The sequence below is a fragment of the Miniopterus natalensis genome, chromosome 4 (assembly GCF_054644295.1).
Source record: "Miniopterus natalensis isolate mMinNat1 chromosome 4, mMinNat1.hap1, whole genome shotgun sequence".
NCBI lineage: Eukaryota > Metazoa > Chordata > Mammalia > Chiroptera > Miniopteridae > Miniopterus > Miniopterus natalensis.
The window spans coordinates 61,258,678-61,402,856 of record NC_142084.1 but is presented as its reverse complement, the minus strand read 5'-3'; the positions used below and the strand labels follow the sequence as shown (position 1 = coordinate 61,402,856).

The window sequence follows — 144,179 nt, the reverse complement described above, 5'->3', positions numbered from 1 at the left end:
CTCAACATAACCCTAACCCTAGGTCCCATCTGACCCCGAACCGTCTCTCTAACCCTAGCCCTCAACATAACCCTAACGGTAGGTCCACTCCAGACCCGAACCGTCTATCTAACCCTAGACCTCAACATAACCCTAACCCTAAGTTCCATCCAGACAAGAACCGTCTCTGTAACCCTAGCCCTCAACATAACCCTAACCCTACGTCCCATCCAGACCCGAACCGTCTCTCTAACCCTAGCCCTCAACATAACCCTAACCCTAGGTCCCATCCAGACCCGAACCGTCTCTCTAACCCTAGCCCTCAACATAACCCTAACCCTAGGTCCCATACGGACCCGAACCGTCTCTCTAACCCTAGCCCTCAACATAACCCTAACCGTAGATTCCATGTGAACCCGAACCGTCTCTCTAACCCTAGCCCTCAACATAACCCTAACCCTAGGTCCCATCCAGACCCGAAACGTCTCTCTATCCCTAGCCCTAAACATAACCCTAACCCTAGTTCCCATCCAGACCCGAACCGTCTCTCTAACCCTAGCCCTCAACATAACCCTAGCCCTAGGTCCCATCCATACCCGAACCGTCTCTATAACCCTAGCCCTCATCATAACCCTAACCCTAGGTCCCATCCAGACCCGAACCGTCTCTCTAACCCTAGCCCTCAACATAACCCTACCCTTAGGTCTCATCCAGACCCGAACCGTCTCTCTAACCCTAGCCCTCAACATAACCCTAACCCTAGGTCCCATCCAGACCCGAACCGTCTCTCTAACCCTAGCCCTCAACATAACCCTAACCCTAGATCCCATCCAGACCCGAACCTTCTCTCTAACCCTACCCCTCAACATAACCCTAACCCTAGGTCCCATCCGGACCCGAACCGTCTCTCTAACCCTAGCCCTCAACATAACCCTAACCCTAGATCCCATCCGGACCCGAACCGTCTCTCTAACCCTAGCCCTCAACATAACCGTTACCCTAGATTCCATGTGAACCCGAACCGTCTCTCTAACCCTAGCCCTCAACAAAACCCTAACCCTAGGTCCCATCCGGACCCGAACCGTCTCTCTAACCCTAGCCCTCAACATAACCCTAACCCTAGGTCCCATCCAGACCCGAACGGTCTCTCTAACCCTAGCCCTCAACATAACCCTAACCCTAGGTCCCATCCGGACCCGAACCGTCTCTCTAACCCTAGCCCTCAACATAACCCTAACCCTAGGTCCCTTCCAGACCCGAACCGTCTCTCTAACCCTAGCCCTCAACATAACCCTAACCCTAGGTCCCATCCAGACCCGAACCGTGTCTCTAACCCTACCCCTCAACATAACCCTAACCCTAGGTCCCTTCCAGACCCGAAAGGTCTCTCTAACCGTAGCCCTCAACATAACCCTAACCCTAGGTCCCATCTGAACCCGAACCGTCTCTCTAACCCTAGCCCTCAACATAACCCTAACCCTAGCTCCCATCCAGACCCGAACCGTCTCTCTAACCCTAGCCCTCAGCATAATCCAAACCCTAGGTCTCATCTAAACCCGAACCGTCTCTCTAACCCTAGCCCTCAACATAACCCTAACCCTAGGTCCCATCTGAACCCGAACTGTCTCTCTAACCCTAGCCCTCAACATAACCCTAACCATAGGTCCCATCTGAACCCGAACCGTCTCTCTAACCCTAGCCCTCACATAACCCTAAACCTAGGACCCATTCAGACCCGAACCGTCTATCTAACCCTAGCCCTCAACATAACCCTAACCCTAGGTCCCATCCAGACCCGAACCGTGTCTCTAACCCTAGCCCGCAACATCACCCTAAACCTAGGTCCCATTTAGACCCGAACAGTCTCTCTAACCCTAGCCGTCAACATAACCCTAACCCTAGGTCCCATCCAGACCCTAACCGTCTCTCTAACCCTAGCCCTCAACATAACCCTAACCCTAGGTCCCATCCAGACCCGAACCGTCTCTCTAACCCTAGCCCTCAACATAACCCTAACCCTAGGTCCCATCCAGACCCGAACCGTCTCTCTAACCCTAGCCCTCAACTTAACCCTAACCCTAGGTCCCATCCAGACCTGAACCGTCTCTCTAACCCTAGCCCTCAACATAACCCTAACCCTCGGTCCCATCCGAACCCGAACCGTCTCTCTAACCCTAGCCCTCAACATAACCCTAACCCTAGGTCCCCCCGGACCCGAACCGTTTCTCTAACTCTAGCCCTCAACATAACCCTAACTCTAGGTCCCATCCAGACCCGAACCGTCTCTCTAACCCTAGCCCTCAACATAACCCAAAGCCTGGGTCCCATCCGGACCCGAACCGTCTCTCTAACCTTAGCCCTCAACATAACCCTAACCCTAGGTCCCATCCGGACCCGAACCGTCTCTCCAACCCTAGCCCTCAACATAACCCGAACCCTAGGTCCCATCCAGACCCGAACCGTCTCTCTAACACTAGCCCTCAACATAACCCTAACCCTAGATTCCATGTTAACTCTAACCGTCTCTCTAACCCTAGCCCTCAACATAACCCTAACCCTAGGTCCCATCCGGACCCGAACCGTCTCTCTAACCCTAGCCCTCAACATAACCCTAACCCTAGGTCCCATCCGGACCCGAACCGTCTCTCTAACCCTAGCCCTCAACATAACCCTAACCCTAGATTCCATGTGAACCCGAACCGTCTCTCTAACCCTAGCCCTCAACATAACCCTAACCCTAGGTCCCATCCAGACCCGAACCGTCTCTCTATCCCTAGCCCTCAACATAACCCTAACCCTAGTTCCCATCCAGAACCGAACCGTCTCTCTAACCCTAGCCCTCAACATAACCCTAACCCTAGGTCCCATCCATACCCGAACCGTCTCTCTAACCCTAGCCCTCAACATAACCCTAACCCTAGGTCCCATCCAGACCCGAACCGTCTCTCTAACCCTAGCCCTCAACATAACCCTAACCCTAGGTCCCATCTGAACCCGAACCGTCTCTCTATCCCTAGACCTCAACATAACCCTAACCCTAGGTCCCATCCGGACCAGAACCCTCTCTCTAACCCTAGCCCTCAACAAACCCTAACCCTAGGTCCCATCCAGACCCGAACCGTCTCTCTAAACCTAGCCCTCAACATAACCCTAACCCTAGGTCCCATCTGAACCCGATCCGTCTCTCTAACCCTACCCTCAACATAACCCTAACCCTAGGTCCCATCCAGACCCGAACCGTCTCCCTAACCCTAGCCCTCCACATAACCCTAACCCTAGGTCCCATCCGGACCCGAACCGTCTCTCTAACCCTAGCTCTCAACATAACCCTGACCCTAGGTCCCATCCAGACCCGAACCTTCTCTCTAACCCTAGCCCTCAGCATAACCCTAACCCTAGGTCCAATCCGGACCCGAACCGTCTCTCTAACCCTAGCCCTCAGCATAACCCTAACCCTAGATCCCATCCGGACCCGAACCGTCTCTCTAACCCTAGCCCTCAACATAACCCTAACCCTAGATTCCATGTGAACCCGAACCGTCACTCTAACCCTAGCCCTCAACATAACCCTAACCCTAGGTCCCATCCGGACCCGAACCGTCTCTCTAACCCTAGCCCTCAACATAACCCTAACCCTAGGTCCCATCCAGACCCGAACGGTCTCTCGAACCCTAGCCCTCAACATAACCCTAACCCTAGGTCCCATCCAGACCCGAACCGTCTCTCTAACCCTAGCCCTCAATATAAACCTAACCCTAGGTCCCATCCAGACCCGAACCGTCTCTCTAACCCTAGCCCTCAACATAACCCTAACCCTAGGACCCATCCAGACCGGAACCGTCTCTCTAACCCTAGCCCTCAACATAACCCTAACCCTAGGTCCCATCCAGACCCGAACCGTCTCTCTAACCCTAGCCCTCAACATAACCCTAACACTAGGTCCCATCCTGACCCAAACCGTCTCTCTAACCCTAGCCCTCAACATAACCCTAACCCTAGGTCCCATCTGAACCCGAACCGTCTCTCTAACCCTAGCCCTGAACATAACCCTAACCCTAGGTCCCATCTGAACCCGAACCGTCTCTCTAACCCTAGCCCTCAACATAACCCTAACCCTAGGTCCCATCCAGACCCGAAACGTCTATCTAACCATAGCCCTCAACATAACCCTAACCCTAAGTCCCATCCACACCCGAACCGTCTCTCTAACCCTAGCCCTCAACATAACCCTAACCTTAGGTCCCATCCAGACCCGAACCGTCTCTCTAACCCTAGCCCTAAACATAAACCTAACCCTAGATTCCATGTGAACCCGAACCGTCTCTCTAACCCTAGCCCTCAACATAACCCTAACCCTAGGTCCCATCCGGACCCGAACTGTCCCTCTAACCCTAGCCCTCAACATAACCCTAACCCTAGGTCCCATCCAGACCCGAACCGTCTCTCTAACCCTAGCTCTCAACATAACCCTGACCCTAGGTCCCATCCAGACCCGAACTGTCTCTCTAACCCTAGCCCTCAGCATAACCCTAACCCTAGGTCCCATCTAAACCCGAACCGTCTCTCTAACCCTAGCCCTCAACATAACCCTAACCCTAGGTCCCATCCGGACCCGAACCGTGTCTCTAACCCTAGCCCTCAACATAACCCTAACCCTAGGTCCCTTCCAGACCCGAAAGGTCTCTCTAACCCTAGCCCTCAACATAACCCTAACCCTAGGTCCCATCTGAACCCGAACCCTCTCTCTAACCCTAGCCCTCAACATAACCCTAACCCTAGGTCCCATCTGAACCCGAACCGTCTCTCTAACCCTAGCCCTCAACATAACCCTAACCGTAGGTCCCATCTGAACCCGAACCGTCTCTCTAACCCTAGCCCTCAACATAACCCTAACCCTAGGACCCATCCAGACCCGAACCGTCTATCTAACCCTAGCCCTCAACATAACCCTAACCCTAGGTCCCATCCAGACCCGAACCGTCTCTCTAACCCTAGCCCGCAACATCACCATAAACCTAGGTCCCATCCAGACCCGAACAGTCTCTCTAACCCTAGCCCTCAACATAACCCTAAACCTAGGTCCCATCCAGACCCTAACCGTCTCTCTAACCCTAGCCCTCAACATAACCCTAACCCTAGGTCCCATCCAGACCCGAACCGTCTCTCTAACCCTAGCCATCAACATAACCCTAACCCTATGTCACATCCAGACCCGAACCGTCTCTCTAACCCTAGCCCTCAACATAACCCTAACCCTAGGTCCCATCCAGACCCGAACCGTCTCTCTAACCCTAGCCCTCAACATAACCCTAACCCTAGGTCCCATCCGAACCCGAACCGTCTCTCTAACCCTAGCCCTCAACATAACCCTAACCCTAGGTCCCATCCGGACCCGAACCGTCTCTCTAACTCTAGCCCTCAACATAACCCTAACCCTAGGTCCCATCCAGACCCGAACCGTCTCTCTAAACCTAGCCCTCAACATAACCCTAACGCTAGGTCCCATCCGGACCCGAACCGTCTCTCTAACCCTAGCACTCAACATAACCCTAACCCTAGCTCCCATCCGGACCCGAAACATCTCTCTAACCCTAGCCCTCAACATAACCCTAACCCTAGGTCCAATCCGGACCCGAACCGTCTCTCTAACCCTAGCCCTCAGCATAACCCTAACCCTAGATCCCATCCGGACCCGAACCGTCTCTCTAACCCTAGCCCTCAACATAACCCTAACCCTAGATTCCATGTGAACCCGAACCGTCACTCTAACCCTAGCCCTCAACATAACCCTAACCCTAGGTCCCATCTAAACCCGAACCGTCTCTCTAACCCTAGCCCTCAACATAACCCTAACCCTAGGTCCCATCCAGACCCGAACGGTCTCTCGAACCCTAGCCCTCAACATAACCCTAACCCTAGGTCCCATCCAGACCCGAACCGTCTCTCTAACCCTAGCCCTCAATATAAACCTAACCCTAGGTCCCATACAGACCCGAACCGTCTCTCTAACCCTAGCCCTCAACATAACCCTAACCCTAGGACCCATCCAGACCGGAACCGTCTCTCTAACCCTAGCCCTCAACATAACCCTAACCCTAGGTCCCATCCAGACCCGAACCGTCTCTCTAACCCTAGCCCTCAACATAACCCTAACACTAGGTCCCATCCTGACCCAAACCGTCTCTCTAACCCTAGCCCTCAACATAACCCTAACCCTAGGTCCCATCTGAACCCGAACCGTCTCTCTAACCCTAGCCCTGAACATAACCCTAACCCTAGGTCCCATCTGAACCCGAACCGTCTCTCTAACCCTAGCCCTCAACATAACCCTAACCCTAGGTCCCATCCAGACCCGAAACGTCTATCTAACCCTAGCCCTCAACATAACCCTAACCCTAAGTCCCATCCACACCCGAACCGTCTCTCTAACCCTAGCCCTCAACATAACCCTAACCTTAGGTCCCATCCAGACCCGAACCGTCTCTCTAACCCTAGCCCTAAACATAAACCTAACCCTAGATTCCATGTGAACCCGAACCGTCTCTCTAACCCTAGCCCTCAACATAACCCTAACCCTAGGTCCCATCCGGACCCGAACTGTCCCTCTAACCCTAGCCCTCAACATAACCCTAACCCTAGGTCCCATCCAGACCCGAACCGTCTCTCTAACCCTAGCTCTCAACATAACCCTGACCCTAGGTCCCATCCAGACCCGAACTGTCTCTCTAACCCTAGCCCTCAGCATAACCCTAACCCTAGGTCCCATCTAAACCCGAACCGTCTCTCTAACCCTAGCCCTCAACATAACCCTAACCCTAGGTCCCATCCGGACCCGAACCGTGTCTCTAACCCTAGCCCTCAACATAACCCTAACCCTAGGTCCCTTCCAGACCCGAAAGGTCTCTCTAACCCTAGCCCTCAACATAACCCTAACCCTAGGTCCCATCTGAACCCGAACCCTCTCTCTAACCCTAGCCCTCAACATAACCCTAACCCTAGGTCCCATCTGAACCCGAACCGTCTCTCTAACCCTAGCCCTCAACATAACCCTAACCGTAGGTCCCATCTGAACCCGAACCGTCTCTCTAACCCTAGCCCTCAACATAACCCTAACCCTAGGACCCATCCAGACCCGAACCGTCTATCTAACCCTAGCCCTCAACATAACCCTAACCCTAGGTCCCATCCAGACCCGAACCGTCTCTCTAACCCTAGCCCGCAACATCACCATAAACCTAGGTCCCATCCAGACCCGAACAGTCTCTCTAACCCTAGCCCTCAACATAACCCTAAACCTAGGTCCCATCCAGACCCTAACCGTCTCTCTAACCCTAGCCCTCAACATAACCCTAACCCTAGGTCCCATCCAGACCCGAACCGTCTCTCTAACCCTAGCCATCAACATAACCCTAACCCTATGTCACATCCAGACCCGAACCGTCTCTCTAACCCTAGCCCTCAACATAACCCTAACCCTAGGTCCCATCCAGACCCGAACCGTCTCTCTAACCCTAGCCCTCAACATAACCCTAACCCTAGGTCCCATCCGAACCCGAACCGTCTCTCTAACCCTAGCCCTCAACATAACCCTAACCCTAGGTCCCATCCGGACCCGAACCGTCTCTCTAAATCTAGCCCTCAACATAACCCTAACCCTAGGTCCCATCCAGACCCGAACCGTCTCTCTAAACCTAGCCCTCAACATAACCCTAACGCTAGGTCCCATCCGGACCCGAACCGTCTCTCTAACCCTAGCACTCAACATAACCCTAACCCTAGCTCCCATCCGGACCCGAAACATCTCTCTAACCCTAGCCCTCAACATAACCCTAACCCTAGGTCCAATCCGGACCCGAACCGTCTCTCTAACCCTAGCCCTCAGCATAACCCTAACCCTAGATCCCATCCGGACCCGAACCGTCTCTCTAACCCTAGCCCTCAACATAACCCTAACCCTAGATTCCATGTGAAACCGAACCGTCACTCTAACCCTAGCCCTCAACATAACCCTAACCCTAGGTCCCATCCGGACCCGAACCGTCTCTCTAACCCTAGCCCTCAACATAACCCTAACCCTAGGTCCCATCCAGACCCGAACGGTCTCTCGAACCCTAGCCCTCAACATAACCCTAACCCTAGGTCCCATCCAGACCCGAACCGTCTCTCTAACCCTAGCCCTCAATATAAACCTAACCCTAGGTCCCATACAGACCCGAACCGTCTCTCTAACCCTAGCCCTCAACATAACCCTAACCCTAGGACCCATCCAGACCGGAACCGTCTCTCTAACCCTAGCCCTCAACATAACCCTAACCCTAGGTCCCATCCAGACCCGAACCGTCTCTCTAACCCTAGCCCTCAACATAACCCTAACACTAGGTCCCATCCTGACCCAAACCGTCTCTCTAACCCTAGCCCTCAACATAACCCTAACCCTAGGTCCCATCTGAACCCGAACCGTCTCTCTAACCCTAGCCCTCAACATAACCCTAACCCTAGGTCCCATCTGAACCCGAACCGTCTCTCTAACCCTAGCCCTCAACATAACCCTAACCCTAGGTCCCATCCAGACCCGAAACGTCTATCTAACCCTAGCCCTCAACATAATCCTAACCCTAAGTCCCATCCACACCCGAACCGTCTCTCTAACCCTAGCCCTCAACATAACCCTAACCTTAGGTCCCATCCAGACCCGAACCGTCTCTCTAACCCTAGCCCTAAACATAAACCTAACCCTGGATTCCATGTGAACCCGAACCGTCTCTCTAACCCTAGCCCTCAACATAACCCTAACCCTAGGTCCCATCCGGACCCGAACTGTCCCTCTAACCCTAGCCCTCAACATAACCCTAACCCTAGGTCCCATCCAGACCCGAACCGTCTCTCTAACCCTAGCTCTCAACATAACCCTGACCCTAGGTCCCATCCAGACCCGAACTGTCTCTCTAACCCTAGCCCTCAGCATAACCCTAACCCTAGGTCCCATCTAAACCCGAACCGTCTCTCTAACCCTAGCCCTCAACATAACCCTAACCCTAGGTCCCATCCAGACCCGAACCGTGTCTCTAACCCTAGCCCTCAACATAACCCTAACCCTAGGTCCCTTCCAGACCCGAAAGGTCTCTCAAACCCTAGCCCTCAACATAACCCTAACCCTAGGTCCCATCTGAACCCGAACCCTCTCTCTAACCCTAGCCCTCAACATAACCCTAACCCTAGGTCCCATCTGAACCCGAACCGTCTCTCTAACCCTAGCCCTCAACATAACCCTAACCGTAGGTCCCATCTGAACCCGAACCGTCTCTCTAACCCTAGCCCTCAACATAACCCTAACACTAGGACCCATCCAGACCCGAACCGTCTATCTAACCCTAGCCCTCAACATAACCCTAACCCTAGGTCCCATCCAGACCCGAACCGTCTCTCTAACCCTAGCCCGCAACATCACCATAAACCTAGGTCCCATCCAGACCCGAACAGTCTCTCTAACCCTAGCCCTCAACATAACCCTAAACCTAGGTCCCATCCAGACCCTAACCGTCTCTCTAACCCTAGCCCTCAACATAACCCTAACCCTAGGTCCCATCCAGACCCGAACCGTCTCTCTAACCCTAGCCATCAACATAACCCTAACCCTATGTCACATCCAGACCCGAACCGTCTCTCTAACCCTAGCCCTCAACATAACCCTAACCCTAGGTCCCATCCAGACCCGAACCGTCTCTCTAACCCTAGCCCTCAACATAACCCTAACCCTAGGTCCCATCCGAACCCGAACCGTCTCTCTAACCCTAGCCCTCAACATAACCCTAACCCTAGGTCCCATCCGGACCCGAACCGTCTCTCTAACTCTAGCCCTCAACATAACCCTAACCCTAGGTCCCATCCAGACCCGAACCGTCTCTCTAAACTTAGCCCTCAACATAACCCTAACGCTAGGTCCCATCCGGACCCGAACCGTCTCTCTAACCCTAGCACTCAACATAACCCTAACCCTAGCTCCCATCCGGACCCGAAACATCTCTCTAACCCTAGCCCTCAACATAACCCTAACCCTAGGTCCCATCCAGACCCGAACCGTCTCTCTAACACTAGCCCTCAACATAACCCTAACCCTAGGTCCCATCCGGACCCGAACCGTCTCTCTAACCCTAGCCCTCAACATAACCCTAACCCTAGATTCCATGTGAACCCGAACCGTCTCTCTAACCCTAGCCCTCAACATAACCCTAACCCTAGGTCCCATCCAGACCCGAAACGTCTCTCTATCCCTAGCCCTCAACATAACACTAACCCTAGTTCCCATCCAGACCCGAACCGTCTCTCTAACCATAGCCCTCAACATAACCCTAGCCCTAGGTCCCATCCATACCCGAACCGTCCCTATAACCCTAGCCCTCAACATAACCGTAACCCTAGGTCCCATCCAGACCCGAACCGTCTCTCTAACCCTAGCCCTCAACATAACCCTAACCCTAGGTCTCATCCAGACCCGAACCGTCTCTCTAACCCTAGCCCTCAACATAACCCTAACCCTAGGTCCCATCCGGACCCGAACCGTCTCTCTAACCCTAGCCCTCAACATAACCCTAACCCTAGGTCCCTTCCAGACCCGAACCGTCTCTCTAACCCTAGCTCTCAACATAACCCTGACCCTAGGTCCAATCCAGACCCGAACCGTCTCTCTAACCCTAGCCCTCAGCATAACCCTAACCCTAGGTCCCATCTAAACCCGAACCGTCTCTCTAACCCTAGCCCTCAACATAACCCTAACCCTAGGTCCCATCCAGACCCGAACCGTGTCTCTAACCCTACCCCTCAACATAACCCTAACCCTAGGTCCCTTCCAGACCCGAAAGGTCTCTCTAACCGTAGCCCTCAACATAACCCTAACCCTAGGTCCCATCTGAACCCGAACCGTCTCTCTAACCCTAGCCCTCAACATAACCCTAACCCTAGCTCCCATCCAGACCCGAACCGTCTCTCTAACCCTAGCCCTCAGCATAATCCAAACCCTAGGTCTCATCTAAACCCGAACCGTCTCTCTAACCCTAGCCCTCAACATAACCCTAACCCTAGGTCCCATCTGAACCCGAACTGTCTCTCTAACCCTAGCCCTCAACATAACCCTAACCATAGGTCCCATCTGAACCCGAACCGTCTCTCTAACCCTAGCCCTCACATAACCCTAAACCTAGGACCCATTCAGACCCGAACCGTCTATCTAACCCTAGCCCTCAACATAACCCTAACCCTAGGTCCCATCCAGACCCGAACCGTCTCTCTAACCCTAGCCCGCAACATCACCCTAAACCTAGGTCCCATCCAGACCCGAACAGTCTCTCTAACCCTAGCCGTCAACATAACCCTAACCCTAGGTCCCATCCAGACCCTAACCGTCTCTCTAACCCTAGCCCTCAACATAACCCTAATCCTAGGTCCCATCCAGACCCGAACCGTCTCTCTAACCCTAGTCCTCAACATAACCCTAACCCTAGGGCCCATCCAGACCCGAACCGTCTCTCTAACCCTAGCCCTCAACATAACCCTAACCCTAGGTCCCATCCAGACCCGAACCGTCTCTCTAACCCTAGCCCTCAACATAACCCTAACCCTCGGTCCCATCCGAACCCGAACCGTCTCTCTAACCCTAGCCCTCAACATAACCCTAACCCTAGGTCCCCCCGGACCCGAACCGTCTCTCTAACTCTAGCCCTCAACATAACCCTAACCCTAGGTCCCATCCAGACCCGAACCGTCTCTCTAACCCTAGCCCTCAACATAACCCAAACCCTAGGTCCCATCCGGACCCCAACCGTCTCTCTAACCCTAGCCCTCAACATAACCCTAACCCAAGGTACCATCCGGACCCGAACCATCTCTCTAACCCTAGCCCTCAACATAACCCGAACCCTAGGTCCCATCCAGACCCGAACCGTCTCTCTAACACTAGCCCTCAACATAACCCTAACCCTAGATTCCATGTTAACTCTAACCGTCTCTCTAACCCTAGCCCTCAACATCACCCTAACCCTAGGTCCCAACCGGACCCGAACCGTCTCTCTAACCGTAGCCCTCAACATAACCCTAACCCTAGGTCCCATCCGGACCCGAACCGTCTCTCTAACCCTAGCCCTCAACATAACCCTAACCCTAGATTCCATGTGAACCCGAACCGTCTCTCTAACCCTAGCCCTCAACATAACCCGAACCCTAGGTCCCATCCAGACCCGAACCGTCTCTCTATCCCTAGCCCTCAACATAACCCTAACCCTAGTTCCCATCCAGAACCGAACCGTCTCTCTAACCCTAGCCCTCAACATAACCCTAACCCTAGGTCCCATCCAGACCCGAACCGTCTCTCTAACCCTAGCCCTCAACATAACCCTAACCCTAGGATCCATCTGAACCCGAACCGTCTCTCTATCCCTAGACCTCAACATAACCCTAACCCTAGGTCCCATCCGGACCAGAACCGTCTCTCTAACCCTAGCCCTCAACAAACCCTAACCCTAGGTCCCATCCAGACCCGAACCGTCTCTCTAACCCTAGCCCTCAACATAACCCTAACCCTAGGTCCCATCTGAACCCGATCCGTCTCTCTAACCCTACCCTCAACATAACCCTAACCCTAGGTCCCATCCAGACCCGAACCGTCTCCCTAACCCTAGCCCTCCACATAACCCTAACCCTAGGTCCCATCCGGACCCGAACCGTCTCTCTAACCCTAGCTCTCAACATAACCCTGACCCTAGGTCCCATCCAGACCCGAACCTTCTCTCTAACCCTAGCCCTCAGCATAACCCTAACCCTAGGTCCCATCTAAACCCGAACCGTCTCTCTAACCCTAGCCCTCAACATAACCCTAACCCTAGGTCCAATCCGGACCCGAACCGTCTCTCTAACCCTAGCCCTCAGCATAACTCTAACCCTAGATCCCATCCGGACCCGAACCGTCTCTCTAACCCTAGCCCTCAACATAACCCTAACCCTAGGTTCCATGTGAACCCGAACCGTCACTCTAACCCTAGCCCTCAACATAACCCTAACCCTAGGTCCCATCCGGACCCGAACCGTCTCTCTAACCCTAGCCCTCAACATAACCCTAACCTTAGGTCCCATCCAGACCCGAACGGTCTCTCGAACCCTAGCCCTCAACATAACCCTAACCCTAGGTCCCATCCAGACCCGAACCGTCTCTCTAACCCTAGCCCTCAATATAAACCTAACCCTAGGTCCCATCCAGACCCGAACCGTCTCTCTAACCCTAGCCCTCAACATAACCCTAACCCTAGGACCCATCCAGACCCGAACCGTCTCTCTAACCCTCGCCCTCAACATAACCCTAACCCTAGGTCCCATCCAGACCCGAACCGTCTCTCTAACCCTAGCCCTCAACATAACCCTAACACTAGGTCCCATCCTGACCCAAACCGTCTCTCTAACCCTAGCCCTCAACATAACCCTAACCCTAGGTCCCATCTGAACCCGAACCGTCTCTCTACCCCTAGCCCTCAACATAACCCTAACCCTAGGTCCCATCTGAACCCGAACCGTCTCTCTAACCCTAGCCCTCAACATAACCCTAACCCTAGGTCCCATCCAGACCCGAAACGTCTATCTAACCCTAGCCCTCAACATAACCCTAACCCTAAGTCCCATCCACACCCGAACCGTCTCTCTAACCCTAGCCCTCAACATAACCCTAACCTTAGGTCCCATCCAGACCCGAACCGTCTCTCTAACCCTAGCCCTAAACATAAACCTAACCCTAGATTCCATTTGAACCCGAACCGTCTCTCTAACCCTAGCCCTCAACATAACCCTAACCCTAAGTCCCATCCGGACCCGAACTGTCCCTCTAACCCTAGCCCTCAACATAACCCTAACCCTAGGTCCCATCCAGACCCGAACCGTCTCTCTAACCCTAGCTCTCAACATAACCCTGACCCTAGGTCCCATCCAGACCCGAACTGTCTCTCTAACCCTAGCCCTCAGCATAACCCTAACCCTAGGTCCCATCTAAACCCGAACCGTCTCTCTAACCCTAGCCCTCAACATAACCCTAACCCTAGGTCCCATCCGGACCCAAACCGTGTCTCTAACCCTAGCCCTCAACATAACCCTAACCCTAGGTCCCTTCCAGACCCGAAAGGTCTCTCTAACCCTAGCCCTCAACATAACCCTAACCCTAGGTCCCATCTGAACCCGAACCCTCTCTCTAACCCTAGCCCTCAACATAACCCTAACCCTAGCTCCTATCCAGACCCGAACCGTCTCTCTAACCCTAGCCCTCAACATAACCCTAACCCTAGTTCCCATCTGAACCCGAACCGTCTCTCTAACCCTAGCCCTCAACATAACCCTAACCGTAGGTCCCATCTGAACCCGAACCGTCTCTCTAACCCTAGCCCTCAACATAACCCTAACCCTAGGACCCATCCAGACCCGAACCGTCTATCTAACCCTAGCCCTCAACATAACCCTAACCCTAGGTCCCATCCAGACCCGAACCGTCTCTCTAACCCTAGCCCGCAACATCACCATAAACCTAGGTCCCATCCAGACCCGAACAGTCTCTCTAACCCTAGCCCTCAACATAACCCTAAACCTAGGTCCCATCCAGACCCTAACCGTCTCTCTAACCCTAGCCCTCAACATAACCCTAACCCTAGGTCCCATCCAGACCCGAACCGTCTCTCTAACCCTAGCCATCAACATAACCCTAACCCTATGTCACATCCAGACCCGAACCGTCTCTCTAACCCTAGCCCTCAACATAACCCTAACCCTAGGTCCCATCCAGACCCGAACCGTCTCTCTAACCCTAGCCCTCAACATAACCCTAACCCTAGGTCCCATCCGAACCCGAACCGTCTCTCTAACCCTAGCCCTCAACATAACCCTAACCCTAGGTCCCATCCGGACCCGAACCGTCTCTCTAACTCTAGCCCTCAACATAACCCTAACCCTAGGTCCCATCCAGACCCGAACCGTCTCTCTAAACCTAGCCCTCAACATAACCCTAACGCTAGGTCCCATCCGGACCCGAACCGTCTCTCTAACCCTAGCACTCAACATAACCCTAACCCTAGCTCCCATCCGGACCCGAAACATCTCTCTAACCCTAGCCCTCAACATAACCCTAACCCTAGGTCCCATCCAGACCCGAACCGTCTCTCTAACACTAGCCCTCAACATAACCCTAACCCTAGGTCCCATCCGGACCCGAACCGTCTCTCTAACCCTAGCCCTCAACATAACCCTAACCCTAGATTCCATGTGAACCCGAACCGTCTCTCTAACCCTAGCCCTCAACATAACCCTAACCCTAGGTCCCATCCAGACCCGAAACGTCTCTCTATCCCTAGCCCTCAACATAACCCTAACCCTAGTTCCCATCCAGACCCGAACCGTCTCTCTAACCCTAGCCCTCAACATAACCCTAGCCCTAGGTCCCATCCATACCCGAACCGTCCCTATAACCCTAGCCCTCAACATAACCCTAACCCTAGGTCCCATCCAGACCCGAACCGTCTCTCTAACCCTAGCCCTCAACATAACCCTAACCCTAGGTCTCATCCAGACCCGAACCGTCTCTCTAACCCTAGCCCTCAACATAACCCTAACCCTAGGTCCCATCCAGACCCGAACCGTCTCTCTAACCCTAGCCCTCAACATAACCCTAACCCTAGATCCCATCCAGACCCAAACCGTCTCTCTAACCCTACCCCTCAACATAACCCTAACCCTAGGTCCCATCCGGACCCGAACCTTCTCTCTAACCCTAGCCCTCAACATAACCCTAACCCTAGATCCCATCCGGACCCGAACCGTCTCTCTAACCCTAGCCCTCAACATAACCGTAACCCTAGATTCCATGTGAACCCGAACCGTCTCTCTAACCCTAGCCCTCAACATAACCCTAACCCTAGGTCCCATCCGGACCCGAACCGTCTCTCTAACCCTAGCCCTCAACATAACCCTAACCCTTGGTCCCATCCAGACCCGAACGGTCTCTCTAACCCTAGCCCTCAACATAACCCTAACCCTAGGTCCCATCTGAACCCGAACCGTCTCTCTAACCCTAGCCCTCAACATAACCCTAACCCTAGCTCCCATCCAGACCCGAACCGTCTCTCTAACCCTAGCCCTCAGCATAACCCTAACCCTAGGTCCCATCTAAACCCGAACCGTCTCTCTAACCCTAGCCCTCAACATAACCCTAACCCTAGGTCACATCCAGACCCGAACCGTCTCTCTAACCCTAGCCCTCAACATAACCCTAACACTAAGTCCCATCCTGACCCAAACCGTCTCTCTAACCCTAGCCCTCAACATAACCCTAACCCTATGTCCCATCTGAACCCGAACCGTCTCTCTAACCCTAGCCCTCAACATAACCCTAACCCTAGGTCCCATCTGAACCCGAACCGTCTCTCTAACCCTAGCCCTCTACATAACCCTAACCCTAGGTCCCATCCAGACCCGAAACGTCTATCTAACCCTAGCCCTCAACATAACCCTAACCCTAAGTCCCATCCACACCCGAACCGTCTCTCTAACCCTAGCCCTCAACATACCCTAACCCTAGGTCCCATCCAGACCGGAACCGTCTCTCTAACCCTAGCCCTAAACATAAACCTAACCCTAGATTCCATGTGAACCCGAACCGTCTCTCTAACCCTAGCCCTCAACATAACCCTAACCCTAGGTCCCATCCGGACCCGAACTATCCCTCTAACCCTAGCCCTCAACATAACCCTAACCCTAGGTCCCATCCAGACCCGAACCGTCTCTCTAACCCTAGCTCTCAACATAACCCTGACCCTAGGTCCCATCCAGACCCGAACTGTCTCTCTAACCCTAGCCCTCAGCATAACCCTAACCCTAGGTCCCATCTAAACCCGAACCGTCTCTCTAACCCTAGCCCTCAACATAACCCTAACCCTAGGTCCCATCCTGACCCGAACTGTGTCTCTAACCCTAGCCCTCAACATAACCCTAACCCTAGGTCCCTTCCAGACCCGAAAGGTCTCTCTAACCCTAGCCCTCAACATAACCCTAACCCTAGGTCCCATCTGAACCCGAACCCTCTCTCTAACCCTAGCCCTCAACATAACCCTAACCCTAGCTCCTATCCAGACCCGAACCGTCTCTCTAACCATAGCCCTCAGCATAACCCTAACCCTAGGTCCCATCTAAACCCGAACCGTCTCTCTAACCCTAGCCCTCAACATAACCCTAACCCTACGTCTCATCTGAACCCGAACCGTCTCTCTAACCCTAGCCCTCAACATAACCCTAACCGTAGGTCCCATCTGAACCCGAACCGTCTCTCTAACCCTAGCCCTCAACGTAACCCTAACCCTAGGACCCATCCAGACCCGAACCGTCTATCTAACCCTAGCCCTCAACATAACCCTAACCCTAGGTCCCATCCAGACCCGAACCGTCTCTCTAACCCTAGCCCCCAACATCACCATAAACCTAGGTCCCATCCAGACCCCAACAGTCTCTCTAACCCTAGCCCTCAACATAACCCTAACCCTAGGTCCCATCCAGACCCTAACCGTCTCTCTAACCCTAGCCCTCAACATAACCCTAACCCTAGGTCCCATCCAGACCCGAACCGTCTGTCTAACCCTAGCCATCAACATAACCCTAACCCTATGTCACATCCAGACCCGAACCGTCTCTCTAACCGTAGCCCTCAACATAACCCTAACCCTAGGTCCCATCCAGACCCGAACCGTCTCTCTAACCCTAGCCCTCAACATAACCCTAACCCTAGGTCCCATCCGAGCCCGAACCGTCTCTCTAACCCTAGCCCTCAACATAACCCTAACCCTAGGTCCCATCCCAACCCGAACCGTCTCTCTAACCCTAGCCCTCAACATAACCCTAACCCTAGGTCCCATCCGGACCCGAACCGTCTCTCTAACCCTAGCCCTCAACATAACCCGAACCCTAGATCCCATCCAGACCCGAACCGTCTCTCTAACACTAGCCCTCAACATAACCCTAACCCTAGATTCCATGTTAACTTTAACCGTCTCTCTAACCCTAGCCCTCAACATAACCCTAACCCTAGGTCCCATCTGAACCCGATCCGTCTCTCTAACCCTAGCCCTCAACATAACCCTAACCCTAGGTCCCATCCGGACCCGAACCGTCTCTCTAACTCTAGCCCTCAACATAACCCTAACCCTAGGTCCCATCCAGACCCGAACCGTCTCTCTAAACCTAGCCCTCAACATAACCCTAACGCTAGGTCCCATCCGGACCCGAACCGTCTCTCTAACCCTAGCACTCAACATAACCCTAACCCTAGCTCCCATCCGGACCCGAAACATCTCTCTAACCCTAGCCCTCAACATAACCCTAACCCTAGGTCCCATCCAGACCCGAACCGTCTCTCTAACACTAGCCCTCAACATAACCCTAACCCTAGGTCCCATCCGGACCCGAACCGTCTCTCTAACCCTAGCCCTCAACATAACCCTAACCCTAGATTCCATGTGAACCCGAACCGTCTCTCTAACCCTAGCCCTCAACATAACCCTAACCCTAGGTCCCATCCAGACCCGAAACGTCTCTCTATCCCTAGCCCTCAACATAACCCTAACCCTAGTTCCCATCCAGACCCGAACCGTCTCTCTAACCCTAGCCCTCAACATAACCCTAGCCCTAGGTCCCATCCATACCCGAACCGTCCCTATAACCCTAGCCCTCAACATAACCCTAACCCTAGGTCCCATCCAGACCCGAACCGTCTCTCTAACCCTAGCCCTCAACATAACCCTAACCCTAGGTCTCATCCAGACCCGAACCGTCTCTCTAACCCTAGCCCTCAACATAACCCTAACCCTAGGTCCCATCCAGACCCGAACCGTCTCTCTAACCCTAGCCCAAAACATAACACTAACCCTAGATCCCATCCAGACCCGAACCGTCTCTCTAACCCTACCCCTCAACATAACCCTAACCCTAGGTCCCATCCGGACCCGAACCTTCTCTCTAACCCTAGCCCTCAACATAACCCTAACCCTAGATCCCATCCGGACCCGAACCGTCTCTCTAACCCTAGCCCTCAACATAACCGTAACCCTAGATTCCATGTGAACCCGAACCGTCTCTCTAACCCTAGCCCTCAACATAACCCTAACCCTAGGTCCCATCCGGACCCGAACCGTCTCTCTAACCCTGGCCCTCAACATAACCCTAACCCTTGGTCCCATCCAGACCCGAACGGTCTCTCTAACCCTAGCCCTCAACATAACCCTAACCCTAGGTCCCATCTGAACCCGAACCGTCTCTCTAACCCTAGCCCTCAACATAACCCTAACCCTAGCTCCCATCCAGACCCGAACCGTCTCTCTAACCCTAGCCCTCAGCATAACCCTAACCCTAGGTCCCATCTAAACCCGAACCGTCTCTCTAACCCTAGCCCTCAACATAACCCTAACCCTAGGTCACATCCAGACCCGAACCGTCTCTCTAACCCTAGCCCTCAACATAACCCTAACACTAGGTCCCATCCTGACCCAAACCGTCTCTCTAACCCTAGCCCTCAAGATAACCCTAACCCTAAGTCCCATCCACACCCGAACCGTCTCTCTAACCCTAGCCCTCAACATAACCCTAACCCTAGGTCCCATCCAGACCGGAACCGTCTCTCTAACCCTAGCCCTAAACATAAACCTAACCCTAGATTCCATGTGAACCCGAACCGTCTCTCTAACCCTAGCCCTCAACATAATCCTAACCCTAGGTCCCATCCGGACCCGAACTATCCCTCTAACCCTAGCCCTCAACATAACCCTAACCCTAGGTCCCATCCAGACCCGAACCGTCTCTCTAACCCTAGCTCTCAACATAACCCTGACCCTAGGTCCCATCCAGACCCGAACTGTCTCTCTAACCCTAGCCCTCAGCATAACCTTAACCCTAGGTCCCATCTAAACCCGAACCGTCTCTCTAACCCTAGCCCTCAACATAACCCTAACCCTAGGTCCCATCCGGACCCGAACCGTGTCTCTAACCCTAGCCCTCAACATAACCCTAACCCTAGGTCCCTTCCAGACCCGAAAGGTCTCTCTAACCCTAGCCCTCAACATAACCCTAACCCTAGGTCCCATCTGAACCCGAACCCTCTCTCTAACCCTAGCCCTCAACATAACCCTAACCCTAGCTCCTATCCAGACCCGAACCGTCTCTCTAACCATAGCCCTCAGCATAACCCTAACCCTAGGTCCCATCTAAACCCGAACCGTCTCTCTAACCCTAGCCCTCAACATAACCCTAACCCTAGGTCCCATCTGAACCCGAACCGTCTCTCTAACCCTAGCCCTCAACATAACCCTAACCGTAGGTCCCATCTGAACCCGAACCGTCTCTCTAACCCTAGCCCTCAACATAACCCTAACCCTAGGACCCATCCAGACCCGAACCGTCTATCTAACCCTAGCCCTCAACATAACCCTAACCCTAGGTCCCATCCAGACCCGAACCGTCTCTCTAACCCTAGCCCCCAACATCACCATAAACCTAGGTCCCATCCAGACCCCAACAGTCTCTCTAACCCTAGCCCTCAACATAACCCTAACCCTAGGTCCCATCCAGACCCTAACCGTCTCTCTAACCCTAGCCCTCAACATAACCCTAACCCTAGGTCCCATCCAGACCCGAACCGTCTGTCTAACCCTAGCCATCAACATAACCCTAACCCTATGTCACATCCAGACCCGAACCGTCTCTCTAACCCTAGCCCTCAACATAACCCTAACCCTAGGTCCCATCCAGACCCGAACCGTCTCTCTAACCCTAGCCCTCAACATAACCCTAACCCTAGGTCCCATCCGAACCCGAACCGTCTCTCTAACCCTAGCCCTCAACATAACCCTAACCCTAGGTCCCATCCGAACCCGAACCGTCTCTCTAACCCTAGCCCTCAACATAACCCTAACCCTAGGTCCCATCCGGACCCGAACCGTCTCTCTAACCCTAGCCCTCAACATAACCCGAACCCTAGGTCCCATCCAGACCCGAACCGTCTCTCTAACACTAGCCCTCAACATAACCCTAACCCTAGATTCCATGTTAACTTTAACCGTCTCTCTAACCCTAGCCCTGAACATAACCCTAACCCTAGGTCCCATCCTGACCCGAACCGTCTCTCTAACCCTAGCCCTCAACATAACCCTAACCCTAGGTCCCATCCGGACCCGAACCGTCTCTCTAACCCTAGCCCTCAACATAACCCTAACCCTAGATTCCATGTGAACCCGAACCGTCTCTCTAACCCTAGCCCTCAACATAACCCTAACCCTAGGTCCCATCCAGACCCGAACCGTCTCTCTATCCCTAGCCCTCAACATAACCCTAACCCTAGTTCCCATCCAGACCCGAACCGTCTCTCTAACCCTAGCCCTCAACGTAACCCTAACCCTAGGTCCCATCCATACCCGAACCGTCTCTCTAACCCTAGCCCTCAACATAACCCTAACCCTAGGTCCCATCCAGACCCGAACCGTCTCTCTAACCCTAGCCCTCAACATAACCCTAACCCTAGGTCCCATCTGAACCCGATCCGTCTCTCTAACCCTAGCCCTCAACATAACCCTAACCCTAGATCCCATCCGGACCCGAACCGTCTCTCTAACCCTAGCCCTCAACATAACCCTAACCCTAGATTCCATGTGAACCCGAACCGTCACTCTAACCCTAGCCCTCAACATAACCCTAACCCTAGGTCCCATCCGGACCCGAACCGTCTCTCTAACCCTAGCCCTCAACATAAACCTAACCCTAGGTCCCATCCAGACCCGAACGGTCTCTCTAACCCTAGCCCTCAACATAACCCTAACCCTAGGTCCCATCCGGACCCGAACCGTCTCTCTAACCCTAGCCCTCAACATAACCCTAACCCTAGGTCCCATCCAGACCCGAACCGTCTCTCTAACCCTAGCTCTCAACATAACCCTGACCCTAGGTGCCATCCGGACCCGAACCGTCTCTCTAACCCTAGCCCTCAGCATAACCCTAACCCTAGGTCCAATCCTCACCCTAACCGTCTCTCTAACCCTAGCTCTCAACATAACCCTAACCCTAGGTCCAATCCACACCCGAACCCTCTCTCTAACCCTCGCCCTCAACATAACGCTAACCCTAGGTCCAATTCTAACCCTAACCGTCTCTCTAACCCTAGCCCTCAACATAACCCTAACCCTAGGTCCAATCCTCACCCTAACCGTCTCTCTAACCCTAGCCCTCAACATAACCCTAACCCTAGGTCCAATCCTAACCTTAACCGTCTGCCTAACCCTAGCCCTCAACATAAGCCTAACCCTAGGTCCAATCCTAACCCTAACCGTCTGCCTATCCCTTGCCCTCAACATAACCCTAACCGTAGGTCCAATCCTAACCCTAATCGTCTGCCTATCCCTAGCCCTCAACATAACCCTAACCCTAGGTCCAATCCTCACCCTAACCGTCTCTCTAACCCTAGCACTCAACATAACCCTAAGCCTAGGTCCAATCCTAACCCTAACCATCTCTCTAAACCTAGCCCTCAACATAACCCTAACCCTAGGTCCAATCCTAACCCTAACCATTTGCCTAACTCTAGCCCTCAACATAACCCTAACCCTAGGTCCAATCCTAACCCTAACCGTCTCTCTAACCCTAGCCCTCAACATAACCCTAACCCTAGGTCCAATCCTCACCCTAACCGTCTCTCTAACCCTCGCCCTCAACATAACACTAACCCTAGGTCCAATCCTCACCCTAACCGTCTCTCTAACCCTAGCCCTCAATATAACCTTAACCCGAGGTCCAATCCTCACCCTAACCGTCTGCCTATCCCTAGACCTCAACATAACCCTAACCCTAGGTCCAATCCTAACCCTTACCGTCCCTCTAACCCTAGCCCTCAACATAACCCTAACCCTAAGTCCAATCCTCACCCTAACCGTCTCTCCAACCCTAGACCTCAACAGAACTCTAACCCTAGGTCCAATCCTAACCCTAACCGTCTCTCTAATCCTAGCCCTCAACATAACCCTAACCCTAGGTCCAATCCTAACCCTAACCGTCTCTCTAAACCTATCCCTCAACATAACCCTAACCCTAGGTCCAATCCTCACCCTAACCGTCTCTCTATCCGTAGCCCTCAACATAACCCTAACCCTAGGTCCAATCTTAAAGCTAACCGTCTCTCTAACCCTAGCCCTCAACATAACCAAACCCTAGGTCCAATCCTAACCCTAACCGTCTCTCTAACCCTAGCCCTCAACATAACCCTAACCCTAGGTCCAATCCTCACCCTAACCGTCTCTCTAACCCTAGCCCTCAACATAACCCTAACCCTAGGTCCAATACTCACCCAAACCGTCTCTCTAACCCTAGCCCTCAACATAACCCTAACCCTAGGTCCAATCCTAACCCTAACTGTCTGCCTATCCCTAGCCCTCAACATAACCCTAACCCTAGGTCCAATCCTAACCCTAACCGTCTCTCTAACCCTAGCCCTCAACATAACCCTAACCCTAGGTCCAATCCTAACCCTAACCTTCTCTCTAACCCTAGCCCTCAACATAACCCTAACCCTAGGTCCAATCCTAACCCTAACCGTCTCTCTAAACCTAGCCCTCAACATAACCCTAACCCTAGGTCCAATCCTCACCCTAACCGTCTCTCTAACCCTACCTCTCAACATAACCCTAACCCTAGGTCCAATCCACACCCGAAACCTCTCTCTAACCCTCGCCCTCAACATAACACTAACCCTAGGTCCAATCCTAACGCTAACCGTCTGCCTAACCTTAGCCCTCAACATAACCCTAACCCTAGGTCCAATCCTCACCCTAACCGTCTCTCTATCCCTAGCCCTCAACATAACCCTAACCCTAGTTCCAATCCTAAAGCTAACCGTCTCTCTAACCCTAGCCCTCAACATAACCCTAACCCTAGGTCCAATCCTAACCATAACCGTCTCTCTCACCCTAGCCCTCAACATAACCCTAACCCTAGGGCGCATCCAGACCCGAACCATCTCACTAACCCAAGCCCTCAACATAACCCTAACCCTAGGTCCCATCCAGACCCGAACCGTCTCTCTAACCCTAGCCCTCAATATAAACCTAACCCTAGGTCCCATCCAGACCCGAACCGTCTCTCTAACCCTAGCCCTCAACATAACCCTAACCCTAGGTCCCAGCCAGACCCGAACCGTCTCTCTAACCCTAGCCCTGAACATAACCATAACCCTAGGTCCCATCCAGACCCGAACCGTCTCTCTAACCCTATCCCTCAACATAACCCTAACACTAGGTCCCATCCTGACCCGAACCGTCTCTCTAACCCTAGCCCTCAACATAACCCTAACCCTAGGTCCCATCTGAACCCGAACCGTCTCTCTAACCCTAGCCCTCAACATAACCCTAACCCTAGGTCCCATCTGAACCCGAACCGTCTCTCTAACCCTAGCCCTCAACATAACCCTAACCCTAGGTCCCATCCAGACCCGAACCGTCTATCTAACCCTAGCCCTAAACATAACCCTAACCCTAAGTCCCATCCAGACCCGAACCGTCTCTCTAACCCTAGCCCTCAACATAACCCTAACCCTAGGTCCCATCCAGACCCGAACCGTCTCTCTAACCCTAGCCCTCAACATAACCCTAACCCTAGGTCCCATCCAGACCCGAACCGTCTCTCTAACCCTAGCCCTCAACATAACCCTAACCCTAGGTCCCATCCAGAGCCGAACCGTCTCTCTAACCCTAGCCCTCAAATTAACCCTAACCCTAGGTCCCATACGGACCCGAACCGTCTCTCTAACCCTAGCCCTCAACATAACCCTAACCCTAGGTCCCATCCAGACCCGAACCGTCTCTCTAACCCTAGCCCTCAACATAACCCTAACCCTAGGTCCCATCCGAACCCGAACCGTGTCTCTAACCCTAGCCCTCAACATAACCCTAACCCTAGGTACCATCCGGACCCGAACCGTCACTCTAAACCTAGCCCTCAACATAACCCTAACCCTAGATTCCATGTGAACCCGAATCGTCTCCCTAACCCTAGCCCTCAACATAACCCTAACCCTAGGTCCCATCCAGACCCGAACCGTCTCTCTAACCCTAGCCCTCAACATAACCCTAACCCTAGGTCCCATCCAGACCCGAACCGTCTCTCTAAAGCTAGCCCTCAACATAACCCTAACCCTAGGTCACATCCAGACCCGAACCGTCTCTCTAAATCTAGCCCTCAACGTAACCCTAACCCTAGGTCCCATCCAGACCCGAACCGTCTCTCTAACCCTAGCCCTCAACATAACACTAACCCTAGGTCCCATCCGGACCCGAACCGTCTCTCTAACCCTAGCCCTCAACATAACCCTAACCCTAGATTCCATGTGAACCCGAATCGTCTCTCTAACCCTAGCCCTCAACGTAACCCTAACCCTAGGTCCCATCCAGACCCGAACCGTCTCTCTAACCCTAGCCCTCAACATAACCCTAACCCTAGGTCCCATCCGGACCCGAACCGTCTCTCTAACCCTACCCTCAACATAACCCTAACCCTAGGTCCCATCCGGACCCGAACCGTCTCTCTAACCCTAGCCCTAAACATAACCCTAACCCTAGGACCCATCCAGACCCGAACCGTCTATCTCACCCTAGCCCTCAACATAACCCTAACCCTAGGTCCCATCCAAACCCGAACCGTCTCTCTAACCCTAGCCCGTAACATCACCCTAAACCTAGGTCCCATCCAGACCCGAACAGTCTCTCTAACCCTAGCCCTCAACATAACCCTAACCCTAGGTCCCATCCAGACCCTAACCGTCTCTCTAAACCTAGCCCTCAACATAACCCTAACCCTAGGTCCCATCCAGACCCGAACCGTCTCTCTAACCCTAGCCCTCAACATAACCCTAACCCTAGGTCCCATCTGAACCCGAACTGTCTCTCTAACCCTAGCCCTCAACATAACCCTAACCCTAGCTCCCATCCAGACCCGAACCGTCTCTCTAACCCTAGCCCTCAACATAACCCTAACCCTAGGTCCCATCCGAACCCGTACCGTGTCTCTAACCCTAGCCCTCAACATAACCCTGACCCTAGGTCCCATCCAGACCCGAAAGGTCTCTCTAACCCTAGACCTCAACATAACCCTAACCCTAGGTCCCATCCAGACCCGAACCGTCTCTCTAACCCTAGCCCTCAACATAACCCTAACCCTAGGGCCCATCCAGACCCGAACCATCTCACTAACCCTAGCCCTCAGCATAACCCTAACCCTAGGTCCCATCCAGACCCGAACCGTCTCTCTAACCCTAGCCCTCAATATAAACCTAACCCTAGGTCCCATCCAGACCCGAAACGTCTCTCTAACCCTAGCCCTCAACATAACCCTAACCCTAGGTCCCATCCAGACCCGAACCGTCTCTCTAACCCTAGCCCTCAATATAAACCTAACCCTAGGTCCCATCCAGACCCGAACCGTCTCTCTAACCCTAGCCCTCAACATAACCCTAACCCTAGGTCCCATCCAACCCGAACCGTCTCTCTAACCCTAGCCCTCATCATAACCCTAACCCTAGGTCCCATCCAGACCCGAACCGTCTCTCTAACCCTAGCCCTCAACATAACCCTAACACTAGGTCCCATCCTGACCCGAACCGTCTCTCTAAATCTAGCCCTCAACATAACCCTAACCCTAGGTCCCATCTGAACCCGAACCGTCTCTCTAACCCTAGCACTCAACATAACCCTAACCCTAGGTCCCATCTGAACCCGAACCGTCTCTCTAACCCTAGCCCTCAACATAACCCTAACCCTAGGTCCCATCCAGACCCGAACCGTCTATCTAACCCTAGCCCTCAACATAACCCTAACCCTAAGTCCCATCAGGACCCGAACCGTCTCTCTAACCCTAGCCGTCAACATAACCCTAACCCTAGGTCCCATCCAGACCCGAACCGTCTCTCTAACCCTAGCCCTCAACATAACCCTAACCCTAGGTCCCATCCAGACCCGAACCGTCTCTCTAACCCTAGCCCTCAACATAACCCTAACCCTAGGTCCCATCCAGACCCGAACGGTCTCTCTAACCCTAGCCCTCAACATAACCCTAACCCTAGGTCCCATACGGACCCGAACCGTCTCTCTAACCCTAGCCCTCAACATAACCCTAACCCTAGGTTTCATCCAGACCCGAACCGTCTCTCTAACCCTAGCCCTCAACATAACCCTAACCCTAGATTCCATGTGAACCCGAACCGTTTCTCTAACCCTAGCCCTCAACATAACCCTAACCCTAGGTCCCATCCGGACCCGAACCGCCTCTCTAAGCCTAGCCCTCAACATAACCCTAACCCTAGGTCCCATCCAGACCCGAACCGTCTCTCTAACCCTAGCCCTCAACATAACCCTAACCCTAGGTCCCATCCAGACCCGAACCGTCTCTCTAACCCTAGCTCTCAACATAACCCTGACCCTAGGTCCCATCCAGACCCGAACCGTCTCTCTAACCCTAGCCCTCAGCATAACCCTAACGCTAGGTCCCATCTGAACCCGAACCGTCTCTCTAACCCTAGCCCTCAACATAACCCTAACCCTAGCTCCCATCCAGACCCGAACCGTCTCTCTAACCCTAGCCCTCAGCATAACCCTAACCCTAGGTCCCATCTAAACCTGAACCGTCTCTCTAACCCTAGCCCTCAACATAACCCTAACGCTAGGTCCCATCTGAACCCGAACCGTCTCTCTAACACTAGCCTTCAACATAACCCAAACCGTAGGTCCCATCTGAACCCGAACCGTCTCTCTAACCCTAGCCCTCAACATAACCCTAACCCTAGGACTAATCCAGACCCGAACCGTCTAGCTAACCCTAGCCCTCAACATAACCATAACCCTAGGTCCCATCCAGACAGGAACCGTCTCTCTAACCCTAGCCCGCAACATCACCCTAAACCTAGGTCCCATCCAGACCCGAACAGTCTCTCTAACCCTAGCCCTCAACATAACCCTAACCCTAGGTCCCATCCAGGCCCTAACCGTCTCTCTAACCCTAGACCTCAACATAACCCTAACCCTAGGTCCCATCCAGACCGAACCGTCTCTCTAACCCTAGCCCTCAACATAACCCTAACCCTAGGTCCCATCCAGACCCGAACCGTCTCTCTAACCCTAGCCCTCAACATAACCCTAACCCTAGGTCTCATCTGAACCCGAACTGTCTCTCTAACCCTAGCCCTCAACATAACCCTAACCCTAGCTCCCATCCAGATCCGAACCGTCTCTCTAAACCTAGCCCTCAATATAAACCTAACCCTAGGTCCCATCCTGACCCGAACCGACTCTGTATCCCTAGCCCTCAACATAACCCTAACCCTAGGTCCCATCTGAACCCGAACAGTATCTCTAACCCTAGCCCTCAACATAACCCTAACCCTAGGTCCCATCTGACCACGAACCGTCTCTCTAACCCTAGCCCTCAACATAACCCTAACCCTAGGTCCAATCCAGACCCGAACCGTCTATCTAACCCTAGACCTCAACATAACCCTAACCCTAAGTTCCATCCAGACAAGAACCGTCTCTGTAACCCTAGCCCTCAACATAACCCTAACCCTACTTCCTATCCAGACCCGAACCGTCTCTCTAACCCTAGCCCTCAACATAACCCTAACCCTAGGTCCCATCCAGACCCGAACCGTCTCTCTAACCCTAGCCCTCAACATAACCCTAACCCTAGGTCCCATACGGACCCGAACCGTCTCTCTAACCCTAGCCCTCAACATAACCCTAACCGTAGATTCCATGTGAACCCGAACCGTCTCTCTAACCCTAGCCCTCAACATAACCCTAACCCTAGGTCCCATCCAGACCCGAAACGTCTCTCTATCCCTAGCCCTAAACATAACCCTAACCCTAGTTCCCATCCAGACCCGAACCGTCTCTCTAACCCTAGCCCTCAACATAACCCTAGCCCTAGGTCCCATCCATACCCGAACCGTCTCTATAACCCTAGCCCTCATTATAACCCTAACCCTAGGTCCCATCCAGACCCGAACCGTCTCTCTAACCCTAGCCCTCAACATAACCCTACCCTTAGGTCTCATCCAGACCCGAACCGTCTCTCTAACCCTAGCCCTCAACATAACCCTAACCCTAGGTCCCATCCAGACCCGAACCGTCTCTCTAACCCTAGCCCTCAACATAACCCTAACCCTAGATCCCATCCAGACCCGAACCTTCTCTCTAACCCTACCCCTCAACATAACCCTAACCCTAGGTCCCATCCGGACCCGAACCGTCTCTCTAACCCTAGCCCTCAACATAACCCTAACCCTAGATCCCATCCGGACCCGAACCGTCTCTCTAACCCTAGCCCTCAACATAACCGTTACCCTAGATTCCATGTGAACCCGAACCGTCTCTCTAACCCTAGCCCTCAACAAAACCCTAACCCTAGGTCCCATCCGGACCCGAACCGTCTCTCTAACCCTAGCCCTCAACATAACCCTAACCCTAGGTCCCATCCAGACCCGAACGGTCTCTCTAACCCTAGCCCTCATCATAACCCTAACCCTAGGTCCCATCCGGACCCGAACCGTCTCTCTAACCCTAGCCCTCAACATAACCCTAACCCTAGGTCCCTTCCAGACCCGAACCGTCTCTCTAACCCTAGCTCTCAACATAACCCTGACCCTAGGTCCAATCCAGACCCGAACCGTCTCTCTAACCCTAGCCCTCAGCATAACCCTAACCCTAGGTCCCATCTAAACCCGAACCGTCTCTCTAACCCTAGCCCTCAACATAACCCTAACCCTAGGTCCCATCCAGACCCGAACCGTGTCTCTAACCCTACCCCTCAAAATAACCCTAACCCTAGGTCCCTTCCAGACCCGAAAGGTCTCTCTAACCGTAGCCCTCAACATAACCCTAACCCTAGGTCCCATCTGAACCCGAACCGTCTCTCTAACCCTAGCCCTCAACATAACCCTAACCCTAGCTCCCATCCAGACCCGAACCGTCTCTCTAACCCTAGCCCTCAGCATAATCCAAACCCTAGGTCTCATCTAAACCCGAACTGTCTCTCTAACCCTAGCCCTCAACATAACCCTAACCCTCGGTCCCATCCGAACCCGAACCGTCTCTCTAACCCTAGCCCTCAACATAACCCTAACCCTAGGTCCCCCCGGACCCGAACCGTCTCTCTAACTCTAGCCCTCAACATAACCCTAACTCTAGGTCCCATCCAGACCCGAACCGTCTCTCTAACCCTAGCCCTCAACATAACCCAAACCCTGGGTCCCATCCGGACCCGAACCGTCTCTCTAACCCTAGCCCTCAACATAACCCTAACCCTAGGTCCCATCCGGACCCGAACCGTCTCTCTAACCCTAGCCCTCAACATAACCCGAACCCTAGGTCCCATCCAGACCCGAACCGTCTCTCTAACACTAGCCCTCAACATAACCCTAACCCTAGATTACATGTTAACTCTAACCGTCTCTCTAACCCTAGCCCTCAACATAACCCTAACCCTAGGTCCCATCCGGACCCGAACCGTCTCTCTAACCCTAGCCCTCAACATAACCCTAACCCTAGGTCCCATCCGGACCCGAACCGTCTCTCTAACCCTAGCCCTCAACATAACCCTAACCCTAGATTCCATGTGAACCCGAACCGTCTCTCTAACCCTAGCCCTCAACATAACCCTAACCCTAGGTCCCATCCAGACCCGAACCGTCTCTCTATCCCTAGCCCTCAACATAACCCTAACCCTAGTTCCCATCCAGAACCGAACCGTCTCTCTAAACCTAGCCCTCAACATAACCCTAACCCTAGGTCCCATCCATACCCGAACCGTCTCTCTAACCCTAGCCCTCAACATAACCCTAACCCTAGGTCCCATCCAGACCCGAACCGTCTCTCTAACCCTAGCCCTCAACATAACCCTAACCCTAGGTCCCATCTGAACCCGAACCGTCTCTCTATCCCTAGACCTCAACATAACCCTAACCCTAGGTCCCATCCGGACCAGAACCGTCTCTCTAACCCTAGCCCTCAACAAACCCTAACCCTAGGTCCCATCCAGACCCGAACCGTCTCTCTAAACCTAGCCCTCAACATAACCCTAACCCTAGGTCCCATCTGAACCCGATCCGTCTCTCTAACCCTACCCTCAACATAACCCTAACCCTAGGTCCCATCCAGACCCGAACCGTCTCCCTAACCCTAGCCCTCCACATAACCCTAACCCTAGGTCCCATCCGGACCCGAACCGTCTCTCTAACCCTAGCTCTCAACATAACCCTGACCCTAGGTCCCATCCAGACCCGAACCTTCTCTCTAACCCTAGCTCTCAGCATAACCCTAACCCTAGGTCCCATCTAAACCCGAACCGTCTCCCTAACCCTAGCCCTCAACATAACCCTAACCCTAGGTCCCATCCATACCCGAACCGTCTCCCTAACCCTAGCCCTCCACATAACCCTAACCCTAGGTCCCATCCGGACCCGAACCGTCTCTCTAACCCTAGCTCTCAACATAACCCTGACCCTAGGTCCCATCCAGACCCGAACCTTTTCTCTAACCCTAGCCCTCAACATAACCCTAACCCTAGGTCCAATCCGGACCCGAACCGTCTCTCTAACCCTAGCCCTCAGCATAACCCTAACCCTAGATCCCATCCGGACCCGAACCGTCTCTCTAACCCTAGCCCTCAACATAACCCTAACCCTAGATTCCATGTGAACCCGAACCGTCACTCTAACCCTAGCCCTCAACATAACCCTAACCCTAGGTCCCATCCGGACCCGAACCGTCTCTCTAACCCTAGCCCTCAACATAACCCTAACCCTAGGTCCCATCCAGACCCGAACGGTCTCTCGAACCCTAGCCCTCAACATAACCCTAACCCTAGGTCCCATCCAGACCCGAACCGTCTCTCTAACCCTAGCCCTCAATATAAACCTAACCCTAGGTCCCATCCAGACCCGAACCGTCTCTCTAACCCTAGCCCTCAACATAACCCTAACCCTAGGACCCATCCAGACCGGAACCGTCTCTCTAACCCTAGCCCTCAACATAACCCTAACCCTAGGTCCCATCCAGACCCGAACCGTCTCTCTAACCCTAGCCCTCAACATAACCCTAACACTAGGTCCCATCCTGACCCAAACCGTCTCTCTAACCCTAGCCCTCAACATAACCCTAACCCTAGGTCCCATCTGAACCCGAACCGTCTCTCTAACCCTAGCCCTCAACATAACCCTAACCCTAGGTCCCATCTGAACCCGAACCGTCTCTCTAACCCTAGCCCTCAACATAACCCTAACCCTAGGTCCCATCCAGACCCGAAACGTCTATCTAACCCTAGCCCTCAACATAACCCTAACCCTAAGTCCCATCCACACCCGAACCGTCTCTCTAACCCTAGCCCTCAACATAACCCTAACCTTAGGTCCCATCCAGACCCGAACCTTCTCTCTAACCCTAGCCCTAAACATAAACCTAACCCTAGATTCCATGTGAACCCGAACCGTCTCTCTAACCCTAGCCCTCAACATAACCCTAACCCTAGGTCCCATCCGGACCCGAACTGTCCCTCTAACCCTAGCCCTCAACATAACCCTAACCCTAGGTCCCATCCAGACCCGAACCGTCTCTCTAACCCTAGCTCTCAACATAACCCTGACCCTAGGTCCCATCCAGACCCGAACTGTCTCTCTAACCCTAGCCCTCAGCATAACCCTAACCCTAGGTCCCATCTAAACCCGAACCGTCTCTCTAACCCTAGCCCTCAACATAACCCTAACCCTAGGTCCCATCCGGACCCGAACCGTGTCTCTAACCCTAGCCCTCAACATAACCCTAACCCTAGGTCCCTTCCAGACCCGAAAGGTCTCTCTAACCCTAGCCCTCAACATAACCCTAACCCTAGGTCCCATCTGAACCCGAACCCTCTCTCTAACCCTAGCCCTCAACATAACCCTAACCCTAGGTCCCATCTGAACCCGAACCGTCTCTCTAACCCTAGCCCTCAACATAACCCTAACCGTAGGTCCCATCTGAACCCGAACCGTCTCTCTAACCCTACCCTCAACATAACCCTAACCCTAGGACCCATTCAGACCCGAACCGTCTATCTAACCCTAGCCCTCAACATAACCCTAACCCTAGGTCCCATCCAGACCCGAACCGTCTCTCTAACCCTAGCCCGCAACATCACCATAAACCTAGGTCCCATCCAGACCCGAACAGTCTCTCTAACCCTAGCCCTCAACATAACCCTAAACCTAGGTCCCATCCAGACCCTAACCGTCTCTCTAACCCTAGCCCTCAACATAACCCTAACCCTAGGTCCCATCCAGACCCGAACAGTCTCTCTAACCCTAGCCCTCAACATAACCCTAACCCTAGGTCCCATCCAGACCCGAAACGTCTCTCTATCCCTAGCCCTAAACATAACCCTAACCCTAGTTCCCATCCAGACCCGAACCGTCTCTCTAACCCTAGCCCTCAACATAACCCTAGCCCTAGGTCCCATCCATACCCGAACCGTCTCTATAACCCTAGCCCTCATTATAACCCTAACCCTAGGTCCCATCCAGACCCGAACCGTCTCTCTAACCCTAGCCCTCAACATAACCCTACCCTTAGGTCTCATCCAGACCCGAACCGTCTCTCTAACCCTAGCCCTCAACATAACCCTAAACCTAGGTCCCATCCAGACCCGAACCGTCTCTCTAACCCTAGCCCTCAACATAACCCTAACCCTAGATCCCATCCAGACCCGAACCTTCTCTCTAACCCTACCCCTCAACATAACCCTAACCCTAGGTCCCATCCGGACCCGAACCGTCTCTCTAACCCTAGCCCTCAACATAACCCTAACCCTAGATCCCATCCGGACCCGAACCGTCTCTCTAACCCTAGCCCTCAACATAACCGTTACCCTAGATTCCATGTGAACCCGAACCGTCTCTCTAACCCTAGCCCTCAACAAAACCCTAACCCTAGGTCCCATCCGGACCCGAACCGTCTCTCTAACCCTAGCCCTCAACATAACCCTAACCCTAGGTCCCATCCAGACCCGAACGGTCTCTCTAACCCTAGCCCTCATCATAACCCTAACCCTAGGTCCCATCCGGACCCGAACCGTCTCTCTAACCCTAGCCCTCAACATAACCCTAACCCTAGGTCCCTTCCAGACCCGAACCGTCTCTCTAACCCTAGCTCTCAACATAACCCTGACCCTAGGTCCAATCCAGACCCGAACCGTCTCTCTAACCCTAGCCCTCAGCATAACCCTAACCCTAGGTCCCATCTAAACCCGAACCGTCTCTCTACCCCTAGCCCTCAACATAACCCTAACCCTAGGTCCCATCCAGACCCGAACCGTGTCTCTAACCCTACCCCTCAAAATAACCCTAACCCTAGGTCCCTTCCAGACCCGAAAGGTCTCTCTAACCGTAGCCCTCAACATAACCCTAACCCTAGGTCCCATCTGAACCCGAACCGTCTCTCTAACCCTAGCCCTCAACATAACCCTAACCCTAGCTCCCATCCAGACCCGAACCGTCTCTCTAACCCTAGCCCTCAGCATAATCCAAACCCTAGGTCTCATCTAAACCCGAACTGTCTCTCTAACCCTAGCCCTCAACATAACCCTAACCCTCGGTCCCATCCGAACCCGAACCGTCTCTCTAACCCTAGCCCTCAACATAACCCTAACCCTAGGTCCCCCCGGACCCGAACCGTCTCTCTAACTCTAGCCCTCAACATAACCCTAACTCTAGGTCCCATCCAGACCCGAACCGTCTCTCTAACCCTAGCCCTCAACATAACCCAAACCCTGGGTCCCATCCGGACCCGAACCGTCTCTCTAACCCTAGCCCTCAACATAACCCTAACCCTAGGTCCCATCCGGACCCGAACCGTCTCTCTAACCCTAGCCCTCAACATAACCCGAACCCTAGGTCCCATCCAGACCCGAACCGTCTCTCTAACACTAGCCCTCAACATAACCCTAACCCTAGATTACATGTTAACTCTAACCGTCTCTCTAACCCTAGCCCTCAACATAACCCTAACCCTAGGTCCCATCCGGACCCGAACCGTCTCTCTAACCCTAGCCCTCAACATAACCCTAACCCTAGGTCCCATCCGGACCCGAACCGTCTCTCTAACCCTAGCCCTCAACATAACCCGAACCCTAGGTCCCATCCAGACCCGAACCGTCTCTCTAACACTAGCCCTCAACATAACCCTAACCCTAGATTACATGTTAACTCTAACCGTCTCTCTAACCCTAGCCCTCAACATAACCCTAACCCTAGGTCCCATCCGGACCCGAACCGTCTCTCTAACCCTAGCCCTCAACATAACCCTAACCCTAGATTCCATGTGAACCCGAACCGTCTCTCTAACCCTAGCCCTCAACATAACCCTAACCCTAGGTCCCATCCAGACCCGAACCGTCTCTCTATCCCTAGCCCTCAACATAACCCTAACCCTAGTTCCCATCCAGAACCGAACCGTCTCTCTAACCCTAGCCCTCAACATAACCCTAACCCTAGGTCCCATCCATACCCGAACCGTCTCTCTAACCCTAGCCCTCAACATAACCCTAACCCTAGGTCCCATCCAGACCCGAACCGTCTCTCTAACCCTAGCCCTCAACATAACCCTAACCCTAGGTCCCATCTGAACCCGAACCGTCTCTCTATCCCTAGACCTCAACATAACCCTAACCCTAGGTCCCATCCGGACCAGAACCGTCTCTCTAACCCTAGCCCTCAACAAACCCTAACCCTAGGTCCCATCCAGACCCGAACCGTCTCTCTAAACCTAGCCCTCAACATAACCCTAACCCTAGGTCCCATCTGAACCCGATCCGTCTCTCTAACCCTACCCTCAACATAACCCTAACCCTAGGTCCCATCCAGACCCGAACCGTCTCCCTAACCCTAGCCCTCCACATAACCCTAACCCTAGGTCCCATCCGGACCCGAACCGTCTCTCTAACCCTAGCTCTCAACATAACCCTGACCCTAGGTCCCATCCAGACCCGAACCTTCTCTCTAACCCTAGCCCTCAGCATAACCCTAACCCTAGGTCCCATCTAAACCCGAACCGTCTCCCTAACCCTAGCCCTCAACATAACCCTAACCCTAGGTCCCATCCAGACCCGAACCGTCTCCCTAACCCTAGCCCTCCACATAACCCTAACCCTAGGTCCCATCCGGACCCGAACCGTCTCTCTAACCCTAGCTCTCAACATAACCCTGACCCTAGGTCCCATCAAGACCCGAACCTTCTCTCTAACCCTAGCCCTCAACATAACCCTAACCCTAGGTCCAATCCGGACCCGAACCGTCTCTCTAACCCTAGCCCTCAGCATAACCCTAACCCTAGATCCCATCCGGACCCGAACCGTCTCTCTAACCCTAGCCCTCAACATAACCCTAACCCTAGATTCCATGTGAACCCGAACCGTCACTCTAACCCTAGCCCTCAACATAACCCTAACCCTAGGTCCCATCCGGACCCGAACCGTCTCTCTAACCCTAGCCCTCAACATAACCCTAACCCTAGGTCCCATCCAGACCCGAACGGTCTCTCGAACCCTAGCCCTCAACATAACCCTAACCCTAGGTCCCATCCAGACCCGAACCGTCTCTCTAACCCTAGCCCTCAATATAAACCTAACCCTAGGTCCCATCCAGACCCGAACCGTCTCTCTAACCCTAGCCCTCAACATAACCCTAACCCTAGGACCCATCCAGACCGGAACCGTCTCTCTAACCCTAGCCCTCAACATAACCCTAACCCTAGGTCCCATCCAGACCCGAACCGTCTCTCTAACCCTAGCCCTCAACATAACCCTAACACTAGGTCCCATCCTGACCCAAACCGTCTCTCTAACCCTAGCCCTCAACATAACCCTAACCCTAGGTCCCATCTGAACCCGAACCGTCTCTCTAACCCTAGCCCTCAACATAACCCTAACCCTAGGTCCCATCTGAACCCGAACCGTCTCTCTAACCCTAGCCCTCAACATAACCCTAACCCTAGGTCCCATCCAGACCCGAAACGTCTATCTAACCCTAGCCCTCAACATAACCCTAACCCTAAGTCCCATCCACACCCGAACCGTCTCTCTAACCCTAGCCCTCAACATAACCCTAACCTTAGGTCCCATCCAGACCCGAACCTTCTCTCTAACCCTAGCCCTAAACATAAACCTAACCCTAGATTCCATGTGAACCCGAACCGTCTCTCTAACCCTAGCCCTCAACATAACCCTAACCCTAGGTCCCATCCGGACCCGAACTGTCCCTCTAACCCTAGCCCTCAACATAACCCTAACCCTAGGTCCCATCCAGACCCGAACCGTCTCTCTAACCCTAGCTCTCAACATAACCCTGACCCTAGGTCCCATTCAGACCCGAACTGTCTCTCTAACCCTAGCCCTCAGCATAACCCTAACCCTAGGTCCCATCTAAACCCGAACCGTCTCTCTAACCCTAGCCCTCAACATAACCCTAACCCTAGGTCCCATCCGGACCCGAACCGTGTCTCTAACCCTAGCCCTCAACATAACCCTAACCCTAGGTCCCTTCCAGACCCGAAAGGTCTCTCTAACCCTAGCCCTCAACATAACCCTAACCCTAGGTCCCATCTGAACCCGAACCCTCTCTCTAACCCTAGCCCTCAACATAACCCTAACCCTAGGTCCCATCTGAACCCGAACCGTCTCTCTAACCCTAGCCCTCAACATAACCCTAACCGTAGGTCCCATCTGAACCCGAACCGTCTCTCTAACACTACCCTCAACATAACCCTAACCCTAGGACCCATTCAGACCCGAACCGTCTATCTAACCCTAGCCCTCAACATAACCCTAACCCTAGGTCCCATCCAGACCCGAACCGTCTCTCTAACCCTAGCCCGCAACATCACCATAAACCTAGGTCCCATCCAGACCCGAACAGTCTCTCTAACCCTAGCCCTCAACATAACCCTAAACCTAGGTCCCATCCAGACCCTAACCGTCTCTCTAACCCTAGCCCTCAACATAACCCTAACCCTAGGTCCCATCCAGACCCGAACCGTCTCTCTAACCCTAGCCATCAACATAACCCTAACCCTATGTCACATCCAGACCCGAACCGTCTCTCTAACCCTAGCCCTCAACATAACCCTAACCCTAGGTCCCATCCAGACCCGAACCGTCTCTCTAACCCTAGCCCTCAACATAACCCTAACCCTAGGTCCCATCCGAACCCGAACCGTCTCTCTAACCCTAGCCCTCAACATAACCCTAACCCTAGGTCCCATCCGGACCCGAACCGTCTCTCTAACTCTAGCCCTCAACATAACCCTAACCCTAGGTCCCATCCAGACCCGAACCGTCTCTCTAAACCTAGCCCTCAACATAACCCTAACGCTAGGTCCCATCCGGACCCGAACCGTCTCTCTAACCCTAGCACTCAACATAACCCTAACCCTAGCTCCCATCCGGACCCGAAACATCTCTCTAACCCTAGCCCTCAACATAACCCTAACCCTAGGTCCCATCCAGACCCGAACCGTCTCCCTAACACTAGCCCTCAACATAACCCTAACCCTAGGTCCCATCCGGACCCGAACCGTCTCTCTAACCCTAGCCCTCAACATAACCCTAACCCTAGATTCCATGTGAACCCGAACCGTCTCTCTAACCCTAGCCCTCAACATAACCCTAACCCTAGGTCCCATCCAGACCCGAAACGTCTCTCTATCCCTAGCCCTCAACATAACACTAACCCTAGTTCCCATCCAGACCCGAACCGTCTCTCTAACCCTAGCCCTCAACATAACCCTAGCCCTAGGTCCCATCCATACCCGAACCGTCCCTATAACCCTAGCCCTCAACATAACCCTAACCCTAGGTCCCATCCAGACCCGAACCGTCTCTCTAACCCTAGCCCTCAACATAACCCTAACCCTAGGTCTCATCCAGACCCGAACCGTCTCTCTAACCCTAGCCCTCAACATAACCCTAACCCTAGGTCCCATCCGGACCCGAACCGTCTCTCTAACCCTAGCCCTCAACATAACCCTAACCCTAGGTCCCTTCCAGACCCGAACCGTCTCTCTAACCCTAGCTCTCAACATAACCCTGACCCTAGGTCCAATCCAGACCCGAACCGTCTCTCTAACCCTAGCCCTCAGCATAACCCTAACCCTAGGTCCCATCTAAACCCGAACCGTCTCTCTAACCCTAGCCCTCAACATAACCCGAACCCTAGGTCCCATCCAGACCCGAACCGTCTCTCTAACACTAGCCCTCAACATAACCCTAACCCTAGATTCCATGTTAACTTTAACCGTCTCTCTAACCCTAGCCCTCAACATAACCCTAACCCTAGGTCCCATCTGAACCCGATCCGTCTCTCTAACCCTAGCCCTCAACATAACCCTAACCCTAGGTCCCATCCGGACCCGAACCGTCTCTCTAACTCTAGCCCTCAACATAACCCTAACCCTAGGTCCCATCCAGACCCGAACCGTCTCTCTAAACCTAGCCCTCAACATAACCCTAACGCTAGGTCCCATCCGGACCCGAACCGTCTCTCTAACCCTAGCACTCAACATAACCCTAACCCTAGCTCCCATCCGGACCCGAAACATCTCTCTAACCCTAGCCCTCAACATAACCCTAACCCTAGGTCCCATCCAGACCCGAACCGTCTCTCTAACACTAGCCCTCAACATAACCCTAACCCTAGGTCCCATCCGGACCCGAACCGTCTCTCTAACCCTAGCCCTCAACATAACCCTAACCCTAGATTCCATGTGAACCCGAACCGTCTCTCTAACCCTAGCCCTCAACATAACCCTAACCCTAGGTCCCATCCAGACCCGAAACGTCTCTCTATCCCTAGCCCTCAACATAACCCTAACCCTAGTTCCCATCCAGACCCGAACCGTCTCTCTAACCCTAGCCCTCAACATAACCCTAGCCCTAGGTCCCATCCATACCCGAACCGTCCCTATAACCCTAGCCCTCAACATAACCCTAACCCTAGGTCCCATCCAGACCCGAAACGTCTCTCTATCCCTAGCCCTCAACATAACCCTAACCCTAGGTCCCATCCAGACCCGAACCGTCTCTCTAACCCTAGCCCTAAACATTACCCTAACCCTAGATCCCATCCAGACCCGAACCGTCTCTCTAACCCTACCCCTCAACATAACCCTAACCCTAGGTCCCATCCGGACCCGAACCGTCTCTCTAACTCTAGCCCTCAACATAACCCTAACCCTAGGTCCCATCCAGACCCGAAAAGTCTCTCTAAACCTAGCCCTCAACATAACTCTAACGCTAGGTCCCATCCGGACCCGAACCGTCTCTCTAACCCTAGCACTCAACATAACCCTAACCCTAGCTCCCATCCGGACCCGAAACATCTCTCTAACCCTAGCCCTCAACATAACCCTAACCCTAGGTCCCATCCAGACCCGAACCGTCTCTCTAACACTAGCCCTCAACATAACCCTAACCCTAGGTCCCATCGGGACCCGAACCGTCTCTCTAACCCTAGCCCTCAACATAACCCTAACCCTAGATTCCATGTGAACCCGAACCGTCTCTCTAACCCTAGCCCTCAACATAACCCTAACCCTAGGTCCCATCCAGACCCGAAACGTCTCTCTATCCCTAGCCCTCAACATAACCCTAACCCTAGTTCCCATCCAGACCCGAACCGTCTCTCTAACCCTAGCCCTCAACATAACCCTAGCCCTAGGTCCCATCCATACCCGAACCGTCCCTATAACCCTAGCCCTCAACATAACCCTAACCCTAGGTCCCATCCAGACCCGAACCGTCTCTCTAACCCTAGCCCTAAACATAACCCTAACCCTAGATCCCATCCAGACCCGAACCGTCTCTCTAACCCTACCCCTCAACATAACCCTAACCCTAGGTCCCATCCGGACCCGAACCTTCTCTCTAACCCTAGCCCTCAACATAACCCTAACCCTAGATCCCATCCGGACCCGAACCGTCTCTCTAACCCTAGCCCTCAACATAACCGTAACCCTAGATTCCATATGAACCCGAACCGTCTCTCTAACCCTAGCCCTCAACATAACCCTAACCCTAGGTCCCATCCGGACCCGAACCGTCTCTCTAACCCTGGCCCTCAACATAACCCTAACCCTTGGTCCCATCCAGACCCGAACGGTCTCTCTAACCCTAGCCCTCAACATAACCCTAACCCTAGGTCCCATCTGAACCCGAACTGTCTCTCTAACCCTAGCCCTCAACATAACCCTAACCCTAGCACCCATCCAGACCCGAACCGTCTCTCTAACCCTAGCCCTCAGCATAACCCTAACCCTAGGTCCCATCTAAACCCGAACCGTCTCTCTAACCCTAGCCCTCAACATAACCCTAACCCTAGGTCACATCCAGACCCGAACCGTCTCTCTAACCCTAGCCCTCAACATAACCCTAACACTAGGTCCCATCCTGACCCAAACCGTCTCTCTAACCCTAGCCCTCAACATAACCCTAACCCTATGTCCCATCTGAACCCGAACCGTCTCTCTAACCCTAGCCCTCAACATAACCCTAACCCTAGGTCCCATCTGAACCCGAACCGTCTCTCTAACCCTAGCCCTCTACATAACCCTAACCCTAGGTCCCATTCAGACCCGAAACGTCTATCTAACCCTAGCCCTCAACATAACCCTAACCCTAAGTCCCATCCACACCCGAACCGTCTCTCTAACCCTAGCCCTCAACATAACCCTAACCCTAGGTCCCATCCACACCGGAACCGTCTCTCTAACCCTAGCCCTAAACATAAACCTAACCCTAGATTCCATGTGAACCCGAACCGTCTCTCTAACCCTAGCCCTCAACATAACCCTAACCCTAGGTCCCATCCGGACCCGAACTATCCCTCTAACCCTAGCCCTCAACATAACCCTAACCCTAGGTCCCATCCAGACCCGAACCGTCTCTCTAACCCTAGCTCTCAACATAACCCTGACCCTAGGTCCCATCCAGACCCGAACTGTCTCTCTAACCCTAGCCCTCAGCATAACCCTAACCCTAGGTCCCATCTAAACCCGAACCGTCTCTCTAACCCTAGCCCTCAACATAACCCTAACCCTAGGTCCCATCCGGACCCGAACCGTGTCTCTAACCCTAGCCCTCAACATAACCCTAACCCTAGGTCCCTTCCAGACCCGAAAGGTCTCTCTAACCCTAGCCCTCAACATAACCCTAACCCTAGGTCCCATCTGAACCCGAACCCTCTCTCTAACCCTAGCCCTCAACATAACCCTAACCCTAGCTCCTATCCAGACCCGAACCGTCTCTTTAACCATAGCCCTCAGCATAACCCTAACCCTAGGTCCCATCTAAACCCGAACCGTCTCTCTAACCCTAGCCCTCAACATAACCCTAACCCTAGGTCCCATCTGAACCCGAACCGTCTCTCTAACCCTAGCCCTCAACATAACCCTAACCGTAGGTCCCATCTGAACCCGAACCGTCTCTCTAACCCTAGCCCTCAACATAACCCTAACCCTAGGACCCATCCAGACCCGAACCGTCTATCTAACCCTAGCCCTCAACATAACCCTAACCCTAGGTCCCATCCAGACCCGAACCGTCTCTCTAACCCTAGCCCCCAACATCACCATAAACCTAGGTCCCATCCAGACCCCAACAGTCTCTCTAACCCTAGCCCTCAACATAACCCTAACCCTAGGTCCCATCCAGACCCTAACCGTCTCTCTAACCCTAGCCCTCAACATAACCCTAACCCTAGGTCCCATCCAGACCCGAACCGTCTGTCTAACCCTAGCCATCAACATAACCCTAACCCTATGTCACATCCAGACCCGAACCGTCTCTCTAACCCTAGCCCTCAACATAACCCTAACCCTAGGTCCCATCCAGACCCGAACCGTCTCTCTAACCCTAGCCCTCAACATAACCCTAACCCTAGGTCCCATCCGAACCCGAACCGTCTCTCTAACCCTAGCCCTCAACATAACCCTAACCCTAGGTCCCATCCGAACCCGAACCGTCTCTCTAACCCTAGCCCTCAACATAACCCTAACCCTAGGTCCCATCCGGACCCGAACCGTCTCTCTAACCCTAGCCCTCAACATAACCCGAACCCTAGGTCCCATCCAGACCCGAACCGTCTCTCTAACACTAGCCCTCAACATAACCCTAACCCTAGATTCCATGTTAACTTTAACCGTCTCTCTAACCCTAGCCCTCAACATAACCCTAACCCTAGGTCCCATCCTGACCCGAACCGTCTCTCTAACCCTAGCCCTCAACATAACCCTAACCCTAGGTCCCATCCGGACCCGAACCGTCTCTCTAACCCTAGCCCTCAACATAACCCTAACCCTAGATTCCATGTGAACCCGAACCGTCTCTCTAACCCTAGCCCTCAACATAACCCTAACCCTAGGTCCCATCCAGACCCGAACCGTCTCTCTATCCCTAGCCCTCAACATAACCCTAACCCTAGTTCCCATCCAGACCCGAACCGTCTCTCTAACCCTAGCCCTCAACGTAACCCTAACCCTAGGTCCCATCCATACCCGAACCGTCTCTCTAACCCTAGCCCTCAACATAACCCTAACCCTAGGTCCCATCCAGACCCGAACCGTCTCTCTAACCCTAGCCCTCAACATAACCCTAACCCTAGGTCCCATCTGAACCCGATCCGTCTCTCTAACCCTAGCCCTCAACATAACCCTAACCCTAGATCCCATCCGAACCCGAACCGTCTCTCTAACCCTAGCCCTCAACATAACCCTAACCCTAGATTCCATGTGAACCCGAACCGTCACTCTAACCCTAGCCCTCAACATAACCCTAACCCTAGGTCCCATCCGGACCCGAACCGTCTCTCTAACCCTAGCCCTCAACATAAACCTAACCCTAGGTCCCATCCAGACCCGAACGGTCTCTCTAACCCTAGCCCTCAACATAACCCTAACCCTAGGTCCCATCCGGACCCGAACCGTCTCTCTAACCCTAGCCCTCAACATAACCCTAACCCTAGGTCCCATCCAGACCCGAACCCTCTCTCTAACCCTAGCTCTCAACATAACCCTGACCCTAGGTGCCATCCGGACCCGAACCGTCTCTCTAACCCTAGCCCTCAGCATAACCCTAACCCTAGGTCCAATCCTCACCCTAACCGTCTCTCTAACCCTAGCTCTCAACATAACCCTAACCCTAGGTCCAATCCACACCCGAACCCTCTCTCTAACCCTCGCCCTCAACATAACGCTAACCCTAGGTCCAATTCTAACCCTAACCGTCTCTCTAACCCTAGCCCTCAACATAACCCTAACCCTAGGTCCAATCCTCACCCTAACCGTCTCTCTAACCCTAGCCCTCAACATAACCCTAACCCTAGGTCCAATCCTAACCTTAACCGTCTGCCTAACCCTAGCCCTCAACATAAGCCTAACCCTAGGTCCAATCCTAACCCTAACCGTCTGCCTATCCCTTGCCCTCAACATAACCCTAACCGTAGGTCCAATCCTAACCCTAATCGTCTGCCTATCCCTAGCCCTCAACATAACCCTAACCCTAGGTCCAATCCTCACCCTAACCGTCTCTCTAACCCTAGCACTCAACATACCCCTAAGCCTAGGTCCAATCCTAACCCTAACCATCTCTCTAAACCTAGCCCTCAACATAACCCTAACCCTAGGTCCAATCCTAACCCTAACCATTTGCCTAACTCTAGCCCTCAACATAACCCTAACCCTAGGTCCAATCCTAGCCCTAACCGTCTCTCTAACCCTAGCCCTCAACATAACCCTAACCCTAGGTCCAATCCTCACCCTAACCGTCTCTCTAACCCTCGCCCTCAACATAACACTAACCCTAGGTCCAATCCTCACCCTAACCGTCTCTCTAACCCTAGCCCTCAATATACCTTAACCCGAAGTCCAATCCTCACCCTAACCGTCTGCCTATCCCTAGACCTCAACATAACCCTAACCCTAGGTCCAATCCTAACCCTTACCGTCTCTCTAACCATAGCCCTCAACATAACCCTAACCCTAAGTCCAATCCTCACCCTAACCGTCTCTCCAACCCTAGACCTCAACAGAACTCTAACCCTAGGTCCAATCCTAACCCTAACCGTCTCTCTAATCCTAGCCCTCAACATAACCCTAACCCTAGGTCCAATCCTAACCCTAACCGTCTCTCTAAACCTATCCCTCAACATAACCCTAACCCTAGGTCCAATCCTCACCCTAACCGTCTCTCTATCCGTAGCCCTCAAAATAACCCTAACCCTAGGTCCAATCCTAAAGCTAACCGTCTCTCTAACCCTAGCCCTCAACATAACCAAACCCTAGGTCCAATCCTAACCCTAACCGTCTCTCTAACCCTAGCCCTCAACATAACCCTAACCCTAGGTCCAATCCTCACCCTAACCGTCTCTCTAACCCTGGCCCTCAACATAACCCTAACCCTAGGTCCAATACTCACCCAAACCGTCTCTCTAACCCTAGCCCTCAACATAACCCTAACCCTAGGTCCAATCCTAACCCTTACTGTCTGCCTATCCCTAGCCCTCAACATAACCCTAACCCTAGGTCCAATCCTAACCCTAACCGTCTCTCTAACCCTAGCCCTCAACATAACCCTAACCCTAGGTCCAATCCTAACCCTAACCTTCTCTCTAACCCTAGCCCTCAACATAACCCTAACCCTAGGTCCAATCCTAACCCTAACCGTCTCTCTAACCCTAGCCCTCAACATAACCCTAACCCTAGGTCCAATCCTCACCCTAACCGTCTCTCTAACCCTAGCTCTCAACATAACCCTAACCCTAGGTCCAATCCACACCCGAACCCTCTCTCTAACCCTCGCCCTCAACATAACACTAACCCTAGGTCCAATCCTAACGCTAACCGTCTGCCTAACCTTAGCCCTCAACATAACCCTAACCCTAGGTCCAATCCTCACCCTAACCGTCTCTCTATCCCTAGCCCTCAACATAACCCTAACCCTAGTTCCAATCCTAAAGCTAACCGTCTCTCTAACCCTAGCCCTCAACATAACCCTAACCCTAGGTCCAATCCTAACCATAACCGTCTCTCTCACCCTAGCCCTCAACATAACCCTAACCCTAGGTCCAGTCCTAACCCTAACCGTATGCCTAACCCTAGCCCTCAACATAACCCTAACCCTAGGTCCAATCCTAACCCTAACCGTCTCTCTAACCCTAGCCCTCAACATAACCCTAAGCCTAGGTCCAATCCTAACCCTAACCGTCTCTCTAACCCTAGCCCTCAAAATAACCCTAACCTTACGTCCAATCCTAACCCTAACCGTCTGCCTAACCCTAGCCCTCAACATAACCCTAACCCTAGGTCCAATCCTAACCCTAACCGTCTCTCTAACCGTAGCCCTCAACATAACCCTAACCCTAGGCCCAATCTTAACCCTAACCGTCTCTCTAACCCTATCCCTCAACATAACCCTAACCGAGGGTCTAATCTTCACCCTAACCATCTCTCTAACCCTAGCCCTCAACATAACCCTAACCCTAGGTCCAATCCTAACCCTAACCGTCTCTCTAACCCTAGCCCTCAACATAACGATAACCCTATGTCCAAAGCTAACCCTAACCGTCTGCCTAACCCTAGACCTCAACGTAACCCTAACCCTAGGTCCAATCCTAACCCTAACCGTCTCTCTAACCCTAGCCCTCAACATAACCCTAACCCTAGCTCCCATCCGGACCCGAAACATCTCTCTAACCCTAGCCCTCAACATAACCCTAACCCTAGGTCCCATCCAGACCCGAACCGTCTCCCTAACACTAGCCCTCAACATAACCCTAACCCTAGGTCCCATCCGGACCCGAACCGTCTCTCTAACCCTAGCCCTCAACATAACCCTAACCCTAGATTCCATGTGAACCCGAACCGTCTCTCTAACCCTAGCCCTCAACATAACCCTAACCCTAGGTCCCATCCAGACCCGAAACGTCTCTCTATCCCTAGCCCTCAACATAACACTAACCCTAGTTCCCATCCAGACCCGAACCGTCTCTCTAACCCTAGCCCTCAACATAACCCTAGCCCTAGGTCCCATCCATACCCGAACCGTCCCTATAACCCTAGCCCTCAACATAACCCTAACCCTAGGTCCCATCCAGACCCGAACCGTCTCTCTAACCCTAGCCCTCAACATAACCCTAACCCTAGGTCTCATCCAGACCCGAACCGTCTCTCTAACCCTAGCCCTCAACATAACCCTAACCCTAGGTCCCATCCGGACCCGAACCGTCTCTCTAACCCTAGCCCTCAACATAACCCTAACCCTAGGTCCCTTCCAGACCCGAACCGTCTCTCTAACCCTAGCTCTCAACATAACCCTGACCCTAGGTCCAATCCAGACCCGAACCGTCTCTCTAACCCTAGCCCTCAGCATAACCCTAACCCTAGGTCCCATCTAAACCCGAACCGTCTCTCTAACCCTAGCCCTCAACATAACCCGAACCCTAGGTCCCATCCAGACCCGAACCGTCTCTCTAACACTAGCCCTCAACATAACCCTAACCCTAGATTCCATGTTAACTTTAACCGTCTCTCTAACCCTAGCCCTCAACATAACCCTAACCCTAGGTCCCATCTGAACCCGATCCGTCTCTCTAACCCTAGCCCTCAACATAACCCTAACCCTAGGTCCCATCCGGACCCGAACCGTCTCTCTAACTCTAGCCCTCAACATAACCCTAACCCTAGGTCCCATCCAGACCCGAACCGTCTCTCTAAACCTAGCCCTCAACATAACCCTAACGCTAGGTCCCATCCGGACCCGAACCGTCTCTCTAACCCTAGCACTCAACATAACCCTAACCCTAGCTCCCATCCGGACCCGAAACATCTCTCTAACCCTAGCCCTCAACATAACCCTAACCCTAGGTCCCATCCAGACCCGAACCGTCTCTCTAACACTAGCCCTCAACATAACCCTAACCCTAGGTCCCATCCGGACCCGAACCGTCTCTCTAACCCTAGCCCTCAACATAACCCTAACCCTAGATTCCATGTGAACCCGAACCGTCTCTCTAACCCTAGCCCTCAACATAACCCTAACCCTAGGTCCCATCCAGACCCGAAACGTCTCTCTATCCCTAGCCCTCAACATAACCCTAACCCTAGTTCCCATCCAGACCCGAACCGTCTCTCTAACCCTAGCCCTCAACATAACCCTAGCCCTAGGTCCCATCCATACCCGAACCGTCCCTATAACCCTAGCCCTCAACATAACCCTAACCCTAGGTCCCATCCAGACCCGAAACGTCTCTCTATCCCTAGCCCTCAACATAACCCTAACCCTAGGTCCCATCCAGACCCGAACCGTCTCTCTAACCCTAGCCCTAAACATTACCCTAACCCTAGATCCCATCCAGACCCGAACCGTCTCTCTAACCCTACCCCTCAACATAACCCTAACCCTAGGTCCCATCCGGACCCGAACCGTCTCTCTAACTCTAGCCCTCAACATAACCCTAACCCTAGGTCCCATCCAGACCCGAAAAGTCTCTCTAAACCTAGCCCTCAACATAACTCTAACGCTAGGTCCCATCCGGACCCGAACCGTCTCTCTAACCCTAGCACTCAACATAACCCTAACCCTAGCTCCCATCCGGACCCGAAACATCTCTCTAACCCTAGCCCTCAACATAACCCTAACCCTAGGTCCCATCCAGACCCGAACCGTCTCTCTAACACTAGCCCTCAACATAACCCTAACCCTAGGTCCCATCCGGACCCGAACCGTCTCTCTAACCCTAGCCCTCAACATAACCCTAACCCTAGATTCCATGTGAACCCGAACCGTCTCTCTAACCCTAGCCCTCAACATAACCCTAACCCTAGGTCCCATCCAGACCCGAAACGTCTCTCTATCCCTAGCCCTCAACATAACCCTAACCCTAGTTCCCATCCAGACCCGAACCGTCTCTCTAACCCTAGCCCTCAACATAACCCTAGCCCTAGGTCCCATCCATACCCGAACCGTCCCTATAACCCTAGCCCTCAACATAACCCTAACCCTAGGTCCCATCCAGACCCGAACCGTCTCTCTAACCCTAGCCCTAAACATAACCCTAACCCTAGATCCCATCCAGACCCGAACCGTCTCTCTAACCCTACCCCTCAACATAACCCTAACCCTAGGTCCCATCCGGACCCGAACCTTCTCTCTAACCCTAGCCCTCAACATAACCCTAACCCTAGATCCCATCCGGACCCGAACCGTCTCTCTAACCCTAGCCCTCAACATAACCGTAACCCTAGATTCCATATGAACCCGAACCGTCTCTCTAACCCTAGCCCTCAACATAACCCTAACCCTAGGTCCCATCCGGACCCGAACCGTCTCTCTAACCCTGGCCCTCAACATAACCCTAACCCTTGGTCCCATCCAGACCCGAACGGTCTCTCTAACCCTAGCCCTCAACATAACCCTAACCCTAGGTCCCATCTGAACCCGAACTGTCTCTCTAACCCTAGCCCTCAACATAACCCTAACCCTAGCACCCATCCAGACCCGAACCGTCTCTCTAACCCTAGCCCTCAGCATAACCCTAACCCTAGGTCCCATCTAAACCCGAACCGTCTCTCTAACCCTAGCCCTCAACATAACCCTAACCCTAGGTCACATCCAGACCCGAACCGTCTCTCTAACCCTAGCCCTCAACATAACCCTAACACTAGGTCCCATCCTGACCCAAACCGTCTCTCTAACCCTAGCCCTCAACATAACCCTAACCCTATGTCCCATCTGAACCCGAACCGTCTCTCTAACCCTAGCCCTCAACATAACCCTAACCCTAGGTCCCATCTGAACCCGAACCGTCTCTCTAACCCTAGCCCTCTACATAACCCTAACCCTAGGTCCCATTCAGACCCGAAACGTCTATCTAACCCTAGCCCTCAACATAACCCTAACCCTAAGTCCCATCCACACCCGAACCGTCTCTCTAACCCTAGCCCTCAACATAACCCTAACCCTAGGTCCCATCCACACCGGAACCGTCTCTCTAACCCTAGCCCTAAACATAAACCTAACCCTAGATTCCATGTGAACCCGAACCGTCTCTCTAACCCTAGCCCTCAACATAACCCTAACCCTAGGTCCCATCCGGACCCGAACTATCCCTCTAACCCTAGCCCTCAACATAACCCTAACCCTAGGTCCCATCCAGACCCGAACCGTCTCTCTAACCCTAGCTCTCAACATAACCCTGACCCTAGGTCCCATCCAGACCCGAACTGTCTCTCTAACCCTAGCCCTCAGCATAACCCTAACCCTAGGTCCCATCTAAACCCGAACCGTCTCTCTAACCCTAGCCCTCAACATAACCCTAACCCTAGGTCCCATCCGGACCCGAACCGTGTCTCTAACCCTAGCCCTCAACATAACCCTAACCCTAGGTCCCTTCCAGACCCGAAAGGTCTCTCTAACCCTAGCCCTCAACATAACCCTAACCCTAGGTCCCATCTGAACCCGAACCCTCTCTCTAACCCTAGCCCTCAACATAACCCTAACCCTAGCTCCTATCCAGACCCGAACCGTCTCTTTAACCATAGCCCTCAGCATAACCCTAACCCTAGGTCCCATCTAAACCCGAACCGTCTCTCTAACCCTAGCCCTCAACATAACCCTAACCCTAGGTCCCATCTGAACCCGAACCGTCTCTCTAACCCTAGCCCTCAACATAACCCTAACCGTAGGTCCCATCTGAACCCGAACCGTCTCTCTAACCCTAGCCCTCAACATAACCCTAACCCTAGGACCCATCCAGACCCGAACCGTCTATCTAACCCTAGCCCTCAACATAACCCTAACCCTAGGTCCCATCCAGACCCGAACCGTCTCTCTAACCCTAGCCCCCAACATCACCATAAACCTAGGTCCCATCCAGACCCCAACAGTCTCTCTAACCCTAGCCCTCAACATAACCCTAACCCTAGGTCCCATCCAGACCCTAACCGTCTCTCTAACCCTAGCCCTCAACATAACCCTAACCCTAGGTCCCATCCAGACCCGAACCGTCTGTCTAACCCTAGCCATCAACATAACCCTAACCCTATGTCACATCCAGACCCGAACCGTCTCTCTAACCCTAGCCCTCAACATAACCCTAACCCTAGGTCCCATCCAGACCCGAACCGTCTCTCTAACCCTAGCCCTCAACATAACCCTAACCCTAGGTCCCATCCGAACCCGAACCGTCTCTCTAACCCTAGCCCTCAACATAACCCTAACCCTAGGTCCCATCCGAACCCGAACCGTCTCTCTAACCCTAGCCCTCAACATAACCCTAACCCTAGGTCCCATCCGGACCCGAACCGTCTCTCTAACCCTAGCCCTCAACATAACCCGAACCCTAGGTCCCATCCAGACCCGAACCGTCTCTCTAACACTAGCCCTCAACATAACCCTAACCCTAGATTCCATGTTAACTTTAACCGTCTCTCTAACCCTAGCCCTCAACATAACCCTAACCCTAGGTCCCATCCTGACCCGAACCGTCTCTCTAACCCTAGCCCTCAACATAACCCTAACCCTAGGTCCCATCCGGACCCGAACCGTCTCTCTAACCCTAGCCCTCAACATAACCCTAACCCTAGATTCCATGTGAACCCGAACCGTCTCTCTAACCCTAGCCCTCAACATAACCCTAACCCTAGGTCCCATCCAGACCCGAACCGTCTCTCTATCCCTAGCCCTCAACATAACCCTAACCCTAGTTCCCATCCAGACCCGAACCGTCTCTCTAACCCTAGCCCTCAACGTAACCCTAACCCTAGGTCCCATCCATACCCGAACCGTCTCTCTAACCCTAGCCCTCAACATAACCCTAACCCTAGGTCCCATCCAGACCCGAACCGTCTCTCTAACCCTAGCCCTCAACATAACCCTAACCCTAGGTCCCATCTGAACCCGATCCGTCTCTCTAACCCTAGCCCTCAACATAACCCTAACCCTAGATCCCATCCGAACCCGAACCGTCTCTCTAACCCTAGCCCTCAACATAACCCTAACCCTAGATTCCATGTGAACCCGAACCGTCACTCTAACCCTAGCCCTCAACATAACCCTAACCCTAGGTCCCATCCGGACCCGAACCGTCTCTCTAACCCTAGCCCTCAACATAAACCTAACCCTAGGTCCCATCCAGACCCGAACGGTCTCTCTAACCCTAGCCCTCAACATAACCCTAACCCTAGGTCCCATCCGGACCCGAACCGTCTCTCTAACCCTAGCCCTCAACATAACCCTAACCCTAGGTCCCATCCAGACCCGAACCCTCTCTCTAACCCTAGCTCTCAACATAACCCTGACCCTAGGTGCCATCCGGACCCGAACCGTCTCTCTAACCCTAGCCCTCAGCATAACCCTAACCCTAGGTCCAATCCTCACCCTAACCGTCTCTCTAACCCTAGCTCTCAACATAACCCTAACCCTAGGTCCAATCCACACCCGAACCCTCTCTCTAACCCTCGCCCTCAACATAACGCTAACCCTAGGTCCAATTCTAACCCTAACCGTCTCTCTAACCCTAGCCCTCAACATAACCCTAACCCTAGGTCCAATCCTCACCCTAACCGTCTCTCTAACCCTAGCCCTCAACATAACCCTAACCCTAGGTCCAATCCTAACCTTAACCGTCTGCCTAACCCTAGCCCTCAACATAAGCCTAACCCTAGGTCCAATCCTAACCCTAACCGTCTGCCTATCCCTTGCCCTCAACATAACCCTAACCGTAGGTCCAATCCTAACCCTAATCGTCTGCCTATCCCTAGCCCTCAACATAACCCTAACCCTAGGTCCAATCCTCACCCTAACCGTCTCTCTAACCCTAGCACTCAACATACCCCTAAGCCTAGGTCCAATCCTAACCCTAACCATCTCTCTAAACCTAGCCCTCAACATAACCCTAACCCTAGGTCCAATCCTAACCCTAACCATTTGCCTAACTCTAGCCCTCAACATAACCCTAACCCTAGGTCCAATCCTAGCCCTAACCGTCTCTCTAACCCTAGCCCTCAACATAACCCTAACCCTAGGTCCAATCCTCACCCTAACCGTCTCTCTAACCCTCGCCCTCAACATAACACTAACCCTAGGTCCAATCCTCACCCTAACCGTCTCTCTAACCCTAGCCCTCAATATACCTTAACCCGAAGTCCAATCCTCACCCTAACCGTCTGCCTATCCCTAGACCTCAACATAACCCTAACCCTAGGTCCAATCCTAACCCTTACCGTCTCTCTAACCATAGCCCTCAACATAACCCTAACCCTAAGTCCAATCCTCACCCTAACCGTCTCTCCAACCCTAGACCTCAACAGAACTCTAACCCTAGGTCCAATCCTAACCCTAACCGTCTCTCTAATCCTAGCCCTCAACATAACCCTAACCCTAGGTCCAATCCTAACCCTAACCGTCTCTCTAAACCTATCCCTCAACATAACCCTAACCCTAGGTCCAATCCTCACCCTAACCGTCTCTCTATCCGTAGCCCTCAACATAACCCTAACCCTAGGTCCAATCCTAAAGCTAACCGTCTCTCTAACCCTAGCCCTCAACATAACCAAACCCTAGGTCCAATCCTAACCCTAACCGTCTCTCTAACCCTAGCCCTCAACATAACCCTAACCCTAGGTCCAATCCTCACCCTAACCGTCTCTCTAACCCTGGCCCTCAACATAACCCTAACCCTAGGTCCAATACTCACCCAAACCGTCTCTCTAACCCTAGCCCTCAACATAACCCTAACCCTAGGTCCAATCCTAACCCTTACTGTCTGCCTATCCCTAGCCCTCAACATAACCCTAACCCTAGGTCCAATCCTAACCCTAACCGTCTCTCTAACCCTAGCCCTCAACATAACCCTAACCCTAGGTCCAATCCTAACCCTAACCTTCTCTCTAACCCTAGCCCTCAACATAACCCTAACCCTAGGTCCAATCCTAACCCTAACCGTCTCTCTAACCCTAGCCCTCAACATAACCCTAACCCTAGGTCCAATCCTCACCCTAACCGTCTCTCTAACCCTAGCTCTCAACATAACCCTAACCCTAGGTCCAATCCACACCCGAACCCTCTCTCTAACCCTCGCCCTCAACATAACACTAACCCTAGGTCCAATCCTAACGCTAACCGTCTGCCTAACCTTAGCCCTCAACATAACCCTAACCCTAGGTCCAATCCTCACCCTAACCGTCTCTCTATCCCTAGCCCTCAACATAACCCTAACCCTAGTTCCAATCCTAAAGCTAACCGTCTCTCTAACCCTAGCCCTCAACATAACCCTAACCCTAGGTCCAATCCTAACCATAACCGTCTCTCTCACCCTAGCCCTCAACATAACCCTAACCCTAGGTCCAGTCCTAACCCTAACCGTATGCCTAACCCTAGCCCTCAACATAACCCTAACCCTAGGTCCAATCCTAACCCTAACCGTCTCTCTAACCCTAGCCCTCAACATAACCCTAAGCCTAGGTCCAATCCTAACCCTAACCGTCTCTCTAACCCTAGCCCTCAAAATAACCCTAACCTTACGTCCAATCCTAACCCTAACCGTCTGCCTAACCCTAGCCCTCAACATAACCCTAACCCTAGGTCCAATCCTAACCCTAACCGTCTCTCTAACCGTAGCCCTCAACATAACCCTAACCCTAGGCCCAATCTTAACCCTAACCGTCTCTCTAACCCTATCCCTCAACATAACCCTAACCGAGGGTCTAATCTTCACCCTAACCATCTCTCTAACCCTAGCCCTCAACATAACCCTAACCCTAGGTCCAATCCTAACCCTAACCGTCTCTCTAACCCTAGCCCTCAACATAACGATAACCCTATGTCCAAAGCTAACCCTAACCGTCTGCCTAACCCTAGACCTCAACGTAACCCTAACCCTAGGTCCAATCCTAACCCTAACCGTCTCTCTAACCCTAGCCCTCAACATAACCCTAACCCTAGGTCCAGTCCTCACCCTAACCGTCTCTCTAACCCTAGCCCTCAACATAACCCTAACCCTAGGTCCAATCCTAACCCTAACCGTCTGCCTAACCCTAGCCCTCAACAAAGCCCTAACCCTAGGTTCGATCCTAACCCTAACCGTCTGCCTATCCCTAGCCCTCAACAAAACCCTAACCCTAGGTCCAATCCTAACCCTAACCGTCTGCCTAACCCTAGCCCTCAACATAACCCTAACCCTACGTCCAATCCTCACCCTAACCGTCTGCCTAACCCTAGCCCTCAACATAACCCTAACCCTACGTCCAATCCTCACCCTAACCGTCTGCCTAACCCTAGCCCTCAACATAACCCTAACCCTAGGTCGAATCCTAACCCTAACCGTCTCTCTAACCCTAGCCCTCAACATAACCCTAACGCTAGGTCCAATCCTAACCCTAACCGTCTCTCTAACCCTAGCCCTCAACATAACCCTAACCCTAGGTCCAATCCTAACCCTAACCGTCTCTCTAACCCTAGCCCTCAACATAACCCTAACCCTAGGTCCAATCCTAACCCTAACCGTCTGCCTAACCCTAGCCCTCAACAAAACCCTAACCCTCGGTCCAATCCTAACCCTAACCGTCTCTCTAACCCTAGCCCTCAACATAACCCTAACCGTAGGTCCCATCTGAACCCGAACCGTCTCTCTAACCCTAGCCCTCAACATAACCCTAACCCTAGGACCCATCCAGACCCGAACTGTCTATCTAACCCTAGCCCTCAACATAACCCTAACCCTAGGTCCCATCCAGACCCGAACCGTCTCTCTAACCCTAGCCCCCAACATCACCATAAACCTAGGTCCCATCCAGACCCCAACAGTCTCTCTAACCCTAGCCCTCAACATAACCCTAACCCTAGGTCCCATCCAGACCCTAACCGTCTCTCTAACCCTAGCCCTCAACATAACCCTAACCCTAGGTCCCATCCAGACCCGAACCGTCTGTCTAACCCTAGCCATCAACATAACCCTAACCCTATGTCACATCCAGACCCGAACCGTCTCTCTAACCCTAGCCCTCAACATAACCCTAACCCTAGGTCCCATCCAGACCCGAACCGTCTCTCTAACCCTAGCCCTCAACATAACCCTAACCCTAGGTCCCATCCGAACCCGAACCGTCTCTCTAACCCTAGCCCTCAACATAACCCTAACCCTAGGTCCCATCCGAACCCGAACCGTCTCTCTAACCCTAGCCCTCAACATAACCCTAACCCTAGGTCCCATCCGGACCCGAACCGTCTCTCTAACCCTAGCCCTCAACATAACCCGAACCCTAGGTCCCATCCAGACCCGAACCGTCTCTCTAACACTAGCCCTCAACATAACCCTAACCCTAGATTCCATGTTAACTTTAACCGTCTCTCTAACCCTAGCCCTCAACATAACCCTAACCCTAGGTCCCATCCTGACCCGAACCGTCTCTCTAACCCTAGCACTCAACATAACCCTAACCCTAGGTCCCATCCGGACCCGAACCGTCTCTCTAACCCTAGCCCTCAACATAACCCTAACCCTAGATTCCATGTGAACCCGAACCGTCTCTCTAACCCTAGCCCTCAACATAACCCTAACCCTAGGTCCCATCCAGACCCGAACCGTCTCTCTATCCCTAGCCCTCAACATAACCCTAACCCTAGTTCCCATCCAGACCCGAACGGTCTCTCTAACCCTAGCCCTCAACGTAACCCTAACCCTAGGTCCCATCCATACCCGAACCGTCTCTCTAACCCTAGCCCTCAACATAACCCTAACCCTAGGTCCCATCCAGACCCGAACCGTCTCTATAACCCTAGCCCTCAACATAACCCTAACCCTAGGTCCCATCTGAACCCGATCCGTCTCTCTAACCCTAGCCCTCAACATAACCCTAACCCTAGATCCCATCCGGACCCGAACCGTCTCTCTAACCCTAGCCCTCAACATAACCCTAACCCTAGATTCCATGTGAACCCGAACGGTCTCTCTAACCCTAGCCCTCAACATAACCCTAACCCTAGGTCCCATCCGGACCCGAACCGTCTCTCTAACCCTAGCCCTCAACATAACCCTAACCCTAGGTCCCATCCAGACCCGAACCGTCTCTCTAACCCTAGCTCTCAACATAACCCTGACCCTAGGTGCCATCCGGACCCGAACCGTCTCTCTAACCCTAGCCCTCAGCATAACCCTAACCCTAGGTCCAATCCTCACCCTAACCGTCTCTCTAACCCTAGCTCTCAACATAACCCTAACCCTAGGTCCAATCCACACCCGAACCCTCTCTCTAACCCTCGCCCTCAACATAACGCTAACCCTAGGTCCAATTCTAACCCTAACCGTCTCTCTAACCCTAGCCCTCAACATAACCCTAACCCTAGGTCCAATCCTCACCCTAACCGTCTCTCTAACCCTAGCCCTCAACATAACCCTAACCCTAGGTCCAATCCTAACCTTAACCGTCTGCCTAACCCTAGCCCTCAACATAAGCCTAACCCTAGGTCCAATCCTAACCCTAACCGTCTGCCTATCCCTTGCCCTCAACATAACCCTAACCGTAGGTCCAATCCTAACCCTAATCGTCTGCCTATCCCTAGCCCTCAACATAACCCTAACCCTAGGTCCAATCCTCACCCTAACCGTCTCTCTAACCCTAGCACTCAACATAACCCTAAGCCTAGGTCCAATCCTAACCCTAATCGTCTGCCTATCCCTAGCCCTCAACATAACCCTAACCCTAGGTCCAATCCTCACCCTAACCGTCTCTCTAACCCTAGCACTCAACATAACCCTAAGCCTAGGTCCAATCCTAACCCTAACCATCTCTCTAAACCTAGCCCTCAACATAACCCTAACCCTAGGTCCAATCCTAACCCTAACCATTTGCCTAACTCTAGCCCTCAACATAACCCTAACCCTAGGTCCAATCCTAACCCTAACCGTCTCTCTAACCCTAGCCCTCAACATAACCCTAACCCTAGGTCCAATCCTCACCCTAACCGTCTCTCTAACCCTCGCCCTCAACATAACACTAACCCTAGGTCCAATCCTCACCCTAACAGTCTCTCTAACCCTAGCCCTCAATATAACCTTAACCCGAGGTCCAATCCTCACCCTAACCGTCTGCCTATCCCTAGACCTCAACATAACCCTAACCCTAGGTCCAATCCTAACCCTTACCGTCTCTCTAACCCTAGCCCTCAACATAACCCTAACCCTAAGTCCAATCCTCACCCTAACCGTCTCTCCAACCCTAGACCTCAACAGAACTCTAACCCTAGGTCCAATCCTAACCCTAACCGTCTCTCTAATCCTAGCCCTCAACATAACCCTAACCCTAGGTCCAATCCTAACCCTAACCGTCTCTCTAAACCTATCCCTGAACATAACCCTAACCCTAGGTCCAATCCTCACCCTAACCGTCTCTCTATCCGTAGCCCTCAACATAACCCTAACCCTAGGTCCAATCCTAAAGCTAACCGTCTCTCTAACCCTAGCCCTCAACATAACCAAACCCTAGGTCCAATCCTAACCCTAACCGTCTCTCTAACCCTAGCCCTCAACATAACCCTAACCCTAGGTCCAATCCTCACCCTAACCGTCTCTCTAACCCTAGCCCTCAACATAACCCTAACCCTAGGTCCAATACTCACCCAAACCGTCTCTCTAACCCTAGCCCTCAACATAACCCTAACCCTAGGTCCAATCCTAACCCTAACTGTCTGCCTATCCCTAGCCCTCAACATAACCCTAACCCTAGGTCCAATCCTAACCCTAACCGTCTCTCTAACCCTAGCCCTCAACATAACCCTAACCCTAGATCCAATCCTAACCCTAACCTTCTCTCTAACCCTAGCCCTCAACATAACCCTAACCCTAGGTCCAATCCTAACCCTAACCGTCTCTCTAACCCTAGCCCTCAACATAACCCTAACCCTAGGTCCAATCCTCACCCTAACCGTCTCTCTATCCCTAGCTCTCAACATAACCCTAACCCTAGGTCCAATCCACACCCGAACCCTCTCTCTAACCCTCGCCCTCAACATAACACTAACCCTAGGTCCAATCCTAACGCTAACCGTCTGCCTAACCTTAGCCCTCAACATAACCCTAACCCTAGGTCCAATCCTCACCCTAACCGTCTCTCTATCCCTAGCCCTCAACATAACCCTAACCCTAGTTCCAATCCTAAAGCTAACCGTCTCTCTAACCCTAGCCCTCAACATAACCCTAACCCTAGGTCCAATCCTAACCATAACCGTCTCTCTCACCCTAGCCCTCAACATAACCCTAACCCTAGGTCCAGTCCTAACCCTAACCGTATGCCTAACCCTAGCCCTCAACATAACCCTAACCCTAGGTCCAATCCTAACCCTAACTGTCTCTCTAACCCTAGCCCTCAACATAACCCTAAGCCTAGGTCCAATCCTAACCCTAACCGTCTCTCTAACCCTAGCCCTCAAAATAACCCTAACCTTACGTCCAATCCTAACCCTAACCGTCTGCCTAACCCTAGCCCTCAACATAACCCTAACCCTAGGTCCAATCCTAACCCTAACCGTCTCTCTAACCGTAGCCCTCAACATAACCCTAACCCTAGGCCCAATCTTAACCCTAACCGTCTCTCTAACCCTATCCCTCAACATAACCCTAACCGAGGGTCTAATCTTCACCCTAACCATCTCTCTAACCCTAGCCCTCAACATAACCCTAACCCTAGGTCCAATCCTAACCCTAACCGTCTCTCTAACCCTACCCCTCAACATAACGATAACCCTATGTCCAAAGCTAACCCTAACCGTCTGCCTAACCCTAGACCTCAACGTAACCCTAACCCTAGGTCCAATCCTAACCCTAACCGTCTCTCTAACCCTAGCCCTCAACATAACCCTAACCCTAGGTCCAGTCCTCACCCTAACCGTCTCTCTAACCCTAGCCCTCAACATAACCCTAACCCTAGGTCCAATCCTAACCCTAACCGTCTGCCTAACCCTAGCCCTCAACAAAGCCCTAACCCTAGGTCCGATCCTAACCCTAACCGTCTGCCTATCCCTAGCCCTCAACAAAACCCTAACCCTAGGTCCAATCCTAACCCTAACCGTCTGCCTAACCCTAGCCCTCAACAAAACCCTAACCCTCGGTCCAATCCTAACCCTAACCGTCTCTCTAACCCTAGCCCTCAACATAACCCTAACCGTAGGTCCCATCTGAACCCGAACCGTCTCTCTAACCCTAGCCCTCAACATAACCCTAACCCTAGGACCCATCCAGACCCGAACCGTCTATCTAACCCTAGCCCTCAACATAACCCTAACCCTAGGTCCCATCCAGACCCGAACCGTCTCTCTAACCCTAGCCCCCAACATCACCATAAACCTAGGTCCCATCCAGACCCCAACAGTCTCTCTAACCCTAGCCCTCAACATAACCCTAACCCTAGGTCCCATCCAGACCCTAACCGTCTCTCTAACCCTAGCCCTCAACATAACCCTAACCCTAGGTCCCATCCAGACCCGAACCGTCTGTCTAACCCTAGCCATCAACATAACCCTAACCCTATGTCACATCCAGACCCGAACCGTCTCTCTAACCCTAGCCCTCAACATAACCCTAACCCTAGGTCCCATCCAGACCCGAACCGTCTCTCTAACCCTAGCCCTCAACATAACCCTAACCCTAGGTCCCATCCGAACCCGAACCGTCTCTCTAACCCTAGCCCTCAACATAACCCTAACCCTAGGTCCCATCCGAACCCGAACCGTCTCTCTAACCCTAGCCCTCAACATAACCCTAACCCTAGGTCCCATCCGGACCCGAACCGTCTCTCTAACCCTAGCCCTCAACATAACCCGAACCCTAGGTCCCATCCAGACCCGAACCGTCTCTCTAACACTAGCCCTCAACATAACCCTAACCCTAGATTCCATGTTAACTTTAACCGTCTCTCTAACCCTAGCCCTCAACATAACCCTAACCCTAGGTCCCATCCTGACCCGAACCGTCTCTCTAACCCTAGCCCTCAACATAACCCTAACCCTAGGTCCCATCCGGACCCGAACCGTCTCTCTAACCCTAGCCCTCAACATAACCCTAACCCTAGATTCCATGTGAACCCGAACCGTCTCTCTAACCCTAGCCCTCAAAATAACCCTAACCCTAGGTCCCATCCAGACCCGAACCGTCTCTCTATCCCTAGCCCTCAACATAACCCTAACCCTAGTTCCCATCCAGACCCGAACCGTCTCTCTAACCCTAGCCCTCAACGTAACCCTAACCCTAGGTCCCATCCATACCCGAACCGTCTCTCTAACCCTAGCCCTCAACATAACCCTAACCCTAGGTCCCATCCAGACCCGAACCGTCTCTCTAACCCTAGCCCTCAACATAACCCTAACCCTAGATCCCATCCGGACCCGAACCGTCTCTCTAACCCTAGCCCTCAACATAACCCTAACCCTAGATTCCATGTGAACCCGAACCGTCACTCTAACCCTAGCCCTCAACATAACCCTAACCCTAGGTCCCATCCGGACCCGAACCGTCTCTCTAACCCTAGCCCTCAACATAAACCTAACCCTAGGTCCCATCCAGACCCGAACGGTCTCTCTAACCCTAGCCCTCAACATAACCCTAACCCTAGGTCCCATCCGGACCCGAACCGTCTCTCTAACCCTAGCCCTCAACATAACCCTAACCCTAGGTCCCATCCAGACCCGAACCGTCTCTCTAACCCTAGCTCTCAACATAACCCTGACCCTAGGTGCCATCCGGACCCGAACCGTCTCTCTAACCCTAGCCCTCAGCATAACCCTAACCCTAGGTCCAATCCTCACCCTAACCGTCTCTCTAACCCTAGCTCTCAACATAACCCTAACCCTAGGTCCAATCCACACCCGAACCCTCTCTCTAACCCTCGCCCTCAACATAACGCTAACCCTAGGTCCAATTCTAACCCTAACCGTCTCTCTAACCCTAGCCCTCAACATAACCCTAACCCTAGGTCCAATCCTCACCCTAACCGTCTCTCTAACCCTAGCCCTCAACATAACCCTAACCCTAGGTCCAATCCTAACCTTAACCGTCTGCCTAACCCTAGCCCTCAACATAAGCCTAACCCTAGGTCCAATCCTAACCCTAACCGTCTGCCTATCCCTTGCCCTCAACATAACCCTAACCGTAGGTCCAATCCTAACCCTAATCGTCTGCCTATCCCTAGCCCTCAACATAACCCTAACCCTAGGTCCAATCCTCACCCTAACCGTCTCTCTAACCCTAGCACTCAACATAACCCTAAGCCTAGGTCCAATCCTAACCCTAACCATCTCTCTAAACCTAGCCCTCAACATAACCCTAACCCTAAGTCCAATCCTAACCCTAACCATTTGCCTAACTCTAGCCCTCAACATAACCCTAACCCTAGGTCCAATCCTAACCCTAACCGTCTCTCTAACCCTAGCCCTCAACATAACCCTAACCCTAGGTCCAATCCTCACCCTAACCGTCTCTCTAACCCTCGCCCTCAACATAACACTAACCCTAGGTCCAATCCTCACCCTAACCGTCTCTCTAACCCTAGCCCTCAATATAACCTTAACCCGAGGTCCAATCCTCACCCTAACCGTCTGCCTATCCCTAGACCTCAGCATAACCCTAACCCTAGGTCCAATCCTAACCCTTACCGTCTCTCTAACCCTAGCCCTCAACATAACCCTAACCCTAAGTCCAATCCTCACCCTAACCGTCTCTCCAACCCTAGACCTCAACAGAACTCTAACCCTAGGTCCAATCCTAACCCTAACCGTCTCTCTAATCCTAGCCCTCAACATAACCCTAACCCTAGGTCCAATCCTAACCCTAACCGTCTCTCTAAACCTATCCCTCAACATAACCCTAACCCTAGGTCCAATCCTCACCCTAACCGTCTCTCTATCCGTAGCCCTCAACATAACCCTAACCCTAGGTCCAATCCTAAAGCTAACCGTCTCTCTAACCCTAGCCCTCAACATAACCAAACCCTAGGTCCAATCCTAACCCTAACCGTCTCTCTAACCCTAGCCCTCAACATAACCCTAATCCTAGGTCCAATCCTCACCCTAACCGTCTCTCTAACCCTAGCCCTCAACATAACCCTAACCCTAGGTCCAATACTCACCCAAACCGTCTCTCTAACCCTAGCCCTCAACATAACCCTAACCCTAGGTCCAATCCTAACCCTAACTGTCTGCCTATCCCTAGCCCTCAACATAACCCTAACCCTAGGTCCAATCCTAACCCTAACCGTCTCTCTAACCCTAGCCCTCAACATAACCCTAACCCTAGGTCCAATCCTAACCCTAACCTTCTCTCTAACCCTAGCCCTCAACATAACCCTAACCCTAGGTCCAATCCTAACCCTAACCGTCTCTCTAACCCTAGCCCTCAACATAACCCTAACCCTAGGTCCAATCCTCACCCTAACCGTCTCTCTAACCCTAGCTCTCAACATAACCCTAACCCTAGGTCCAATCCACACCCGAACCCTCTCTCTAACCCTCGCCCTCAACATAACACTAACCCTAGGTCCAATCCTAACGCTAACCGTCTGCCTAACCTTAGCCCTCAACATAACCCTAACCCTAGGTCCAATCCTCACCCTAACCGTCTCTCTATCCCTAGCCCTCAACATAACCCTAACCCTAGGTCCAATCCTAACCCTAACCATTTGTCTAACCCTAGCCCTCAACATAACCCTAACCCTAGGTCCAATCCTAACCCTAACCGTCTCTCTAACCCTAGCCCTCAACATAACCCTAACCCTAGGTCCAATCCTCACCCTAACCGTCTCTCTAACCCTCGCCCTGAACATAACACTAACCCTAGGTCCAATCCTCACCCTAACCGTCTCTCTAACCCTAGCCCTCAACATAACCCTAACCCTAGGTCCAATCCTAACCCTAACCGTCTCTCTAACCCTAGCCCTCAACATAACCCTAACCCTAGGTCCAATCCTAACCCTAACCGTCTGCCTAACCCTAGCCCTCAACAAAACCCTAACCCTCGGTCCAATCCTAACCCTAACCGTCTCTCTAACCCTAGCCCTCAACATAACCCTAACCGTAGGTCCCATCTGAACCCGAACCGTCTCTCTAACCCTAGCCCTCAACATAACCCTAACCCTAGGACCCATCCAGACCCGAACCGTCTATCTAACCCTAGCCCTCAACATAACCCTAACCCTAGGTCCCATCCAGACCCGAACCGTCTCTCTAACCCTAGCCCCCAACATCACCATAAACCTAGGTCCCATCCAGACCCCAACAGTCTCTCTAACCCTAGCCCTCAACATAACCCTAACCCTAGGTCCCATCCAGACCCTAACCGTCTCTCTAACCCTAGCCCTCAACATAACCCTAACCCTAGGTCCCATCCAGACCCGAACCGTCTGTCTAACCCTAGCCATCAACATAACCCTAACCCTATGTCACATCCAGACCCGAACCGTCTCTCTAACCCTAGCCCTCAACATAACCCTAACCCTAGGTCCCATCCGAACCCGAACCGTCTCTCTAACCCTAGCCCTCAACATAACCCTAACCCTAGGTCCCATCCGAACCCGAACCGTCTCTCTAACCCTAGCCCTCAACATAACCCTAACCCTAGGTCCCATCCGGACCCGAACCGTCTCTCTAACCCTAGCCCTCAACATAACCCGAACCCTAGGTCCCATCCAGACCCGAACCGTCTCTCTAACACTAGCCCTCAACATAACCCTAACCCTAGATTCCATGTTAACTTTAACCGTCTCTCTAACCCTAGCCCTCAACATAACCCTAACCCTAGGTCCCATCCTGACCCGAACCGTCTCTCTAACCCTAGCCCTCAACATAACCCTAACCCTAGGTCCCATCCGGACCCGAACCGTCTCTCTAACCCTAGCCCTCAACATAACCCTAACCCTAGATTCCATGTGAACCCGAACCGTCTCTCTAACCCTAGCCCTCAACATAACCCTAACCCTAGGTCCCATCCAGACCCGAACCGTCTCTCTATCCCTAGCCCTCAACATAACCCTAACCCTAGTTCCCATCCAGACCCGAACCGTCTCTCTAACCCTAGCCCTCAACGTAACCCTAACCCTAGGTCCCATCCATACCCGAACCGTCTCTCTAACCCTAGCCCTCAACATAACCCTAACCCTAGGTCCCATCCAGACCCGAACCGTCTCTCTAACCCTAGCCCTCAACATAACCCTAACCCTAGGTCCCATCTGAACCCGATCCGTCTCTCTAACCCTAGCCCTCAACATAACCCTAACCCTAGATCCCATCCGGACCCGAACCGTCTCTCTAACCCTAGCCCTCAACATAACCCTAACCCTAGATTCCATGTGAACCCGAACCGTCACTCTAACCCTAGCCCTCAACATAACCCTAACCCTAGGTCCCATCCGGACCCGAACCGTCTCTCTAACCCTAGCCCTCAACATAAACCTAACCCTAGGTCCCATCCAGACCCGAACGGTCTCTCTAACCCTAGCCCTCAACATAACCCTAACCCTAGGTCCCATCCGGACCCGAACCGTCTCTCTAACCCTAGCCCTCAACATAACCCTAACCCTAGGTCCCATCCAGACCCGAACCGTCTCTCTAACCCTAGCTCTCAACATAACCCTGACCCTAGGTGCCATCCGGACCCGAACCGTCTCTCTAACCCTAGCCCTCAGCATAACCCTAACCCTAGGTCCAATCCTCACCCTAACCGTCTCTCTAACCCTAGCTCTCAACATAACCCTAACCCTAGGTCCAATCCACACCCGAACCCTCTCTCTAACCCTCGCCCTCAACATAACGCTAACCCTAGGTCCAATTCTAACCCTAACCGTCTCTCTAACCCTAGCCCTCAACATAACCCTAACCCTAGGTCCAATCCTCACCCTAACCGTCTCTCTAACCCTAGCCCTCAACATAACCCTAACCCTAGGTCCAATCCTAACCTTAACCGTCTGCCTAACCCTAGCCCTCAACATAAGCCTAACCCTAGGTCCAATCCTAACCCTAACCGTCTGCCTATCCCTTGCCCTCAACATAACCCTAACCGTAGGTCCAATCCTAACCCTAATCGTCTGCCTATCCCTAGCCCTCAACATAACCATAACCCTAGGTCCAATCCTCACCCTAACCGTCTCTCTAACCCTAGCACTCAACATAACCCTAAGCCTAGGTCCAATCCTAACCCTAACCATCTCTCTAAACCTAGCCCTCAACATAACCCTAACCCTAGGTCCAATCCTAACCCTAACCATTTGCCTAACTCTAGCCCTCAACATAACCCTAACCCTAGGTCCAATCCTAACCCTAACCGTCTCTCTAACCCTAGCCCTCAACATAACCCTAACCCTAGGTCCAATCCTCACCCTAACCGTCTCTCTAACCCTCGCCCTCAACATAACACTAACCCTAGGTCCAATCCTCACCCTAACCGTCTCTCTAACCCTAGCCCTCAATATAACCTTAACCCGAGGTCCAATCCTCACCCTAACCGTCTGCCTATCCCTAGACCTCAACATAACCCTAACCCTAGGTCCAATCCTAACCCTTACCGTCTCTCTAACCCTAGCCCTCAACATAACCCTAACCCTAAGTCCAATCCTCACCCTAACCGTCTCTCCAACCCTAGACCTCAACAGAACTCTAACCCTAGGTCCAATCCTAACCCTAACCTTCTCTCTAATCCTAGCCCTCAACATAACCCTAACCCTAGGTCCAATCCTAACCCTAACCGTCTCTCTAAACCTATCCCTCAACATAACCCTAACCCTAGATCCAATTATCACCCTAACCGTCTCTCTATCCGTAGCCCTCAACATAACCCTAACCCTAGGTCCAATCCTAAAGCTAACCGTCTCTCTAACCCTAGCCCTCAACATAACCAAACCCTAGGTCCAATCCTAACCCTAACCGTCTCTCTAACCCTAGCCCTCAACATAACCCTAACCCTAGGTCCAATCCTCACCCTAACCGTCTCTCTAACCCTAGCCCTCAACATAACCCTAACCCTAGGTCCAATACTCACCCAAACCGTCTCTCTAACCCTAGCCCTCAACATAACCCTAACCCTAGGTCCAATCCTAACCCTAACTGTCTGCCTATCCCTAGCCCTCAACATAACCCTAACCCTAGGTCCAATCCTAACCCTAACCGTCTCTCTAACCCTAGCCCTCAACATAACCCTAACCCTAGGTCCAATCCTAACCCTAACCTTCTCTCTAACCCTAGCCCTCAACATAACCCTAACCCTAGGTCCAATCCTAACCCTAACCGTCTCTCTAACCCTAGCCCTCAACATAACCCTAACCCTAGGTCCAATCCTCACCCTAACCGTCTCTCTAACCCTAGCTCTCAACATAACCCTAACCCTAGGTCCAATCCACACCCGAACCCTCTCTCTAACCCTCGCCCTCAACATAACACTAACCCTAGGTCCAATCCTAACGCTAACCGTCTGCCTAACCTTAGCCCTCAACATAACCCTAACCCTAGGTCCAATCCTCACCCTAACCGTCTCTCTATCCCTAGCCCTCAACATAACCCTAACCCTAGTTCCAATCCTAAAGCTAACCGTCTCTCTAACCCTAGCCCTCAACATAACCCTAACCCTAGGTCCAATCCTAACCATAACCGTCTCTCTCACCCTAGCCCTCAACATAACCCTAACCCTAGGTCCAGTCCTAACCCTAACCGTATGCCTAACCCTAGCCCTCAACATAACCCTAACCCTAGGTCCAATCCTAACCCTAACCGTCTCTCTAACCCTAGCCCTCAACATAACCCTAAGCCTAGGTCCAATCCTAACCCTAACCGTCTCTCTAACCCTAGCCCTCAAAATAACCCTAACCTTACGTCCAATCCTAACCCTAACCGTCTGCCTAACCCTAGCCCTCAACATAACCCTAACCCTAGGTCCAATCCTAACCCTAACCGTCTCTCTAACCGTAGCCCTCAACATAACCCTAACCCTAGGCCCAATCTTAACCCTAACCGTCTCTCTAACCCTATCCCTCAACATAACCCTAACCGAGGGTCTAATCTTCACCCTAACCATCTCTCTAACCCTAGCCCTCAACATAACCCTAACCCTAGGTCCAATCCTAACCCTAACCGTCTCTCTAACCCTAGCCCTCAACATAACGATAACCCTATGTCCAAAGCTAACCCTAACCGTCTGCCTAACCCTAGACCTCAACGTAACCCTAACCCTAGGTCCAATCCTAACCCTAACCGTCTCTCTAACCCTAGCCCTCAACATAACCCTAACCCTAGGTCCAGTCCTCACCCTAACCGTCTCTCTAACCCTAGCCCTCAACATAACCCTAACCCTAGGTCCAATCCTAACCCTAACCGTCTGCCTAACCCTAGCCCTCAACAAAGCCCTAACCCTAGGTCCGATCCTAACCCTAACCGTCTGCCTATCCCTAGCCCTCAACAAAACCATAACCCTAGGTCCAATCCTAACCCTAACCGTCTGCCTAACCCTAGCCCTCAACATAACCCTAACCCTAGGTGCAATCCTAACCCTAACCGTCTGCCTAACCCTAGCCCTCAACATAACCCTAACCCTAGGTCCAATCCTCACCCTAACCGTCTCTCTAACCCTAGCCCTCAACATAACCCTAACCCTAGGTCCAATCCTAACCCTAACCGTCTCTCTAACCCTAGCCCTCAACATAACCCTAACCCTAGGTCCAATCCTAACCCTAACCGTCTGCCTAACCCTAGCCCTCAACAAAACCCTAACCCTCGGTCCAATCCTAACCCTAACCGTCTCTCTAACCCTAGCCCTCAACATAACCCTAACCGTAGGTCCCATCTGAACCCGAACCGTCTCTCTAACCCTAGCCCTCAACATAACCCTAACCCTAGGACCCATCCAGACCCGAACCGTCTATCTAACCCTAGCCCTCAACATAACCCTAACCCTAGGTCCCATCCAGACCCGAACCGTCTCTCTAACCCTAGCCCCCAACATCACCATAAACCTAGGTCCCATCCAGACCCCAACAGTCTCTCTAACCCTAGCCCTCAACATAACCCTAACCCTAGGTCCCATCCAGACCCTAACCGTCTCTCTAACCCTAGCCCTCAACATAACCCTAACCCTAGGTCCCATCCAGACCCGAACCGTCTGTCTAACCCTAGCAATCAACATAACCCTAACCCTATGTCACATCCAGACCCGAACCGTCTCTCTAACCCTAGCCCTCAACATAACCCTAACCCTAGGTCCCATCCAGACCCGAACCGTCTCTCTAACCCTAGCCCTCAACATAACCCTAACCCTAGGTCCCATCCGAACCCTAACCGTCTCTCTAACCCTAGCCCTCAACATAACCCTAACCCTAGGTCCCATCCGAACCCGAACCGTCTCTCTAACCCTAGCCCTCAACATAACCCTAACCCTAGGTTCCATCCGGACCCGAACCGTCTCTCTAACCCTAGCCCTCAACATAACCCGAACCCTAGGTCCCATCCAGACCCGAACCGTCTCTCTAACACTAGCCCTCAACATAACCCTAACCCTAGATTCCATGTTAACTTTAACCGTCTCTCTAACCCTAGCCCTCAACATAACCCTAACCCTAGGTCCCATCCTGACCCGAACCGTCTCTCTAACCCTAGCCCTCAACATAACCCTAACCCTAGGTCCCATCCGGACCCGAACCGTCTCTCTAACCCTAGCCCTCAACATAACCCTAACCCTAGATTCCATGTGAACCCGAACCGTCTCTCTAACCCTAGCCCTCAACATAACCCTAACCCTAGGTCCCATCCAGACCCGAACCGTCTCTCTATCCCTAGCCCTCACCATAACCCTAACCCTAGTTCCCATCCAGACCCGAACCGTCTCTCTAACCCTAGCCCTCAACGTAACCCTAACCCTAGGTCCCATCCATACCCGAACCGTCTCTCTAACCCTAGCCCTCAACATAACCCTAACCCTAGGTCCCATCCAGACCCGAACCGTCTCTCTAACCCTAGCCCTCAACATAACCCTAACCCTAGGTCCCATCTGAACCCGATCCGTCTCTCTAACCCTAGCCCTCAACATAACCCTAACCCTAGATCCCATCCGGACCCGAACCGTCTCTCTAACCCTAGCCCTCAACATAACCCTAACCCTAGATTCCATGTGAACCCGAACCGTCACTCTAACCCTAGCCCTCAACATAACCCTAACCCTAGGTCCCATCCGGACCCGAACCGTCTCTCTAACCCTAGCCCTCAACATAAACCTAACCCTAGGTCCCATCCAGACCCGAACGGTCTCTCTAACCCTAGCCCTCAACATAACCCTAACCCTAGGTCCCATCCGGACCCGAACCGTCTCTCTAACCCTAGCCCTCAACATAACCCTAACCCTAGGTCCCATCCAGACCCGAACCGTCTCTCTAACCCTAGCTCTCAACATAACCCTGACCCTAGGTGCCATCCGGACCCGAACCGTCTCTCTAACCCTAGCCCTCAGCATAACCCTAACCCTAGGTCCAATCCTCACCCTAACCGTCTCTCTAACCCTAGCTCTCAACATAACCCTAACCCTAGGTCCAATCCACACCCGAACCCTCTCTCTAACCCTCGCCCTCAACATAACGCTAACCCTAGGTCCAATTCTAACCCTAACCGTCTCTCTAACCCTAGCCCTCAACATAACCCTAACCCTAGGTCCAATCCTCACCCTAACCGTCTCTCTAACCCTAGCCCTCAACATAACCCTAACCCTAGGTCCAATCCTAACCTTAACCGTCTGCCTAACCCTAGCCCTCAACATAAGCCTAACCCTAGGTCCAATCCTAACCCTAACCGTCTGCCTATCCCTTGCCCTCAACATAACCCTAACCGTAGGTCCAATCCTAACCCTAATCGTCTGCCTATCCCTAGCCCTCAACATAACCATAACCCTAGGTCCAATCCTCACCCTAACCGTCTCTCTAACCCTAGCACTCAACATAACCCTAAGCCTAGGTCCAATCCTAACCCTAACCATCTCTCTAAACCTAGCCCTCAACATAACCCTAACCCTAGGTCCAATCCTAACCCTAACCATTTGCCTAACTCTAGCCCTCAACATAACCCTAACCCTAGGTCCAATCCTAACCCTAACCGTCTCTCTAACCCTAGCCCTCAACATAACCCTAACCCTAGGTCCAATCCTCACCCTAACCGTCTCTCTAACCCTCGCCCTCAACATAACTCTAACCCTAGGTCCAATCCTCACCCTAACCGTCTCTCTAACCCTAGCCCTCAATATAACCTTAACCCGAGGTCCAATCCTCACCCTAACCGTCTGCCTATCCCTAGACCTCAACATAACCCTAACCCTAGGTCCAATCCTAACCCTTACCGTCTCTCTAACCCTAGCCCTCAACATAACCCTAACCCTAAGTCCAATCCTCACCCTAACCGTCTCTCCAACCCTAGACCTCAACAGAACTCTAACCCTAGGTCGAATCCTAACCCTAACCTTCTCTCTAATCCTAGCCCTCAACATAAGCCTAACCCTAGGTCCAATCCTAACCCTAACCGTCTCTCTAAACCTATCCCTCAACATAACCCTAACCCTAGGTCCAATCCTCACCCTAACCGTCTCTCTATCCGTAGCCCTCAACATAACCCTAACCCTAGGTCCAATCCTAAAGCTAACCGTCTCTCTAACCCTAGCCCTCAACATAACCAAACCCTAGGTCCAATCCTAACCCTAACCGTCTCTCTAACCCTAGCCCTCAACATAACCCTAACCCTAGGTCCAATCCTCACCCTAACCGTCTCTCTAACCCTAGCCCTCAACATAACCCTAACCCTAGGTCCAATACTCACCCAAACCGTCTCTCTAACCCTAGCCCTCAACATAACCCTAACCCTAGGTCCAATCCTAACCCTAACTGTCTGCCTATCCCTAGCCCTCAACATAACCCTAACCCTAGGTCCAATCCTAACCCTAACCGTCTCTCTAACCCTAGCCCTCAACATAACCCTAACCCTAGGTCCAATCCTAACCCTAACCTTCTCTCTAACCCTAGCCCTCAACATAACCCTAACCCTAGGTCCAATCCTAACCCTAACCGTCTCTCTAACCCTAGCCCTCAACATAACCCTAACCCTAGGTCCAATCCTCACCCTAACCGTCTCTCTAACCCTAGCTCTCAACATAACCCTAACCCTAGGTCCAATCCACACCCGAACCCTCTCTCTAACCCTCGCCCTCAACTTAACACTAACCCTAGGTCCAATCCTAACGCTAACCGTCTGCCTAACCTTAGCCCTCAACATAACCCTAACCCTAGGTCCAATCCTCACCCTAACCGTCTCTCTATCCCTAGCCCTCAACATAACCCTAACCCTAGTTCCAATCCTAAAGCTAACCGTCTCTCTAACCCTAGCCCTCAACATAACCCTAACCCTAGGTCCAATCCTAACCATAACCGTCTCTCTCACCCTAGCCCTCAACATAACCCTAACCCTAGGTCCAGTCCTAACCCTAACCGTATGCCTAACCCTAGCCCTCAACATAACCCTAACCCTAGGTCCAATCCTAACCCTAACCGTCTCTCTAACCCTAGCCCTCAACATAACCCTACGCCTAGGTCCAATCCTAACCCTAACCGTCTCTCTAACCCTAGCCCTCAAAATAACCCTAACCTTACGTCCAATCCTAACCCGAACCGTCTCTCTAACCCTAGCCCTCAACATAACCCTAACCCTAGGTCCAATCCTAACCCTAACCGTCTCTCTAACCGTAGCCCTCAACATAACCCTAACCCTAGGCCCAATCTTAACCCTAACCGTCTCTCTAACCCTATCCCTCAACATAACCCTAACCGAGGGTCTAATCTTCACCCTAACCATCTCTCTAACCCTAGCCCTCAACATAACCCTAACCCTAGGTCCAATCCTAACCCTAACCGTCTCTCTAACCCTAGCCCTCAACATAACGATAACCCTATGTCCAAAGCTAACCCTAACCGTCTGCCTAACCCTAGACCTCAACGTAACCCTAACCCTAGGTCCAATCCTAACCCTAACCGTCTCTCTAACCCTAGCCCTCAACATAACCCTAACCCTAGGTCCAGTCCTCACCCTAACCGTCTCTCTAACCCTAGCCCTCAACATAACCCTAACCCTAGGTCCAATCCTAACCCTAACCGTCTGCCTAACCCTAGCCCTCAACAAAGCCCTAACCCTAGGTCCGATCCTAACCCTAACCGTCTGCCTATCCATAGCCCTCAACAAAACCCTAACCCTAGGTCCAATCCTAACCCTAACCGTCTGCCTAACCCTAGCCCTCAACATAACCCTAACCCTAGGTGCAATCCTAACCCTAACCGTCTGCCTAACCCTAGCCCTCAACATAACCCTAACCTTAGGTCCAATCCTCACCCTAACCGTCTGCCTAACCCTAGCCCTCAACATAACCCTAACCCTAGGTCGAATCCTAACCCTAACCGTCTCTCTAACCCTATCCCTCAACATAACCCTAACGCTAGGTCCAATCCTAACCCTAACCGTCTCTCTAACCCTAGCCCTCAACATAACCCTAACCCTAGGTCCAATCCTAACCCTAACCGTCTCTCTAACCCTAGCCCTCAACATAACCCTAACCCTAGGTCCAATCCTAACCCTAACCGTCTGCCTAACCCTAGCCCTCAACAAAACCCTAACCCTCGGTCCAATCCTAACCCTAACCGTCTCTCTAACCCTAGCCCTCAACATAACCCTAACCGTAGGTCCCATCTGAACCCGAACCGTCTCTCTAACCCTAGCCCTCAACATAACCCTAACCCTAGGACCCATCCAGACCCGAACCGTCTATCTAACCCTAGCCCTCAACATAACCCTAACCCTAGGTCCCATCCAGACCCGAACCGTCTCTCTAACCCTAGCCCCCAACATCACCATAAACCTAGGTCCCATCCAGACCCCAACAGTCTCTCTAACCCTAGCCCTCAACATAACCCTAACCCTAGGTCCCATCCAGACCCTAACCGTCTCTCTAACCCTAGCCCTCAACATAACCCTAACCCTAGGTCCCATCCAGACCCGAACCGTCTGTCTAACCCTAGCCATCAACATAACCCTAACCCTATGTCACATCCAGACCCGAACCGTCTCTCTAACCCTAGCCCTCAACATAACCCTAACCCTAGGTCCCATCCAGACCCGAACCGTCTCTCTAACCCTAGCCCTCAACATAACCCTAACCCTAGGTCCCATCCGAACCCGAACCGTCTCTCTAACCCTAGCCCTCAACATAACCCTAACCCTAGGTCCCATCCGAACCCGAACCGTCTCTCTAACCCTAGCCCTCAACATAACCCTAACCCTAGGTCCCATCCGGACCCGAACCGTCTCTCTAACCCTAGCCCTCAACATAACCCGAACCCTAGGTCCCATCCAGACCCGAACCGTCTCTCTAACACTAGCCCTCAACATAACCCTAACCCTAGATTCCATGTTAACTTTAACCGTCTCTCTAACCCTAGCCCTCAACATAACCCTAACCCTAGGTCCCATCCTGACCCGAACCGTCTCTCTAACCCTAGCCCTCAACATAACCCTAACCCTAGGTCCCATCCGGACCCGAACCGTCTCTCTAACCCTAGCCCTCAACATAACCCTAACCCTAGATTCCATGTGAACCCGAACCGTCTCTCTAACCCTAGCCCTCAACATAACCCTAACCCTAGGTCCCATCCAGACCCGAACCGTCTCTGTATCCCTAGCCCTCAACATAACCCTAACCCTAGTTCCCATCCAGACCCGAACCGTCTCTCTAACCCTAGCCCTCAACGTAACCCTAACCCTAGGTCCCATCCATACCCGAACCGTCTCTCTAACCCTAGCCCTCAACATAACCCTAACCCTAGGTCCCATCCAGACCCGAACCGTCTCTCTAACCCTAGCCCTCAACATAACCCTAACCCTAGGTCCCATCTGAACCCGATCTGTCTCTCTAACCCTAGCCCTCAACATAACCCTAACCCTAGATCCCATCCGGACCCGAACCGTCTCTCTAACCCTAGCCCTCAACATAACCCTAACCCTAGATTCCATGTGAACCCGAAAGGTCTCTCTAACCCTAGCCCTCAACATAACCCTAACCCTAGGTCCCATCCGGACCCGAACCGTCTCTCTAACCCTAGCCCTCAACATAACCCTAACCCTAGGTCCCATCCAGACCCGAACCGTCTCTCTAACCCTAGCTCTCAACATAACCCTGACCCTAGGTGCCATCCGGACCCGAACCGTCTCTCTAACCCTAGCCCTCAGCATAACCCTAACCCTAGGTCCAATCCTCACCCTAACCGTCTCTCTAACCCTAGCTCTCAACATAACCCTAACCCTAGGTCCAATCCACACCCGAACCCTCTCTCTAACCCTCGCCCTCAACATAACGCTAACCCTAGGTCCAATTCTAACCCTAACCGTCTCTCTAACCCTAGCCCTCAACATAACCCTAACCCTAGGTCCAATCCTCACCCTAACCGTCTCTCTAACCCTAGTCCTCAACATAACCCTAACCCTAGGTCCAATCCTAACCTTAACCGTCTGCCTAACCCTAGCCCTCAACATAAGCCTAACCCTAGGTCCAATCCTAACCCTAACCGTCTGCCTATCCCTTGCCCTCAACATAACCCTAACCGTAGGTCCAATCCTAACCCTAATCGTCTGCCTATCCCTAGCCCTCAACATAACCCTAACCCTAGGTCCAATCCTCACCCTAACCGTCTCTCTAACCCTAGCACTCAACATAACCCTAAGCCTAGGTCCAATCCTAACCCTAACCATCTCTCTAAACCTAGCCCTCAACATAACCCTAACCCTAGGTCCAACCCTAACCCTAACCATTGGCCTAACTCTAGCCCTCAACATAACCCTAACCCTAGGTCCAATCCTAACCCTAACCGTCTCTCTAACCCTAGCCCTCAACATAACCCTAAACCTAGGTCCAATCCTCACCCTAACCGTCTCTCTAACCCTCGCCCTCAACATAACACTAACCCTAGGTCCAATCCTCACCCTAACCGTCTCTCTAACCCTAGCCCTCAATATAACCTTAACCCGAGGTCCAATCCTCACCCTAACCGTCTGCCTATCCCTAGACCTCAACATAACCCTAACCCTAGGTCCAATCCTAACCCTTACCGTCTCTCTAACCCTAGCCCTCAACATAACCCTAACCCTAAGTCCAATCCTCACCCTAACCGTCTCTCCAACCCTAGACCTCAACAGAACTCTAACCCTAGGTCCAATCCTAACCCTAACCGTCTCTCTAATCCTAGCCCTCAACATAACCCTAACCCTAGGTCCAATCCTAACCCTAACCGTCTCTCTAAACCTATCCCTCAACATAACCCTAACCCTAGGTCCAATCCTCACCCTAACCGTCTCTCTATCCGTAGCCCTCAACATAACCCTAACCCTAGGTCCAATCCTAAAGCTAACCGTCTCTCTAACCCTAGCCCTCAACATAACCAAACCCTAGGTCCAATCCTAACCCTAACCGTCTCTCTAACCCTAGCCCTCAACATAACCCTAACCCTAGGTCCAATCCTCACCCTAACCGTCTCTCTAACCCTAGCCCTCAACATAACCCTAACCCTAGGTCCAATACTCACCCAAACCGTCTCTCTAACCCTAGCCCTCAACATAACCCTAACCCTAGGTCCAATCCTAACCCTAACTGTCTGCCTATCCCTAGCCCTCAACATAACCCTAACCCTAGGTCCAATCCTAACCCTAACCGTCTCTCTAACCCTAGCCCTCAACATAACCCTAACCCTAGGTCCAATCCTAACCCTAACCTTCTCTCTAACCCTAGCCCTCAACATAACCCTAACCCTAGGTCCAATCCTAACCCTAACCGTCTCTCTAACCCTAGCCCTCAACATAACCCTAACCCTAGGTCCAATCCTCACCCTAACCGTCTCTCTAACCCTAGCTCTCAACATAACCCTAACCCTAGGTCCAATCCACACCCGAACCCTCTCTCTAACCCTCGCCCTCAACATAACACTAACCCTAGGTCCAATCCTAATGCTAACCGTCTGCCTAACCTTAGCCCTCAACATAACCCTAACCCTAGGTCCAATCCTCACCCTAACCGTCTCTCTATCCCTAGCCCTCAACATAACCCTAACCCTAGTTCCAATCCTAAAGCTAACCGTCTCTCTAACCCTAGCCCTCAACATAACCCTAACCCTAGGTCCAATCCTAACCATAACCGTCTCTCTCACCCTAGCCCTCAACATAACCCTAACCCTAGGTCCAGTCCTAACCCTAACCGTATGCCTAACCCTAGCCCTCAACATAACCCTAACCCTAGGTCCAATCCTAACCCTAACCGTCTCTCTAACCCTAGCCCTCAACATAACCCTAAGCCTAGGTCCAATCCTAACCCTAACCGTCTCTCTAACCCTAGCCCTCAAAATAACCCTAACCTTACGTCCAATCCTAACCCTAACCGTCTGCCTAACCCTAGCCCTCAACATAACCCTAACCCTAGGTCCAATCCTAACCCTAACCGTCTCTCTAACCGTAGCCCTCAACATAACCCTAACCCTAGGCCCAATCTTAACCCTAACCGTCTCTCTAACCCTATCCCTCAACATAACCCTAACCGAGGGTCTAATCTTCACCCTAACCATCTCTCTAACCCTAGCCCTCAACATAACCCTAACCCTAGGTCCAATCCTAACCCTAACCGTCTCTCTAACCCTAGCCCTCAACATAACGATAACCCTATGTCCAAAGCTAACCCTAACCGTCTGCCTAACCCTAGACCTCAACGTAACCCTAACCCTAGGTCCAATCCTAACCCTAACCGTCTCTCTAACCCTAGCCCTCAACATAACCCTAACCCTAGGTCCAGTCCTCACCCTAACCGTCTCTCTAACCCTAGCCCTCAACATAACCCTAACCCTAGGTCCAATCCTAACCCTAACCGTCTGCCTAACCCTAGCCCTCAACAAAGCCCTAACCCTAGGTCCGATCCTAACCCTAACCGTCTGCCTATCCCTAGCCCTCAACAAAACCCTAACCCTAGGTCCAATCCTAACCCTAACCGTCTGCCTAACCCTAGCCCTCAACATAACCCTAACCCTAGGTGCAATCCTAACCCTAACCGTCTGCCTAACCCTAGCCCTCAACATAACCCTAACCCTAGGTCCAATCCTCACCCTAACCGTCTGCCTAACCCTAGCCCTCAACATAACCCTAACCCTAGGTCGAATCCTAACCCTAACCGTCTCTCTAACCCTAGCCCTCAACATAACCCTAACGCTAGGTCCAATCCTAACCCTAACCGTCTCTCTAACCCTAGCCCTCAACATAACCCTAACCCTAGGTCCAATCCTAACCCTAACCGTCTCTCTAACCCTAGCCCTCAACATAACCCTAACCCTAGGTCCAATCCTAACCCTAACCGTCTGCCTAACCCTAGCCCTCAACAAAACCCTAACCCTCGGTCCAATCCTAACCCTAACCGTCTCTCTAACCCTAGCCCTCAACATAACCCTAACCGTAGGTCCCATCTGAACCCGAACCGTCTCTCTAACCCTAGCCCTCAACATAACCCTAACCCTAGGACCCATCCAGACCCGAACCGTCTATCTAACCCTAGCCCTCAACATAACCCTAACCCTAGGTCCCATCCAGACCCGAACCGTCTCTCTAACCCTAGCCCCCAACATCACCATAAACCTAGGTCCCATCCAGACCCCAACAGTCTCTCTAACCCTAGCCCTCAACATAACCCTAACCCTAGGTCCCATCCAGACCCTAACCGTCTCTCTAACCCTAGCCCTCAACATAACCCTAACCCTAGGTCCCATCCAGACCCGAACCGTCTGTCTAACCCTAGCCATCAACATAACCCTAACCCTATGTCACATCCAGACCCGAACCGTCTCTCTAACCCTAGCCCTCAACATAACCCTAACCCTAGGTCCCATCCAGACCCGAACCGTCTCTCTAACCCTAGCCCTCAACATAACCCTAACCCTAGGTCCCATCCGAACCCGAACCGTCTCTCTAACCCTAGCCCTCAACATAACCCTAACCCTAGGTCCCATCCGAACCCGAACCGTCTCTCTAACCCTAGCCCTCAACATAACCCTAACCCTAGGTCCCATCCGGACCCGAACCGTCTCTCTAACCCTAGCCCTCAACATAACCCGAACCCTAGGTCCCATCCAGACCCGAACCGTCTCTCTAACACTAGCCCTCAACATAACCCTAACCCTAGATTCCATGTTAACTTTAACCGTCTCTCTAACCCTAGCCCTCAACATAACCCTAACCCTAGGTCCCATCCTGACCCGAACCGTCTCTCTAACCCTAGCCCTCAACATAACCCTAACCCTAGATTCCATGTGAACCCGAAAGGTCTCTCTAACCCTAGCCCTCAACATAACCCTAACCCTAGGTCCCATCCGGACCCGAACCGTCTCTCTAACCCTAGCCCTCAACATAACCCTAACCCTAGGTCCCATCCAGACCCGAACCGTCTCTCTAACCCTAGCTCTCAACATAACCCTGACCCTAGGTGCCATCCAGACCCGAACCGTCTCTCTAACCCTAGCCCTCAGCATAACCCTAACCCTAGGTCCAATCCTCACCCTAACCGTCTCTCTAACCCTAGCTCTCAACATAACCCTAACCCTAGGTCCAATCCACACCCGAACCCTCTCTCTAACCCTCGCCCTCAACATAACGCTAACCCTAGGTCCAATTCTAACCCTAACCGTCTCTCTAACCCTAGCCCTCAACATAACCCTAACCCTAGGTCCAATCCTCACCCTAACCGTCTCTCTAACCCTAGTCCTCAACATAACCCTAACCCTAGGTCCAATCCTAACCTTAACCGTCTGCCTAACCCTAGCCCTCAACATAAGCCTAACCCTAGGTCCAATCCTAACCCTAACCGTCTGCCTATCCCTTGCCCTCAACATAACCCTAACCGTAGGTCCAATCCTAACCCTAATCGTCTGCCTATCCCTAGCCCTCAACATAACCCTAACCCTAGGTCCAATCCTCACCCTAACCGTCTCTCTAACCCTAGCACTCAACATAACCCTAAGCCTAGGTCCAATCCTAACCCTAACCATCTCTCTAAACCTAGCCCTCAACATAACCCTAACCCTAGGTCCAACCCTAACCCTAACCATTGGCCTAACTCTAGCCCTCAACATAACCCTAACCCTAGGTCCAATCCTAACCCTAACCGTCTCTCTAACCCTAGCCCTCAACATAACCCTAAACCTAGGTCCAATCCTCACCCTAACCGTCTCTCTAACCCTCGCCCTCAACATAACACTAACCCTAGGTCCAATCCTCACCCTAACCGTCTCTCTAACCCTAGCCCTCAATATAACCTTAACCCGAGGTCCAATCCTCACCCTAACCGTCTGCCTATCCCTAGACCTCAACATAACCCTAACCCTAGGTCCAATCCTAACCCTTACCGTCTCTCTAACCCTAGCCCTCAACATAACCCTAACCCTAAGTCCAATCCTCACCCTAACCGTCTCTCCAACCCTAGACCTCAACAGAACTCTAACCCTAGGTCCAATCCTAACCCTAACCGTCTCTCTAATCCTAGCCCTCAACATAACCCTAACCCTAGGTCCAATCCTAACCCTAACCGTCTCTCTAAACCTATCCCTCAACATAACCCTAACCCTAGGTCCAATCCTCACCCTAACCGTCTCTCTATCCGTAGCCCTCAACATAACCCTAACCCTAGGTCCAATCCTAAAGCTAACCGTCTCTCTAACCCTAGCCCTCAACATAACCAAACCCTAGGTCCAATCCTAACCCTAACCGTCTCTCTAACCCTAGCCCTCAACATAACCCTAACCCTAGGTCCAATCCTCACCCTAACCGTCTCTCTAACCCTAGCCCTCAACATAACCCTAACCCTAGGTCCAATACTCACCCAAACCGTCTCTCTAACCCTAGCCCTCAACATAACCCTAACCCTAGGTCCAATCCTAACCCTAACTGTCTGCCTATCCCTAGCCCTCAACATAACCCTAACCCTAGGTCCAATCCTAACCCTAACCGTCTCTCTAACCCTAGCCCTCAACATAACCCTAACCCTAGGTCCAATCCTAACCCTAACCTTCTCTCTAACCCTAGCCCTCAACATAACCCTAACCCTAGGTCCAATCCTAACCCTAACCGTCTCTCTAACCCTAGCCCTCAACATAACCCTAACCCTAGGTCCAATCCTCACCCTAACCGTCTCTCTAACCCTAGCTCTCAACATAACCCTAACCCTAGGTCCAATCCACACCCGAACCCTCTCTCTAACCCTCGCCCTCAACATAACACTAACCCTAGGTCCAATCCTAACGCTAACCGTCTGCCTAACCTTAGCCCTCAACATAACCCTAACCCTAGGTCCAATCCTCACCCTAACCGTCTCTCTATCCCTAGCCCTCAACATAACCCTAACCCTAGTTCCAATCCTAAAGCTAACCGTCTCTCTAACCCTAGCCCTCAACATAACCCTAACCCTAGGTCCAATCCTAACCATAACCGTCTCTCTCACCCTAGCCCTCAACATAACCCTAACCCTAGGTCCAGTCCTAACCCTAACCGTATGCCTAACCCTAGCCCTCAACATAACCCTAACCCTAGGTCCAATCCTAACCCTAACCGTCTCTCTAACCCTAGCCCTCAACATAACCCTAAGCCTAGGTCCAATCCTAACCCTAACCGTCTCTCTAACCCTAGCCCTCAAAATAACCCTAACCTTACGTCCAATCCTAACCCTAACCGTCTGCCTAACCCTAGCCCTCAACATAACCCTAACCCTAGGTCCAATCCTAACCCTAACCGTCTCTCTAACCGTAGCCCTCAACATAACCCTAACCCTAGGCCCAATCTTAACCCTAACCGTCTCTCTAACCCTATCCCTCAACATAACCCTAACCGAGGGTCTAATCTTCACCCTAACCATCTCTCTAACCCTAGCCCTCAACATAACCCTAACCCTAGGTCCAATCCTAACCCTAACCGTCTCTCTAACCCTAGCCCTCAACATAACGATAACCCTATGTCCAAAGCTAACCCTAACCGTCTGCCTAACCCTAGACCTCAACGTAACCCTAACCCTAGGTCCAATCCTAACCCTAACCGTCTCTCTAACCCTAGCCCTCAACATAACCCTAACCCTAGGTCCAGTCCTCACCCTAACCGTCTCTCTAACCCTAGCCCTCAACATAACCCTAACCCTAGGTCCAATCCTAACCCTAACCGTCTGCCTAACCCTAGCCCTCAACAAAGCCCTAACCCTAGGTCCGATCCTAACCCTAACCGTCTGCCTATCCCTAGCCCTCAACAAAACCCTAACCCTAGGTCCAATCCTAACCCTAACCGTCTGCCTAACCCTAGCCCTCAACATAACCCTAACCCTAGGTGCAATCCTAACCCTAACCGTCTGCCTAACCCTAGCCCTCAACATAACCCTAACCCTAGGTCCAATCCTCACCCTAACCGTCTGCCTAACCCTAGCCCTCAACATAACCCTAACCCTAGGTCGAATCCTAACCCTAACCGTCTCTCTAACCCTAGCCCTCAACATAACCCTAACGCTAGGTCCAATCCTAACCCTAACCGTCTCTCTAACCCTAGCCCTCAACATAACCCTAACCCTAGGTCCAATCCTAACCCTAACCGTCTCTCTAACCCTAGCCCTCAACATAACCCTAACCCTAGGTCCAATCCTAACCCTAACCGTCTGCCTAACCCTAGCCCTCAACAAAACCCTAACCCTCGGTCCAATCCTAACCCTAACCGTCTCTCTAACCCTAGCCCTCAACATAACCCTAACCGTAGGTCCCATCTGAACCCGAACCGTCTCTCTAACCCTAGCCCTCAACATAACCCTAACCCTAGGACCCATCCAGACCCGAACCGTCTATCTAACCCTAGCCCTCAACATAACCCTAACCCTAGGTCCCATCCAGACCCGAACCGTCTCTCTAACCCTAGCCCCCAACATCACCATAAACCTAGGTCCCATCCAGACCCCAACAGTCTCTATAACCCTAGCCCTCAACATAACCCTAACCCTAGGTCCCATCCAGACCCTAACCGTCTCTCTAACCCTAGCCCTCAACATAACCCTAACCCTAGGTCCCATCCAGACCCGAACCGTCTGTCTAACCCTAGCCATCAACATAACCCTAACCCTATGTCACATCCAGACCCGAACCGTCTCTCTAACCCTAGCCCTCAACATAACCCTAACCCTAGGTCCCATCCAGACCCGAACCGTCTCTCTAACCCTAGCCCTCAACATAACCCTAACCCTAGGTCCCATCCGAACCCGAACCGTCTCTCTAACCCTAGCCCTCAACATAACCCTAACCCTAGGTCCCATCCGAACCCGAACCGTCTCTCTAACCCTAGCCCTCAACATAACCCTAACCCTAGGTCCCATCCGGACCCGAACCGTCTCTCTAACCCTAGCCCTCAACATAACCCGAACCCTAGGTCCCATCCAGACCCGAACCGTCTCTCTAACACTAGCCCTCAACATAACCCTAACCCTAGATTCCATGTTAACTTTAACCGTCTCTCTAACCCTAGCCCTCAACATAACCCTAACCCTAGGTCCCATCCTGACCCGAACCGTCTCTCTAACCCTAGCCCTCAACATAACCCTAACCCTAGGTCCCATCCGGACCCGAACCGTCTCTCTAACCCTAGCCCTCAACATAACCCTAACCCTAGATTCCATGTGAACCCGAACCGTCTCTCTAACCCTAGCCCTCAACATAACCCTAACCCTAGGTCCCATCCAGACCCGAACCGTCTCTCTATCCCTAGCCCTCAACATAACCCTAACCCTAGTTCCCATCCAGACCCGAACCGTCTCTCTAACCCTAGCCCTCAACGTAACCCTAACCCTAGGTCCCATCCATACCCGAACCGTCTCTCTAACCCTAGCCCTCAACATAACCCTAACCCTAGGTCCCATCCAGACCCGAACCGTCTCTCTAACCCTAGCCCTCAACATAACCCTAACCCTAGGTCCCATCTGAACCCGATCTGTCTCTCTAACCCTAGCCCTCAACATAACCCTAACCCTAGATCCCATCCGGACCCGAACCGTCTCTCTAACCCTAGCCCTCAACATAACCCTAACCCTAGATTCCATGTGAACCCGAAAGGTCTCTCTAACCCTAGCCCTCAACATAACCCTAACCCTAGGTCCCATCCGGACCCGAACCGTCTCTCTAACCCTAGCCCTCAACATAACCCTAACCCTAGGTCCCATCCAGACCCGAACCGTCTCTCTAACCCTAGCTCTCAACATAACCCTGACCCTAGGTGCCATCCGGACCCGAACCGTCTCTCTAACCCTAGCCCTCAGCATAACCCTAACCCTAGGTCCAATCCTCACCCTAACCGTCTCTCTAACCCTAGCTCTCAACATAACCCTAACCCTAGGTCCAATCCACACCCGAACCCTCTCTCTAACCCTCGCCCTCAACATAACGCTAACCCTAGGTCCAATTCTAACCCTAACCGTCTCTCTAACCCTAGCCCTCAACATAACCCTAACCCTAGGTCCAATCCTCACCCTAACCGTCTCTCTAACCCTAGTCCTCAACATAACCCTAACCCTAGGTCCAATCCTAACCTTAACCGTCTGCCTAACCCTAGCCCTCAACATAAGCCTAACCCTAGGTCCAATCCTAACCCTAACCGTCTGCCTATCCCTTGCCCTCAACATAACCCTAACCGTAGGTCCAATCCTAACCCTAATCGTCTGCCTATCCCTAGCCCTCAACATAACCCTAACCCTAGGTCCAATCCTCACCCTAACCGTCTCTCTAACCCTAGCACTCAACATAACCCTAAGCCTAGGTCCAATCCTAACCCTAACCATCTCTCTAAACCTAGCCCTCAACATAACCCTAACCCTAGGTCCAATCCTAACCCTAACCATTTGCCTAACTCTAGCCCTCAACATAACCCTAACCCTAGGTCCAATCCTAACCCTAACCGTCTCTCTAACCCTAGCCCTCAACATAACCCTAACCCTAGGTCCAATCCTCACCCTAACCGTCTCTCTAACCCTCGCCCTCAACATAACACTAACCCTAGGTCCAATCCTCACCCTAACCGTCTCTCTAACCCTAGCCCTCAATATAACCTTAACCCGAGGTCCAATCCTCACCCTAACCGTCTGCCTATCCCTAGACCTCAACATAACCCTAACCCTAGGTCCAATCCTAACCCTTACCGTCTCTCTAACCCTAGCCCTCAACATAACCCTAACCCTAAGTCCAATCCTCACCCTAACCGTCTCTCCAACCCTAGACCTCAACAGAACTCTAACCCTAGGTCCAATCCTAACCCTAACCGTCTCTCTAATCCTAGCCCTCAACATAACCCTAACCCTAGGTCCAATCCTAACCCTAACCGTCTCTCTAAACCTATCCCTCAACATAACCCTAACCCTAGGTCCAATCCTCACCCTAACCGTCTCTCTATCCGTAGCCCTCAACATAACCCTAACCCTAGGTCCAATCCTAAAGCTAACCGTCTCTCTAACCCTAGCCCTCAACATAACCAAACCCTAGGTCCAATCCTAACCCTAACCGTCTCTCTAACCCTAGCCCTCAACATAACCCTAACCCTAGGTCCAATCCTCACCCTAACCGTCTCTCTAACCCTAGCCCTCAACATAACCCTAACCCTAGGTCCAATACTCACCCAAACCGTCTCTCTAACCCTAGCCCTCAACATAACCCTAACCCTAGGTCCAATCCTAACCCTAACTGTCTGCCTATCCCTAGCCCTCAACATAACCCTAACCCTAGGTCCAATCCTAACCCTAACCGTCTCTCTAACCCTAGCCCTCAACATAACCCTAACCCTAGGTCCAATCCTAACCCTAACCTTCTCTCTAACCCTAGCCCTCAACATAACCCTAACCCTAGGTCCAATCCTAACCCTAACCGTCTCTCTAACCCTAGCCCTCAACATAACCCTAACCCTAGGTCCAATCCTCACCCTAACCGTCTCTCTAACCCTAGCTCTCAACATAACCCTAACCCTAGGTCCAATCCACACCCGAACCCTCTCTCTAACCCTCGCCCTCAACATAACACTAAGCCTAGGTCCAATCCTAACGCTAACCGTCTGCCTAACCTTAGCCCTCAACATAACCCTAACCCTAGGTCCAATCCTCACCCTAACCGTCTCTCTATCCCTAGCCCTCAACATAACCCTAACCCTAGTTCCAATCCTAAAGCTAACCGTCTCTCTAACCCTAGCCCTCAACATAACCCTAACCCTAGGTCCAATCCTAACCATAACCGTCTCTCTCACCCTAGCCCTCAACATAACCCTAACCCTAGGTCCAGTCCTAACCCTAACCGTATGCCTAACCCTAGCCCTCAACATAACCCTAACCCTAGGTCCAATCCTAACCCTAACCGTCTCTCTAACCCTAGCCCTCAACATAACCCTAAGCCTAGGTCCAATCCTAACCCTAACCGTCTCTCTAACCCTAGCCCTCAAAATAACCCTAACCTTACGTCCAATCCTAACCCTAACCGTCTGCCTAACCCTAGCCCTCAACATAACCCTAACCCTAGGTCCAATCCTAACCCTAACCGTCTCTCTAACCGTAGCCCTCAACATAACCCTAACCCTAGGCCCAATCTTAACCCTAACCGTCTCTCTAACCCTATCCCTCAACATAACCCTAACCGAGGGTCTAATCTTCACCCTAACCATCTCTCTAACCCTAGCCCTCAACATAACCCTAACCCTAGGTCCAATCCTAACCCTAACCGTCTCTCTAACCCTAGCCCTCAACATAACGATAACCCTATGTCCAAAGCTAACCCTAACCGTCTGCCTAACCCTAGACCTCAACGTAACCCTAACCCTAGGTCCAATCCTAACCCTAACCGTCTCTCTAACCCTAGCCCTCAACATAACCCTAACCCTAGGTCCAGTCCTCACCCTAACCGTCTCTCTAACCCTAGCCCTCAACATAACCCTAACCCTAGGTCCAATCCTAACCCTAACCGTCTGCCTAACCCTAGCCCTCAACAAAGCCCTAACCCTAGGTCCGATCCTAACCCTAACCGTCTGCCTATCCCTAGCCCTCAACAAAACCCTAACCCTAGGTCCAATCCTAACCCTAACCGTCTGCCTAACCCTAGCCCTCAACATAACCCTAACCCTAGGTGCAATCCTAACCCTAACCGTCTGCCTAACCCTAGCCCTCAACATAACCCTAACCCTAGGTCCAATCCTCACCCTAACCGTCTGCCTAACCCTAGCCCTCAACATAACCCTAACCCTAGGTCGAATCCTAACCCTAACCGTCTCTCTAACCCTAGCCCTCAACATAACCCTAACGCTAGGTCCAATCCTAACCCTAACCGTCTCTCTAACCCTAGCCCTCAACATAACCCTAACCCTAGGTCCAATCCTAACCCTAACCGTCTCTCTAACCCTAGCCCTCAACATAACCCTAACCCTAGGTCCAATCCTAACCCTAACCGTCTGCCTAACCCTAGCCCTCAACAAAACCCTAACCCTCGGTCCAATCCTAACCCTAACCGTCTCTCTAACCCTAGCCCTCAACATAACCCTAACCCTAGGTCCGATCCTAACCCTAACCGTCTGCCTAACCCTAGCCCTCAACATAACCCTAACCCTAGGTCCAATCCTAACCCTAGCCGTCTCTCTAACCCTAGCCCTCAACATAACCCTAACCCTAGGTCCAATCGTAACCCTGAACGTCTCTCTAACCCTAGCCCTCAACATAACCCTAACCCTAGGTCCAATCCTAACCCTAACCGTCTCTAACCCTAGCCCTAAACATAACCCTAACCCTAGGTCCAATCCTAAACCCTACCCGTCTCTCTAACCCTAGCCCTCAACATAACCCTAACCCTAGGTCCAATCTTAACCCTAACCATCTGTCTAACCCTAGCTCTCAATATAACCCTAATGCTAGATCGAATCCTAACCCTAACCCTATCCTAACCCTAACCCTAAACCTAACCCTAACCGCAGGTCAAATCCTAACACTAACCATCTCCCTAACCCTATCCCTAACCCTAGGTTTAATCCTAACCATAACGATATCCCTAACCCTAACCCTCAACCTAACCCTAGGTCTAGTCCTAAGCCTAACCATATCCCTAACCCTAACCATCAACATAACACTAACAATCCTCATGTTCCTCCCACCTTTCCCCTCATCTGACCTACCCCAATCCGTTACTCCAACTGCCTTTTCATGGCTGCATCAGACACAGCTGGACACTTTTAGTTAAATATAAAAAATATATCTTTATTCATTTCAAAGAGAGGAAGGGAGAGGCATATAAGAACATCAATGAGTCATTGATAGGCTGCCTCCTGCATGTCCCCTACTGTGTATGGAACCCAAAACCCGGGCATGTGCCTTGACTGGGAATTGAACCATGATCCCCGGGATTATAGTTCGATGCTCACCCGCTGATCCACGTCACCCAGGCTAGACACTATTTTTTTAAAGTGTTCCTGGAAAGTGTGAGATGGCATCTCGCTGTGGTTTATATAAACTCTATCATCACAGAGTAGTCACCAGTGAATTCTGGTGCTGTCAGCATGCCCCTCTTGTAACGACGGCCTAGGATTTGGGGTCAAATTGTACTAAGAAATGTTTACCATGCAATGATTTCAGGCTGGATGGGGAAGAGGTCAGCTCTGCCCTCGCCACCTGCCTATGTTGTCTGCAAGGTGCATGGTGGTCTGGCCAACCTCCTCTAAGCCCTCTTGTGGCAGCCTCCAGAGGATGGGCAACCTTCCAGGACTACACTGGACAGAGTTGTTATGTAGGCCGTTTGCATATTGATGCTCCCCGTCTAGGGTGTCAGAAGCTGTGGGGTAGGCCGGTACCACAGCCCCTTGGGCCCGAGTCACAACATAGGCATAGCCCCAGGAGGTAGGGACCACGCACCTTCTCTGCCCAGGCTGGTACAGCAATTGAAGGTTCAGGGTGGTTTTAGGGGGCCCTTGGCCCTGGAAATATGTGCAGGATGAGGGACAGTGGGAACAGCCTGGTTTCCTTCCCTCCCCCACCCCCAGGGAAAAACCCAGGTCCAGGGGAGGCTGCCAGACAGTCGGGGATTGTGAGCCCATCTCTTCAACCTGCCAGCTCTGATGCAGACATGGGCAGCAGTACCAGGCTCAGTGACCTACCAAACCAACAGCAGAGTGGAGGGCTGGCGGTTCAAGTGGCCAGGCAGAGGTGCCCACACCAGGATCATGGCCCAGAGGGTCTTGGGCCCTGGCAGATGAGGTACCCTTGGGAAGCCTGAACCCATCTTGAAGTCCCCCCTCCATCTCCTGGAACCTCTGCACACCAAGTTCCACACCCCCAACTTTGCTGACCAGCTGCTACAGACCCCACTGTGTGTGTGTGTGGGGGGGTCATGATGTAGCCTTTACCAACCAGTTGGACCCCTTACCTAGCACAAACAGGACAGCCCCAAGTATCATCCTGTCTGGGACAGGGGAGGGGGAAGGCAAGGGCCATAGGGATGGATAGAGGGGGGGCCCAGTCCCATCCCCAGGGCTTCCTGATGCAGTGTATGACTGAGCCACGCACTTATAAGGACACAGAGTCCTGGGGATGGGGAACTCCAATTACCCTAAAAGCATGAACTCAGTGCTGGCTGCTGGCTTGCAGCTGCAGTTACAATGGCACCTGATAAATCACTGAGTTTTCTGGATCATTAAGCAGGACTGTCAGTGGGGAGTAACTTTCTGGAAGGTTCTGATGGCAGCTTTGGGGCCCACGCTTCTGGGCTGGCCTCCAGGTGCTGAATGGACTGGCGGTGTCCCCAGGGCAGTGGAGGTACCTGGCCTGCCTCAAGCCCTTGACACTGACAAGGATGTTCTGGTCAAGTGGCCCTGGGCATGTGTCTCTCCAAGGGATCCTGGCCCAGAACTGGCTGTTACCCCAGAGCCCTTGCCTTAACCAAGACTGAGGGGAACCTTGGCATCCAACAAGATGTGACCAGTGTAACCCCACTGGTGTCTCCCTGAATCACAGTCACCCCCGGTGACTTCAGCCTGAGGCTGCCCCTCCACAGCCCAAACCCTCCCGTAGAGGATGGCCTGTCCTTCAAAGTTATGCAAAGGCACTAGGGTTACAGATGAGTGTCTGAAAAGTCTAAGAACCAGTTTCTCTCAACATGACTTTTAAGCCAGACCTGACAGCCTGTCTCAAGGGTCCTGAAGCTCAGCCTGGGACCTCGGATAACCCTCAGCACACACAGAGGACTGAAGAGGACAGGCTTTTAGGTCTTTTGTTAAAAACAAAATAGCACCAACTGGACACAACAGACACCAGTGGATCAACAAAGACAAAACAACCCCTCGTGCAGGTCACAATGCAAACATGGAACCAGGGAAAGGTGAGCTTGTAGCACTGCTGCTGGTCTGAGGGCTTTGGCCCAGTGGCCCCCAGGTGTGCAGCTGTCAGTCTGTCCATGGGTAGGGGTCTGGGTCCCTGCACTCACTTGGCAGGCCGGGTGATGATGCGGGTAGAGAAGTCAAACAGGTCTCGATTGATCTTGCGCAAGTTCTGCACCTCATCTTCCAACTCTGTGATTCGGATCCGCAGCTGGTCCTGGCCACCCAACACATTCTACGAAGGAGTTAGGGCGGGGGAGGGAGTGCTCAGGGCAGAAGGACCTCTGAAATCCCACAGAGGGGGGCGAATCTCCTCCCTAATTAAGTCCCACTCCAGACCAGACAGTGTGGCTCAGCAGTTGAGCATTGATCTATGACCCAGGAAATCGCAGCTCGATTCCTGCTTAGGGCACGGGCACATGCCCAGGTTGCCAGCTTGATCCTTAGTGGGGTTGGGGGAGGTGCGTGTAGGAGGCAGCCAATCAATGACACTCTCTCATCACTGATGTCTCTCTCTCTCTCTCTGAAATAAAAATATATTAAAAAGAAGAAAATCCCATTCTACTCCACCCCAGCCTCACCCTTCTCCAAGGCCCCACCCACCTTTTCCATCGTGCTACACATCACCATGTGCAGCTGCTCTGCTCGCTCCAGGTAGCTGGGCTCTGAGCCCTGCAAAAAAAGGGCTGCCTCAGTGACCTCTGAGCTCACCATGCTGCTCACATCATCCAAATGGTGAGGGAGGTGCCATCCTGACACCTGCTCACAGATGGAGACAGGTTCCAAGGGGTCGCTGGGTATGATGTCTCTGTGGGAGGCTACACCTTCAACCCCACCCAGCAGGAAGCAACATGATCGTGATCAGCTTCCTCAAATCTGCTTCCTGCTGTAGGACTGTGCCCAACAAGACCCAGGGGATGGGGACATTCAAGGCCACACCATAGCTATGGGATTGGAGCCAAGTTTTGGGAGACATGAAGAAACCGGGGTCAAGAAGGCTCCAGAAAAGGATCGGCTAGCTCATGGGCAGAACCTGTCCACTTCCTGCTAGACACAGTCTAGACATGCTGCCCTTGGCTGGCAGACGGGCACTTGATTCTGTCATCCATCATGTCTAAGTGAGGGGACACTCGTGGGGCTCCTGATTCCAGGGCAAGGAAAGAGTGAGCAGAGGTGGAGAGCATAGCCAGAGTGGCAATGCCAGGCCCCGCCAAACACAGGCAGGTGGGTGATCTCTGGAAAGGAGTCCCTGGTGGATACCAGGGAAGCAAGCCCTGCCTACTGCCCTGCTGGAGAAGGCACTGGACACAGTGCCTTTGGTCACACTTGTTTGCTTATTTGAGAATGCACCCTGGTGCGTAGTCTGCTTCTACTATGGAAGGTGCTTTCTGAGGTCAGGTGCTGAACACCAGGCTGGGCTCAGCCATGCAGTCAGAGGGGTCTCCTCACTGAGGGCATATGTGGAGGGCCCTCACAGGGACCCCAGCCAGGGCCCAGACAAGCAGGGAACACAGAGCCATGCTGTAGAGATTGAGCCGGGGCGGGTCCTCTAGAGGTGCGAGGACAGGGCACCTGCTGTAGCAAGTACCTGCTGGTGGAGGCCCAGGCGCAGAGTAAGGCCCCCTCGGTGCTGCTCATCCCCATGCTCAGCACCCAGAAGATGTTTGTTGAAGTGTGGCAGAGGGAGGCTGGGCCTGAAGTCGGAGCTCAGCATGCTGACCGGCGCCAGCATAATGAAGGCGTTGGTCACCGGGCCTGTGACAAGGCAGGTGGCCAGTCAGGAGCTGCCTCGGCCAGGCCTGGGCCACAGTTCCCATACCCTCCACTCCTCAAACCCACCCACCTATCCAGGAGTGGCCCATCTACTTTCCTCTCGCTAGTCCTACCTCCTAGCACCTGGCTAAGTGGCTGGGGTGTAGACAAATGGGCAAAGCCACATAGCTTACAACCTCTTGATCTTCTGCTCCCAGCCCCACCTTTGAGGGTCACCGTCCTGATGCACTGCTTGCTCTGGATGTCCCAAAGGCGCACCGTCTCGTCATGTGAGCCGGAGAGCAACACACTGCCATCAGTGGAAACTGACAGGCAGGTCACCTGGTTCCTGGGGACAAAGGTCTGAGAAAGGGTGGCCCAAATGACCCCCAGACCCCAGGAACAAGAGAACAGGGACCCTCCCCAGCTACCAGTCTGGTCCCCACACCTGTGGCCTTTGAACACCTTCCCGCTGTCCTGTTCTGGTTGGAAGTTCTTCTCTCTCTGTCCAGGCTGCAGAGGCCGAGGGTCCGGTGAGCAGAGGGACACATTTGTGCCTCAGCCCTGGGGGCCCCAGGGCACTGGGGGTGATGGGCAGGGGCAGAGCCCACTTGGCTCAAGGACCTGGATGTGGGGGTGCGAGGGGGATGGACAGTCCCAGAGCCTTTGGAGGATGGACCCTGGGTGTCCCACTGTCCCATAAGCCTCCAACCACGGGCCCAGGCACCCACCACTCACCCAGGTGCAGAGGTCGACCTGGAAGATGGAGCCCTCACTGCCACCACAGAACATGTGATGCTCAGCTAGGTCCATCGTCACAGCCATAACACCCACATCAAAGAGCACAGAGAGCAGCAGCTCGCCTGAGGAGATCTCCCACAGCTGGGGGCAGACAGGGCATGGGATGGGGGCTCCACAGACACTGGGGTCCCAGTGGTATAGGAGTGGTCTGAAAGCTGGGCAGCCCTGACTGGGAGATCCTGCACCCCACAGAACCTCAGATGGGAGCTGTCACTCAAGGAGGTCCTGGGGCTGGGGCACTCCCTAAAACAGGGCTAGGTTCTCATGCTCAGGACCCCTTGTCACCCCATTTTAGCTGTGAGGCCTAGATTCTGCCCACCCCTAGCCCAAGACAAAGACCCAAGGGCTGTATGCCCTCAAATCCCTGAGGCGTGGCCAGCGAGCCACCAGGCACAGGTGGCCAAGTGAGAATTTCAGAGCCAACATAGGCCTAGATCATCTGCCCCTTGGATATCCTGGAGGTGGGAAGCATTGGGGGATTAAGAGCTGTTTGGAGCTGCCAGCCTGGGGAGAGCAGGTGATTCACTGACTCACATCAGCCAAGAACCCACCAGCCACCCTGGCCCAGCTCAAAGATCCAATGGGGGTGGGGGTTGGTCTTACCTTCACTGTCTGGTCCAGTGAGGCTGTAGCCACTCGGGCCAGGGGCCCCCCAAAACCACAGTGCAGGTCTGTAATGGGAAGGGTGTGGCGGGACCAGATGTGCCGAGGGGCCGCAGTCCTGGAGGAGTCTACCTGTAGCACACTGCAAAAGAAATGGATTCAGGGGGAGGGCTGCACCCTAATGCCCCCACCAACTTCCACGTAGCCACTGGGCCCATCCCACTGACAAAAAATTCTCAGATGGTTCCAAATGATCCCTGGACAAACCAATCACCTTTGTTTGCCTCACAACAGCCCACCTGACTTGTAGGCCCCAGATCCAGCCCCTTCCTGTCCCAGGACTTTGGCATGGCCTTCTGAAGAGCAGGCTCCCTGCCCTCTGTGCTGAGGCCTCATCTGGCTGGAGGCTACCAACTAGGTGAAGGCCCGAGGTGAGGGTACTACCTGCATAGGCTCCACACCAGCACCAGGCAGTCCTTGCCACCCGAGAGGAAGTGGCTGCTGTCCCCTGTGAACTGCAGGCAGGAGATGTCCTGGTAGTGGCGGCTCAGGATGACCAGGAGGTTCCCTGTGGAGACCTAGTGAGGGTGGGGTACATGCAGGTCAGGACAGGAAATGGGGTACAGCATGTCCCCCCAGCTGCCAGGTCACTGGGATGCACGGAAGGGAGGGTCTGCTCATGCACAGGGAGAAGGATGGTGTGACTACAGCACCCAGGGAAAGCATGGATGAGAGTGTCAAGACTGGTGAGAGAGCTGGTCCTTTTAGGAGCAGCTGGATCCAGGACCAGCAGCAGGTGCCTCCTCATGCTGACTGTCACAGCAGGAAGTCATAGTCTTCCAGGCTAGCTGTGAGGGACTTCAAATGTAGCCTTGCCACTTGGTTTAGCAGGAGTGGGGGTGCCTCTTGCTGTGAAACCTGGGGGAGGGGAGACCCAAACCAGCAGAAAGCTGAGCAGATCGGTCTGCTGAAGAGGGAGGTGCCTAGTGGAAGGGAGAGGTGAACCCATCATACAACACCTGGAAAGGGCTGTGGCACAGGGGGAGGGGAACACGATGATGTTGTGGGTTAAACTGTCTTCCAAATAAGTATGTTCATGTTCTAATAATCCCTGGAACCTGTGTCCTTAAACAGGGGCTTTGCAGGTATAATCAGTTCAGGTGAGATCACAGTAGAGCAGAGTGGTTCCAGATCTAAACAGGTGTCTTTATAAGAAGGAAACTTGGACACACACTTGTTCACCTTGCAGCCCCACTCTAAGGATTTCCAGCCCCATCCCTCCTCAAAGAGCAAGAGGGAAAGGTCAACAGCGACAGCTGTGGGAATCAGCCTGGGCTCCTGCCTCCGTTGGCTGTGTGGGGCGCCCCTTGTGGTCATAGCTCACACTAGTCAGGAATTCTCCAAGAGAATGGGGTACCAGGGCCAGACAGCAACCCCAAAGCCCAGGACTGTCCCCCATCAAGAAGGGAAGAAACTCCTAAGATGTCCCCATCAGGCCAAGGGCCACTGGTTTCTACCACATCCCCTGCACCAGGCTAACAGTAATCAGCGCAAAGATTTTTACCATGACGGGGAATCTGTGAGGAGCCCCTCCCTGCCTCCATTTCTCTCCCTGTGCATGCAACTGCTTCCTTGTTTCAGAATCAGGACTAAGGTTTAAAATCCCAAGATGAGATAATGAAGCTTCTACCATCTTTCAGAGAACTCAGTTCCCTTGGCAGACTTCTGTTTTGCAGGTCAAGGTTAAGGTCAGGCAGGGCACAGGTGGTTACACACACCTCTGGCCCCAAATCCTACACTGTCTGCACAGGTGGTGAGACAGGTCTCCTCTCAAACAACCGACTGTTGGTGATAACACTGTTGGAGGTCTAACTCCATGATCCACAGGCCAAGCCTCATGACTCTGGCTCTGACACTCACTTCCCATAGGTATATGCTCTCTGCAATCCCTGCCAAAATGTAGAGGCCGTCGGGTGATGTGGTCAGACAGGTGACAGGCCCGGGGCACATGATCTTCTGCTGGAGCTGATCCTAGAGGAACATAAGAAGCTTTTGAGCTTCATGCAGAACTTGGGAGCCAGGGGGCAGTGAGGACAGTGGGTGGGGGCACCCAGGCAGCTGGTAAATCTAAACCCAGAAAGAATGGTGATAGGGGTGGTTTGAGTAAATTCACAGTTCAGTAAAGAAATGTTTGTTCCAGCCCTAGCCAGTCTGCTCAGTGGTTAGAGTGTCAGCCCACGGACCTAAGGATCCCGGGTCTGATTCTGGCTAAGGACATGTACCTCGGTTGCAGGCTCGATCCCCAGCCCAGATCAGGGTGTGTGTCAGAGGCAACCAAGCGATGTCTCTCTCTCACATGAATGCTTCTCTCTCCCTTTTTCCCTCTTCCACTCTCTGAAAAGCAATGAAAAAATATCCTCAGATGAGGATTAAAAAAAAAGAAATGTTTGCTCCAGCCCAGGCTTTATAGGCTGGAAGTAAAGAATGGCGAATCCTTAGATAAGAACAGATGGTGCTCCTATGGGCATGGGGTGGAGGTGGGAGAGGCACAGAGAGTCCAGGAGGGCATTGGGACTGGAGAGCCCAAAGGCTAGTAGTCTCATTCCCCAATCCTGCCTCCCTAAGGTCCCACCTATGACCCTGAGCCTCAGTTTCCAAATCTATAAAAAGGGAAAATGTAAATTCTGTGTGGCCTACAGGAGGCAAAACCAGAGCACAGAGCTTGCCCCCAAGAGATGTCAGCTGGCAAAAAAGGAAGTGAGTAGCTGAAGGAGCAGCATTTTGGGTTTGCCTAAGAGGAGATACCATGGGCTCTGATGAGGAAGGACAGTCTTTTTTGGGAGAATAAAAAGTCTCTCTGGGTTACCCTTTCAAGGGGTAGGAGACCCATAAAACCCCAAACTCTCCCTTTAAATTTCGCTCTCCTGAATGCATGGTGGAACAACAAATCGATGTTTCTCTCTCTCTACCGCTATAATCAATTAAAAAAAAAAAAAAAAAACCACCGCAGAGCCAGTCGATAAATCGTAGTTTAAAAAATAAAATAAACTTCGCGCCCTTTTCACACAGCTCCCTTTATAGCCCAACTACCTCCCCATCGCACTATGTACGCACGAGCCTGAGCGAGTCCCCCAACACCTGCTCCCCCACTCGCTCAAGTCCACGCGCTTCCTTCCTTGGATAAGCAACCCCCCCACCCACGCACGCTCAGAGCCCCTAACCGAGACTCTCCCTCGCCCCCACCGGCCCAGGGCATGTGCAGCCCCGGTCGACCAGTCTCGGATGCCCCGCGCACCCCCAGCGAAGTCCGGGCCGGGGTGCGCGCCACCGCACCTTCCGCTGCAGCTCCCAGGCGCTGATGTAGTTCTTGCCCAGCTGCGCTGCCAGCAGGTACTCGCCATTGAGCAGCGCCAGGCCCCGGGGCCCAGCCTGGCCGCCGCGGTACGTCAGCAGGTTAGCGCCCGAGTGCAATTCCCACACGATGCAGCTCCACAACTGGGCAGAGGAGTCTGTACACACTGCTACCTCCATGGGCGCCGCCATCTTATTCCCCCACCGCCCCGGAAGTGCGTCATCACCGGCAAGACGCGGGCGACTTCGCCGCGCGGGCTAGAGTGGCGCCCACGTTGTCCCGCCCCCGGCGGCTGGCCCTCCCGCGAGCGAGCCCAGGCTTCCGAGAGCCGGCTACCCTGTGAGTTAGGCGTCCCACCGCCCGGTCGGCTGAGACTCAAGGGGCGCAACGCCTGGTCGAAGATCTTGATAGGAGGCCTCTTGCAAAACTAGATGGAGAAGAAATCAAGGCCCAGGGTCTTCTGTGAGCAGTTAGTAGTTCAGAGCCTGGAAGTCTGACGAGTCCTTTTACGTTTGGAGCTCTCGGATTTTTTTTTTTTTAATACGCAAATAATAAAGTACCGACCTCACAGGTGTAAAATACAAGCTACGCACCTGACAACATATCTTGCTAGCACTTAATACATTGTAATTAAGTGCGTACTCGCGGATCCACAGTTCTTGGGGGACCACAAAATCCATATTTTTTTTCATGAACTTGGTGCAGGCCAAACAAGTCGAGAGCGCCTAACTTCAGGTGACAGTTGCTGTCCCGGCCATGTCTAAAAACTACTTTAAAATGTGGAATTAGTTGCCAACCTTTGAAAAGGGAGAAATCACGTAAAAGTCGGTATCTGCAGTCCAGGGGACTTCGCTGTCTGGGAGGGGGTATCCACAAGCAACACTTGGGGGCGCCCGATGCGCGGTGCCCGCAACAGGGTCCAGAGCGCCGGGATCCGCAACCCAAGTCCTGGCCGCCAGGTGGCAGCCGGGAGCCATCGACCGGGAGGCGGATTGTGGGCCGCTCCCAGCCCTGGGGCCACAGGGCGGAGCAGTTTCAAGGAACCCAGGGGCTTCCCAGAGGTGTCCTTTGAGTAGAGAACTAACAACTTGGAGAAAGGTGGACAGAGGCAGTGCCAAGGCCCTGAGGCCAGACCCTAGAGGGGTTCTTGGGCCATTCAGGGCCTTGTGGGCAGTGGGGTGCCTGGATTTAACTTTATCTTGGGGGAGGCAGGGCATACGAAACGGAAGGACTTTTGTAAGTTGAGGAGAGCTAGGTGTCTCAACCCCCAGCGTTGCTAAATGGAGAAACTGAGGCAGGGACCACCTAGTCCAAAGACAGACTGGAACTAGAACCAGCTGTTTCTGATTTCCACCACCCAAACCAGCTGATGCCCCCAGGTTTCTCAAATGTTTTTCAAGTGTGACTAAGAGAAATAAGATACCTCAAATGCTAACTCACTTTTCAAACACCAAAACAAAAAATCTTTTAGGTTTTTCCAAAAGCCAAATCTTTGAATTCTAAAAAACTGGCACTCTGCAGAACCCAGGCCGGGCCAAGGTGGCCCTTCCTCTAAACACCAACTCTGGGCTTGAAACTGGCACTTCTGAACCCAGGGGCAGGTCACTGCACAGCTCTGGACCGGTTTCCCCACATGCAAAGTGGGGGTTCCTCAGAGTTATGGGGTCTGTGTCCTGATCTTGAAAAGTCTGGCTTGCAAATTTCCAAATTCCAGGACATGGGTGGGTCTGGCAGAAGACCAGTTGTGCCAACGGGATAAGGGGCTCTGATGGTGGAGGCTCAGGCTGGAACGGGCCCAGGCGGTGCCCCAGGACAGGGCTGCTGGATTGCAGTCAGGCCCCCTCACAGGCCTCTCCCTCCCCTCCTTCTTTCCCTGGGGACACAGTAGGCCAGGCTGCTGTCAGGTCAGAGGTCACCCCACCCCCAGCACAGTTCCCGGAATGAGGACAGACCAGTTGTGTCAGAAGAGCAAGACAAAAGCCACGCTTTGGGGGCCTGCAGACCACCCAGTCACCAGACCTCCTCGGTGCCAGGCAGGCGCCGCCTCCCAAATCCAAGGCTAGGAGGCCTTGGTGGTAGCTAAGTGGCAGCAGCAAGCATGCTTGGGGAAACTGAGGCACAGAAGCCTGCACAATCTCTCTGGTTCTAAGTCCCTGTTTGCAGGCACTGGTGCACACTGATGAACCAAACTAGACCTTGCCTTTCTGGGAGTCCAGCCACATCTCATACCCTATCTGGGGGGTGGGGACCTTGAACAAACCCAGCAGCCCCCATGGCGTGCATTAATGGTGTAAGGAATAGTGGATGACTCCAGTAGCAATCAGCCTTTTCAGGCATCCTTTCAACACCCCTCACCTCCACCGCCTTGGTTTCCTCTCCCTCCCACTAATCAGGGCTAGTTTTGAGTTTCACCTCCTGGGAGCCTCTCTGCCTCCTAACAAGCAGAGATGGAGACGGGAGGTGCCTAAGGGCTGGGGAGGTGGGGAGAGGTGGTGGAGTCTGACCCCTCCCTGTGTACCCTCAGGGACTGTGTGACCTCAGGGGCCCCAGTCCCTCTCTGGGTCTCTTCAGCAGAGGAATAAAGATGTTAGACTGGCCCATCCAGTTTGCCGGAAAAGGGCTTTTTTTTAAAAAAAACAACACTTTTCCTTTATATCCTTGGGGAGCAGGGGGCTCGGAGAGGCAGGTGGGTTGTCCTCTGTCCTCTCCAGGTTCCCCAGGCCCATGGAGATGGAGATACAGCCAACCCATTTCTGGCAAGAATGGAAAAGGCTGGATAAAATGGGGAAGCAACCAGCTGCTGCAGGAGGGGGTTGTTTTTCCAGACTCCTAACCAGCTTTAGGGGCTGACCCAAGTAGGAGGCACTGGCCCAGGTCAGCCACAGCCAGGAACTAGTACCAGGGGAGGCAGGAGGCTGGGCCTATCCACTCACTATCTGGCTGTGCTGACCTTGAACCCATCATGTCCCCTGGATGTGGGTGATGTGAGGGACACCCCAGGAAATCTTTTACACGCAACACCCTTCTGTCAGGTTTGGATTTGGAGGCTGAGAACCAGGGTTTCCCTCTAACTGGGCTGAGCCCAGGTTTTGCAACTGTAGCCCGACAGCCTGATCATCCCTTGGTCTGGTTTCTTTGGAATCACACTGAAAGAAAGAAAAATGTTAAAATGTGAACCAAACCACAGTGGGAAGGCTCAGGGAGGCAGGGTGGAAAGAGGCAGGCCCTGGGTGGTTTCCTCAGAGAACCAAAATGAAGCCAGCAAAGAGGGGGCAGGCGCCAGGCCACATGCCCTAGGGGCTTGAGTCAGATAACTCAGGAGTGACTCCAGCATCAGAACTCAGGATAGCTAAAGGCCTAGGTTAGGGGGCTGGGTGGCCAGGAGGGTAACACCGAAGGGGAGGGAGCTACCTCTCAGACCTGGCTTAGCCAGGGTCTCCCTCTCCAAACTGCTGATACCTAACTGCTGATACAGGGGCCAGGTCACTCTTGGGTAGAGCCATCCTGGTCTCTCTGGGGTGTTGAACAGCATCCCTGGCCTCACCCATTTGATGACAGGAGCACCCTCAGTCGTGACAACCATAGATGTCCCCAGACATCGCCCAGTGTCCCCTGGGGGCACAGTCTCCACTGGAGGACCCCTGCATTAGCCCGTGCTTTCTGCTACCTGGAGCCATACAGGATGCAATGATGCCCAGGAAATAACCAGACACGTTTTCTGTTAAAAGTCAGAAGTGTTTTGTCTTGTTTTAATATCTCATCAGCTTTACAGGGTTACAATTGTCTTAAATATTTCTGAAATTTAAATACAATCTGCATAATAATGTTATAAAATGTAAACTTTCAGTGTTCTTTTAAATTTCAAAATCACACCTCCCCCCCCTTTTTTTGGTCTTTTGCCACCCCCACCCTCCCAATACCTGAATGTTCTGCACAACTGAAATCCTTACCGGCTGCCCCGCCGGCCAGGGTGACTGACAGGCGAGGCCCGGCCAGAGGTAGAGTAGTTATAACTTTTAAAAAAGTTTTTTTCTTTAACCTGAGTTCAGGCGTGGTCCCCACGCCACTGGACAAACCCCAGAGAAACTGAAATTTCACATGTCAGGAATGAAAGACTGAATTCATTTGTGTTTGCCAAGAAAACAATGCAAAAGCAAAATTAAAGGCAAGAAAAAAATGATAGAAGTGGGCAAAAATCATAAAAGCAAAAAAAGTGACTGTACAAATGCACAACTATTAAAAACTAACTCAGCTGCCCCAACACCTCTGCTCTGGCCCTTTCCCGACAGCTACACAGCCGTGTGGCCAGTTTAAGGGTCACAAGGAAGATTCTAGAAGCAGCCTGTAACAAACATCTCTAGAGCAGGGGAAGCCCAAGCCCCTCATGACCCTGAGTTTGGGGGTCCCTGCCCACTCTGTGCAGCTAAGCCCTATCCATTCCAGAATGCACAGTGTACAAGCAAGCCACTGACAGAGATGGCTGCCCTGTCCCTACCCAGTTTGCATAAGGGGGTGCTAAGCTGCATCCCAGAATCCCCACCTACCGCAGGTTGCCCTGAGCTGAGAGTGGCAGAGGGTAAATGGGGACTCAAGGCAGACAGCTGGGCCCCAGCCTGGAGCTCCCTCTCACTTTTCCACTCCTCCACCTGCCCACTGCTCTCCCAGGGCTGTCTCCCTGCCCACACCCCACCCCACCCCAGCCCCCTACAATCACCCTGAACAGTAGGCATGCCCTGAGTTAGATCTGGGGGCCATTATCACCCACAAGACATGATGCCCAGGTCCCCGACACATGCAGACATGGGGGGGGAGGAAGGGGGAGAGAGAGGGAGGGACACACACACACACACACACACACACACACACACACACACACACACGACCAAAGAAAGCACCCAGGGGCAGGCTCTCAGGTGGACACACCCAAGGTGCAGGTGGGAGGGGACAGGCACTGGTACCTGTTGAAGCCCTGAGCCAGTCAAGGAGGGCAAGCTGGGCGGGGATTTTGGCATCAAGAGTCAGACCTGAGGTAGAAATAACCAGGCAGCAGACACCCCTATGTGGGCCCCACGTGGCTCCACGGAGTCAGGTCAGGGGAGGAGCATCCAGTTCACTGCTCTTGGGCAAAAAGATCCTCCTCCCACAGTGATTGTGCTGCTGCAGTGAGAATTGGGGAGGAGAATCTTCCATAAGGAAAAACAGAGAGGAAACCCCAGATGCCCACAGCCACCCCCATCCTGGGAGTTGGAGGGTGTCCTCAATCCTGAGATAGACCAAAGAAAGGGGTTCTCCCCAAAGACACCACAGCACTACACCCAAGCAAACTCAGACTGGGTATGTGGGGGGAATTAGGATGCTCCCCCCTCCAAGGTCTCCAAGGCAACAAGATGACCCTGAGTAAGGGATCACTGGGTCTGGGGTCTGGGAGGCTACCAGGTGGGGTACTGCCAATCTTGGCCTCATTAGGCCAGGCTCCCTGGGCCTAATTAGAGCTTCCAGGCAAACTCAATGTGTGAAAGGAAAGAGCACTCAAGTGTAAGAGGCACATTCACAACCAGCACCACCTGGTCCCCAGGGACCTAGCAAGGGCAGGGTGGCCAAGAAAGTCCCCAACCCTGCCTGGGCCTTTGGACAGAGGGTGCTACCTCATGGTGAAGACCATCACCAGCCACTGAAATAGATTCCCCTTCCAGCTGTCCCACTGATGCCCGCCTTCTAACCTGGGGTAAGGGGTCATGGAGGAAATGGTGCAGCCTCCTTATGGGCCTCTATTTAGTTCCTTAAGTTATAGCAGGAGATGTGGCCTTGCAAGGGGCCAAGAGAGAACCAAGGGACAAAGTGAAGGAGATGAGAAGGGGTAGAGTGTTCAAGATGACATGGCCCCAAAACCTCATTCAGAGCTAAACCCAGCTCACCTCAGTCCCCAAATATCAGTAAGTCTTCAAAAGTAACCCTTTCAGGAAGAGAGTCCCCAGGCCATATTCATCCCTGAGACAGGAGCCTGGGGGCTATAACATCACACCCCCACCCAGACTCTGGCCCTTTTTCCAGCACTTGTTTCTAGTTAAGACTTCCAGATCCCTGACAGAGAGCACAGCATGGCACAGTGAGAAAAAGCATTGAGCATTCACGTTCCCTGTTCCCCCTCAGCCTGCCCCTGCATGGACCCCCACCCCAGCCCAGCCCTCAGCACCTGAGTTTGTCACCTTTTTTGGCTCTAACCCAGGGATACAGTATCCTGTGCTTGCCAGGTGCCTACTGTACCACAGGAAATGCAGAGAGGAACCCAAATCAGTCATGGGAAAAATTTAAAGGATATTAGTTTTTTTTCTTTTTTGCTTTTTTTAAGTCCAGTTTCCCTGAATGAACACAAATATATAGAGATATATATCCTTTTCCTAAGGTTTGATTCCTCCCCCAAGAATAAAATAGAATATTTACAAAACAAAACCCCCCAAACCTCTTAAAAACCCTATAGAACTTGAATATCACTATTTCTTTTAAAAAAATAAAATAATAAAAAGTTCCCAAAAGCAATAAGAAAAAAAGTCAACTGATCTTGGCTCAGGGGTTTCATTCAAAACAAGGAGCTGGATGTGGTGAGTGGGTGAGTGGGTGATGAACAGGAAAAAAAAAAGTAAAAAAACAGACAAAAATGAAAACACACAGTGCAGGGATATATGAGGTAAACAGGATCTGGCCTTACATTGCAACTGGTCCAAAACAGACACCAGACACCAGTCCAAATCAGTCCATCAGGGCTGCAGGAAAGCCCTGGGAAATATTTGCCGCTCTCTTTCCTGATTTCCTTAGCTATTCTCACAATTCATTTCTCTGAATGTCTGAAACCTGAGTAATTCAAGTGTTCCTTGGTTTTCCCCTGTTTTATTAAAGTTTCTTTATATATATGTATATATATTTTTCTTCTATTTTTGGTGTTAGCTGTGGCTCCTTTGTGGATATCTCCCCTCCCCACCCGTATCTTCCACCACCCTGGCCCTGCTTGGCCCACCTTTCAACACCCTGCCCAGTCTGACCAGCTCCTGGGGTGGGGGGTGGCAGGTGGGGAGTGGTTGGGTTAAGGCAATGAATTATTTGAGGTAGAAGACGTAGGGGGTGCAGATAACCCCGCTGGCCCGGCCTGGCTGCCCACGCTGCTGCTGGTCCCACTGTTTCCTCCCCGGCTGCTGCCACCACCGCCTTTGCTGGGAGCTGAGGGTGGTGTGGGGGCTGGTGGCTGAGCAAACAGCACTCCTAATGCAAGGACAGGAGGAGAGACATGTCATGGAGAGTTAAAAAAGATTATGTGACAGGTGCAAGGGGCCCCCCCCAGCACTGACCCCTTGCCAAGTCTACCCAGGGACCCGCTAGGACACCTACCACCTCATCCTAGTCTCTGCTTTCTGGTGTGTGTGTGTGGGGGGGGGGGGGGGGGTGTCTTTGTACAGCAACCCAGCTGTTCTGTGTCCCCAGCACCACCTGGTGGCCTAATGAGCAACTGGCCTGACTACATTTTTTTACAAGGAATTTTGAAACATCGTTTGTACAGTTCACCCTTGAACAACACAGGTGTTAGAGAGGTAGTAACCCCTTGCACAGTTGAATATCCAAATGTAACTTTTGACGCCCCAAAACTTAACCACTAATAGCCTATTGTTGACCAGAAGCCTTACTGTTAACAGAAAGTCAATGAACACATATTTTGTATGTTATATGTATTATATACTGAATTCTTATAATAAAGTAAGCTAGAGAAAAGAAAATGTTATTAAGAAAATCATCAGGAAAATACATTTTCAGTATTTATTGAAAAAAATGCATGTATAAGTGGATCCACGCAGCCCAAACCCTTGTTGTTCAAGGGTCAACTGTATATTTGAGCACGTACTATGTGCTAAGCACCATGCTAAGTACTTACTACATGCTGAGAACTGTACTAAGTACTTTCTACGTGCTGAGAACCGTGTCAAGTACTTACTATGTGCTGAGCACTGTGCTAATTATACTATATTGATTATATACTCAAGTCTCCAAAGGAAGGAAGAACTTTGTTCACTCTAATGGCTGGGCTCATGCAGGCCAGACCTGGGGGTTACCTGGGACTCCTAAATTAACTTGGGGAATGAAGTTATTAAGGTGTTACCTGTATACATAATCCCGTTAATCTCCACTGACATGCTAATACTATTGCTGCCATTGGTGCTGGTCAAGTTTGCAGCTGAGTCCTGGCGGCTCTCAGAGGCTGTGGGAAGAAGAAAAGCCACCATTTGGAATCACAAACCCATCTGTGCAATGATCTGCTTCACGTCTGTTGTCCCCACTAGACTTTAAACTTCACAAAGCTGTGTACTGTATCTGCCACCACTGCATACGGGACATAATAAATATCGAATAAGAATATGTTTGTCCAACATTTGCTTTCATCATGATTGTAAGTCTTAAGCAGTGTCGCACACCCAAATCATGTCATTCTTTTTAACAAAGTTTTCCAGACGTGACTCATTCATTCCTTACTGATGGACACACACATCGCTTCAAGGCCTCACTGTTACAACATCATGCAAATGACTGCAATGAGCAAACTTGTCTATACAGGTATCTTCTGCTTTTTGAAAATTCACATTATACCACTTTGAAAGGCTTCATAGGAATTCCCTACTTTCGGAGAGTGGAAGACACCTGTGTTTCCTTGAACACTTGCACTAGTTCTGCTGTAGATACCAAGTAGATCACTGAGTCACATTTTCTATTTTTAAAAGACTGCCAAATTGTCACCTATTTACACTCCCACCAGCAAGACCCATTCTCCCACATCCTGACCAACATTTGATATTATCAAACTCTGATGGGTGAAAAATGGTATCTCCTTGTTAACATGCAGATCCCCATCTAGATGGAGTTGAACAGCTCTTCTTTTTCTTTTTCCAATCTTCACACAAGGATATGTTTTTATTGATTTTTAGAGAGGAAAGGAGAGGGAGAGAAACATCAATTGGTTTCCTCCATACGCACCCCTGACCAAACATCTAACCAACTGAGCCACACCAGTAGGGTTGAACAGGAATTTACTAGTCACAACTGCGCATTTTTTCTATTGATTTGTTTGCCATTTTTTCTTGTTGATTTATAGGCACTTTTTACATAGGTTGGCTCCAAGACCCTCATTTTGTTACACATGCAGAAAGCATGGAGGGTCTAGGTACTGAATTGATACCTTGGCTGTTGATACGAATGCTCATGGGCAGCTGGGCTGTCATAGCAAGGAAGTTCTGCTGTAGCGCTCGCTGCATGAGCCGTTGCTGCTCATCCGCCACCAGGGCCATCTTCTTTTCCGGAGGCTCCCCAGACTCCAGCTTCTCCCGAAGCTGCTCCAGGGCAGCTGCCTGTGCCGCCACGGCTGCCTGGGCTGCTGCCGCTTGCACTGCTACTGCCTGGGCTGCCACCACAGGGTGGCCTGCCAGGGAGACTGGCAGGCGGCCAGGGACTGTGATGGGGATGGCTGAATCCTCCTCTAGACAGGAGAGAAGAGGAGTTGGTGCTGGGACAGGAAGTGGCCTGGCCTAGCCTTCCACCCACGCAGAAATGAGCACTCTCTTGAATACCTCCACTGATAGGGTGCTCATTCCCTCTCCAGGAAAGTAGCTGGGGTTTTTAAAATTTTTATTTATTTAATCCTCACACTAGGACATGCTTACAGAGAGGAAGGGAGAGAGAAAAATTGATGTGAGAGAGAAACATTGATTGGTTGCCTTCCGTATACTTCCAAACTGGGGATAGACCCGCAACCCAGGTATATGCCCTGACCGGGAACTGAACTCCCACTTTTTCGTGTACAGGATGAGGCTCTAACCAACTGAGCCACCCACAGGCCTGGGAAGTAGCTAGGTTTTTGAATAGACACAAGTGCTATAAAACCCTTCCTAAAGCAGGCTGACAGTAGATGCCATTATACTGGTAATACTGCTGATAACACTACTAGTTATATACTAGTATTACAGTAGTATTTTGCATCACTATTACATAGGTGCTATAATAGCATATACTATATTATATATAACACTAGTCATAACAATAAGGGCTCAGAACATGTCTAAAGAACTTCTATCTCAAATATGAACCATCTCAAAGGACCATTTCATCAACAACAAGTCTACTCTTATCTCCAGATGAGAAAACTGAGGCTCAAAGAGAATGTATAACTTCCTCAAGTCCACAGAGCTAGAGAGAGGCTGAGCTGGGATTCGAACCCAGGCAGTCCAACTCCAGACCCAGCTCCTAACCATTCACCTCTTCTGTGCTTAAAACAAATGTCCCCGTCATTCCCACCCACTGGTTCCACTGGGACCCACTGTCTCTTCTTCCCCTGACCCTTTCTCCAGTGTCAATCTCTGGTTGCCAGGTGTTGCCCCTACATGCTGCATCCCCATTCCAGCCTTTGCAGTTACTGGGGCCCTCTACCCTAGAGTTTTTGTAGTGCCCTCCTTCTTTTGGTCTCACTCAAATGCCTCAACCAGCTTTCCCGTTACTGTAGCCTGCTGCCTGTTGTTTCCAGGCTCTCTTATGACTCCCCTAGGTCGGACCCCTTTATCTTACCTGCTACCATCTTCCCCAGCTCCAGCATGAGGCCTGGCCCATGTGGATGCTTAATAACCATTAACGGGTGTAGCTAAAACTCCCCAAAGCCAGGAAGGTACACCAAGGCCCACAGAAGATTGAATGACTAATATTAGCAAGATCTAATTTTTCAGGGCCTGGTGGGGTTCACCTCAGATCCTCAGGCCACTTCCAGGAAGTAGGGAGTCATAGCCCGTATGGTAGATGAGAAATGGGAACCCAGACATGTGAACTGGCGGGCTCGAGGCCACACTGCCACATGTGCTATTGGTGCTCTGTATTAGGAAGAATTCCAGGCTCAGCGGGGAGAGAAGGCTGTGATTGACTGGTGATGTCTGCCACAGGTGGGGTCTAGGAATGGGGGGTTGTCTGTCAGGCATCTGCAAACCTGGGCCTGTTACATGTTGAGCATTTTATACACTGAAGGCCCCCAACAACTCTACAAATAGGGGATAATTGTCTCCACTTCACTCATAAGGAAACTGGGGTCAGAAAGGGACACTGAGCCACCCAGGGGCACCTACCATGGTTAAAGGGTGAATTTGATAGACCCACACTATACTCTCAATGGTGTCTGCTGGGTCAGAGTGTTGAGAAAAATTCTAAAGCTCGAAGGGAAAAGAATATAGTTATCAACTAATAATGTCTGTCATGGGCAAGGTATTGGAAAAAACTATGGTGATGAACAGTGTCAGCCACAGGAAGAAGGCTGGGCCAGTGCTACAAGAAATGCATGCTCAATTAACAATGTCTGCCTCCTGTGGATCAGAAAAACAGTGATTAATTAGTAATGTCTGCCATGGGCTCAGGATGGGAAAAATGGATTGACCAGTAATGTTTGCCTGCTGTGGGCATGGGGTTTGAAAAATGGTGGTGGTTTAATAATGTTTGCCATGAGCACAGCATTGCCAGATTTGCTGCCCTCTTCCATGACATCTTTGGGGTTTATCAACCTGTTTACCCAGAGAGGGGGAAAGGTACCAACCCCACAAGGCCATACAGCCTGAGCTAGGATCAGTCCCTAGGCTCATGTGGCCCTTTACCTTTCTTGATCTTGGGGGCTGGGGTGATGGAGCTGCCGTTGGTGCTGGTGGCCAGGCCCAGGGAGGACACTGGCAGCTTGGGTGAGGAAAGCATGCTGTGGGCACCACCTGGTGAGTAGGCAAAGAGGGAGCTCCCAAAGCTCTGGCGCCGGCCCTCCCGCCGGTTGCTGTCAATGGCTGCCTGGAGCTCATTGGGGTTGCTGAGGCCACGTTTCTCACACTCGTAGGGGTACAGGTACTTCATGTACCTGTGGGAAGGGGAGAAGGGACAGGGTGGCACCTGGGACACCTCCCATGACTCCCTGCTGCCCTTGGCATAAAGCAAATCCTACTGTGGCACCACCTCCCCACTTCCATCACACATCACTGCCAGAGAATCACTGGGCAATGCTCAGAGCCAGGTTTTTGCTTATGCTGTTCCCAGTCTCAATACTTGTCCCCATGACTACTTCCTATTAATCTTTTAATACTGAATTCCACTAACCGCAGAGCCAGAACCTTCCTTAAAGCCCCACCCCAAGGTTCTCAGGATTCAGACTCCTCATGTGGCCCAGTGCCTCTGTGGTCCTTCCTGTCCCAGGCCCTTTGCATTCACAGCACTCACTGGGTCCGCAGGGTGAAGGCAGCACTGGTAATAGACGTAGGCAGGTTGAGGCCCTTGGTGATCTCACGCCACAGCTTCTTATTGATGACCTCCACCAGGCCGCCCTTCTCCGTTACCAGCACATACAGCATGAACAGGTCAAGCACCTGCTTGGCCATGATGGGGATCCGGTTCACAGGCGTCCCTGAGGGAAGGGAAGTGTGGGGGAGGAGGGTACTGTTGCCAGGGTCATGGCCCCACATGCAGCAGATGCCAAGTTTGTGGTTAAAACACAGTTTCAGAGCAGGGTCCCCCCCAGCTATGTGGACATCAGGGTGGGTCATTGGGGGCATCCTGGGCATTGTGGGATACTGGGCAGCATCCCTGATGCCCACCTACTCGATGCCAGTCATGACAACCACAGATGTCCCTGACATTGCCCAGTGTTTCCTGGGGACAGGATCACCCCAGGTGAGACCCACCCCCTGCTCCAGACAACACTGAGGTAAAAGCTCTGCCTCAGTTTCTTTTCAAAGATTTTTTTATTGATTAAGGGAGACAGGGAGAGAGAGAAAGAAATATCACTGTGAGAGCAAGACACATCGATCGGCTGCCTCCTGCATGCCCCCTATCGGTGATCAAGCCTGCAACCCGGGCATGTGCCCTGACCAGGAACTGAACCAGCAACTTTTCAGTACATGGGATGACACCCAACTGACTGATCCACACTGGCCAAGGCCTGCCTCCATTTCTTTATCAGTGACCTGGCTCATTGCTGAACTCAACTGAAGGGAGAAGGATATAGAGGGAGATGTTGGGGCCGACCTGGGGGAGGAGCATGAGAAATGCGGCCTTTGTTATTCCTGTTCCCATCACCAACCACAACAGCTGCCAAAACAACTGTGCCTGAGTTCCCAGAGGCCTGCTTCCTCCCAGTCTGGGAGTGTTTGTAGTGTGTGTGTGTGGGGGGGGGGGGGTAGTCAGGGAGAGCTTGGTTAATCCACTTGGCAGCTTAGAGAGTGGGGCAGTGGGCTAGCCCAGGGAAACAGGATAGTGGACCAGCCCAGGGAAAGGAAGTTGGTGGGCTAACCTAGGGAGGCAGGGTGGTAGGTTAGGCCAGGGAGACACGGTGGTGGGCTAGCCCAAGGAGATAGGGAGGTGGGGCAACCCAGGTAGGGGAAGGTAGTAGGCTAGCCCAGGGATAGTGTAGTAAGCTAGCCTGGGGCAGCGGGGGGGGGGGGGAGGGGGGTGAGCTAGTCCAAGGAGGTCTAGTTGGTTGGCCAGCCCACAGAGACAGGGTGGTAAACCAGCCCAGGGAGAAAGGGCTGTGGGCTAGCTCAATGAGGGAAGGAATGCCCCTTGCAGATAGGCCTGCTCCCCTCTTGTGCCCATCTGACCCTCCACACCATACCCCCTCTCACCCAGAATCCCCCAGCCTCAGAGCCTTCAGATCTCAGCTTGGCCTGTCTGGCACCTTCCTGGCCAAGGGTAGAGAAGGCCCCCTGCAAATCTCTCTCCCTGGCAGTGGAATCCTAGGTATACCTTTCTATGCATCCCCTTGCCCTGTCCTGCTCACATGCGATCCTCAGTGCCCAGCCTGGCATACAGCAAGTGTTCAATAAACAGTGAAGGCTAACAAGCTGTATCTCAGCCCAAGGGTCATGCTTACCCCCCTTTAGAGATGGGCAAAGGGAAGCTGCAGGAAGTGACCCAATGGAGGAAGGTCCAAGTGAGGGGCCAGCTTGCCTGGCCCAGGGGACTGGACGACGCCCTCCACCTCTGGACATTCCAGAACCATTTCCCGCCACCTTTTCACTGCTTTCCGGCCCTTCTCACACTGCAAAATCCCCAATGAATCAAGAACCAACTGGAGTGGGGACAGGAAAATGGACCTCAGACCACCCCCATCCCAATTTCATTTTCAGGTCAAGAGGGAGAGAAAAAGCAACACCAATGTCAGTACACCCAGTCAGCAGATGCAGTCACAGCACTGGTCACAGTGCCGTTCTGCCTGGACACAAACTTAGGCTCTGCCTGGGGGGTGGAATTAAGGAATCAGATCCTACTGGCTCTGCCAGAGGCAGGCAAGCAGGGCCTGGATGGATGTTTATTTAAGGAGGGGGCCTGGGAGAGCACAGAGAGGCATTGATGGTGGGCAGCGAGGGCTGTGGGGGCGATAAGAAAGGGTGGAGAGGTCATCGGGGAAACAGCAGGAGGGTGGTGTGCAGCCTCTCACTTTGTGACCCTCTGTCTGGAGTGAAGGGGAAGAAGCTTGTGAGATACAGGACATGGGTGTCCAGGGTGAAGGGGGTCTGACAGATTCTCAGCCCCAAAGACTCCCAATTACAGAGGAGGAGGTTCCAAGATGATGGCAGGGAAGAGAAGACCTTAGAGCTGGGTTTTGAGAAATGCATAAAAGTTTGTTGCCTCCTGCCCTCCAGGAGTCCCTATCTTGGTGAAGGAGGCAGGGCTGGACACAGACCCTCATAGCCCTGTTTGGCAAGGGGCTGGACTGATACATCTTGGGTCCCCAGCCTCACTCACATGCAGCGGCAGCTCACAGTACCTCCTAAGTGCCTCTAGGACACCAAGTGGCTGGTCTTAGGTAAAATGGATGGGCTCCAGGCCTGGAAGCTCTGAGCCCCATGGCAAGGGGGTGGAAGGGGGGCTCAGGCAAGTATGGACAGGCTGATAAAGAGAGCAGGGGGGATCTCTCTGACCACACAGGGGATAGCAGCCCTGGCTGGGGCTGGGCTGAACGATAACTCGATAACATGAGAGGGGCCCCTACCCCAGGGTTGGGTCTGAATTCTTCCATCCCGGCAAAGGAGAGGTTAACTCAGAGGCTGCAGCCCCCTTCCCTTCCATCTCCTTCCCTTCTGGGCCTGTCTAGGCCTATGTTTACAGAAGCTACTGGTGAGGGAGGGGCAGGCAGAGGCCCAGAACAAAGCAACAGGGGCCAGGCCCCTACAATGGCCTGAGTGGACCTGCAGCCCCACTGGCCCCACCCCTTCCTGTCTCTGTGGCTCAAAGGCCATGTGCCCTCTCTGGGCCTCAGTTTCCTTCTCTGAACAGCAGAATCATAATAATCCTTCAAAGGGGCTGTCCAGGGGACAGAGAAATGAGCCTCACTGTGTAGCAGGGATTCCTAGAACAAACCTGGTGTCTCCTTCCATATGGCAGCTCCAAGCTAAGAAGTGAGGCCCCTGGGCAGGAGACCTCTGGGGACCCCTTGGCTGCCCCTTGTCCCATTTGAGCCTGGATCACCCCACCTCCATTGTCTGGGTCTCAGTTTCCCCACCCAGACACTCACTCAGACCAGTTCTCACTCCTCACGTCACTGTTCCCAAGGCCCAGGCACTTCCTGGTGGGGCTGTGTCTGGTGGGGCATCTATCTCACCCCAGACCAGGAGGAAATGAAGGGATGGGCTGCAGTGGCACAGTATACTGTTGGTGCTCAATAAACGCAGTTCAACACTATGTTTGGGCATTGCCAACAGCTGGGACTGTTTGTGGCCCATCTTACAGATAGGGGAACTAAGGCTCCTATAGGAGCACGGGAGGGGCTGTGGCACTAGTGGGCACTCTAAGCCACAAAAGCTTGAAGCCTGCGTGGGAAGCTTCCATCCTGTTGCCCCAGTGCCCACTTGCCCAACTGTGAATCCAACCCCACTCTTTAAACAGAGGCCAGCCCCACCCTACTGAGGAGGATCCGGGAAGCTAGGACCCCATCGTATCTTGTATCCCAGCAGCAGGGGAGAAAGCTTGGACTGTCAGTTCTGGGTGGTGCTCTGAGACAACACCTCCTTCCCTCAGCAAGGACTTTCCCCTTAGACTCTCATAGCTGTGCCTCCCCTATCAGACTTGCAGGGCTGAGCTGTGCCTCCTCCCTCAGACACCCATGGCAGGATGGTGCCTCTTCCCTCAGACCCCTCGTGGCACAGCCATGTCTCCCCCTCAGACACCTCTTGGATGCCTCCAGCCACAGGAAACTCAGTGCCACTCTGACACACCTGCTCCAGGCTGCAGCGGACAGGGTTCCCCCTTCCTTGTAACCATTTCCCACTACTTCCCAGCAAGCAGGCCTCACCTCGCTTCTGCATGAAGCTAAACAAGTCATCCAGGAACTCCTTCCTCTTGGGGTCCCCGTCCAGTTCGTAGAGCTGTGAGGGCAGGGAGGGGACTGGTTAATTGATGCCAGAGCTTGGGCACAGGAACCATGTCTCCATTGGAAGGAGGGCCAACCGAGGAGCTGCCAGCAGGGACAGGCACTGGGGGGTCCCAGCCCCAGCACCGCCCCCGAGTCCAAGCATCTCCCAAGGCCCCACCAAGCAGACAATTAGCCCCACTCTCAGAGAGGACAGAGACATCTGGATGAGTCTCCCAGGATGGCTTCAAGCTAGACATTTATCCTCCTACAGTTCTGGGGCCAGAAGCCTGAGATCAAGGTGTGGCAGGGCCAAGCTCCCTCCTGAGGCTCCAGGGAGGGTTCCTCCTGCCTCTTCCAGGAGAGAGCTCCAGGAGTCCTTGGACTTGTGGCCATATACTCCAGTCTCTGCCTCTGCTGTCATGTGGCTCTCCTCTGTGTCCAAATTCCCCTCTTCTTACAGGACACCTAACAATGGATTTAGGGCCACCTCATCTAATCTCAATGCTTAACTAATGACATTTGCAAATACCCAATTTCCAAATAAGGTCCTGTTCACGAGGACTAGGAGTTGGGTCATAAACACATCACTTTTTAAAAAATACATTTGAGAGAGAGAGGAAGAAAGAGACACATAGAAAGATACACAGAGAGAGAGAGAGAGAGAAACACTGATTTGTTGTTCCACTGATTTATGCATTCATTGGTTGCTTCTTATACGTACCCTGATGGGAGATCAAACCCGCAACCTTGGTGTATTGGGATGACGCTCCAACCAACTGACCTACCCAGCCAGGGCTTAAACACATCATTTGGGGGGACACAATTCATCCCAGACAAATAGTACCCACCCAGGTCATTGCCATCATGATGCATCCCAACCCTGTCCAGTGAGTCATATGCACACTGTGAGGCATAGAGAGGAAGGTGGGAGACTGCAGCCCTGGACTGTTGAGGACTCTCAGCCCAGACTTGGTCCTGGGCACTGGCTGCCTGGGTTCGCCAGTCACTGGAGGGGAAAGAGCCTCCATCTGGGGCTTGGGAGGCAGGGGGTCCTCCAGCCCCATGATCATTACCTTCCAGGTACCAGGGGAGAAAGCAGAGATAGAGGGCGAGGTGGGTGGGGGCAGGGCGGCGGCAATTGGCTGAGGAGTGGGACCAGCAAAAATTAAGCTCCAGGAAATACAGCCCTGTGGCTGCCTGGACTCGGAGGGATCAGGACCGTGGGGGACCTTGAAACCACCAGTTAGCCCTAGCTGGGCTGGAATAACTCATCATTAAGGTCCAAGAATGCCCCAACACCCAGCTCCTGGGGCAGGGACATCCTGGGGCCTAGGGAGGTGGGGTTGTCAGGGCCAACCATTCCTCAGCCATTTTGCCCCTCGCTTGGCCTCAGTGTCCCCATCTTTGTAATGGAGTCAAAGTGGGGCCTCCAACACAAGGGCTGGGGGAGACAAAAGCCCAGACCTGGGTGGTCGAGGCCTTTGTCTCTTCCATCCTGCCTGTCCAGGCTGGCAGGCTACATTCCTACACTGATTTATGGCATCCAGGGAGGCCCATATTTTCCCTTGCCTGAAAGGTGTGGGCCCTGCAGGTGAACCTTCCATGGGCGTGCTCATGCCAGGCCTCTTCTGTCCATTCCCTGCCCACATGACACCCCTATGTGTGTCCCCTCCCCACTCTCCTCCTCCCTGGCTGGGAGTGTGAATTCCCACATGTCTGGTTCCCTATCTGTGTGCTCTGTAGGACATCAGGAATTTTGTCTATTTTCTTGCCAGTATCTAGAAGGTAGCTGAATATACAGCAGTTGTGTGATAAATGCTAGTTAAGTGAACCCTGATTTCTCAGCTGCAAGGTGGACCTAGCCAGGCAGAGAGTGAGGTCAGAAAGACTTGGGGAATTGGCAGGTGCCCCCAAGTGTCACATCTACTCAGAACCTCAGGAGGGGACCTTATTTTAAAATAGGGCTTTTGCAAATGTCATTAGCTAAGATGAGATCACACTGGAGTAGATGGCTCTAATGCAATGACAGTGTCCTTATAAGAAGAGGAAGGACACAGACACAGAGAAGCCATGTGGGGACAGAGGCAGAGACTAGGGAGATGCAGCCACAAACCCAGGAACACGGGAGCCCCCAGAAGCTGGAAGAAGCAGGAAGGAGGACCCTCCCCAGAACCTCTAGGAAGCATGGCCCTGTGACACCTTGATTTCAGACTTCTGGCTCCAGAATGTGAGAGGACAAATTGTTGTTTTAAGCTGCCCAGTGTGTGGTCATTTGTCACGGTGTGGAAACTCATTCAGGGGCAGTATGTTCTCCTCTGAGATCCTGACCCAGGTGGAGGAGGGTCCACACTGCCTAAACCCCTTCCCCAGGCCCAGGCCCCACAAGACCTCAGTGTTCCTCCTGCCTCAGCTTCCCCATCTTTTGAGGACATTGTGCAATAAATACAACAGTATCACCCTTAGCACTTGGAACCATCACGACCCCCCTATTCCAGGTGGGAAACTGAGGTTCAGGGTGGAGACCAGCTGCTCCATAACTCCTTGACAGAGGTGGCTGGCTCAGTGGGGGTGGAGTGGCTGTTAACCCCTAGGCCAAATGGTGGGCAGACCCTCATGGGGCCAGGGCATAGTATGAGGCCATAAAGGGGATGTGTGGTGAATGAGGCAGCTTTAATAGCCGTGTCATGGGCAGCTGACAACAAAGCCGGGCAATAAAGGCTGCCCTAGCTTTATGGGGCTCTGGCCCCAAGTTCCGCACCCCTGTGGCGTGTGTCCCACCCTAGCCAGCTGGATGGGGCTGTCCACCAGGCCACAGGAATGGGGGAGCTCGGGATGGTGTCAAGACCCCCCTTGTGGGCCACTAGGCCAGGATGTCTGTCCTCACAAGGCTCTCAAGTCACACAGCTGGGCTACAACACATCCTTTGTCACACTCCAGTCTTGGTCCCACCTGGATTCTCTGGCTGGAACCCCGCTCCTCTCAAAGTGGACCAGGAGGCACTGAAATCAGTCACCTGCCTCACCCAGGGCTGAAAACCCAGGCTGGAGACTGGACCAAATCTCCAGAAACTCCTCCTTGGGGCTGAGGGCTAAGATAAGGGCCCCACTCTCCTCCCCGAGACCTGATTTCCTTGGGATCAAGTGCCAGGCACTGAGGAAGAGTTTTACTCTGGCTCCTGTCTGATTATAAAGATACCCATCCCTGCAGCCCACAAGGTCTCACAGCCCCTGCCAGCCCCTATGCCAGCTCACCTCTCACCTGACCACTAGCTTCTTCTCAAACCCATCAGACGGTTCCACCTCCCAGCCTTTGCCCTGGCAGTTCCACCCACCTGGAATGCCTTTCCCAGCTCTGACCCAGCTGGCTTCCCCTTCATCCAGGTGTGTTGTCCTCCATCCCCCTCAGCTCAAACGTCACCACTACCAAACATCACCACTACTACCATGAGAAGCCCTCGCCCTTAGATATCTCAGCCATAACCCCATCTCTCCTCAATACTCTGCTCTCACTTGGAACATGTTTACTGATGAGGATGGTTTCCTTGCTCATCCCCTCTCCCCCCCAACCTAATCCCCGTCACTCGAGCCACATGGATTCATACCCTGGTCTGGGTCCCTGTCCTTGAGCCCCAGCAGAATGTTAGGGATTTTGTATGTTTTGTCTCCAGTGTCTAGAATTGGGTACCAAGCAGGCACTTATTAAATGGACCTGGAGCCAGGCCAGGCGTGGCTCAGCAGTTGAGCATCCACCTAGGATCCAGGAGGTCGCGGTTCAATTCCTGGTCAGGGCACATGCCCAGGTTGCGGGCTTGATCCCCAGTCAGGGGCTTGCAGGAGGCAGCTGATCAATGATGACTCTCATCATTGATGTTTCTCTCTCTCTCTCTTCCTCTCTCTGAAATCAATAAAGATACATATAAATAATAAAATAAAATAAAATAAAAAAATAAAATAAAATAAAATAAAATAAAATAAAATAAAATAAAATAAAATAAATAAAATAAAATAAAATAAAATAAAATAAAATAAAATAAAATAAAAAAATAAAAAAAAATAAAATAAAATAAAATAAAATAAAATAAATAAAATAAAATAAAATAAAATAAAATAAAATAAAATAATAAAATAAAATAAAATAAAATAAAATAAAATAAAATAAATAAAATAAAATAAAATAAAATAAAATAAAATAAAATAAAATAAAATAAATAAAATAAAATAAAATAAAATAAAATAAAATAAAATAAAATAAAATAAAATAAAATAAAATAAAATAAAATAAAATAAAATAAAATAAAATAAAATAAAATAAAATAAAAAAATAAAATAAAATAAAATAAAATGGATCTGCCTTCCTCAGTGCCACCTAAGGACAGGGACACTCATCCTTTCCCAAATCCAGAAACGCCCAAGCCAGGGCCATACTGGGCGAACTATGTCCTTGCTGGGTTTACTTCCTGCCCTGTGACCCTTCCCAGGCCTCAGTTTGTTCAGCTCGGAAACAGGTGTAAAAGTTCAAGAATATGAGATGTGGTTATGAAAGCCTGGGTTGGAGGTACCCACAGATACTCCCTAAGTACACAGCTCCCTTCTCTTCTACCTGCTGGTGGGGTCACCAGGACACACACAGCCCTGGCCCCTCTGCCTGGAATGGGGTTCAACCCAGTGATGGTGTCCATCCACAAATTACCAAGGCTAGGCTGACTATGTATCTATCTCCCCTCCCTAGCACCAACCACTTCACAAAGGAGAAACTGAGGCTCAGAGTGGGTGGGGCCCAGTCTGCCCACCCCCCTCAACACTCAACAGCCAGAGGGGCTTTTCCAGGCAGTCTGAGCAAGACCTCCTGCCCTAGTTTTCCATGGCTCACAGCACCACCACCAAAGACCTCACTTCACCTCCCTGCCTTCACCTCTCTCTGACTCAGCCCCTTGGGACCGTCTCTGCTGAGAAAACAAGCACCCTCTCTCGCCTCAGGGCCTTGCACTGGCTGTTCCCTTCTCCTGGAATGCAGGGCCCCAGATCTCTGCACAGTCAGTCGGTCCCTCCTTCCTGCCCAAACATCACCTTCTCAGGGAGCCCCCACACACAACCCCCTACACCCTCCCCCACCCTCTGACTCCTTCTTCTGCTCTAGTTTCCTTCCGAGTACTTTGCACAAAGAGCTCAATCCACAGGTCCTGACACTAGCCTTGCTGTAGGCCCAGCCTGCAGGTATAGGGGAGGGAGTGGAGGTGCTAGGGACCCACTGGAGACATTCCCCCCAGGAGGGGCCAATGGGCAGTGAGGTAAGGAGGAAACAAAGCCAGGAGATCTCAAGGCTCAGGTGGAGGCGGGGAATAAGCAGGAGGAAAAGTGAGGTAACCATCCCAACCCCAAGGGTATGGTGGGCAAACAGGAAATTCTTGTTTGTGGCCAAACAGTGAGCATTTTCACCACCTGAACATTTTCACCATAGCCAGGCAGGTTATACTGCTGACCAGGCCAAGATAACCCCTGTCCCCACCCTGGAGCTGAGGGGTCCTTTGGAGCCAGAGAGCTCACTCTAGTTGGGAACCCTTCCCCAGCCCAGCCAGCCTGAGAGAGGGGAGGAAAGGCCACTATGGTCCCTAGAAAATCCACAAAGTGACATGTTGGGGTGGGGGCGCTACTGGGGCCCAGCACGTAAGAGGTCTCCTTCCCAGGCACTGCTGGGCCCTTTGAAGGTCACACTGCCAGACCAGTTTCCAGCCTGCCAAAGGGGCCCGGGGCAGTGTTGGCCCTTAGGGGCCCACGCTGTAAAGAAAGAGCAGGCAGGGCCCCCAGGAGGACCTTTGCCCCCTTAATGGTGTCTGTTCAGGCCCCCTTCCGCCACCCAGGTGGCTCCAAAGTCCACAGGGCCCCACCTCTAGATGAGGCCACTGGGCTGACAGGGGCACCCCAGGAGTGAGGCTCCTGTTCTTAGAAGGCTGAAAACCAAGAAACTGCCTAGTGCCCAGCGTTCAGGGACCATTCAGGGACCAATGAGCCACCAAGAATGACGACCATCTCTGTGGCAAACAAGGATAAACCAGAGAAATGCTGAGGATGGGAAGTTTTTTTTAAAAGGGCATATTTTTGTACCATCCAATATAGCTTATAGGAAACCAGAGAAGTGTGTCTGTCTCCACGTCCAGAAACAGGCTTGCAAACAGCTCGGGCAGGATAGGCCTGACTGGCATCACCTCTGTGCCCAGCGGGAGCTCCTCGGGCATTCCTGAGCCGCTGAGGGTCAGAAAGGAGGGACAGATACCACCATAGGGCAGGAAGCAGGGGACTATGCCGGAACCTAGGCTGGGGCAGAGGGGTTCTGTGAAGGGAGGAGGGACCAGTGAAGGAGTGAGGAAGCCTGCAAGCTGGGCTGGATTCAGCCTAGGAGCTTTAGCACTGAATCTCACGTACTTTTTCCTGAATTTCTGAACAAAATATTTACGGAGGTGAAATTCACATAACATAGAATTCACCAATTTAAAGTAAACAATTCAGTACCATTTAGTACATTCACTATGTAGTGCAAGCACCACCTCTATCAAATTCCAGAACATTCCATCACCCTCTACCCCTCCACAGCCTCTGGCAAACCACTAATCCACTTTCTGTGTCTGTGGATGTGCCTGTTCTGGACAGTTCACATAAATGGAATCACACATTATGTGGCCTTTTGTGTCTGGCTTCTCTCACTGAGCATATCATGTGTTAAAGGTCTGTCCATGTTGTAGCAAGTGTCAGTGCCTCACTGCTTTCCATGGCTGAGTAATATTCCAGTGTGTGAGTGGGGTCATGTGTTTATCTGTTTGTTAGCTGATAGACACTTGGGTTATTTCTACCTTTTGGCTGTTGTGAATCATGCTGCTGTGAACAGGTGTGTATAATCTCATCTATTTTAACATCTTTTGGGTTTGGGACGAGAATTGATTCATTGTGATAACTTCCATAAGCAAAGTAAAACTACAGTGAAACAAAGAGAAGGTGGTGGGCTGGCTTTTATCTCACCGGTTCCTACAAAACACCTGAGAGCAACCAGGATGATAGATGACACCTCCCTGCAGCCTCCCAGAGGCAGAGGGTCTAAAGGGCTTTCATATCTTTACATCAAGAGTAGGCCGTGTCTCCCCTGCTACGAAGCCAACTGTGGCTCCCTCAATTGCTCTCAAGAGAAAATCTGAACTTCCAGCCTTCTAGGCTCCAAGCTGGCTAGCCCACTCATTATCTCCACCTTTTCTGTCCCCATGCTCACTTTACTCCAGTCACACCAGCCTCCTAGCTTCTCCCCACACCCAGTCCTGCCCTGAGGCCTTTGCATTTGCTGGTCCCTCCACCTGGAGTACCCCTCCTCCAAACAGCCTCTCAGGCCTGCAGCTCTGACCTCCAAACCTGGGGCTAGCACCCCCACCTGTCATAGTCCTGTGATTGTGCACTTATTTTGGGATGATTTCTTATTGTCTCTCTCCTTTCTTCCCACCGGAATGAGAACCCCCAAGGGCACAATTGGGGCCTTTGGGTACAGGCAAAGACCCTGGTATACAGCAGGAGCCCACTAATGAAGGGAGGAGAGAGCACACTCGGGCTCTCCGACCTTCAGCCTGTCCTCCTCTGATGCCCCCTCCCAGCAGCTCCTTGCCAGCCCACTGATAAAAACCCCTCACTTTATGGGGGACTGGTGAGGCCCTTCACAGTCACCCAACCAAGATGACTCAGCATTCACAGCTGTTGCCAGGGCCCCAGGTGGGCTGGGAGCAGTGTCCCTGGGGGCCCCTCACAGAAACCTCCCCCATTCACAGGAATGCCCATAGTTGCGGGGCAGTACCCCACAGTCCCCTGTGCCTACTCTGGGATCAGGGAAACTGAAGTGGGCAGAGGGCTACCTGCAACCTGGGTAACCAGGTTCATACCAACTAAATGCTAAGTGCTCGAGCCACACTTTTCAATGTGCACCAGGCAGGGAGTACAGGGTCCAGTGTACACACTCCTCACCCAACAGCATGAGGCCCAGAGATGGCAAAACTGAGCCCTGAGGCCAGGTCTTGCCCCCTCCCACAGAAACCTCAGAGCAGGGACAAATAGCCAGACAAATGGGCAAATGAATAAAATCAGAATGGGGCTCAGTGAGGCTGTGGGAGGAGGTCATTTGGGGCAAAAGGACCTGGAGTCTGAAACTTTCCGTCTGCACCTCAGGCCTCAGTGTACCCACCATGGGGGTCGGCAATGTGATCAGGAAGCCATCAAAGCAGCCTCTCGGCTCCAAAGGGTAGCTGGACTCTGGCACTCAGAAGGCCGGCCCAGGGGGCACCTGGGAGTTTTGAATTTGAGGGGATTTTTTTCCTGTTCTGGAAACTCCCAGGACACAGCACAGAAGAGGTGGAGACTGAGAGAGGTCAGCCCACAGGGTTTTGACCAGGACAGTCCACTGTGCAGCCATTACTGAGCACCTGTACATCAAATCTGTGCTATATGCTAAGGATGCAGTACATCCAAGAGAGATCCAGATGCCCCTTGGGGCTCAAGTCATTCAGGGAGATGGCCAGCAACCAGGAGTACTGTGGGAGCTGGGACCCCTGAAGGATGGGGAAGAGCAGTGTTGATTACTGTAGGGGCTTAATCAATGTCTGTGGGACCTCAGGGCCTTCCCAGGAGTCACCCTCCTGTGCACCTGACCCTGGGGGCACCCCCACCAGCCACTTGGCCCTTTCGCTTCCTGTCAGCACTCCAGGCAGGGCCTCCTCCACCCAGATGCTGCAGGGGCCCCGCAGGGCTTGAAGGAAATTGGGGAAGTGATTCTGGGCAGGGCAGAAACATCTGTCTGTTCGGGCACCCCTCCCCAATCAGCCTTGTCTCTTTTCTCTGAAAAGACATAGCACCCATACCCACAACAGAGATATTAATAAAAGGCTCTAGAAACGAGTCACAGAATCGAACACACGAAGGAACATTTTTCTGGATTTCCGGAAGGCAAGGTTCCGGAGTAGGGCCTTGACTCCCAAACCCGCTCCTTTTCTCATCAGCCCTGCATGTGACCAGGGCCATCTGTGAAGTGTGCAGGGGTGCACCTGGGTGTCCAGGTGAAGATGAAGAACTCATGGGAATCAGGGTATAAGGCCTGGCTTCAGGAAGATGGCTGCAGGGAGGGGCAGCAGGAGAAAACACCTTGGTGGCAGGACAGAGCTGGTGGCCATGGGTCCTAGGGAAACAAAGGCCCACAGAGGATACCAGCAGGCAAAGCATCGAGGATGTACCCATGACAGGGATAAGCAGAGACACTTATAGGAAGTGAAGCAGAGAAGGGAGGTGGTTGTCCCATGCTGTCATGCGAATGGCATACAAATTCAGGGAGCCCCCCACCCACAGGCCTGGCTCTGAGCTGACCACTATCCAAGCTGGATCCCACTTCACACACTGGGAAACAAAGGCACTGAGAGAAAACCATTGAGATGGACTCAAACCCAGACAGAGTCCCTTAGTCTGGAATGACTGCAGGGTGCATCAACCTCATCAGCCTCACAAGGTTGGGGAGGGACCCCCGCCCCAAAGCACTTCGCACTCAGGGGCTCTAGGCAAATGCTTCAGGGTCAGCAAGCCCCAAATCCAGAATCTCCCTCCTCCCCTTCAGCAATTACTAATCCGATGTTTCACACTGCCTTTGGGGCATTTCACATGGAGGTTCCAGGTCTGCACAACCCAAACATGATAGTCTCATGATCCTGCCTGGCTGCTGGCTTGGAGATACCTTAGGCCAAGCCCTGTGCCCAGGGCCCAGCACCCAGGAATTAAAAATCCTGTCCTGGGTTTCCTCAGAACCAGCCCTGTTTCCCTGTAGCTATGCCCTCAAGCAGTCCCAGAACATACTGGAAGGGACTTTCCTAGTGGTTGGGGCTGATGAGAAAGATCTACCTGGCGAGGGAGTGAGGTCCCTGTCGCTCCCAGCCCAGGTTCTCTGAACAGAAACCCAGCCAGCGCCAGCAGCTTCAGAAGTGGGAGGCCAGGAGGCAGATCACCACCTTGTCCCAGTCAAGGTGACCAGGTCCTCACTGTTATGGAACAGCAGTAGATATAGCAGGAAGGAACAAGGCTGCTTCCTACCTCACCCAGGAGTCAAGAGGAAGGGGCCTCAGTGGGTTCGGGACCTGGAGTTCCCACTGGGCACGCCCAAGGAAGTCTTTGCCAGACCTTAGGCCGAGGGCAAGACAATAGGAACTGCATGCCCCATGATGGTGGCCAGTAGCTTCAGGGTACCACCCAAGCCCACCTCCCAACTGCAGGAGGGGGAACCCCATTCCTAGAACATCCCTACTTCCTTTGGGAAATTCTCTTGCAGGGAAACATGGAGAGAGGAATGCCAGCTGGGTAGCCCTGGCAAGCACACAGCTGGCATCCACCATGTCCTGCCCCTCCTCCTCCAGGACACTAGGTAAACGGTAACAAATAATGATGCCAATGAAATGCCAATAGCCAGAGATCTGCACCCCAGCTTGGCTGGGCTCCACCCTGCTTGGTGACAGCATATAAATGAATAACCCAGAGGTGACTTCAGGCCCCACTTCCCTTCCAATAATCAGGTACCCATCAGCAGTCATTGGAGGAGATGGGAAGGGGGCAGGTAGGCCAATGGCTGAGCAGGGAGGCAGCCACCAGGGCGGGGAGAGGGTAGCACCTATGCACACCCATCCACAGGACACTCGTCAGCACAGGGCCAGCCTGCTGCCCCCAGGAAAGTGGCAGTTGAGTAGGAATTATGGGGCAATGGAAAAGCGGGGGATGGGGGTGGGGGTGGGGGTGGGGTAGGGAGGGCGGTGGGATACAGAAAGGGAAAGAGACAGAGAGACATGGGGGAGAGACAGCAAAACCAGGATGCTCCATGAACAGACACACTCGGTCGGGGTCCCAGCCCCCTGGTTGTCCCCTGGTCTCACAGCCCCTATCAGAGGACCCAGCCCAACCTGCATCCCAGGGAAGAATTCATGGAGCTGATCATAGAGGAGGGTTAAATGAAGAACAGAAGGAAGGGGCAGCCAGTCCCAGCCTGCTCTGCGGTGGGGGGCCCTTCAGTGTTGGGGGCTTGGAGCCTGGACAGGTGCCTACTTGGGTGGAACCTCACAAGCCAAGAAGATCCACATTTGTAGCAATAGGCTCATACTCTATGTGGGGTGGGGGTTTGGGAGCACAGCCTAACAGAGCAGAAGCTAGGGTAACCATGAGGACCCTCATGGGGCAGAAAGAGAATGTGACACAGCAGTGAGGCACACGGCCACTCCCAGCCACTCCAGCCTGGACAGAGATGCCAGACAGCCCCCCAGGACACTAGCAGAACTCACGCACACCACCTCGACAATTCCACCCAGATAGAAACCACCAGATCAGAGCAGTGGCACAGCCCCCCACCTGGACCTCTATGTGGCTATGGACACACAGACTCTCCTAATGTGCTCACAGCCCTGCCCACCCTAATATGGTATCCCAATACACACATGGACACACCCGTCCACCCAGACACAGACACACAAACATAGACACACCCTTGCTTTCTGGCTCAAAGATAATGGCCCCAGACAGCCTGCCCTTGGCCCCTTGGCTGCTGTGCCAACCTAGCCCACTGGGCCCCACACCCCCACCACCACACTGCCAGAGGGTGATGGCGACTTCTGTTTTCTTTACCGATTTATCCCAGTGCCCAGACTGAGGGCTGGTAGCAGGCGATCCATACATGTCTGTGGGAAGACCATGCTTAGACACAAGCACACAGGTGCACAGCCTGGCTTTCCACCTGAACCCAGTTCCACGACCTCATGGGTGGCACGGTAGGGGTACCCTTGACCCAAACCAATTCCCAAAGCAGAGTATGCAGCTAATGGGGATCAGGCAGCCCATATCCTGTGCTGAGCAGCCTGGCTTCCTGAAAGTGCCCAGCCAAGCCCCAAGTCATGGATCCAAACCTTCTTCAGGTTTTGGATTATTTCCTGGGGAGACTGGAAGAAAGCAACAGACTGGACCTTAAATGGTGATTCATTCTCACAGTTCCAGGGCCAGACATCTGAGATCAAGGTCTCCCACTCCCTCCTAAGGCTCCAGGGGAGGGTCGTTACTGGCCCTCTCAGTTCCTTGGGGCTCCAGTGTCCCTGGGCTTATGGCAACATCACCCTGACCTCTGCCTTCTCTTCACATAGCTGTCTGTATCCCTGTGTGTCTGTGTGTGTCTCCTCTTCTTATAAGGATGCCTGTCCTTAGATTTGGGGCCCACCCTACTCTAGTGTGACCCCATCTTAACTAATTATATCTGCAAAGACCCATTTCCTTCATCTGGGAGGACAGGAGTATGTCCCTGTGGCCGCTGGGCCCGCAAGGGTGGCGAGTGGTGCTGACTCTCCACCCTCCCTGCCCCCCACACCCCTCAGCCCCAGGAGACCCCGCCTGCCCTGACCATGGGGCAAGGCCGAGTCCTGAGCTGAGGCCTTCAATAGGCAGATTGGTTACCATTTAACCCTGTGACCCCTAATTGTCCTCTGGCCGCATGCAGCCAGGCAGGCAGAGAAGGGGCGGTCTGCACCCCGCCCCAACGTGTGCCCACCCACTGGCCAGCACCCCCAGCTGCTCCTCTGACCAGACTTGGAGTGCAAGACACGGTGATGGCATCTACGATGGGGGTGCTGGGCTGTCACAAAGGGTCAGGGAGACGCCCCCCCATGTCACTGAAGGTGGTACTGGCTCTGGGGATCAGAAAACTTAGGGGGCTAAATGGCCTTTGTGTCAGGTGCAGGAACTGAGGCACAGAGTGGGCCAAGCCCTGGATCAGAGAGTGCCCAGCCCTGCCTAAGATCACACAGCACATGAGGGGAAGAAAAAATTGAGCAGGGTTGTGGGAGTCCCCATGGCCCCTGGGGCCCTGTCTACATCTTGAGGCACCCTAGGGCTATGTCAGCACTGCAACTCCAGAATCCACTGCAGGCAGGTGAAGGCAGCTGACCTGCCCCTGGATTGCCAATGTGAACCAGTGACCAGTGGGGCTTGACTTCCTGGCTAATGGTTAATGGGCCCCACTGAAACCTCACACTTCACAGGGCAGGGGGAGCCCAGTAGCAGCAGGCACGCAAGGCTCACACACAGGCACACGTGGGAGCTGGCCATGCATCCCATACACCAAAAAGTGGCGGGTTCAATTCCCGGTCTGGGCACATACCCAGGTTGCAGGTTCAATCCCAAGTCAGGGCATGTGCTGGAGGCAACCAATCGGTGTTTCTTTCTCTCTCACATCGATATTTCTCTGTCTCTGTCTCTCTGTCTCTCTCTCTCCTCCTCTCTCTAAAGTTAATAAAAAAAAAAAAAACACATGCTGCAGATGGATCCACATGGCCTCAGAACACGTATACACACACAAAGAGGGTTCAAGTGTTCCCAGGGCCCTGGCTCTGGCAAACACAAACTCCAACACTCGCAGGACCCTTGCAAGGTGGGACACCACAGCCCATGAAACCATGTGCCATAGCCATGGTTTTTCCCCACACCCATGTGCACATTCACACGCCCACGCCAGTAGGAGGGCCCCACGTGGCTCACCCACGCCCATTCCCTGATGGGGCGCCCAGCAAGGACACTCTGCCTGCCAGGCACCGCTCCCTCCATCAGCCGCGTGTGTTATTAGACAGCATGAGGCGTGGCTGGCCACTTGGCAGCGGCCACCAGGGTGGGGAGCTGGCAGTGGGCGTGGGGCCAGGCCACAGTGGTGGTGACCCCATGGTGGTGACCCTGCGGCTGGGTGACAGCACAGGGGCCAGATAAGGTTCTTCCGGCTGAGTCAGTGTGGTTCTCAAGGCTGGCACGGGCAGGGGCATGGTGCCAGGGGCTGGCGGGCAAGCACCCTCCCCGCACCCTCCATGACCTAGCTGGCTCCAAGCCAACAGCCACAGCAGCTTTGATGAGGCAGGCGCTGCCCTAGGCGGGGAGGGCTGGGCTCCCCAGGGGCTTCCCAATACCCCTCCCCACCCCTTCACACATGGCCCAGGGCTCCCACTGTCTCAGGGAAACACCTGGTGCTAGAGCTGGCCCCCAGGGCTCATGGGGCCTGGCCCCTGGCCCACCCTGTCTCAAGCACACCAGATGAATGTGGCTGGGCTCAGAACCCAGGGTCTGACCTGGCCTTGCCCAGGCTGCGCCCTTTCCCTGGAATACCCTCCTCCACTGGGAAAATTCTAACTCATCCTCTTTCCCTAAATCCAAGGGCCCAGCTGTAGTGCTGGCCTCTCACTCCCATGGACTCCTGAAGGGTCCTCCCAGCATCTCTCTCCCTCCCCAGATCTAAATCCTGCCAAGACCTCCCTTTGAGCCCACTTCTCTGGTTTGCCCTAACATTCTGCCCACCCTTTCCCTTCCTCCTTATGCTCCAGTCACAATTCCAAGAAGCAGACCCTACCCTTCTCTGTCCAAACTTTTACATATCCTGCAAAGTCCCTGCTCCAATGCCCCTTTCTCTAGGCAGCCTTCCTTTCTTTTTTAAAAAAATATTTTTACTGATTTTAGAGAGAGAAGGGAGAGGTAGAGAGAGATAGAAACATCGATGAAAGAGAAACATCAACATCGATCAGCTGTCTCCTGCTACTGGGGATGGAGCCTGCAACCCGAGCATGTGCCCTGACCAGGAATCAAACTGGCGACTTCTTGGTGCATGGGTCAGTGCTCAACCACTGAGCCACATCAGCCAGCTGGGCAGCCTTCCTCTCAATCCTCTTCCTCTAGCCCAGCCCTGACCCCCTTAGGTCTGGGAATGCCTGTGTTCTGCTCTGACATTCCCCAGCCTGAGGGGCTGCCAGGCAGGATGAAGAAAGTGTCTGCCACTTCCTCCAAGCCCTCACCCCACTCCACACTGCCCCAAGCAATTCTGGTGAGCCCAGAGATGTTCACTGCAGTGTTGTTTTCAACAAGGAAACAGAGAAGCAGACCAACACATTGGTGTTGGCCCTACAAGGGAACTCTGCATGGAACTAACAAAAACCAGGCAACTCGGGACATTCTGATATGACAGACGCTGAGTGATGATGATGTGAAAACACCCACAAAAAGCAGTGTGTCCAGCTCAACATTGGGTGGAACCATCCATAGCCTTGACAGGTCACATTTCAGGGCATAGGTGGGTAGACATAGGCCCCGAAGAACCATGGCTGACACCGACCAGGTCAGGGCAGGGGCTGGCAGCCTTGAGCTTCAAGGGAACCATTCCACGTTCTCTCCCCACAAGAATGGTGTCTAGTGTTAATTCTGGAATAAAAAGTGAACTTAAAATGTACATCAGTATATTTTCCATAGTTCAAAAAATCTAAATGAGCTGAAAGAATCAGGAAAAACAAACAAACGTGACCACAGCCGCTTCCTAAGGACACCTCTGAGGCCCATGGCTTCACCTCTAGTTCCTGAACCCATATCTAGGGCCATGTGTGTTACAGAGGAGCAGGACACACCTGGAATAAAATGGGCCCCAGAAGGCCCAGGGAGAGGGGCCAGACGGGTTCATGGAGAGGATGCAGCGGCTTCTTGGGGCTGCTGGTGGCTATTTCTGCCTAAGTGCCCACTGTGTCCAGGCACTGGGTCCTGATGTCCCAATGTGAAGCTTTGGAACAAATGCTTTCATTTCAGGCAAAGGAAACTGAATCCCAGTGAGGCTACCAGGCTTCCCCTAAACCCCGCAGCCAGTGGCCCCCTGCCCCTCGTTGGTCCACCCACTCCCCCAGGAATGCTCTGGCAGGTGCTGGGGGCCAGTCTACCCTGGAATCCAATCCCAGCTCTGACATCTCCCCCATGGCAAGTACCTCAGTTTCCCCATTTGCACAACAGGGGCAATGGCAGTTCCTTCCCCGTGGGATCAAGAGGATACACATGAAACACTCATGAGTCGTTCAATCTGCTGCCTGTGCATAGTTAAGCGACATATGTTAGGTAAAACTGTCATCTCTACATCTCTGGTCTCCTTTACGAGTTATATGGTGAGCAGACATTATCTTGGAAAGCAGGAAAAATGTCCCAACATTTAATGCAAATCAAAACCACAGTGAGCCTGGCCAGCATGGCTCAGTGGTTAAGCACTGACCCATGAACCAGGAGGTCATGGTTTGATTCCCAGTCAGGGCACATGCTGGAGTTGTGGGTTCGATCCCCAGTAGGGGGTATGTAAGAGACAGCCGATCAATGACTCTCTCATAAGTGATATTTCTATCTCTCTCCCTCATCCTTCCTCTCTCTGAAATCAATAAAAACATATTTAGAAAAAAACACCACGGTGTGAGATACCATGAGAACCCCACCCGCACAGCTGGAGCCAGTCATCATCACAAGTGTTGGTGAGGACAGGGAGAAACTGGAGCTTCGTGAATAGCAGGTGGGATGCAAAATGAGGCAATGCTCTGGACAGCACTCAGCCGCTCAAAACATTAAACACAGAGTTACCACCTGAACGAGAAATTCTACTCCTAGATGCACACCCAAGAAAACTGAAAACATATGTTCACACAAAAACCTGCATATGCATGTTCACGGCAACAGGATTCACAATTGCAAAAGATGGAAACAACCCAAGTATCCATCCATGGAAGAATGGATAAACACAATATGATCCATCCACACATGCTGGAATATTAGTCAGCCATGAAAAGGAGTGAAACACTGATACTCACTACAATGTGGATAAACCTTGAATACATGATGCTCAGTGAGAGAACCCAGACACAAAAGGTCACACAACCTGTGATTCTATTTATGTGAAATGTCCAGAATAGGCAAATCTACAGAAAATGGGTCAAGGGCTGGGGAAAGGAATGAGGGTGACTGCTAAGGGGGAGGGCTCCTGTTGGGGTGATAAAAATGTTCTAAAATTGATTGTGGTAGTGGGTGCACGATCCTGTGAATATACTAAAAACCAGTGAATTGCACACTTTAAATGGGTAAATTATGGTGCTATGCAAATTTTCTATGAATAAAGCTGTTAAAAAAGCCCAACATTTGAGTTCTTGAGACTGAGGGTTCAAATCCTTAAGTGGCTGAAGATTTGTGATTAAGAGCCTGCTGATTTAAAATCCCACAATGGCACTTTCTAGAGCCCTGGCACAGCCATGTCAGTGACAGGAAGCCACCAGGATGTCACCAAATGCCACATCTGATGCCAAGAGGCTGAGATCCTAATCGCTGCTTGTTACACACCCTGATCCCCAGCCAGCAGCTCCAGGTGAGCTGGCCTCCATAAGTATAAGTCCGGGGGACCCCACAGTGGGAGGTTCCAGGTTTTCCAGGAAAGATTCCAGGGTCACAAGCCCACTACTTCTGGCCCATTCCCAGCCTGGCTGTCCCCAGATCTGTAGCCTACAGTGGAATTTCAAGGCTGTTGAGGGTTTTGGGGTAGGCCCTGCCAAGATAGGGGAGGAAGAGGCAGAGATGATGCCAAATGGACGGCTGGCGAGCTGGCTGCCACGTGCCAGGAAGGGGGTGGGGCAGCGCCAGAGTCAACACGGTCCCCAACATCTGCCAAGCTGACTGAGTCCAAGCCACTATTGACACTGGCTGCACAGGTGCCTGGCCAGCTGGGTGGACAGGCAGCACCGGCAGCTGGACCTGCCACAAATGGGCAAAAATAACCTCCTAGAACCACAGGGCAGGCCCCCGCTGGCCCAAAACCTCCCTCAACCCACTTCATCCTATTGCCTGTGGGACCCAGGCCAGTAATGTCTGGTCCCTATGGACAAGCCAAGCTGGGTCCCACCTCAGGACCTTTGCATGGGCTGTTTCCTCTGCCAGATGCATTATTCCTCTGTGTCTATGCCTGGCTCCTTTTCCTACAAGGCTCAGCCCAAAGGTCACATCCTAAGAGGTGCCTCCCCGCTTCCCCTGTAAAGACACCAACCACATCCCATGTTTCTATCCACTTACTTGTTCAGACATTCTCCAACCACAAAAAGGAATAAACCATGAGAGTGACTTCATGACACTGAAGCTCCCTGACTATCTGGCCTCAGAAACTCTGACCTGACCCTGGGCATCCTGAGACATCACTATCATGTCCCGAACAAGTGGGACAATGGCTCCCAAGGCCCTTTGATCCTGACATAAGAGAAGGTCTCTGGGGTCAGGGATTCTAACCCCTTGTCGCCACCTGGCCGGACCACCACCATCTCCCACCTCCTGTCAGTGTTGGGGCCAGGGGAGCAGGGGTTGTGTCAACCTCTGACTCCCCAAGGGCCGCACAGCCTCGTCCCTCCCAACCAGCTGTGACCCTGTGAGTCCAGGGGGGATCTGTCCAGCATTGACCCCCCAGCCTGGGGCTCCCCAGTGGCTGTGTTCAGGGCAGACAGCAAATATTCAGTGAATAAATAAATGACTTGCCGTCAACGTGCCTGTTTGTGTAATGTTGAACCCAGACAATGTCAGGGGCTCGGAGTCTACAGAATCTGCCAACACAATGCCTCAGTTTTCTCATCTACAAAACGGGGTGAGCAGCTGCCCAGGAAGACTTTCCTTCCTAAAGGGTGGGAAACTGAGGCAGAGAGCAGGGTAGAGCCATCAGTCCCACATGCAGGCTCAGGCTTGTGTACACACACAAGGTGTTTAACTCTCCCTCTCATCCTTGAAGTTGGCTGTGTCCACCCTAGCAGTACCATCCCTCCTGCCTTCCCGCCTCCTCCATCCCTGTCACTCCCACCACAGGCCCTGGCTTGTCCCCATGGGTCCAATTCCCAGTTCTTTCATCTGTGAGTTTTCTGATGGCCTGAACTTAAGTTTCTGAGGGCTGCTGGATCCCAGCACTCTTTTCTCTAAGTGAAGCTGAGAGAGAAGCTACTGGCTTTGTGCCCCTAGAGACCAGCACAGGGTAGCTGGGCTTCACCTTCCTCTGGGAGGATCCCACAGCCAATCCAGGAGCCAGCATCTGGAGGGCAGCTGCCCCGAAGCAACTCCTGTGCCCTGTTGTGTCCACAGCAAGGCTGGGCTCTGGGCCAGGGAAACCAGGTCCCCTCCAGCTACTCCTAGAGGTCGGGGCAGAGCCCAGCTGGCGGAAGATGGAATGCAAGCCCCACTGGCCGCCTGCGCCGCCATCTGGTTTCCATCTGCCCAGCCCAGCTCGGACAAACTTCAAAGGATGCCCCGCCCGGCCACTTCCTCTGCCCTGGCTGCCCTTGGGAAGGCACTAGAATGGCCTGCTTCCTCCCCGCCCCTCCAGAGCCCCAGGGTGCTTGGCTGTCCACACCAACGTGGCCACCTCCTGCTCAACCGCCTGGGCCTCAATATACTGAACTCCACTCAAGAGATCAGACTGACAAGGCCTCCAACCCCAGGTCACCCAGCCACACCCATAACACATGCTGAGCCAGGACATCGCACAGCCTTTGCCTGGGCCATTCCCTCCACTCTGAACCCCTCTCCTTGCTCTGTCTCCCTACTTGTCCTTCTGGTTTGGGGCAGACACCAAGAGCCCCAAACTTCTCCCTCCTGGCTTATGTCCCCCATACCCATGCATTTGACAGCCAACCAGCTCACCCATGGGATCCCCAGCATTCAGCTTGGCACTTGCACGAGGCAGGCAAAAGCCAGCCATCAGGCTGGTTGGAAGAACCCAAGAAACAGACAGGTGGGCCCCTGCCTCTGCTGTCCCCATTATGACGCATGACCCACCTGCTTGAACTGCTCCTCATATGTCCAGTCCCCGTGGTCAGGAGGCTGCAGCTGGGGTACCACGTGGGCAGCCCCTCCAGGGTGGGCTGGGCCAGCCCCTGGGCGCTCCTGGCCGCCCAGCACCCGGGGCCCACCATCACCACCACGGAAGGCCTGCGGCAACTGGGCCTTGTGGGGGAACATGGCTGCAGGGCCCAAACCAGCAGCGCCTGGGGGCCCAAGCCCCTCCTCATCCTCGTAGTCTTCCTCATCCTCTTCTTCATCCTCATCCCCCATGTCTTCCTCCAGCTCTTCCTCCTCCTCTTCCTCCTCTTCCCATTTTGGCTTCCTGGGGCAGGCAGAGATCGGAGGTCAGGGAAGAAGGCACTAGCTCACCCCTGCCTGGGGGCAAGGCCAGCTCCTCATGCCAACCTGGGTTTCCCTCTCAACACGGAGAGGTTGGGCCTCACTTGCCCAAGCTGCTGATAGGGCCTATAAGCATAGTGTGGGCCATACACCTTTTGGTCCCAATTAGCTCTGACCAACTATAGCTGTTCCTTTGACATAAACCCCAGACCTTGCCTAGTATTAACTGGCTCCCCTCTCTCCCTGACTTACCAGCTGCCATGCTGAGCCTTGAAAATGTCAAGCTGGTTCCTTCCTTAGGGCCTTTGTTAAGGCTGTTCCCTCTGCTAGGCATGCTGTTCCAGGCTCCCCTGGTCCTTCCTAGGGACTGTTGCCACTTTGCCCATATTTCTAGAAAGTTAACCCTGTTCCCAGCCACCCCCATCCCCTATACCTGTTTCATTTGCTTCGCAGCCCAAATCACAACCTGTAATCACCCCACTTCTTTCCTTGTTAAAGTCTTCCCAGCCAGGCTGGGCGTGGCTCAGTGGTTGAGCACTGACCTAGGATCTAGGAGATCATGGTTCGATTCCTGGTCAGAGCACATGCCCAAGTTGTGGGCTTGATTCCCAGTCAGGGGCGTGTAGGAGAGAGCTGATCAATGACAACTCTCTCATCATTGATGTTTTTATCTCTCTTTCTCCCTCTCCCTTCCTCTCTCTGAAATCAATAAAGATATATTTGAAAAAAAAAAAAAAAAAAAAGTCTCCTCAGTGCCGTGGCTAATGTGTCTCATTTGGTGGGATGTCATCCCATATACCAAAAGGTGGTGGGTTCTATTCCCGGTCAGGGCGCATACCCAGGCTGCGGGTTCAATCCCTGGTCGGGGGGCATGCGGTAGGCAACCAATCGATGTTTCTCTCTCTCTCCCTTCCTCTTTCTCTCAAATCAATAAAAAAAATTTTTTTAAAGTCTTCCCAGAAAGACTCCACTGGGGTCCCACCAGCACCCAGCTCAGGGCCCACATTAGACCCCTGTGAAACACAGACCCCAATGAGCCAACCAATGCCCACCCCTGTGCAGGTCCTACCCAGTCCACCAACTTTATTTATCTGCCCCTGATGTTGGATCTGCTGTAGCCTCACTAGGCGATGGGGCCACTGGCCATGTGTGGCTAGTTCTGTTTAAATTAAGGTGAAATAAAGCTACAAACGCTGACCCGTGGCCACATATTTGGCACTGGCCACATTTCACACATTCAGTAGCCACTTATGACTGACTAGACAGTGCAGATGGAGAACATGTCCACTGTCATTCAGAAAATTCTAAAGGGTGGCACTTCCCTAGGGAACTGTGTCTTGCCCTTACAGCTCTGTCACCAAGACCTAGATACCATTCAGTGCACAAAGCCCTTGGACCCTCACTCACAGGTCATCATCAGAGCCCATATCTTCGAAGTGCCCATCGCCTTTGGTATGTCCTGGTGCCTCCCTGCCTCGGCCAGGTGAGCCTGGTTGCCCCTCCTGGGCAGTGTCCTCATCCTCCGAGCTGGGGGGCCTGTCCTCGGAGCCACTTGGGCTGGGTGCAGATCCAAGGCCAGCGGCAGCAGCCCGCATGGCAGCCAGTGCAGCCATCTGTGCCTGCTGCATTCGGGTGTTCTCGGGGTCTCTGTCCTCATCCGAGGCAGCCCTGGAGAGGGCTGGGGGACCAGCAGGGGGATCAGGCAGCAGTGGCTGCCGGGCCTCCAGCTCCTGGCGTGCCCGCTGCTGCCGCTGCAGGAGTGTCTCCATCACAGCCTGCAGCTTCATGGCCCTGCGGGCTGGGCCGCCCCGGGTGCCAGGGGTGGGTGGCAGGGGCGGCCCCTTCGGGGAGGGGGCCCGGCCGCACTGCAGTGTGGGGGCCGTGGGGGAGCCGGGGCAGTGCAGGGTGGCGGAGGGTGGGGCCACTCGGCTCAGGCTGAGGGCTGGTGGGGCATGCCAACAGGCGGCACCTCCTTCTCACGCCAGGCACAGAGGGGCAGCGGCTGGCATCCAGCTCATTCGCGTGTTTGCAGAAACCTGAGGATAGCAAGAGAGACTATCAAACCACACTGGGCTCCTTAGCCTCATCCTCCCAACTGAGGTTGTATGGCAAAGGCCTCTAGGAAAATCCCTCCCATCCATTCCCATCAGGGTGCAAACCTGGAGGCCTCCCCGGAAGTGGAGAAGCACATTCTCCCCATCTACTCTTCCTCTGTCCACCCTCCAGTGGGCTGGGAAGCAGAGTTACCCCACACTCGACTCCCAAGGATCTCAAGGCGGCCCCACAAAGAAATATGCAGTCACCAACTGCACCTCCCAAAGACCAGCGTGGATTATTGCTTCATAAACAGGGCAGAGGGACAGGGCATTCCTGGCCTCTGATTGGCTACAGCTGGCTGCCAGGCACCAGAGTCCAGGTGGGTACTGGGTTCTGATTCCAGGTTCTAGGTGCTGGTGCCACCTGGCCCAGAGAGCTCCAGGTACCCTCTTCTCTCTCAGGCTAACAGAGACTATGGCTGGCCCAGACTGACTGCTTGCTGTATACGGGCCCTGAGCTAACCTTCCACTCATGCTCTCAGCCCTAAGCCTCAACCACTCTGGACCTCAGTTTCCCCATATGCAAAATGTATCCTAACTGCATCCACCTAACTGTGCTCGGGCAGAGATGAAGTGAGTTTATGATGGTGAAGACACATACAAAACAGGCACCACATCATGTAAGTGTTAGGGAAGGAGACACTAGGTTGTCCCCATTTTATGGATGAGAGAAACTGAGGATCGGAGATGCCCTGCTAATCAGGGTCTGGGTGCCATGAGAGCCTCTCACACTGTCCCCATGTGCTCTCTGCAGGGGACTTCCCCTGTCCTTTGGGACCCCAAGTAGGGCCAACATCCCAGAATGCAATGCGCTCTGTCCCTAGCCTGGGGTCCCTTCAGATCACCACCAACCCTAATTGCCAGGGCCTCAGGCAGGCTTCCGAGAGGGATATCCCAGAGCCTGGCACAACCAGGCTCCACTAGGACAGGAGGACTGGGTCTCACCACTGCCCCCCACCCACCCACTCAAGCCGCCAATAAACAAATGGGCAGAACCCAACAGGCCTGGTGGTGACACCCCAGATGGTACATCAAAAGGGCAGTGGGGAGGGCAGGAGGGTCCAGGAGGCTGCCCCTAACCCAGCATATGAACCCCTAAAAGCTCTTAAGCCATTCATGGGGCAGAAGGGTCTCACATAGGAGGGGTCAGCAGGCAGAGGCAGAGGCTCCTGGTTTTAGCTGATGCCAGATCACCACTGTGGTGACTTGCTAAAAGGAGCCTGACACCACCTATGAGACTTGCAGTGTAGCTCCCTTCCAATTTCCCCTGTCGTGGGAGGGGCCCTACAGAGTCACAGTGAGCCCAATGACCCTCCACCTTCTCCCAGACCAGCCACTCTTTACTCAGACCCCCTGGGCTTCTTGGGTAAAAGGGCAATGGGGGACAGGTGAGTGGCCCCTGTAAAAAGTGAGAAGGGACACCCCCCCCCAAAGGACCTCAGTATCCAGCAGAGGCAAGGGTCCCTGGGCACAAAGACCCTCTCAGAGGCCGCAGTGCTGGAGTGACCAGCACAGCAAAGCAGCACCCAGCCACCCCCTCCCCCACTGGCAGTCATCCTCTACCAGCTCCAAGAAGTGCTGAGGGGACATTTCTCACCCAGTGTCTAGGGCCCACTGCCCCTCCCCCACTTTTGACAACTTCTAGACAAGCCCCCTCCCATGGAAACGCTCCAGGCAATGCCCCCCACCTCTTTGGGGGGGGGTATAAGGAAGAGGCCAGAGGAAGCCACTCCCTGAACGCTGCCCCCGCCTGGCCTGCTGGGTTTAATGACCCTTCCGGGTCACCGTGTGGGGGAGGGGAGCAGGGCTGGCCTTCATGCCAGGGCTGGAAGGGGCCGGTGGGAACCCTGGAGCCTCTCTTCGCCAGGCCTGGGCCCCCTCCAGGCTGCCATTAACCCCAAACTGGCAGAGCCCACCCCCCCAGGCCCCTCCCCTCAAGAGCCCTTTGTCCTCGGCCCCTACCCCCACTTTATGACAGCCCCATGGGAAAGGCATTCCCAGGCAGGGACCTGGCAGGGATGGGGGGTGCTGAGTGGTCGGTCGTTAGGACCTGGTTGGGGGGAGACGAGGAGGAATCGGGCCACGCCCTCCCCCACAATGCCTCTGGGAGAGAGAGGTCACCCGCTCCGGCCGGGGCTTGCAAAACACGGTTATTTAAAGAGTTGTGCAAGGCTGGGGCCCGCGGGTGGCGAAAGGGGCCCCTCACTCCATGGAGGGAAGAGGAGGGGGAGGGTGGGGCAGCAGGCTGGGGAAGGGGCTAGGAGGGTGGGGAGGGGGCAGCCCGGAGGAAGTGAAAAAGGAAACACTGAAGAAGAAGAAATAAGACGACAAAAACCCCAGTCCGGTTTCAAACGCTTCTTGGAAAGCGGCCGATTTGCATGGGTGGGGGGGCAAACCCTCGACCCGGGCGAGTAAAAAACGGAAGATTATTGACAAACGCGCCGTCCGAGATCAGACACCGAACGTTGGAATTGACAAACGCGCGCTCCTCGCGCTTCCTCCGCCTGCTTTGTGTCTGGGGGGCACTGAAAGGGGGAGGGGGCTTTCCCTGGGGATCCCCGCCAGAAAGCCGGGGGCCCAGGCCGAACCCACCCCCAGAGCGGGCACCGCGGTGTCCCCTCCCAGGGCCCCTTTCGGCCCGGGGACAGACACTTTATAAATAAACCTTCCAAACAGGAGAGGGTCACCAGGGAACTGCCCTCCCCACCCGGCGCTCCCACTCCCCTCAGGGTTCCCGAAAAAAAAAAAACCACCAGATTCCGGGGGAAAAAATGAACTAAACCCGGAGCGCAGCCCCCCGCGCGCGCCTAGAGACCATTTCCTTCCGCTAGAGGGGAGTGCATTTGCGACCCCCGATCCACCCAGCGCGCGCGCACGACCCTGTGCAACATGGTAGGTGATGAGGTCAACAAGAGGGTGCAGAGAAAACCATCCCAACTCCGACCCACTAGGGTCGCCTTCCCGACGCTGGACCCCCATCCACGTCCCTGCCCCACTTAGGGGACCCCCCTCACCAAGGACCGAACCCGCGATTTAAAAGGCGAGAACCCCCACCCCAGCCTCACCGCGAGGGGCCCGCTCCCGGGGCGCATGCCCTGCGCCTGGCGTCCGGCCCTGCCCCGGCCGCGCCTGGCCTCCGGCCCGTGCCGCTGCTGCGAGCTGCTGGCTCCCGGCCGCCGCCGGGTTAATGCCGCGCGCGGACTCACCTAGCCGCCGGCCCAGTCCGCGTCTACACCCCCATCCGACCGGATTGGTAAAAGTCACCCAGCGAGCGGCCACCCCCGCCCCTCCCCTCCCCTCCCCCCCACCGGCGCGCTCTCCGCCGGGAAGACAAATCACCGGGTGACAAATCGCTCTCAGATGCAAATACCTCGCGGGTGATTCAGCGCCGCCGCGAGGGACGCGGGGAGGGGTCTCCCGAGGCCCCCTCCCCCTTCCCGGACGCCCCTTCCCTTCCCTGCGCTAGGTCCGAACACGATAGACTAGCCCAAGGGTCTTGAGGAGGGAAGAGAGAGTAGACGGAAATTTTTTGGTCACGGCCCCTTTAAAAGATAATACATAATAAAAGTAAGGGGAACACCGGAGCGAGAGGCCCCGCCCCCTGGCTAGGGACGGTGGGCAAAGTGCGCTCCTTGGCCCGGAGCGCAGAGCGCGCGGAGGACTCTAGCGAGACTGCAAGAGTCGGAGTGGGAGGAAGAGTAGGCCGCGGCGGTCCAAGCTGGGTTGGGGACCTTCTCCCCATCATACCGAGCATCTAGGGTGGACCTATCAGGCTCGAAATTGCACCCCTGTCCCTTAGACTGAGCTACCGGGCGCGAGTGACCTGGCCTCCCAGCCCAGAGCCTCGGTCTTCTCATCTGTAAAATGGGGATTAGAAACCCGGGGAAGCAATGAGGTACTGCTACCAGAAAAGAGAATGGGGCGGGGCCAGAGGGAGGAGCCAGGGCCCAGATAGGGGACGTCGCACTGCGGGTCAACGGGTCGGGTCGGGTCGGGTCGGGTGGGGTGGGGTGGGGTGGGGTGGGGCCGTGCCTGCTGAATCCTGGGGGCCAAGAGGGGAACTCCTCGCGAAATCTAGATGATCCCTACCACCCACTGTCACCACCTCTTAAGAACCTGACAACCCACCTAGGAAGAGACACGAGATCCTCATTTTAGTAATAATTTCATAATTTCCATATTCTGAGCGCTTGGGTTCCTGGCCATGTGCCCAAGGCAAGGTTCAACCCTCACATCTCTAGGTAGTGGAGATTCTAAATGTCCCCATTTGGAAGAGCCGGATACTGAGGCACAGAGTAGGGTGGGGCAAGGTGGGGTGGGGGCTTGGTCTCAGCCTTAGGGGGCTAATGGAAGGGGCCCAGGCTTCAGCCTAGTTAAGAGCCTTTGGAGGCTTGGGGGCAGGTAGGGACCACACAGAGGGCTCCAGTCCTCCAGGATCCTGACTGGGTGGGACTGGGGTCCCTCATCTTGAGTGTTGGGGTGGGATCTTGTGCAGCCCCTCCCCTCCCCTAAAGTATGCAACATTGCCATCTTCTTGGGGGTCCCCCCATACTGCTCCTCCCCCCAAATTGTAAGCCTACTGTTAGGGGGAGTCCCAAGCCCAGGAGACAGGCCTAGGGCCCAAATCCTGCCAGCCCCTGGCAGGATCCCAGCCTCTAGCCCCAGGGCTGCCTGTAGTCTAATAGCAGTAAATGGAAGGGAGGCCTCCACCTTTAGGCCATTAAATACCCAGCCCCAGCTGTCGCCCCCCCCCCCCCCCCCACACACACACACACATACACCTGAGGGAAGAGCCCAGAATTCTGCCTGGGGAGGAGGAGTTTAGAGACCCAGGTGAGCTGGGGAGGGAAGCCACCCATAAACGGCCAGGCCTCAGCTCAGCTCCAAAGTGCAGGGAAGCCCCCTGCACACCCAGAATGAGCCGGACAGATCAGAATGCACCCCTGCCCCACCCCAGGCAGGTGCCATTTCCCCCTCTGTAGAATGGGTCAATATTAATTCATTCCTCGCACAGTTTTGAGGACTGCATTTCCCTCTGTTCTAAGAGAAGGAGTTAGGGTGGGGGTCCCCTGAGAGCAGGAGGGGTGCTGCCCTCTCCCCATGTTCCAGGGTAAAGCTGTAGTCCATACTTAGCTAGATGCAGCTTTCCAGAGGTGTCCTGCCCAGGAGGTTGAGGGACTGCAGGATTCTCAGCTGCCTCCCCTGTAGAAGTCCTATTTTTAGCCTAGGAAGGGAGCTGGGAAGTGATGCACAGACCTACTGGCTCTGCTGCTGGTGGGCAGCAAGCCCAGATTCCAGCTGGGTCCTGGCTGTGTGATTTTAGGTTAATGCAGACACTCCTCTTGTCTCTGTTTTTCTAGCTGGAAATTAGGTACAGCAACTCTAGTCTTATAAGGTTTCTTGGCCAGACCATCTTATGGGGCCTCCTTGTGTTTTGGACAGCTCCTGGAAAAAACAGCCTGGCCCTAGCTGGTTTGGCTCAGTGGCTAGGGTACCTGCCAGAGGCAACCAATCAATGTGTCCCTGTCACATCGATGTTTCTCTCCCTCTTTCTCCCTCTCACTCTGAAAAGCAGTGGGAAAAATATCCTCAGGTGAGGATTATAAAAACCAAACCAGCCTGGTCCTCACCCAGCCCCAGCCCCACCATTCAACCTGCTCTCCACTCAGGGAGAGGCATCCTCTTTAAAAAATTCACCCAGATCTCAAACTGCCCCCCTTCCCACATTATTTCCTGCTCAAATATATTCCCACATCATATCTGCGCCTGCCACCTGAAGAATGCCCTTCCCGAATCACCTAATGACCATTGTCTTCTCCTGACTCAACTGGAACTTCAGCTCCTTGGAGGGTTCTTCCCTTACTCCACTCCAGCATGAGGTGCACCCCATCACCATGTTGAATCACATTGCATCACTGTTTTATCTTCATCCAGGCAATTCTATTTCAAAACTGCTGTATTTTTTTTTTTTTTAATCCTCACCCAAGGATATTTTTTCCATTGCTTTTCAGAGAGAGAGAGAAACATTGATGTGAAAGAGACACATTGGTTGGTTGCCTCCCACTCCCACTCCAACCATGGCTGGAGATAGAGCCTGCAACTGAGGTACGTGTCCTTGACCCCTTCAGTCCACTGGCTGACACTAACCACTGAGAAAACTGGCTAGGGCAAAACAGCTGTACTTTTAAAAATATGTTCTTATTGATTTTAGAGAAAGAGGGAGGGAGAGAGAGAGAAACATCAGTTGGCTACCTCCTGAACACCCTCTACTGGGGTTGGAGCCTGAAACCTGGGCATATGCCCTGACTGGGAATGGAACCTGCAACTCTCTGTGCAAAGGACGACACTCAACCAACTGAGCACAGTGCTGAGGGCAGAACAGCTGTATTTATTTAACCTACTCAGCCTTGTCCACAGCTGTGTCTCCAACCGTTTGGCTGAGTCTGGCACGTAGTAGGTGCTCAATAAACGTTGGTTGACTGAATGAATTCATGTTCCCTTTCTTCTTCTCACATCATACACCATTTTGGGCGTCTGTCTACACAGAAGTGGAGGGCAAACTGAACTATTCACCGTATCCATCTAAAAAAAAAATAGCCTGGAGTTGAGGTGTGGGGAATAGCCAGAAACTGCCACCCATGACCTGCTGTCATTCACACTTGGCCTCAGGTTGCCTTGTGTTTGTGAGCCAAGGCCCACAAACAAACATGTAATCTTAGCTTCTTTTAAAATAAGAAGGAAAATGAATATAATAATCAGGAGTACATATTTAAAATATTGCCTAATTTATATTTGTTTTTATAGCAACACAGTTATAAGATATAATTTTTAAAATACAGCATTTTTTCATAGAAGGAGTCCACGAGACAAAAGTTACTAAAACCCGGGAAATGAATAGTGTGGTTGTGTTTGACCCATTTTGCAGCGGGGAAACTTTCAGCCGGGATTCACTTTGGGGTACACATTAGTGACCCCCCCCCCCCCCCCCGCAGGCGCTGGGGGCTGCTTTGTGTCATGAATCCAGGGAAGCTAGGCATTTCTGTGGGGTGCGCGTGCCTCCTGCCGGGCACTTGAGAAGCTGCAGTCGCGGGGCAGGACCAGCGCCGCCATGCCGCGGCTCCCACCGGGGGCGGCTAGGTGGCGCTGTCCCACCTGAAAACTTGTTTCCTGGGTCAGACCGGGAAACTGAGGCCGGAGGAATTTTTAATCCGCTGTAGCGCCCTCTGAATGCTCCACAGTGGAGTTGCTAGATAAAATACAGTACTGGCAGTTAAATATTAATTTCATATAAACAACGAATAATTTTAGTTATATCCCAAATATTGCATGGGATATACTAAAATTTTTTTCATTGTTTATCTGAAGTTGAAATTAACTCCTCTTCCTACCCACCCAGAGCCCTGGGGCCCCTCCTCACCCCTCCCAGATGGGCTGTATTGCCATATGACTGGCCCTCGTAGCCCAAAAGATTAGAAGAACAGTCACAATAATGAAATCATAAATTGAAAGCAATCTCCAAATACCTTGGACCATATTCCTTCCTGCTGAGACGCTTCCCATGGCTCCCATCAACCTGGGGAACAACCCAACTCACCCCGCTGTTTGCAAGGTTCCCCCCACTTCTCCCCTCATCCATTTCCCTTCCTCAGGGATTGAGGTCTCTGGTCTTGAGTGTTGGGGTGTGGTCTTGTGCAGCCCATCCCCTAAAGCATGTAGCATTGCCATCTTCTCAGTCATTCCCCCAAACTGCCCCCTCCCCCAGATTGCAGGCCTGCTGTCGGGGGAGTCCCAAGCCCAGGAGACAGGTCCAGGGGAGCTGCTCTTACCCCAGGGCCCAAGTCTGCCCACCCCTGGCAAGATCCCAGCTTCTAGCTCCAGGGCTGCCTATAGTCTAATAGCAGCAGTGTCAGGGAGGCCTCCACCTTTAAGCTATTAAACACCCAGCCCCAGATGTTGCCCTCCCCACACACACACCTAAGGGAGGGGCCCAGAAGTCAGCCTGGGGAGGGGCACTTTAGAGACTTAGGTGAGCTGGGGAAGGAAGCCACCATAAAGGGCCAGGCCCCAGCTCAGCTCTAAAGTGCAGGGAAGCCCCCTCCACACCCAGAAGGAGTCAAACATCAGAATACGCCCCTGCCCCACCTCAGGCAGGTACACTGGCTTTCCTGTGCCTCCATTTCCCCCTCTGTAAAATGGGTCAATATTAATTCATTCCTTGCACAGTAGTTCTGAGGACTACATTTCCTTCTGTTATAAGAGAAGGGTGAATGGAGGTCCCCTCCTCATTCCCCTTCAGCCCTACCTGCCTCTAGGGATTTCTCAAATCCACCAAGCATATACTGTCTCAGGGCTTTGCACCAGCTGTGCCTTTCATTTGGTGTGCTCTTCCCCTACCTCTGAGTTCAGTTCACATTCCCTGGCCTCAGCTTCTCCAGGAAGCTTTCCTGGACTCATCCACACCAAGGTCAGGTTTCCAGTTACTCACGATAGGCACATATTTTTCCTCCATAACCCTTTCCACTGCTATCACATTGAATCTCTCTAAGTAATTTGTCACTTATTGACCCTGTTGCCAACTAGACAGGGGGTTCCATACTAGTGGAGTCGGGGAC

At 52.9% G+C, this 144,179-nt stretch overlaps 2 protein-coding genes across 5 annotated transcripts; both read right to left on the bottom strand.

Annotated features, from left to right (window-relative positions):
• Positions 1-90,120: 90,120 nt before the first annotated feature.
• WDR18 (WD repeat domain 18) lies at positions 90,121-97,278 on the bottom strand. 3 transcript variants are annotated; one of them, XM_016214879.2, is made up of 10 exons: positions 97,069-97,278; positions 95,656-95,766; positions 94,180-94,313; positions 93,736-93,877; positions 93,070-93,213; positions 92,780-92,844; positions 92,556-92,680; positions 92,168-92,334; positions 91,183-91,251; positions 90,121-90,814 (listed from the first exon to the last, which is right to left on the bottom strand). In XM_016214879.2, exons 1-10 carry the CDS (start codon positions 97,276-97,278, stop codon positions 90,683-90,685), a joined length of 1,299 nt encoding a protein of 432 aa, XP_016070365.2. In that variant the 3' UTR covers positions 90,121-90,682. The 3 variants fall into 3 exon arrangements, with proteins under 3 accessions (XP_016070365.2, XP_087672711.1, XP_087672712.1); XM_087816585.1 differs by lacking the exon at positions 91,183-91,251; XM_087816586.1 differs by lacking the exon at positions 92,780-92,844 and having other exon boundaries at positions 92,556-92,694; positions 97,069-97,142.
• Positions 97,279-100,801: 3,523 nt separating this feature from the next.
• Positions 100,802-139,102, bottom strand: ARID3A (AT-rich interaction domain 3A). Of its 2 annotated transcripts, none has more exons than XM_016214854.2 (9): positions 138,938-139,102; positions 134,879-135,507; positions 133,127-133,454; positions 113,418-113,490; positions 109,349-109,532; positions 108,745-108,992; positions 106,302-106,598; positions 105,231-105,329; positions 100,802-104,341 (listed from the first exon to the last, which is right to left on the bottom strand). In XM_016214854.2, exons 2-9 carry the CDS (start codon positions 135,256-135,258, stop codon positions 104,166-104,168), a joined length of 1,785 nt encoding a protein of 594 aa, XP_016070340.1. In that variant the 5' UTR covers positions 135,259-135,507; positions 138,938-139,102; the 3' UTR covers positions 100,802-104,165. The 2 variants fall into 2 exon arrangements, with proteins under 2 accessions (XP_016070340.1, XP_087672710.1); XM_087816584.1 differs by lacking the exon at positions 138,938-139,102 and adding an exon at positions 138,774-138,830.
• Between the last annotated feature and the right edge of the window lie 5,077 nt (positions 139,103-144,179).

Excerpts from the sequence above, each read along its gene's own strand:
- ARID3A (XM_016214854.2), bottom strand. The coding sequence starts at position 135,258 with ATGAAGCTGCAGGCTGTGATGGAGACACTCCTGCAGCGGCAGCAGCGG. Across the intron at positions 108,993-109,348 it reads GCCTTCACCCTGCGGACCCA|GTACATGAAGTACCTGTACC; the intron begins GTGAGTGCTGTG and ends CCCTTCCCACAG. Across the intron at positions 105,330-106,301 it reads CATTCGTATCAACAGCCAAG|CCTCTGAGAGCCGCCAGGAC; the intron begins GTATCAATTCAG and ends TTCTTCCCACAG.
- WDR18 (XM_016214879.2), bottom strand. The coding sequence starts at position 97,278 with ATGGCGGCGCCCATGGAGGTAGCAGTGTGTACAGACTCCTCTGCCCAG. Across the intron at positions 92,335-92,555 it reads CAGGACGGTGACCCTCAAAG|GCCCGGTGACCAACGCCTTC; the intron begins GTGGGGCTGGGA and ends GCCTTGTCACAG. Across the intron at positions 90,815-91,182 it reads TGTGTAGCACGATGGAAAAG|AATGTGTTGGGTGGCCAGGA; the intron begins GTGGGTGGGGCC and ends ACTCCTTCGTAG.